This window comes from Tenrec ecaudatus, chromosome 1 (assembly GCF_050624435.1).
Source record: "Tenrec ecaudatus isolate mTenEca1 chromosome 1, mTenEca1.hap1, whole genome shotgun sequence".
NCBI lineage: Eukaryota > Metazoa > Chordata > Mammalia > Afrosoricida > Tenrecidae > Tenrec > Tenrec ecaudatus.
In genome coordinates, this window is record NC_134530.1 from 218,562,587 (window position 1) to 218,703,313 (window position 140,727).

Consider the following 140,727-nt stretch of genomic DNA (forward strand, 5'->3'; position numbering starts at 1 on the left):
TAAGACCCCAGTCACTATCTCTTATGATAGCCGGGCACCATCAGCTTTCTTCACCACATTTACTTGTTCACCCTCTTTGGCTTCAGCAGTTGTGTCGGGAGAGTGAGCATCATAGAGTTCCAATTTAATAAAAGAAGGTATTCATGCATTGAGGGAGTGTTTGAGTAGAGGCCCAAGGTCCTTCCGCCACCTTAATACTTAACCTATAAATATAGACACATAGATCTATTTCCCCATCCTCCTATATATATTTGCATGTACATGTCTTTGTCTAGACCTCCATAAATGCCCTTTGACTCCTAGCTCTTTCCTCCATCTCTCTTGACTTTCCTCCTGCCCTACTACCATGCTTCGTCGCCACCTGGGCTAGAGTATACCTCTTCTCTAAGCAACCTTACCCTTGATCATTTCCCACCAGGCCTGGCAGCTTCCTCTCAATGGACTGCTGCAACCATTGTTGAATGATCTTCAGTGAAAATTTTACTTGCATGTGATATCAAGGATATTGTTCTATAGCTTGTAATATTCTGTTGGGCCGCCTTATTTTGGCCTGGGTACAAACACGAATCTCTCCCAGTCAGTTGGCCAAGTAGCCATCTTCCAAATTTCTTGGCATAGACTAGTGAGTGATTCCAGTGCTCCATCAGAATGTTCAACCATTTCCATCCCTATCCCATCAATTCCTGGAGTCTTCAGCACAGCTTGAACTTCCTTCAGTGCCATTGGCTCTTGATCCTATGCTACCTTTTGAAATGGTTGAAGGCTGACTGGTTCTCTTTAGTATGGTGACTCTGTATTCTTTCCACCTTCATTTGGTGCTTCCGCATTGTTGAATATTTTGCCCATAGAATCTTTCAACATTGCAACTCGAGACTTGAATTTTCTCTTCAATTCTTTCAGCTCAAGATATACTGAGTGTGTTCTTCCTTTTTGGGGTTCTAACTCTAGGTCTTCGCACATTTCATTACAATACTTTGTCTTCTTGAGATGTTCTTTGAAATTTTCTGTTCAGCTCTTTGGCTTCATCATTCCTTCCATTTGCCTTAGCTACTCCATGATTAAGAGCCAGTTTCAGAGTCTCTTCTGACATTCACTATCATATTTTCTTTCTTTTCTGTTTTTTTATTAAATACTTTTATTGGGAGCCCTTACATCTCTTATCACAATTCATACATTCATTCAGTGTGTAAAGCACATTTGCACATATGCTGCCATCATCATTTTCAAAGCATTTTCTTCCCACTTGAACCCCTGATATCAGCTCCCCATTTCTTCCTCCTCCCTCCCCTGAGTTGGATGGCCACTTGTTTATTTTCAAGCCTTTAAGATCCCAGACACATTATCTTTCTTTTTCTTTTTCTTTTTTATTTTTATTTATTTTTATTTATTTTTTTTTCACATTATCTTTCAATAGGCGGGCACCATCAGCTTTCTTCACCACATTTACTTATGCACCCATTTTGTCTTCAGCGATCATGTCAGTAGGGTAGGTGAGATCACAGAATGCTGAATTTAGAACAAGTGTTCTTATGCTGAGGGAGTACTTGAGTTGAGACCCAGTGTCCATCTGCAACCTTATTTCTTAACATATGGATATGAGTACATCTATTCCTCTCTCTCTCTCTCTCTCTCTCTCTCTCTCTCTCTCTCTCTCTCTATATATATATATATATATATATATATATATATATATATATATATATAATCTTTCCTTTCTTTCCTTTTATTGTCCTCTGGTCCCACCATCATGTTCGGCCTTCATGCAGGTTTAGTAATTCCTTGCTGCTACATTGCCTGTAATCAAGTCCTAGTAGGCATCCTATGCCCTTCTCTCCATTGATTGTAGTTCACTTGTTCCCTTGTCCCTGGGTTGGTTTCCCTCTCCCTCTTTCCTTTCTCCCACCTCCCCTTCTCTTGTATCTCCCCCAGAACCATTGGACCTGTTCTTTTCATCTCAAATTATTCATCCCACCTATCTTATCTGGATAGACATGCAGATATATTAATAAGTGCAAAAGTCCAGCAAAGCCAAATAAAACAACAAAGGAAGTCAAGACCAACAAAACAAAACCAAAATAACAATAACAAAAAGAAAGTCACTGTCAAAAATGGAAAGGCCTACAAAAAGTTCAAGGTCTGTTTGTTGGCCTTTACGAATGTTTTCCAGTTGAGTCTGATAGGGTACCACACTCTGTCTCCAAAGTCTATTTTTGGTATTCCCCGGGGATTTCATCACTTGGCTCCGCTTGTTGCTTTGTTGCATGCCCTTAGTGTTTCGCTCCAGCGTGATAGGGTCAGATTGTGCACTATTCCTGCACTGTGTCTTGAGACAGTATAGTCCCTCGAAGTGCAATGGTTTCGTGAGGGACATCGTGTCTCGTGGTGGGGCTGGCCCTATGGTCTTCTCTGTGCATTGTCTGCTCTAAGCAGGAATATTGTCCTCGGGGCTTGGTGGGTCATGATGTCCTCCCGCCCACCCCAGCCCCTTTTCATTTCTCCTGTGTCCTCTAATCAGACGCACCCCTCTCCCCAAGCTGTTGCCCCAGTGCTGTCCTCTGATGTGGATTCTTCTTGGACGGGAGTGGGGGAGATTTCCACATAATTGGGATTGGGGCTGGCTCTGCAGATCTCTCTATATATTGGTATGTTGTATTCACATCTTGGCACATCGGGTTGAAGTCTGGTCTCTCTCTCCTTCTCCCGTGGAGATATAAACAATACCTCCCCCTTGGGTAGGTTATTTCCCTGCTCCCTCCCTGCTCATGACTTTTTCTTTTCTCTTTCTTTCCCCCTCTTATTAGTGGGCTGCCGTGTGTATTCTTGGATTGGGTTTGGGCCCTCTTTTCTGTCTTTTTAATGACCTTTTCATTCTTCATCTGAGATGTTCTTGATGTCCTCCCACAGCTCATCAGTTCTCCTATCACTGGATTCAATGTATCAAATCCATTCTGAGATGTTCTCAAAATGTGGGTGGGGTAGACTCAAAGTTGTATTTTGACTTTTGTGGACTGGTTTTAATTTTTTTCAGCTTGAACCTGAATTTGGAGCCTTGGTAGAATAGCGACTACTCGTTGGGCCACTAATCACCAGGTTGGAAGTTTGAAACCACCAGCCACTCGGTGGGAGAATGCTACGGCCTTTTAGTCCCATAAAGAGGTACAGTCTCTGAAACCCACAAGGCCAGGTCTACTCTATCCTGCAGGGGTTCTATGAGTCAGCATCGGCTCCATGGCAGTGAGTTTGGTTTTGAGTACTTTTTGAACCTGAACTCACATTTGAGCCATTGTTCTGTTCCACAGTCAGCAACTGGCTTGGTTTTAGCTGCTGTTATCGAGCTTGTCTATTGTCTCTTCCCACAGATGTAGTCAATTTGACATCTGTGTATTTCATATGGAGAAGTCCACGTCCATACTCACCTTTTGTGTTGCTGAAAAAACACATTGGCCATGAAGAAGTTGTGGGTCTTGCAAAATTCTATTATGCAATCTCCAGCTTTGTTTCTATCACCCAGACAGTCTTTTCTAACTATGATTTCTTCCTCTTTGTTTCCAACTTTTGCATACCAATCTCCATTGATTGCTAATGCATCTCTATTGTATGTTTGAGAGGTTTCTGACCAACGACATTGATAAAGTTCTTCTGTTTCTTCATCAGGAGCTTTAGTGGATGGTGCGTGCTCTTGGATCACAGTTGTATTGAGTGGACTTCGTTACACACAGAGAGATAGTATCCTATGGCAGAGAGCATTGTAGTTCAAGATAGATCTTGAAATGTTCTTTTTGATGATGCGAGAGAATGCAATGTCATTCCTCTTGAGTTTGCCATTCCTGGCAGAATAAAGTAGCTGTCTGATTCAAAATGGTCAATGCCTTTCAATTCACCAATGTCTAAGATAACAGGCCTTTGTGCCTCCCCTCTTGTTTTCGATAACTTCTAATATTCCTACATTCATACTTCATACATTTCAAGTTCCAATTATTAATAGATGTTTGTAGCTTTGTCTTCTCATTTTGACTTGTGTCCCATCAGCAAGTGCACGTCCCCAGTGCTTCCTGCATCCACATTTGTCTCATTGACTCTACTTTGAGAGGGCAGATCTTCCTCAGTCACAATCTGAGTGCCTTCCGGCACTGTATCTGGCAGTGTTCTGCCTCTATTCCGTATCACACAATGTCCTAAGAGGGCAGCTTATTCCTCTTTGTAGTCTGTTCTGAGTCGAGAAGCTCTGCTGAAGCCTGTTCACTGCGGGCGACCCTGTTGGTATTTGAAACATCAGTGACATAGCTGCCAGCATCACAGCCGCACACAAGCCACCGCAATAGGACGAGCTGACAGACAAGTGGTGGTGACCATATAAAGGACAGACAGACAGACAAATAGAGAGAGCAGCTATAAGCAAGGTCCTGTGTGGTCCCAATGGAAGGGACTTGCCATGTTTACACACAGGTGGAAGGAGCCAGTAGAGAGAAGGGTGGGGATAGTGGCCAGAGAGGACTCCGAGAAGCTCACAAGAGGAACAGTCCAACTTCAATGGAGCCAAGAGGGAGAGGCGGCAGTGTGATAGGGGAGCAGGTAAGTTCATTAGCTCAGGGAAGGGCCTTCTGAAGGCTTCTATTTCTCTCTGATGCAGGAAGCAAAGCTCTGGTTAAGTGGTGCATGGGAACAAGGCGCTGGTGTGGAGAAGGGGGAGAGTTGAAATAGCTGCACTGACCAGGGACCCAAGTGGCCGTGGGGCCCATCTGAGACTGGCCACCTAGTGCACAGAGTCTTCCTGGCTCGGGGCTGGCAGCCTGGGACCAGCCAGGGAAGCCTGGCTGGGGGTTTGCCAGGAGGCACGAGGACAGGAGGCCAGGGTGGTTACCATGGCAATGGCCCTGGAGCAGGCCCTTGGCAAAGGCTTACTCATGAATGAATGGAGAGAGTAAGAAAGAGTGTCCAGTAAAGGGGGACTTGGAAGGCTCAGGACAGAATCCTCACTTAGCCCCTTCCCGATTGTGTGACCAACGACATGTCACTTCCTCTCTCTGCACTGCTACCTCTTTATCGTTACCCTGGGATACATGGTGAGAATTACACGGGTGTTGTATGTGACTATTCTGGGTAAATTCAGTGCCTGGGGACCCCTGGCATACGAGACTAGGTCGCTGGCACATAGCTTCATGGTCAAGAGGAGTCATGGCTACCAGTCATGATTGAGTGGCTAAGTAAGCCATGAGATGGAGGTGAGAGCTGGGGTTTCCTCAGCCATGGACGGGGCTCTGGGAACTGGCTTGGTAGTGGACTGTGACCATCACAGCTGTGAGGAAGGCTGGCCGGAGTGTGACCTGTTGTGTGGGGCTACAGCTTCTAAGGCGACCAGTCTACTCTGGATTAAACTGTGTGCCCCCCCAAATATACACTGAAGCCCTAACCCCTGGGCCTGGGAATGTGACCTTGTTTTGAAATTAGGCCTTTGAAGATGTTATCGTTTGAGCTAGCATGAGGTCACCCTGGACTAGCCCATCGCCATCGTAGTGACCCTGTGGGAGGGAGTAGCAGTGCCCTGCAGGGTTTCCCAGGTGGAGATATCTACCCAGGCTGACTGCCACCTCCTTCTCCTGCAGCACAGCTGGTGGGCTCCACTCACCAGTGTTCTGGTTCGCAGTCAGCCCAGCACATGACCGCTGTGCCACCAGGCCCCTTTCTCCTGAAGGAGGGTGGATCTTAATTCTGTTCGACTCCTCATAAGAGATGAGAAGATGTGCAGAGACGTGGACACAGAGGCCAAGCAACGTCTGGAGACCCCGGGAGCCAGGAGAGAGGCGTGGGGCAGGTGCTTCCTCAAAGCCTCAGAAGGAATCAACGTGGCTGATACGCTGATCCTGGTGCCCTGACTCTAGAACTTCAAGACAACGTATTTCTCATTAGCCACTCCATCTGTGCTGTTTTCTAAGGTAACGCAGGACACGCACACAGGTGTTCCCAGGGCGCCGCAGCCCCAGCCCGTGGAGCCTGCAACCTCGGCAGTAAGAATCTCCCTGCCCCAGCGCAGAAGAAGAATCCAGATGACCCCTGTATCCTGCTCTTAGGTCAGGGATTCAAAGTCCATGGTCAGGGTTCTTGGGAGTGGGGAGCAGGCGGGCCCCAGAAAGTAGACATGTGATGCCAGGTGCCAGTGTTACAGGTTTTGAAACTTTAATGTCCTGCTGGTAGGAGTGGCCTTAGGCCAGACAGATATAGACACTGACCAAGCCTTTCTGAATGGCCCAGGGAGCCCCATCCAACCAGGCCTCTTGTTGGTGAGGGGGCAGGCCCGTCCCTCCACTTTCTCCTGACCTGCTGGAGGTGGTTCCTGACCACCCAGACTCATCCTCCATCTAGCTGCTGAGAGGAAGGGAGCCTGCCACGGGGGCTAACCCTTCTCCGTCCCAGCCCCACTGGGTACACTACTTCTGAGCCCTGGTGGTCGTGGGTAGGCCATCACAGCCTGGGAGGAATCAAAGTATCTCGGGGGCCCCGATGTTGATGGACGCTGTCCAGGGAGGAGCTGGAGCTCAGGGCTCCCAGGGCACTGGCCATGCCCTCTGGGGATTCTCGTCCTTTCAGTAGCTCTGTGGCCGCCACCTCTACGTCCTCCAGTTCCATCTGGCAGGCATCTGCCAGGGCGTGGCCTATTGCCATGACGAAGCCCGCATCAACCGCCAAGGTGTCCAGGCCTCCTCGAACCAGAGCCTGTAGGGGAGAGAGGAGGCTGGGCGGGGTCTTCCTGGGGAGCCCCCTCTGGCCCGTGCTTCCCTGCCCCTGCCTGCTCTCAACTCCAGGCCAGCACAGGGTCACCCCTAAAGCAATCTATTGCCCACTTCCAGCCCCACCTCACCTCTTGGATTAGCAGGGCAGTAGCTGGAGCAGGGGCCCCGGAAGTACTCTTCTGGGTCCTACCCCCAGGGGATGTTTCCTCCTGCAGTGATCCTGGGGTAGAGTTCTCCCTCTCTGTCGGCATGGGGCACTCTGTCCCGGGGTGCTGCTGTTCAAAGGCACAAAATCAAAGACCCCAACAGGATGCTGGACTACAGTTCTCCTTCCCCCATGAATCAGAAGGAGCCCAGCCAGGTTGCCCAGAAAGGGAATGGCCTAGGAATTGGGTCCCATTTGGTGTTGATGAGCAGGTTGGTATTTATCTCTTCCCACCCCCAACCCCCACGATCCCCGTCCCCTGCCACAGCCCTGCTCCAAGGACCAGCCTAGGTAGGTTCTCTGGATAAGCTTTCTTCCTGGGCCTCTTCCTTTCTTACCTGGCAGGTGACAGGAGGGACCTCACCTCTGGCCATTACCCTCTGGCTCAGTGGTTGCTGCAGCCTCTTCACACAGGATTTGCTATAGGGTCCTATGGGGGAAGCAGGACAAAGATGAGCATTGTGGCTGGTGGACTGTCCCCAGGAGCCAGGAGTCAACAGAGGTCAACTGGGCCAGTCAGCCAGACTGGTGAGCTCACTGAGGTTTGGGGGCAGTGGGAGACAAGATCATTCTCCCATGCACTGTCCCCCACTACAGGGGCTCTCCCCCGGGCTTGGAAGAGAGAGTCTGATCAAATTGCTCTCCAGTGTATTCCTGACTGCGAGCACGCAAACAAGAGTGCACATGCATGAGGGAAGCAGGGGAGGTACCCAGGTCATCATGGATTCCAGCATCCTTCAGTCCCTGCACTGTGTCGGGGCCCCACTAGGAGGCAGCCAGAACAGTTGATGAAGAGACCCAGGGCCAAGGTATTCGCAGGTCCAGGGGCTGCCCTTGCAGGGACCTTCTGAAGCTAGGAGGTCTGATCTTGCGTTGGGAGCTTAGGGCTGGGGTCTGGGGTCTGGGATGGACGAGTTCCCAGACAGACCTATGGAGGCCCTTCTGACAGGCTTTCCTCTTCCATCGCACTCAGCCACCTACAGGCACCCTTCTCTCGGCTTGGGTGGCCCCAACAGTCCTCGCATTCTGGGCATCCTGGTGGTTCCCCTTGCAACAGGCTCCGGGCTGGCGGGCGGTAAGGAATGGGCGGGGTGCCTCTGGCCTGGGTTGAGGAACACCAGGGCTTTTCAGGTGAGGAAGGCACTGACCTGGAGCCCCGCGGGCGTGACCATGACCGATTGCGCCTCCTCTGGCTTCCGGCATCTCTCTCTCTGCAGGGAACTCCCTCTCATAGTGGATGCTAAAATGGAAGCCAGGCATGTTCAGCTGCCCTCCCTGACCCTCTGCTGCCCCAAACATCCTTCCCCCTGGTTCTGGACCTTTTCTGGGAAGAACGCAGTGGCCAGGCCCCCTCTCCACCCCAGCCAGCACTGAAGCTCTGTTGGGAATATGCCAAAGGCCTTCGTGCTCCCATTTCCATGCCCACCCGGGTCCTTCTGCCTGTGGCTTCCTTCCCTCAGCCTGGTCTGAATCTGTTCATCTTTCAGACCTGCTCCAGTCTCCCGCTCTTGAGGACATGGGCTCTCGGTCATGGCTGGTGCTACACCGAAGAGCTTTAAAGCATCTTGGTGGTTGCATCGCAGCCCCAGAGCCTGGCGAGTCCAGGTGTTGGGATTTCGAAAGCTCTCTAGATGTTTCTGATTGGAATCCAAAGATGAGAACCATCCCTTAGTTTATGCTAGACTTCTCCAGTGGTCAGTGACTTCTCTGTACTCTCAGGACACTCCCCGATTACATCTCCCAAGAGGCGTTCAGTCCCCTCTGGAGCAAGGCCCAGTTCTGATACATCTGTACCTCCAGGGTGTCTAGCACACTGGTGCTTGCAGTGCTTGTTGCCCTTAAGGCTTCTTGGCTGAATTCAAGGGGTATCTCTGACTGAAAATGGGGTACAGGCATCCCTGTTCAGGGGAAGATGCAGTTTACCCAACTTCTGTCTTGTCTGCCCACACCTGAGGGTCTGGGATGCAGGCCCTTCCAAGACAAAGAGTCCCACAGTCACCGGGCCCCAGGTCCGAGATAGACACTCTGCTTGGACCCAGCCCATAGATGATGACCACGGAGCGTTCCCTCCCTCTTCCTGTTTCTTCATGGTACATGGGTGATCACTGAGGAAATTTAGAAATAGTTTATTCACTGTCGAGCTGGTGATGGGTGGGATCAACCCCCGGAGTAGTGGGATCTCCCTGGAACCCAAATCCAGCAACGGAATCTTATTGTCTAGAGATTTCTGTACTAGGAGCTGCTCACAAGGCCCCTTTCTTCTAACTTAGAGTTCACTGAGTACACGTGGGATCCCAGACCGGTGTGGAAAGACCCACCCGCACTGGGGCCAATGTTGACACGAGGCTTCCCCCTGCTGGCCAAAGGAGTCCCTGCAGCTCAAGCTGGCCTCAAGGCCATGATGGATGGATGCCAAAAGGCACAGGGTGAGCACAGGATGCCTGAGAGATTTCATGGACACCTTCCTGCCTCCCAAGCCAATGTGGAAGTTGCCATCCTTATTCTTCCCATCCTATCCCCCCAGACCTGGCTACCTGGGGAACATTTGGTTGTTGCTTTGGTTGCTGTTGGCATTGTTGGTATTGGCACGAGCAAGAGGATTAGCGCTTGGATCTTGAGGGAAGTCCTCTAGGAAGACCGGGGATTCCAGCTCCTCCATCTCTATCTCAACAAACTGGAGGGGTCTCTGGTTGGCCATGACAGGAGCCAAGGAGTTGGGCCTGTCCAGGAAGTTGTCTACCTGCCCAAATAGGCCTCCGGTCCTCTAGAGACAAGGAAGAACTGAGGTCAGATCCTGGGGGAGGAGGGTTGGGATGATGCTGTCAGATGACGATGGGCCGAGCAGAGGGTCCAGAAGGAGAAGAGAGAGAGTCGTCACTATTAGGAAACTCTCAAGTTGATGGGGGCAGATAGATAGGACACAATCCAGGAAGTGTTCAGGAAACACAGCCATGCAGGTGGGGCAGTTGGGACACATGCAGGTGAGACATATGGTGTAGTGGAGAGAACACTTAATGGGGGTGGGGGAGAGGGGGTGTCTACAAAGCTGGCTTCTAGTCCCAGCTTTGAGACCAACTTGCTAGGTGGTCTCCCATCTCTTCTAAACCTGCAGGTTTGTGTGGTTTTAACCTGAAGCTTTCAGTAGGTGGTTCTGCTGGTCCTGCCGTGTTCTGGGCTGAGGCGGGGGCAGCAGAAAGCAGCTGGAATGTCTGGGCGTGCTGAGCTTCCCGTCGATGGCATATTGATTGGGGGTTTCAAGGAGGGAATGGCAGGGAGGAGCAGAAGAAGGTGGGGAGGTGTACATTTTCTATTTGACTCACTGAGTTGGTTAGATCATGGATTCTGAGTCCCAAGAGAGGTGATGGTGAGGTGGGGAGGGGTGTCTTCAGCTGCCACACTCCTGCTCCTGGACTTGCTGACCCCAGACCCTCCCTCTCTGCTGGACACTGCTGCTCATTGTGCCTGGAGCACCAGGGTGGCAACGGCCCGGCTCACTCACCCGGAATATCGCCCCCTCCATCGCGCTCTCCACCATGGCCCGCTCCAGTTCTTCCTCGGCGGTCAGGTCTCCGGAGATGGTGCGGCGGATCTCGGGGCCTGCCTCTTCCTCAATGGTCCGCAGTCCTGCCTGTGGTCGTGAACGAGACCCAGCGATCCCTCAGACCCCTCAGAGTCCAAGAGAGAGACCCACCACGGCTTCCCACTGCCCCGCTCTCCTTCCTGATCCTGGCATCAGGAGCCTCCTGAAGCCCCTGCTCTGGAGCCCACTCCCCTGCCTGTCTTGTTCAAGGCCCAGGGCTCCACGAGGCCACCAAGTCCTGCTCTGGCCTCTGGGGTAGTCCACATCACCCTGTTCCCAAGGAGTCTGCTCTTGACTCCATGGGGGAGAGGCCATTCCCTCCACAGTTGTAAGTCTCTTTGCTCAGTCCAGTCTTGTTTGCATTCAAGCGATATCTCTCCCGCTCCCTCTCAAACATAGGTTCTTCTCTTTAGGGAAGCGTCTTACTGTGAATTGGGTGCAGGCTTGCAGAGCGGCCCGTCAGTTTCCCATTCAACAATCCACACTCATTTCGCTTTAGCTCACGGACACGGATTGTGGTTCCCCACAAGGTGACACCCCTCACCCCACTTTCTCCTTGGGTTTCCTGTTTCCACACTTCCTTCTGGCTCAACCCTTTGGGACCTTGGGTACATACTGCCCTTTGGATTTCAACTGTCTGACTCATCCAAGGAACGTGTACCTCACTTGTGTTATTTCTCCTTTACACATCTGCCTATCGCTTGGTTGGAAAGTGAACCATGGGGGTGAGCTCAGAAACAGACCTGAAGGGTGACTAAGGGCCATGGTCTAGGGCAGTGGTTCTCAACCTTCCTAACGCCGCCACCCTTTCATACAGTGCCGCGTGTGGTGGTGACCCCCCAACCATAAAATGATTTTTGCTGCTACTTCATAGCTGTCATTTTGCTACTTTTATGTCACAGGGCGAATCCTGTGAAAGGGTCATTCAACCCCCCAAAGGGGTTGTGACCCACAGACTGAGAACTGCTGGTCTAGGGCGTTCATTGAACGCTCTCCTCTAAACAAATCAAATGAGGCTCTAACCAATGAATCCCTATCTCTAAACCTGGTCTTTTGCAATATTTTGAATTCTGGCTCCATGTTTTTCTGCTACTCTAAGTGGGACTTTGAATGTGGCCCTTTTCGGAGCAGTTGGTAGTGGTAGCTGGGCACCATCTAGTTCTGGTCTCTCAGCGCTGTGGAGACAGGGAGGTCTGAGTGGCCAGATGACCTCTCTGAATACATTTCAAATGTCTGATCCACATAGGCAATGGGAAAAATGAAAAACAGTGCAAGACGAAGAGTTTGCAGTGAAAACACTGCAGCACTTCGGTGGTGTTCCCAGTCAAGATGCATATCCTAAATCCAGACGAGCTCAACTGAACAGGCATCGGCCTGTCTCTTCAAAACCGCCAAGGTTATGACAGTCCTGGAAGGACCAAGACACTGTTCCAGATGTTAGAGACGAAAGAGGGACACCAATAAAGTGTAGTGCACCCTGCAGTGGGTCCCTTTCCTTAAAGAGGACTCTTGGGGCCACTGATGAAACTTGACGGGGCCTGAGGATTGGGTGACAGCCCTGCATCATTCTGAATTTCCTGGCATGGGTGGCCATGTCAGGATTGTATTGCAGAATGCCTTGGGGTTCAGGAAATGCACACACAAGTGTCCTGGGTGGGTGAGCTGTCGTGTTGGGAATTCTTCTCGAATGGTTCAGAAAAAAAGAGAGAGAGAGAGAGAGAAAGGTTTTGTATAATAATTGCAATTTAAAAAAAAAGTCTGAGATTGCTTCAAAATAAAAATCGCAACAGAAGAGGATGTTTGAGCACCCAGCTCAGTATAGTCCATGAACTTAACCACCATGTGCGTTATCATCAGCACACATTTAGAGATGAAGGAAACAGACCGGCTAAAGCAGGGCTCCTCAAACTATGGCCCGCGGGTTATACACAGCCCGCCGAGGACATTTATCCGGCCTGCTGGGTGTTTTTGCCCATTCTGGTTTTTTTACTTCAAAATATGTTATGTTCAGTGTACATAGGAATTTGTTCAAAGTTTTTTTTTTTAAACTATAGTCCGGCCCTCCAACGGTCTGAGGGACAGTGAACTGGCCCCCTGTTTAAGAAGTTTGAGGACCCCTGGGCTGAAGTATCAAGTTCTGAAGTTGTTCTTCTTTTCGCTTTTCCTAAGAACTCACTGAGGGATGCCTCTCTGTGGACACTACATTCATATCTCATTCAAGTCTCTCCTTTGAACACATGGACCTGCCCTGGGGGGCATCATTCACTGATGGAGAGTCCCTGGTTGGCTCTTCCCTGGAGGTTGAAAGACCTTCCCATGGGGAACCCTGCAGAACTTCATCTCATCTCATCTCCTCCCTCCTTCCTGGCTCCCCTTCCGTCTGTGCGTCTGCCATGGACCCCTCCATGAGGAGGAGAGGAAAAGAGTCTGGAGACCCGGGGAGTCATGTGGCATTCAGGTTGGGCTTACCTGGATCTGTACGGTGTCCTTCTTGGGCCGGTACCCATAATATTCCTCCTGGCGCTTCATGAACTTCCGGAAGTGTTCTTGGATAAGAAATGTGGCATAGAACTTTCCCACAGTCACCTCGTCATCTGTGGAGAAGCCAACAAATGATGTCCTGAAGGCTAGTGGCAGGTGGAGGTCAGGGTGCCCTCCAGGCCATCCCTTGTCACACTCATCTGACTAGTGGGCCGTGTCCACCCTGGTGCCAGTAGTTCCCCTGATGATGCCCACAGGGCCTGGCCAAGTGAATCTCAGAGTACCTGGGGCATTGTCAGGTTCCCAGAGAACTCCTTGGAGGAGCCCCTTGAGCCCCTTCCTCGGCTGACCCTGGACTCGGTCTCCCCAAGCAGCACCCACCTCCTATTGGAGGAATGACCTGGTCCAGGAGCTTCATGCTGGTTCTCTTCCAGATCTTCTTGATGATGGCCCTCAGCTCCTCATTGGCCTGCTCAAAGTTACCTGGGGAAAAGAAAGGGTGGCCCACAGGCATCCAGGCCAAGCCAGCTCAGTGCTCTCTGAACTGCTCACACCACACTGAACAGGGGTTTCTTTTGAGCGGGGTGCTGATACCAAGGATGGGAAGAGGCAGTCCAATTCTTGAAACATGTCCTTTTTCCCAATAGGCCTTGGTTGCCAGGGGCTGGAGTGACTAGACTCCCTTGAAAGATGCTTTCTCCTGCTCTCCCCATTCCACCCAACAAGCCTCCAATTCCCTGTGGTCCATCCCAGTACCACCAGGCAGACTGCCTGATGCTCTAACTTGGTACCTCTCTGGCTCTTGGCCATCCTCTCCTGTGTTCCTAAGGAAACCTCCCTGTCTCCAATGACTACAGGGGTCCTGACTTGGGGATGGACCAAAGCAGATGGGATGAGGGAGGCTCCTGGGTCACATCGAGAGACTGTCCTAGCTCCTTCTCTTATTTTGTCAGGTCTGTCAGGCAGGGACCTTCCAGGCATGCTTAGTAGAACTAAGCTTGGACTCCCATCAACTAACCCGAGTACATCCTCTGCTCTGCCTGGAGTCTCATCTCAGGACCACCTCCCCCAACTCCTGTGCTCATGGGGTCACTACTCTGATTCCCCTCAGAGACAGCCAGCAAGGGTGGGAGGTGATTCTAGTCAGCCTTGGCCCTGCAGAGAATCCTCAAGTTCCGTCTGTGCCCCCAGTAGCAGAGGATTTTGTGGCCTTGAGCGCCAAGACTCTGGCAGATGCCTGCTCTGAGAGAAGGGAGGGGCTGCGGGCGAAGGCACTCACCTTCCGTCTTGATCTTGAGCGCTGTGCGGACCAGGGCAAAGAGGGTGGCATTGAAGGTGACCGTGCCATCACTGTTGAGGGGCATGTTCATGCCCACCAGTCGCTGTGAGGAGAAAGGAAGCGGGTCTGTGTGAGGGGGGAGTAGGGGGGGGAGGGGTAGAGAGGGGTAAGAGCATGAAGGCTGAGGGTGTAGGCTGCACAGGCGCCCCTTCATGAGGGGGAGGAAGGATGGGCTGGGGGAACATTCCCAGAATGGATCGTGTTGAACCAATCTACTGCGCCAGGCCTCTTTAAAGCCCTGAAGCCAAAGAATGTCATTTTGAGGACCAAGGGGCACCTGGCTCAAGCCATGGTATTTCCAGCCACCTCCCGTGCAGGTGGAAGTTGGATATTGAAAAGGAAGCCCACAGAAAAAAAAGGATGCATTTGAAATAGGGTGCCCCTGAGGGATACTGAAAGAAGGGAAGCCAGAGTGCTCCTTGGCCGTGAGGATGGCGAGACTTCATCCCACGTAATTTGGATGTGTTGTCAGGAGAGACCAGTCCCTGGAGAAGGGCCTCATGCTTGGTAAAGCAGAGAGGCAGCGAACACAAGAAAGACCCTGGACGAGTTGCTTGACACACTGGCTCCAACAAGGGGCTCAAACAAAACCGCCTCGAGGATGATGCCAGGATGTGTGTAGGCTGACCGTGAGCGAAGGCTCCTTAGGACGTCACGTCCCCTTCCTCTCCCAGGGCCACCCCTCCCAGTCAGCTCTGGTTACCTTACATGCCACTCGGTGTGGGCAGAACTTCCCGAAGCCCAGAGGGGGCTGGATCCGTCTCAGCAGGGTCACTACGTCCAGGTGTTTGATTCTCCCCCTGCAGGGGACACATAGACTTGTCCACCCAACCGCTCTGCTCTCTTTCCCCGCTTGGCGCAGAGAGCCAGGGGACAGAGGGATGCGTCTTAAAACTAGCCCAGAGCGCAGCGGAAAAGTGCTGGACCCATAACCCAGAGGTCAATAGATTGAAAACTAGCCCAAAGTGGAAGTCCAGTGCCCACTCAAAGAAGAGACCATGTTTGGATGTACCATGGCCCAGCACCGGGAATGAGCTCTTTTTTGGACAAAGGCCAGCAGTCCCTCGGATAGGGGATCTGGGCTTCATTTTCCCTAAGGTGGAGCCATTCTTGGGTTTTGGTTAATTTGATGGGGGCTCTTGGGCTGTATTAACAGAAGCAGAGGGTCTGGATCAGGGGAGGTAAAAGCTGGTTTTTAGGGACTAGCCCAGAGCTAGAAACCACATTCATCAGGACCATGATATCCAGAGGAGGTATAAAGAAGGACAAGCAGGAAGGTCAGCTGTAGAGAGGACCAAGGTGAGAACAGCTGATGTGTTTCGTTGGGAAAAGCCAACTTAGCGGATCTTCCTAGCTTCCTCTTTGCTAGGATGGCTGACATGTTTCCTGCCTGTTTCCCCAGGGGGCAGAGCTAGGGTGTGAGGGTGCTGCTAGGAGCAGGTAGCTTTTGACTGGCCTGCAATAGGTGCACCAAAGCAGAGTCATCAGGGAAACGTGTTTCATCCCAGACAACCTGGTCTGGAATCTTGGTTCCATCTTTTACTAGCTGGTGACTCAGGGCAAGCTATCTAATCTCTCTGATCTTCAATCGCCATCTGAGACTGCGGTGATAAGGAGATCTGGGCTGCAGGTGCCGCCAGGATTCAGTGAGATCCTAGTACACGGAGTTTCGCACAAGAAGCTCTGGGGCAGAGAGGGCGTTGGCTGAGAACTGCAAGGTGGGCACTTTGAAGCCACCAGCCGCTCTGCAGGAGAAAGACGAGGCTTTCCACCCCCATAAAGAGTTGGTTTTGGAAACTCACAGAAGCAGTTCTGCCTGCTCTGTACTGTTGCTATGATTCCGTGTTGACTGGATGGCATTGCGTTTGATTATTTGGTATTTAGCACTAGGCGTGATACACAGGACATAGTCATTCATCATGAACTTACTGAGTGCCTGGCTAGTGCAAACCATTAACATTGGACTACTAGTTGACAAGCTGGCTGTTTGAAACGATCTAGAGGCACTTGGAAGCAGGGCTGGCCATCTGCTTCCAGAGGTTACAGACTTGAAAACCCTATACAGCAGTCTACTCTCCACACACGAAGCTGCTGTGAATCGGAATGGGCTTGATGGCCACCAGTGCCGTGAGCTTATTCCCCTTTAGGAGTGCACTGGTGGACTGCAATCAGTGAGGTCGGCAGTTCAAAACCACCAGCTGCTCCTTGGGAGAAAGACAGGGCATTCTAGTCCCATAAAGAGTCACAGTCTCAGAAACCCACAGGTGTACTCCTACCTACCCTGTCCTATAGGGTCTCTACGAGTCATCATCAAGTCAATGGTAGTGAGTTTGGTTTTTCTATTACCCTTTCAGAAAGGATGAAGAGAGCACTGACTCCCATTTGAATTTGCGTACGAGCACCTTAAAGGTCTGCTAATAGCAAAAGCCCACTTTGACTCCCTTTGGCCTAGGCTGGGCCCGGGATTCTGCATTGTTAACATGCTCCCATCCAACTGGTCAGATCATCACATGTGGAACCACTAGGGATCTAGAGGAGCCCTGGTGGGCTCCGGGGGTTATGCATCGCCCATTGGGCTGCTAACTGCAAGGTCAGCAGTTTAAAATCACCAGCTTCTTCTCAGGAGACACATTGGGCTTTCTACTCCTGTAAAGAGTCACAGTCTCAGAAATCCACAGGGGCAGTTCGACCCTTTCCTACAAGGTGGCTGTCTCTCAGCATCCACTTGATAGCAGTGAGTTTGGCTTTGTTTAAAGGAGTCCTTATGGGGTAGTGAGTTGGACAGCTGAACATAAGATCAGCAGTTCGAAACCACCATCTGCTCCATGGGAGAAAGGTGCGGTTTTCTGCATCTGTAAAGGGTTACAGTCTCAGGAACCCACGTGGGCAGTTCTACCCTGCCCTGTGGGGTCACACGCATCAGAATAGATTCCATGGCAGTGAGTTTTTGTTTGCTCTGAGAGTGCCTTCCCTGGTGGCGCTGTGGGTTGGCAGTGGGTTGACTAACCACAAGGCTGCTGGTTCAAACCAATGAGGGGGGAGGGGCCTGTTTCCATCGAGATGGTAGCCTCGGGAGGCCTGTGTCGCATTGCTACTCCATTCTCCAAGGTAGCCAAGGGCTGGGATCACCCCGAGGGCAGTGGGGGCATACACTTCGAAGTACCGAGTTCCCTGCAGAAGTTGGGTAATCATTTCCCCTCAGTCACAGCCCGGGAAAGGGCCCGGGAAACCTTTCAGCACTGAGAGACAGATTCCTGGCCTGGGATCTTAGATAAGCAAAGGGGAAAGAGAAGCCCATTCGTACCCATTCAACTGGAGAAAGACTTCCCTGGGGAATTAGGGTAAGACCTAGGGCAGAGGGGTGCACAGTGTATGAACCGCCCCCTGTTCCCGTTCCCCACCCCTGCCCCCACACTGAACTCACTTAGCCTCCGGGTCATACTCTGCCCAGATGGCCTTGAACTCATCCAGGTGGTGAGGGCCCAGGATGGACCAGTCCCGGGTGAGGTAGTCAAAGTTGTCCATGATGACAGCCACAAAGAGGTTGATGATCTGCATGGGGGCCCAACAGGAAACACCAGGTGACCTGGTGCTGGGGTGGGCCCAGAGCTTCCTTCTGCCTGCACCCTATGGGCAGTCCTCCTGGGAAGAGAGCCTGGGCCCATCCTGAGCCGGCTCAGCATTCCTTTGGGATCTTCTCCAATCTGTGCCCCACCCTGGAAAGAGGTTTCCCCCATTCTCTCTCTGGTTGCCCCTGGTACTATGTTGATCTCTTCCGTAGACACTGCCTGACCCTTTGAATCATAAGGCCTGCTTATGTGGGGGCTCCTAGTCGCCCTCCTGTCTCAGTCCCCGGCTCCGAGCCCGGGCCTGGCACACAGCACACACACTCAAACAACTGGTCTGCAGGAACGTGGGACAGATGGGGGTGGAGGGGCGAGGGCTCAGCCGTGCTGCCATGTTGTGCTTTCCCCACCGACAGATAGCAGCCCGGAGCCTCCAGACAGGCTGGCGCTCAGCTTGTAACCCTATCTGTGAGGGCCTTTGGGACCTCCTCTGCATGGGGCAGCTCTCCTCGCTGAAGAGCAGTTAGGGACAGTGGCTTTACAGGAAGCCCTTACCTGTGTAGGGCTGAGCCTCATCAACTTCCTTTGGGGTTACGAATTGGTAACCTTTTGCCTTTTGATGGGAGATAGATGAGGCTTTCTATGTCTGTAAAGAGTTACAGTCTGGGAAACCCACAGGGCCAGTTCTACCCTGTTCTGTGGGTCGCTGTGAGTCGCCACTGACCCGATGGCAGTGAGAGAGTTTTGTCTTTCGGTTTTCATCTTTTGACAACCTGTCTAGGGCAGGAGTAAGGCACTCTGGCAGTGTAGTAGGTAAGCGCTCAGCTGCTCACCACGAGGCCAGGTGTTCAAATCCACCAGCCGCGCTGTAGGAGAAAAGCCCCGGCCACGGCTCCTGCAGAGAGCGCAGCCTGAGAGATGCTGTGGGAGCCGTCCACTCTGTCCTAGAGGATGGCCGCACAGTATACAGACTCGGGGGTACAGAGCAACACTGGGGCTTGCCAACAACCTCTACATGACAAAGGAAAGCCCGCTCAGGGCCCCATGTGTCCCTGGGATGGGTCCCTGCAGAGACCAGGCCTCCAGGAGCAAGGAGCCCCCCAGCCCCACTGTGGGACCCTCACCAGGAAGGCGCAGAGCATGTAGAAGCTGATGAAGTAGTAGTAGGCGAAGTTGGTGCCGCAGGTGTACTCCTCTCCGGGGAGGTAATCTGACTCAGGGTCACACAGCTTCCCGTAGCTGCTGGCCAGCAGGATCTCCTGCCAGGCCTCCCCGGTCGCACACCTGGAGGAGAGAGGCCCTCGTTGCTAAGCCAGTCCCAGGTGGCTCCCCAGGAAGCCAGCAGTTGGGTGACCATCAGATGGGGCCGCTGTCTGAGAAATGGGGAGGTCAGAGCCCCAGGCTCACTGTGAGCTGGGACTCAGTTTCCCCAACTGCACTGAGGCCTCTTCTCTACCCTCAGGGAGCACTATAGCAGGAGCTAAGCTGGAGAAGCAGGGTTCATTCCTTGGATGGAGGGATTGAATCAGCCACAATTCTGTCCCTGGGGGGTGGGGGGTGGGGGAGAGAAACTCCATGGCGAGTGTTGTCCAAGGTGAGGGGGGTGGGGGTGGAAAAGGGAGGCATGGAGGTCTCCCTGTTCCCAGGCACGACATCCACCCTCCGGCTCCCACTTCAGCAGGATGGGACTGGGCGCTCCACTCCGGAGCTGTGCCCTCCTTGCAGGCCCCGTGCAAAGACACAGAGCCCCTCTACTCAAGCAATGGTTCTCCACCTGTAGGTCACGACCCCTTTGGGGGTTGAACGACCCTTTCACAGAGGTCGCCTGATTCATAACAGTAGCAAAATGACAGTGATGAAGTAGCAATGAAAATCATTTTATGGTTGGGGGTCACCACAACATGAGGAACTGTATGAAAGGGTCGCCGCATTAGGAAGGTTGAGAACTGCGGATCTAAAGCATCAGGCACTTCAAGAGCTGCAGACCCTGTGCAGGTCTGCAAGCTCAGGGCCCGGGGGCTATGGCGGGGGCCCTGCTCCTGATACGGGGCGGCAGAGGCAGAGGGGTGCCCTCCATTCCATCCTGTGGGGGGTGGGGAGCACTGGGACTCTTGCCTGAAGAGCAGCAACACAGCTTGCGGGAAGGTCTGGAAGTTGTTGTTCCGGTTTATTTGGGTCCCGTCCACCATGGCGATCTTTCCGAACATCTGGACACCACAAAGAAAGAGCTCAGATTTGGGGGGAAAGTCTCCCCTTAGCTCAACTCCCCACCTTCCCCCCACCTCCCTGGAGGCCCCTGCTTTTCAGACCGATTCAGAGATTTGAAGTCACTGGATGACGGTATAGGTTGGGTGCTGTTCTTTCCACCAGGCCAGAGTCCAGCTGGCTGGACTAGCTCTGTCAACAGCCAGCAGACCTCAGGCCTCCTGCTGGGTGTGGGGAGCCACCTGGGCCTTCAGTCCTGAGAGACACTACCTGGCCCCTCTGTCCATCTGCCCTTTTAGGCGGCTGTGGGATGGCTTCTAGCCTCTTGACACTAGTGCCTCCTCCCTCAGCCTTGCAGTGGGTCCCTGGGCTGCAGGGTGAGTGGGGGCAGGGAGGGGGCAGGGTCCAGCCAGCTGATGGGTCCACGGATGGCCCCTCTCATGTGGCCACAGCCCACCCTTCAGCCTGGCCCGTGGCACTCACCTGCATGCCGATGACGGCGTAGATGAAGAAGAGCATGACAATGAGCAGGGCCACATAGGGCAGGGCCTGTGGGGGAGGGCCAAGGGGGGAGGGCAGGGAGAGCTGGTCAGGCAGGGCTCGCAGCCCTCCTGCTTTCAGCTCCTAGCCCTGCCTTGCTCACCTGAGGCTCCCCAACCCCACCTGGGCTGACACTGATGTCCCCAGGGGCCTCTCAGCATTTTGCAGGGTGGGCTGGGCTGGACACACTCACCTGGAAGGACTTGATGAAGGTCCATAGCAGGGTGCGCACCCCCTCTGCGCGGCTCAGCAGCTTGATCAGCCTCATGACCCGGAACAGGCGAAAGAAGGCACTGGAGATGCGGGCGCTCTCGTCCGGGTCCTGCGGGGCAGCAGCCCCAGAGGTCAGTCTGGGGGACGGCACTTCAGGAGGAAGAGGGGCGCAGGGCAGGGTGGAGGTGCATTGCATGTCTGTGTGTGTGTGTGTGTGTGTGTGTGTGTGTGTGTGTTGGGGACTGGTCTGCGGTATGGGGAGGGGGAGGAGGAGCTCCAGCCCCTCCGAACAGCCCCTGATGCCCACTAGTTCAGATCCCCTTCGGACTCAGGGCTCTGTGGTTGTTCAGCCAGAGGGGAGGAGGTGGGCTTGGAGCACAGGCCGGGCTTCCAACTGGGGGAGGCTGCAGCCAGGCCTGCTGCCACCCTTCTGAGGCTTCTAGCCTCCCCTCCCCTTCTCCTCAGCTGCCCCCCCAGCCCAGGCCTTTGGTGGCCCCTCCCCTGGTGTTCTCCAGCACAACGGCCCCATCAAGCTCCGCCCTTCTATTGCTATACATTCAGCATGGCCACCCCTGCACCCAGCCCCACCGGGAGCCTGGCCTCCGCTGCCTTCATGCCAGCCTGAGACACACGCAGTTAGCTGGAGGAGGAGGACCTCCAGGGCCCCTGTCACTGCTGCCCCCAGTGGGTGTCCCCATGTGCATACAGGGTGTCTCTCTGAGAAAGCCACCACACCCGTGCGCATCCTACCACCCAGCCTCGTGCCCACCCTGACCCCGCCAGGACCCTCAGCAGCCCTGTGCTGGGGAAGGAGCTGCGCCATGCACTGCAGGCGGCCAGGCCTTAGCAAGCAGAACGCTGGCACAGCGGGCAGGCAGGCCCATGCAGCCTGAATTACAAAGTTCCCGCAGCCTCCGCCCAGGCAATACAGTCCCCCGCTGGAGGCCAGGAAAGTCTGTGGAGAGAAGAGATGGGGTGGGGTGGAGGTGGGGGCGGGAGAGAGAGGAAAAGGGACAAGGTGGGAAAGAAGTGAGGACAGGTTTCAGGAAGGGTTAAATAGAGAGAGAGGCAGAGGGCAGAAGACCCGTGGTTGTCAATCAGGGATGGGTGATGGGTGGGACTGAGGCCGAGTGCAGGAAGGGGAGGGAAGACAGGGCACAGAAAGTCCCTCTTGTTTCCAGGATCACTGAGAGCTGACAGGGCCGGGGCGCCTCCCTTGTGCTGGGTTATGTGATGACCCTGGTGAGGGGCCTTCAGAGAGGTTGTGGGAAAGTGGAATGAAAAGATGCTGGGAGTTTTCCGTGCCCTTTTCAGTCCACTTGAAAGTGGACTGTCACCCTGATGCCAGAGAGGCTGGCCAAGTAAGCCTCTGGTGGCACCGAGGCCTGTGTGGGAGCCCCATCTTCCAGGTGCCATGCTGTTCTGGAAGGCCTGAGGTCCCTGGAACTAGGCCCATGACCAAGGCTTGCCCCTCCAAGGGCAGGCTCTTGGAGAGCAGGCAGTTGGGGCAGTGGGAGAGTACTGTCCCCCTTCCCCCCGATTGACACTGAGCTGCTTCCCTGGGTCCGACTGGATGAGAAGGCAGTGGGGAGCCTGACATCGAGGCAGTCAGCTGTTCCATCATCCAGCCCCCACCCCCCTGGTGTACCCACTACCCTTGGGACCCAGGCCAAGCCACAGCCTCTTGGGCAGCTTCTCCCTGGACCCCCACCCAGTTCCCAACCTTGGCTGCACACCAGAGTCGCATGGGGGCACACTCACAAACAGAGACCTCGCCTGGGTCCCCACACAGTTAGCCTTTCTCAGATGGGACTTGGCTACAGGATTTGAAGTGGCAGCCCAGCCCGTTGTCATGGAATCAACTCTGATTCAGGGCACCCCATGCTGCCTGCACGGCCCTGGGCCCCACGGGGTTCTCAGGGGCTGACGCTGGGGAAGCAGGCCACCAGGCCTTTCCTCTGGGTGCTTCAGGGAGAACCTGAACCTTCAACTGTTGGTGCCACTTAGGGACTCCAAAGGCCCTCGGACGGACCCTAATGTGCAGCCATGGGTGCCAGCCCATCTACAGGCCCATGCGGTACAGGGCAGTGAATGGCACTGGCCACACCAAGCTGCTGGAATCATGATGGGACGCAATTACAGTCAGAACAGCCATCCCTCAATTGCATGGATCATAGTGAAGTGATGAGTAGCCTCCCGTGATGAGTGCCCATCAGCAGGACAGGGGGCCCTCCCACATGCCTCCCCCGGGTTGTGCTCCGGGAATGTGAATCCATCTCAATGGGGCTTCAGGTGGACCTCACATGATGACCAAGGACACCTTCCAGCCTCTAGCAACCAAGGAGCAGTTCGATGTCTTCATAAACTCCCCCAGTGCCAGGCAGGGTCGGTGACTAAAATTATGCTTTTTACATGGGGCTGTTTACTTTGGCCGGTTAGAGTTCTCTCCTCGAACTGCGCTGGTGAGAGGTGCTGTTCTCGAACCAGGGGCCCTCAGGGATGGGTGCTGCTTCCCAGCTAGAACTGAGCTGGGACGGACACACACACACATCACCACCACCACCACCACCACCACCACCACCACCACTACCACCACCACCACCACCACCATTTGCCCCGAAATCATCCAGCCCCTCCCGGGCCCCACCCTGAGCAGATGGAGTTCTGTCTACCATGGCCTGCTGTGAACTATTGGGAGAAGAGGAAGCTAGCTGGGCCCTCCCCTGGTACTCCAGACAGCCAGCTGAGGTGCCAAGTCCCCAGAAGGGGCCACTCCCTACCCGGCTGCACCCTTCAGGAGCACCAGGCCCACGGCTCCCACAGGTCCTTGACTTCTCACCAGCTCCCCTCACACCCTCATCCCTCTCAGATCTATCTCCAGGGCCAAATGCTGCTTCCCACCCGACAGAGTGTCACCCTGCGGATGCAGTGGGAAGTGCAGAAGGAAGCCCTACACATAGGGGCCTCCCCTATGCAGCCTCTTCCGGCTGATCCCTGACCTGGTGCGGGCTGCGGGCCCATTGGGGTGGCTCAGAAAGAAGTCTGCTGGCCCTCTCACCTCCTTACTCCTTCCCCTCCATAGCCCCCCTCTCCCTCCCCAACCCTCCAGCCCAGCAGTTCGCAACCTGTGGGTTGCAACCCCTTTGGGGGTCAAACAACTCTTTCACAGGGGTCTCCCGATTCATAATAGTAGCAAAATGACAGTGATGAGGTAGCAACGAAAATAATTTTATGGTGGGGGGGGGTCACCACCACATGAGGAATGGTATGAAAGGGTTTCACCGTGAGGAAGGTGGAGAACCACTGAGTCAGAGGAACCCCACTGTCAGCATTGCTCTCTGGGGAAGCTGCTGTCTGATGCAGCCCTGGACGAATTTCTACCTCATGGACCTCTCTGGTTGGCACCTCTCCCCTGCCCACTGCTCTGCCTCCCTTAACACCAAATCCTGATGCCTTTGCCCAGCCCGGCTTGGGGCCTTGAGCTTGGCCTGCGTCCTCACTCCTGCTCAGCCCAGCTCCGGAGGCCTGGCGTCGCCTGCTCCATCTGGGCTCTAGGAGCTCTGTCATATCCACCACAGCCTTGCTGCCCTGGAATGAGCCTCGAGATTATGCTGTTCCTGGGCTCTGACCTCTTTTCTCAGGCTTGTGGGCTGTCAAGCGTCCCTTCCTCCAGGCTCTGTCCCCCACCCCTACTTCCAGACACAGGTCTCTGCTGCATGCCTGCTCTGGTGCATGGCCACCTGGGTACTCCCGGGGAAGCATCCATCACACCGGCGACTCCCCAAGGCTTGCTCACCCCATGCTGCCCACCCTGCCCCTGCCTTCCTCAATGATCCCTTCTCACCCTGTCTTTAATCTCTCTTCAGCCTTGGCTCCATCCACAGAGCTCTATTTCCCTGAAAGCAAATCTGGGCCCTGAATTGACTGCTCTCTGACAAGCACCCTTTGCCCAACTTCTAATAGTGGTTCCTTTGGTTTTCTCACCCTCTAGCCATGACCCGATCTCTGGTCATGCCACGTCTGCTACGCTGTCACCCTGAAGCGCTACGTTGGCTTCCTATGCATGAGCCTTAAGTGGGAATCTCAGCTCTGTGCAGTCACTGGGCCAAGGCTTCCACCATGACCTTCCTTCATTGCTGTGTGCCCATGTCTATAGAGTCCCCGTGTGGCACAAACATTTGTACTCTTCTACCAGAAAGGTTGTTGGTTCATACCTGCCCATTGGCACCGTGGGAGATGAGTCGGTTGGTCTACTTCCCTAAGATGATCGCCACTGAAATCACTGGGGAGTACAGTTCTACTCTGACACCCAGAGGGTCCCCGGGTTGGTCCCCTTTGGCAACCAGATGGCCCTGGGTCTTTGCCAGGTTGGTTTCTCACCATGCAGTAGATGCAGAGAATGACACTCAGGTCCCCTCCTGTATTTCCAATTCTGTGCTGCACCTGTCTCCTTGTCTGCGCTTCCTACAGGCTTTTCACGCTCAGCCGTCTAACCAGCGGTTCTCAACCTGTGGGTCATGACCCCTTTGGGGGTGGATGACCCTTTCACAGGGCTCGCCCAATTCATCACAGTAGCAAAATGAGAGTTATGAAGCAGCAAGAAGAATTTTATGGTTGGGGTCACCACCACATGAGGAGCTGAATTAAAGAGTCGCGGCCTGAGGAAGGTGGAGAACCCCTGGAAGCGGAGCAATGGCGAGCCTGCTGCCTCCAGCCTTCTTCTCTCCGGGGCTGCCAGCCCCATCCTCAGAGCCGCCACCACCCTCTCTTTGCCTGGGTTCCAGGTCCTGCACTCAACAAATCTTGTTGGCCCCTTTCAAAGTCTTTGAATGTTTCCCCTGCTATACTCTGAGGCCTACCTCATATTGCTCTGTGCCCATTTTCTTTGTCTTCACTCTTGCTACCGTGGATGGATTTCTCAAGCCTGCTTCCCCCCTCCCCCTTCCCCACACTCACACCTTGGGAACTGGCCCTTTCATGGATTCTAAGCTCTTGGCTCTTGCACTTGCCCCCTGGCAACCCGCTACTTGCCGGAGCCCAAGGCTAGGCTATCATCTCTCTCGTTTGTCAAAGAAAATTCTCCTGGACTCCACATCCTCTGCCGCTTCTGTCGGATCTCTGTAGCAACGAGTGGCATATGTCAGTCCTCACTCTCTCTGAGTGTCTCAAAGGAGAGTCCACATCTCCAGCTTCACTCTCTTCTTGGTGCCTCAGGGTTTCTTCCCAATGAAAAGACTCTGGTCAAGCTCACTCATGATCTCGACCAATGACCTCCCCAAGTCCAAGTCAGTGCTCAGTTCTCATCTTGCCCGTCTTTGTTTGCGGCAGTGCTCAAGCGTTCTCTCACGGGACACCTCAGGGGCCAACTGCTTCTCACACCTGCTCAGTGGTTCCTCCCCGAACACGGGAGTGCTCCTGGGCCTCAGTCTTGGCACCTGTTCCCCACACAGCCCCTTCTTAGCTGTCTGATGCTGTTATAACGGAAGTACCATAAGGGGGTGACTTTAATAAACTGAACTTCGTTATCTTACACTCTATTAAAAAAACCAAAACCCTCACTGCCATCAAGTCGATGCTGGCTCATAGCATCCCCCAGTGGGTTCCTGGGGGTATAACTGCTACGGGAGTAGAAAGCCCAGTCTTTTTCCCTCAGAGCTGCTGGTGGTTTCAAGCTGCCGACCATGCAGATCGCAGACCAACACCTAACCATGACGCCCGCCCACCCCAGGGCTCCTGGCATCTTTTGGTTTCGGAGGCTGGGAGTCCAAATACAGAGCACCTGCTCCAGGGAGAGGCGCCCTCTCTGTGTAGGATCCGGGGAAAGGCCTGGACCTTTTCAGCTTCTGTTCCTAGATCCCTTAGTGTTGGCTGGCTGGCTTAATTCCATTTCTGCTCTCTCACAAGAGATGTATACTAGTCAACACACTCCACGTGCGACCCACCCCAGATGCTAATAACAATCCCACCTCGGATGGGATCATATTCCATGCATGAGAGTGAGGATCCCAGTACATATTTTTGGCGGGGACACAATTCATCCCTCACACTGTTCTAAGTGACCGCATCCCTCCCCATGCTCTCTGTGTGGAGTCTCCGATTGATATCTCGGACTTGACCCAGACTCTGAACTCCAGACTCATAAATCCAACTGCCTCCTTGATCTTTCCATTCGGAAGTCTAGTAAGCATGCCAGGTTCAACATGCCCAAAGCAGGACTCTTGGTTTCTACCCCATGCCCATTCCTTTCACAGCTTCCATGTCTCTGTAGAGCAGGGGTTCTCAACCTTCCTCAGGCCGAGACCCTTTTGTACAGTTCCTCATGCTGTGCTGACCCCCAACCATAAAATGATTTTTGTTGCTACTTCATAACTGTATTTTGCTAGTGTTATGAATTGGGCGACCCCTAAGAAAGAGTCATTCAATGCCCAAAGCGGTTGTGACCCATAGGTTGAGAACCACTGCTGTAGATTGAGGCTCAGCTGGATTGGGCAAACAAGGCTGCAGTCATTCTTGGTTTGTGTTCTTTTGGCCTGAATCAAAGGATCCTGGTGGCGCTGTCAGGTAAGCATTGAATTGCTAACTGCAAGGCCAGCAGTTCAAACTCACCAGCTTCTCCTCAGGAGAAAGATGAAGCTGCCTGTTTACAGTCTCAGAAGTCCTATACAGGGTTCTTATGAATCAGATTCGACTTGATGGCAGTGACCATGAGTTTTGCTAATTCTGGATTATTTTAAACCAATCCCACCAGCAAAGATTCTCAGTTTCGCCTTCAAAATGGATCAGAAGCTGACCACTTCCAACCCCTACCCTGCTGGCAACCCCGGCACCACCATCTCTGACCTGGACAATGGCACCAGCTGCCTGACCACATTCCCTGGGTCAGCTCTGTCTTCTCCAGCCCGCTTTCACCTTAGCGGCCAGAACGCTCCTTTGAGAACTAAACCAGGAAAGGCTTACGCCTCCAAAGGGCTCTCATCTGACTTGGAATAAAACTCAAGATTATAAGGACAGCTTTCAGGGGGCTAGGCGACCCAGCCCTTGTCCTGCCTCTCTCTCTGATTTCACCTCCCCCACTCTCCACTCCAGTGACAAGAACCGCTTGTCATCCTGCTCGCCAAGTCTGCCTCCCTCTTACTCCCGACTCTCCCTTCAACACCCACTTCCCATCTCTTCATGGCCACGGCCTTGCTGGATGCAGGTCTCTGCGCAGGTGCCATCCTGTCAGGGAGGCTTTCCCTGCACCACCCCACTGTCCCTGCCACTCCACGTCCTGCTGCTGGCTGCCGCTGAGTCAGCCACAAACTCGTGGCCATCCCTGGTCCAGCCCCAGCCCCATCAAAGGTTACAAATTGGACCCTTGCCATGCATCCAGTTTCCATTGGCTGGCTTTCCTGCAGCAGGTACCTAGGCCTCTCATTCCCTCTGTCTCAGTTTGGTGCTCAAGCCTCCCTGACGGATGGCTGTACCCGGGGTGTGTGTGTGTGTGTGTGTGTGTGTGTGTGTGTGTGTGTGTGTCCGTCTGTCCTCCCAGGAATCAAACCCCAGCCCCTGCATGGTGCTGAGAATGCTCCCACCCACCGAACCACCTAGGCCTCGCCCAAGTCCTCAGCCTGCATTCATCTTCTTCGTAGCGCATACTGGTCCCCCGGCCCTGTTACAGGGCTGTGTGTGTCCGGGGTTTGCTCCCTTGGGATAGTTCTAGCACACCACCTGGCAGAGGAGGAACTGAAGGCCCGCCTTCCTAGCAGGGCTCCTACTGCCACGCATGCTCACATCCCTGCCGGCGTGGGAAGATCGCTCTCATACTCCTGCTGCCCTGTCAACAGCCGTGGTGACTTCCCCCTGTTTCCAACTGAAGTCCAAGTCCCACCTCCTCCCTCCACGTCTTTCTCCTCCTCCCCTCCAGGTGCTCAGATGCTGCCACTGACAACGTGGGCCTCACCCTATGGCCCAGGCCTCCTTGGCACTTCCTGCCATGCTGCTGCCCTGCCTGGGGAGCTGGCCCTCTGTCTCCTCCTCCCTTCTCCTCGCAGGACACCTCCTCCAAGAGGCCTTCCCTAACCACCCTCCCAGACACGACCTTTACCTTCTTGCCACCATGACAGCACTTGCCCTGCCTGGGGCACTCATTCTGCCTCAGTGGCATCTGGGCAGGCTGCCCCCGTGGCAGGTTCACAAGCTCCTGAAGAGCAGAGGCCCCAAGTGTCCCCCTCCCTTGGTAACCGCCAGATCCACGCTCACACACAGAGGGTACCCCGGGGAACGCTGGCGGTGGAAGCGGGGTGAAGAGACCATGGAGTGTGTCTGTGAGGGTCTGTGGGTACACATCGTGCTTTGGGGCCCCCTCCCAGGGGCGGTCTTGCCTGACACTCACATCAATCTCGCTGAGGATGACGTCGATGATGCTGCCGACGACAATCAAGAAGTCAAACACGTTCCAGGGGTCTCCAAAGTAGCCCTGCGCAGGAAGGGGGAGAGAAGCAGGGGCGGCGCTTCAGGAGGGCGGCTCTCGGGCAGCAGAGGTCAGTGGTCCTTGGCAGGTAGGGGGTGATGCAGAACCCCAGCCAGGCCAGGGGTCTGGGCTCCACACTCTCTGGTGCTCCACCTGCCCATCTTGCTCTTACCTCCTCACGGCCCTCCTCTAGAGCACAGAGCCCGGTGAGGGGAAGGAGAGTCACAGGGACTTAAGATGTAGGATCCTGCTCCAAGTTGGTAAGCCCTTTCATCTGCCCCCTCCCCAACTGGGGCCTGCCCTGGAGGAACCGAGGAACTGTCAGAGGTGGCCGGACTGGACTGGCAACCGTGGGCGTGAACTTGGGTATCACACAACAGAGGACAATACTCCCGCTGGTCTTGAGCCTGCTCTTCCAAGGCTTATGAAGAGATGGGGACAGCAATGAGACACCCAGCTTCTATGCTGTCACTGGTCATCCTGCACACCCCGGGGTTCACCCACCCCACACCTGAAGGGGGATTGTACGGTCAGAGATCAGAGGGAGGAAGGTGAGTGGTCCACGAGAAGGCCCCCAGACCATCACGCCCCACTGCCCTCTCCGCTCTGCATCTCACCCTCGGCCCCCAGCACTCACCCTGGCCTTGAACGCCATGAGCTTGAGGATCATCTCCAAGGTGAAGATGATCGTGAAGGCCACATTGAGGATATCTGAGATGTGGTTCATCTGCTCGGACTGGTTGTAGTGCTGTCGGGGAGGGGAACACAGGAGAGAGGGGCTGGCAGACGCTGGGCTCCTTTCTGGCAGACTGCTTTCTCTACCTCCTTCCACCTTTGTCTCCCCCTTGGGCCCCCTGCCCACCTTGTTAGCTCAAAAAGCAAAGAGCCTAAATACCCAAACTCCATCAAGAAGCAGGAGAGGACGCTCGTACCAAGTCCTGCAGAGTGAGTTTATTTACAGCAGCCAGGGCTGCGAGGCCAGAGCGGCTTGGCATATCTGTTCTGGAATGATGAGGAGGGCAGCCCAGACCGGGCTTTCTCTGACAGACTCTTCTAGTCATTTGGACACAGGGAGAAGGGGAGAAGACCCCTGGGCTCTAGAGCTGGTATTGTCACTAGCTACTGAACTCTGGTGGTACAATGGGTAAGCGCTCAGCTGCTCCCTGAAAGGTTAGCAGTTCAAACCCACCAGACGCACCTAGCAGAAATGCCTGACAGTGTGTTCCGGTCAAGATTACAGCTCTGAGAGACCTGAGAGGGCAAGTCCACTCTGTTCCATGCCGTTGTTCCGCCTTGGAAAGCAGGCACAGCACCCAGCAATAACAACTGATCATCTGAGCTGAGCTCAACAAGGCTGCGGCATCTGAGCTGAGCTCACCAAGGCTGCGGCATCTGAGCTGAGCTCACCAAGGCTGTGGCATTTGGCTCACCAAATCTGCTGGCTATAGTGATGGAGCGGCAGCTGTGAGCAATTACCTTTGACCTCTTACCCCATCCCTATAAACTCCACACAGCTATCTCCTGTCCTTCTGATTGAAAACATGATAGAAACCTGTCTGTCTGTCACAAACCCTTCCCAGGTAGCTCAGAGGAGCTGAGGGCTTCCCCACCCACTCTCTCTCGACACATCTGTCCCAAATCTTCTGGCCTGCTTTGGCCCTGAATGTAAGCCTTTGCTCGGATCCTCCGTATGTTTAGTCCAGTCCTGATGGCTCGGAGACTCCCTGGTCACATGTGGACATGCCACGTGGATGCGCCTGGACACTAGGAGCAGGGAGCCACGCTGTGCAATGCTCCGTAATTGTGTTGTGACGTTGCCATTGTCTCTGCTATGGTCTCCCAAGAGCGGTACCTGTTCTGTGGACCCTAGACCCGCCCTTCTTGAGACCTGAACCAAAATTCCAACCAGCCCAACCATCCGGAGCATGACCTGTTTATGGAATGAGCATATATCTACATGTAGACCTGAGTCATCTCCCCAGTAAGCCATCAGGAGCTGGTCCCATAGTGCTTCAGTCCTCCGGGCCTGGCACATCGTAGGGGCAGCAAACGTCTATTGATGGCCTGGGGGAGGCTGATGGGACCTGCCAGACCTGTCAGACATCTCCCGCTTAGAGCCCCCTTACCTGCATGCCCAGGCAGATGGTGTTGAGCATGATGAGGGCAAACATCAGGTATTCAAAGTAGGAGGAGGTGACGATGTACCACACCTTGTACTGGTAAGGGTTCTTGGGGATGTAGCACCGCAGTGGGCGAGCTTTCAGGGCATACTGTACACACTGGCGCTGAGACACACGGAACACGGGAGGTCAGCCCCAAGCACCCCTCCGTCCTCCACACCCACACCCACGGGCCACTAGGAACCGAGAGCAGCTGTGGCCAGGAGCCTGTGGCTGTGAGAGTCGACGGACTGTAGAGTCGTCAGACTCTGAACCCCGAAGTTGCCCTTGGGGTGTCCCAGAGTTATCATAGCCCGTTCCTAAAATGGCACAAACCCTGCCCAGGGTCTCCCAAGGACTTCCTGTCTCTGACCCCCATGGGAGCTCCACCAATGAGTTTTGCTTTAGGTTGGCGATGGCATGACTGACGTGCCAGGAGACTGGGGCCGGGCATCAAGTGGCAGGCCTGCCTGGTGGCCCAGGTACCTGGTTCTTGTCCAGCTCACAGTTCTTGTACTCAGTCTGCCCCTGCTCCTGGAAGGTGACGATCACAAAGCCCACAAAGATGTTCATCATGAAGAAGGCGATGAGGATGATGTAGATGATGAAGAAGATGGCTATCTCCACTCGGTTGTTGTAGATGGGGCCCGTGTCCTCCTTGTTGGCGTCGATGGCCTTGTAGAGTAGCCTAGGGGTGTTCGAGGAAGAGAGGCTGGGCTGGGCTGGTGTGAAGGGGCAGAGAACCCAACCAGCAAGGGGCGGTGCCCTCCAGCCCTCCGGCCATGGAGAACCAGGGGAACTTTGTGAGCAGTCAGGTGACGAGAGGCAAGTCCTGGCTGTGCCAGGAAGAGGCTGGGACAGACCCTGCAGTGGCCTTGCCTTTCTCAGGAGAGCACCATCGATTTGTAATTAATCAGGGGCTCCCTGAGCAGGCAGGGATGCACACACCTGTGCGAGACCAGGTACATTTTGTCCGAGTCTCTGGTTTGGATCCCAGCTGAAGGATGGTCAACATGACTGTCCTACAAGTCATCAGAGTCACTGTGGATGGTTGGCCCTGCCCTCTGGGCCCGGGATGGCCTTGGATGTAGTGGGGGCTGCAGAGGAGCAGGCTGTGTTTAACCCAGCACCCACCCCCCCAGTCCACTCACTGCGGCCATCCCTCAAAGGTGGACACTGTGAAGAGCGACATCATGGCCGAGAGCACGTTGTCGAAGTGGAAAGCGTTGTGTAGCCACCGCCGGGGCTGCAGCACCATCTGTGTGGGGTCCCCGTCTTTGTACACATAGTAGTAGCCCCTGATGGGGAGAAGCCCCATCATTCCCCTGCACATGACTACTGGGCCACCTCCTCCCTCCCATCCGAAGGGCCATGGGCAGTGAGTGTGCAGGGAAATGGAGGCCCAGATCCAGCACCTCAGGGGACGCCTCTGGGATCCCCTTTCCCACAGTTCTCTGAACACCCGTGCTGGACTCAAAGCTCAGGTTCCCCAGTCCCCCAGGCTTACAGTCCACCCTGCTGTCTCCCATTCAGACCCCCACCAGCACCCTCCCCATGGTGCACCCCTCCCATGGTGCACCCTCCCCATGGTGCACCCTCCCATCGTGCACCCTCCCCATGGTGCACCCTCCCATGGTGCACCCTCCCCATGGTGCACCCTCCCATGGTGCACCCTCCCCATGGTGCACCCTCCGCCCCAAAGCACAGCATACCTACACTCCTCTTCTGTCATCTTGGATAAGTCGTTGCAGCTGAAGAACTTGCCCTGAGCCCAGGAGAAAGAGGGAGGGAAGGAGCCGTGTGCATGGAAATCAGATTAAGAACTGGACGGTGGAAGTGGAGGTGAATGGCAGGAAGAAGGGGAGAGGGAACAGCGGGAAGCAAGAGTCTGTCCTGCCCCTAAAGCAGTGGGGCCTAAGCCTTGGGGCTACATTAGCTGTTGCCATGTCCATTCGAGTCAGAGTGACCCCGTGTGGATCTGAGCAGCACTGTGTTTCACTGGGTTGTTGGTTTTGCCTTGGTTTTCGTTATTTGTTGTTGAGAACGTATACAACCAAACACAGACCAATGCAACTGTTTCTACCAGTCTGATACAGTGACACTGGTTCCATTCTTTGGGGTGTAAACCACACTCCCCCTTCTTTTCTGACGGCTCCTCCCCTATCCGCACACATTCACCGCCCCCTAAGGTGCCTATGGAACCTGTTGAGTGGCCGTTGTCACTTGGATCCCATATAAGGAGTTCTTTAAAGTGCACACGTCTCAAGGCAGACTTTTTTTTAATTAGTGAAGGTAGACTATTGTTAGATTTTTAAGAGGCCCTCAGGGGATATTTTTGGCTTCAGATGTAAAGATGACCTAAGTGCAATAGTTTCGGGGCTTCATCCAGCTTGCATGACTCCAGAATGGCTGTAGTACAGGAGAATTTGAAATTCTGTTTTGCATTTCCCCCCTTTTGATCGGGATTCTTCTACAGATAGTTCATCAAAATTGCAAGCACAACATCATCTAGTTCTTCCTGTCTCGTGGTAACAGAGGCAATTGCTCATGGAAGCAGTGAACCACACATGCCATGATGTTGTTAGGTGCCATCAAGTAGGTTCCGACTCATAGCCACCCTCTGTGCAATGGAACAGAGACCCACCCTGGTGCTGCACCACCCTAACGGTTGTTGTGATGCTTCAGTCCATTGCTGCAGCCCCTGTGTTCATCCATCTGGGTGAGCCGCTTCCTCTTTCTCACTGACCTTCTGATGTCCTTTTCCAGGGACTGATTTATCCTGGTAACATGTCCAAAGTACGTGAGAGAGAGCCTCGCCACCCTGACCTCTAAGGAGCATTCTGGTTGTACTTCTTCCAAGAAAGATTTGTTTGTCAGTCCATGGTACTTTCAACATTCTTTGCCAGCACCACGATTCAAAGGCATTGATTCTTCCTGTCCTTCTATGGAGTGGCTCAGACTCCCCTTAGTCCTTGCAGTGACCTCCTTGCTCCTCAATACTTTCGGTACTTCAATACTTTAAAGAGTATTGGAATCTTGTGCAGCAGACTTACCCACGCACTACATTATTTGAGCTCATCACTGCTGCTTGCACGAGCATTGGTTGTGGACCCACGGAAGACGAAATCCTTGACAACTTTCATCTTCTCTTGTTTATTGTGATGTGGCCCACTAGTGAGGATCTTGGTTTTCTGAAGCTTGCGTTCTAATTCACACTGAGGGCTGCGATCTCTGTCTGCATCAGTATGAGCTTCAAATCCTCCTCGCTTTCAGCCAGCAAGGTCGTGACATCTGCGTCCTGCAGGTTGTAAGTGAGCCTTCCTCCAGTTCTGATGCTGCTGCTTTCTTCATATGGTCCAGCTTCTCTGCTGATTTGCCCAGCGCACAGATTGACTAAGTGTGGTGAGCGGACACAACCCGGGCACACACCTTTCCTGATTTTAAACCCTGCAGTATTCCCTTGTTCTGTTTGAACGACTGCCCCTTGGTCCATGTACAGCTTCCACATGAGCACATGAGTGTTCTGGAATCCCTTTAGTCTCGGTGCTCTGCATCGTTTGTTATGCCCCACACAGCCCACACTCTCCTCCTACTCCTGACCTCCTCTTCCCCGGCTGCGTCAGGCAGATGGAGGCCAATGGCCCCTCTGATGGCTGCTTGCAAGATGGTAGGATCACAAACACTAACCAACAAGCTGGGAGGTAGTACAGAGCCACTAAACATCTTATTAGGTCAATTAACTGAGACGTCCCATGAAACCAAGACTCTAAAATCCAAATCAAGGAACCAAATCCCATGAAGCGTTGGGTTTTGGGGGGCTATATTCCTATATAAGCAGTCTCAGCAGCTACTCTTTTCGTTTCCTATTTTGGTCACTATTGCAAATATGAAGCAGCCTTGGCGGCATAATGGCTACACATCGGGCTGTGATTCTCATGATCGGCAGTTCAAAACCACCAGCAGTGCCGAGGGAGGTAGACTGGGGTTTCTACTCCCATAAACGGTTACAGTCTCAGAAACCCTCAGTGGGTCACTATGAGTCACCATTGACTCGGCGACAGCAAGTTTGGTCTGGAGTTTTCTTGTAAATATATATATTGGACTATGTTGCAAATCATTTCTTACAAGTGTACAACTTTCAATAACAATAGTGATCGATGACAACAGCCGACTGTGCGGCCTTATCCTTAATCAATGTGAATTTGCCGTCACTGTTAACTACCCTCTCACATCGCCTTCTCTCCTGGTAACCACGACTACACTTAGGTCTCCATATTTTCACCTTTTCTTGCTTCTTATGTAAGCATGGTATATAATCATCCTTTTGTGTTTGACTTATTTCCCTCAGCTTTATTCATATTGAAACATATGCCAAGATTTCAGCTCTTCTATTGCTAAGTAGTGTTCTGTATGGACCGCATCTTGATTATCCATTCACCTGTTGACATGCAGTTAGGTTGTTTCAACCTTTGGGTGGCTGTGAATAGTGCTGCAGTGGACACTGAACACTGGACACTGGTGTACAAGTCTCTGCGCTCTAGGCTTTGGGGTATCCACCCAGGGGTGCAGTTGCTACATCATCTGGTAGTTCTATGTTTTTTTTGAGGGTGAATCACCACATTATTTTCTACAGTGCCTATACCGTTCTACATTCCCACCACCAATAAAGATTTCAATTTCCACACAGCCTCTCTACATTTGTTATAATGTTTTTGTTTATTTTACCTGAGTCACCCCAACACCCAAACCCAGTGATGTCAAGTAGATTCTGATTCGTGGAGTCCCAATAGGACAGAGCAGAACTGCCTCTTAGGGTTGTCCAAGGCTGTCAATCGTGACAGAAGCAGACTGACTGCCACAGCTTTCTCCAACCCAGCGGCTTGTGGATTCGAACCACTGCCCGTTTGGTTAGCAGTCGAGCACTTTAACCACTGCACCAACAGGGTTCACTTAGCTATTTCAATGAGAGTGAAAGAATATCTCATTATGCTTTTGATTTGTGTCTCTCTACTGGCTACTGGTGCTGAGAAACTTTTCATGTGTTGGGTGGTCATTTGAATGTGCTTCTTGGTGAACTGTCTATTCAAGTTTTTTGTTCAGCTTATGAATTGTTTTTTATTGTTAATTTGTTGAAGTTGTACATGTATTCTGGTTATTAGGTTCTTATTGAACACATTGTTCCTGAAAATATTCTCCCTGAGTTAAAAAACAAGAAAGGCCCATCTTTTCACTCATTTTGTAAAGTCTTTTGATAAAACTAATTATTAGGAGGCCCCATTTTTCTTTGCTGTATGTTGCTTCTGCTTTTGTTATTCTATTATGCAATCCATTGTTAAAAACTAGGCTTGATAACATTGCCTCTTCATTTTCTTCTGTGAATTTTATGGCTTTAGTTTACACATCTGTCCTTAATCCACTTTAATTTTGTTGCGCATGTGAATGGTGTGAGGTATGGATCCTGTTTCAAATTTCTGTATGTAGAAATCCAGTTTTCCCAGCACCATTTATCGAAGAAACATTTCTTTCCTTAATCAAATGGACACAGCACTCTTGTCAAAAATGAGTTGAGCTTATTTCTGAACTATCAATTCTATTGATCTATCCATCGATTGTTATCCCAGAACCAGGTTGTTTTGATTACAGTAACTCTATATTGTGTTTTAAAGGCAGAAGTGCAATTCTTGCTACCTTATTCCTTTCAATGTTGCTTCAGCTCTTTGGGGCTTTTTGCCAGTCCATATTGAGGATTGGTTTTTCCATTTCTGTAACGAGAGCTCTTAGAATTGTGACTGAGATTGTGTGGTTGCCTTGCTAGATCACTTTGGCTAGTACTGACATTGTAACAATATTTAAACTTCCAAACTGAGAACATGGAACATCTTCCCATTTATCTCAGTCTTCTTTAACCTCTTTCAGCAGGGTTTTATATTTTTCATTGTCTTCGTCCTTCACATCCCGGCTTAGGTTTACTCTTAGGTATTTGGTTCTCATAGTTGCTGGGCTCAATTTAATCGTTTCCCTTTCAGATCTTCCTCGGTGCTGATATGCGGAAAGTCCCTATGCCCAACTCTGCTAAGTTTCTCATCAGCACTAGCCATGCGCTGGAGGCTCGTCAAGATTGTCCCAGATAGGATGACGTCACTGTGAACAGAGGTGATTTTACTTCTTTTCAAATCTGGAAACCTTGTGTTTCTTTTTCTTCTCACAGTGCACTGGCTAGGACGTTTAAAGCAATATTGAAAAGAAATGGTGAGCGTGGGCACCTAAGTCTTATTCCCAGTTTCAAGGGGAAATCTCTCAGTTTTTCCCCATTACGTGTAATATTAGCTGTTGATTTTCTTATGGACCTTGAATCATATTGAGGAATCACCTTTGTGCTGCCATCAAGAGAGTTTAGGATTTTATCAAACGCTTGCTTTTTTTGTTGTTGTTGCCTCTGTAGAGCTGACCTGGGGTTCTTTCCTTTGTTCTATTGATACGGTGTATCACATGGATTGATGTCCCCATGTGAACTTTCACGGCATATCTGGACTCAATCTCACGTGGTCATGGTGCATGACTCATAATGTGTAGTGGAATTCTGTGCACAAGTTCACGTGTCTTTCTAGTGGCTGTTGAGTTGAGATCCTTCTTCTAGTTTCATAGAGACAGTCACACCTGTACATGTCCCTGTGAAGACTGCCTTTTTCTGTATCTGCATGTTTGCAGCTGCTGTGGCCCCATAGGTTTTTATTGGTTGATCTTTTGGCGGTAGATTTCCAGGCCTTTCTCCCGAGGCATATCTGGGTGGATTCAAACCCCCAACCTTTCTGTTAGTAGCTGATTAGTAGTTGACTGCTTACACCACCTAGGGAATCGTCCCTCTTCACCTTTGTCCCTTCCCACTGAATCTACACATTGCCAATGCTGAGAATCCCATTTCTTAGCTGAGCGTTTGCTGAGTGTCCCAGGCACCTCTCCACTGCTGCAGAAAGTCCTCTCTCAGGGGTGCCCCCACCCCACCTCCCCACTTCCTTCTTTTGCCAGTGGAGTGACCCACAGGGCAGCTGAGGGGACAAGAGCCGGAGAGAGAGAGAGACCAGCTGGAAGATTCCAGCTACCCACCTACTCCCCCTCCAGACCTGACCAGGGGGCTCTGTGCAAACCTTCCCTGATTTTCTCCAGGACTGTTTCTCTTGTTCTCTGCCTGACATATATATCACACATGCACAAGAGGTTTCTTTGAACGCATGGAGCTGATTGCCGGGTTTTAATGTGGCTAAATTGGATCGAAACCTATGGATTCTGGTCCAGTTCCCTCAAAGACCCAGAGACAAAAAGAAAAAAGCAGAGAAAGGTTTAGCCAGGGTTGCAGTTGAAGGCCCAGTTGGGACCCCCAAGTTTTTTCTGTTCCTGTCCCCCTCCCCCATCTTTAAGGTTGCTGGCTCAGAGGGTGTGGGTGATGCAGGTGGCATTGGAGAGAAGCAGGAAGCAGACAAAGCAACAACGGGGCACCATGCTGAGCGCTGGCAGTCAGCGGTACAATTTCATATGGAAAGCAAAGTTAAATAGAAAGTGGAATGGATGTGACAAGGTCCCAAGAAGCAAAGTTGGATGTGAATGTCAATTATAGGCAATCTTTTATTATTTTGGGTGTTTGGGGACTAGGGGTCTTTGAACAAGAGACTAAAACACCCAGGGTGTGTCTGAGGCATTGAAAGGCCATGGCGCCTGCCTGGAAGGGACATGGGAGTCAAAGGAAAGGCATTTGTCCATTCATTCATTCATTCATTCATGCATCCAGGGGAAGAGATAAGAAGATGAGTATGATGCAGATCCTGCCCTTGGGGAGATTCCAAGGCCTCTGGGTTGACAGGAGGAGGCCCGGGAAGGGCAGCCCTCCACTGGGTCTAGAAGGAGCTGCCCACGTGTGGCTGCTGGACACTGCTGGACACTCCTCTCCATCCGGGCCAGTGACCAACAGGCCCCATCTTCCTAAAGGTCCTCTGGGCAGTCCACCCCAAATATAGCTCAAAGCCGGTGCGCTGCCTATCAGCTGGGGGCTTGTTGGGTTTGCTTCTTGACTCTCAGTCCTAATATAAAGCCTGTCTCCGAGAGAACGCTCCATACATGGTTGAGGCCTACATGAATGGTGATGAGGCGATGTCATCGCATGTCTGAGACCGGCTGGGGTTATGTAAGCATGCTCTGGGGCAGGAGCAGGATGGGGCATGAAAGAGGATACAGCCCGGCATTCATTTCTTTGCCTGGAGATGACCCCAGGAAGCCCTGGTGATACTACGGTGAAGCACCAGCTGCTTACTGGAAGGCTAGCCGTGGGAGCCCATCAGCAGCTCCCAGGCAATCTGCTTCCGGTGGGAGAGGCCAGCCTAGGAAATCCCATGAGGAAGCCCAACTCTGTCGATTGGGGTGGGTCTGAGTTGAAATACACTCACCCAGGCCTTCCCCAAACTGCAGCTGATCCCAGAGCCGGAGGCGTCTGGAAATCGGAGCTGGTGCTTGGAGGAACGCTTGAAGGGCCAGTTCCCAGAAAGGAAGTAAATTGCTAGGAACAGAATGAGGTCGGCTTCCAGACGTGAAATGGCCAAAAGCACCCAGTAGATAGGAGACAGAGCTCCAGGGCCCAGCTGCACTGAAGGAGGTGGCAATGCCAGGCAGGGCGGCCTTGAGGGATGGAAGAAGTGGAAGAGGGTGATAACGGGAATGGGAATGTGGCTCTGGGACAGGCAGCATGCTGGTGGGGGAGGACTCATGGGCCGCCTGAGAAGGAGCCTGCATCCCAAAGAGAAGCCATAGAGAGTCAGGAAGAAGAGAGGTTTGGTGGCAAAGGTGACAGCAGGCCACCAGGGGGAATGAAGAGGAGGCCCTGGGCCACTGCCAAGGCCTGGTGGGACACTGTCAACGGCTGAGGGGGCACTGGGGCCAGGAGGGTACCACCAGATCTAGACTAAGATGGCACAGCCCCTGAGGACATCTGAGGACATCTCCTTTCAGTTTGGTTTTGAGTTTTGCAAAGAGGCATGGGGAGAAAGACGAGGCTCGCTGCCCCTGTAAAGAGTTAAAGCTGGAAACCCGGGGACAGCTCCACTCTGTCCTATGGGGTCACTGCCAGTCCCAACCGACTCATGGCAGTGGGCTTGGTTTTGCTTTTGCTCTGCGGAAGCATTCCCGTGGGGAGCAAACAGTTAACATGCTCAGCTGGGAACTGAAAGATCGGAGGTTCAGGTTCACCCAGAAGCACCTCAGAAGAAAGACCTGGAGGTTTCTCCTCACCCTCTCCCCCAAACAAAACGCCAGCCCTGATCATTGAAGGTGCTGTGGAGTTGGACCGCTCTGGGAGGGTGTTGAGAGGGTAGAACAGACAAGTTCTGTCTCGTCCGACCTGCAGGCACCAGCGTGGGGGAGGGAAGGGATGCTGACCAGGATGGCATGTGCATTGGGGGAGGGGGACTCACCTTGAAGAGCTGGACGCCGACACAGGCAAATATGAACTGCAGGAGGGTGGTGACCAGGACGATGTTCCCGATGGTGCGGATGGCCACGAACACGCACTGCACCACGTGCTGGGGAGGGAGGGTAGGGCTGGTGGGGTGGGCCAGGTCCTGGCCGACCTCCTCCCCCCACAGAGTGCTGCCAGCCTCCTGGAACGAGGCTGTGCCTCATGCGGATCTTGGCTTGGCAGAGGACAGTGGACTGCTGACGTTGTGCCTCTCCCCCCCATTCCCCTTCCCCCCAAGTCCCCAGGGTCCTTCCCCGCCCCACTCACCTTCAGCCCTTTGGCTCTGTTGATGGCCCGGAGGGGTCGGAGCACCCTCAGTACCCTCAGGATCTTGACCACGGAGATGGCGCTGGACCTGTGGGAGGTAGCAGAGGGCTGAGGGCCCAGGCCACGCAGGGAGCACCCCAGCCCCCTGCCTCTAGCTCTCTCCACAGAACCTGCCTTTCTCCGAAAAAATGCTCCTGCCTTCCCCTGCCCTCCCCTCAAACCGTATGTATGGGCCCCTCTTGTTGCTAGCTGCCTGTTGAGCTGGCCCCCAATTGATGGCAACCTTGTGCATGATGGGATAGAATGCGCCCCGGTCTAGCAGACCCCATGATCCGTCACCGAGCAACAAAGCTGCGATTCAGAGGGTTTCCCTTGACTGGTTTTTGGAAGCAGGTGAGCTGACCTTTATTGATAGCCCAGGCCCAAACACCCCGATAGCAACCTCCCTCCCCACCCAGGGTGCTTCACAGCAGATGCCTCCCCTCTGAGCGGACAGATGCTCTGTCTGTCCCATCAGACTAGAAGCTACTCACAGGCAGGAGTGGTGCTCCCCCCAAAACAGCTGGGGGCTGTTTTCTATGCCCTGGGTTCCCCACAGTCTCCACAATTCTGGAGACTACCTAGCATATTGTCCCTGCAGTACAGCTGGTGAAAGCCCCCCAAACAGTGGCCCCGAAGGACCCTCCACTAGCAGCATGGTGCCCACCAAGAAATGGTGGTGGGCTTCTGCTCTGAGGCCCTGGCATGGAGTGGAGGGGGCACCCTGCCCAGGCTGGTCCCTGCCACTGCTCACTCAAGGCCCATGGAGATGAGCGACACGGCCACCACGAGCAGGTCCAGGATGTTGAAGTAGTTCCGGCAGAAGGAGCCCTTGTGCAGGATGGCACCAAAGGTTATCATCTGGGGGGAGAACAGTCACGTCCTGGGAGGCCCGCACCCTGGCCTGTGTCCCCCATCATTCAGTGTGTTTACTATTGTGCCGTCCACTGCCCTGCCCCTGCTGTCTCTCCCTAATGAGATCCCCAACATGTGGGAAACAGAAAGATTTCTCCCAAGTTATCTCCCCCAAACATATGCCAAACCCAAGACACCGCTTGCTACGCATGGTAAATGACTGTACACTAGGAGGTCGGCGAAGGTAGGTCAGAGGTTATTCTCTTAAGGGTATCAGCCCTCTAGAGCAACCAGACTGTCTAGTCTGACTCACCCTACGTTGGGCCCACTCCCTTCTGATATTGTTCCCTTGAAGGAGAGCCTGAAGGCAAGCCCAGGACCACTCAAGGATGACTCAGGTCAGGCTACTAGAGTGAGTCTAGGGTCTGCCCATCTCATCACATACGTACCCCCATTCCCTCCCTTTTCTGTTGCGTGCACACCCCTAGGTCATCCCCCTCCTCCTGCTTGTGTTGCCTGTGTTATAACCCCTTCCTGTGACGTGGACTCTGATCTGTAATCAGAGGGCTTGCACGCACCCAAAGATATAGAAGCTTTGGTTAGAAATAAAACCCCGCTTTCTCTCTGTCCTGCTCACTCGTCCCCCACCTCCACGTGTACCACCAAGAGGAGCTGAGGTGAGCATGCTACTATGAAACATGTCTGACTTCTTCATTTTCCTCTTTCTCTCCAATCTCTCCTATTTCTCTATGGCTTTATTATAATCTTTATATATTTTAACCATACAATTGTACCTACAGAACCCGTGATTAGTTGTGCGGGGCTGGCTACCCCCACACCAACAACTTTCAGGTCTAGCAAGAATGCCACCTCCTCCAGGATGCCCCTCCTTGACGATGGGGAAGCTACTACCTGGGGATGCTCACCTCTTCTGACAGTCGAGGCCCTGAATAAGCGATTTCATGGCACAGCTTGTTCATTGGGCACGGCTACTCTCCCCACTCCTTGCCACAGCTGGGCCCTCCCTGCTCCACCCTGAGCCTCATGATGAGCATAAGCCTTGTGGCCACTGACAGACTGAGGGAGCTTGGGTGTGTTGTGGGCAGTGGGTGAGAGGGACAGAGGCTTCAAGGGCAATGGGGACTCCTCTGCGCCTTCTGGAGGGAGGCCTTTTGTGGTGGTTACATACTTTCATTGTATATAAAAGTGTAGGGGTGGAGTCTAGCCTGTCAATTAGGCCACAGCCTAATGGTGCCTCCGTGTGAGTGTGGCCTTCTCATAAGGAGGGTCCTGGGAACCTCCCCTCTGTCTCTGCCTTCGCTTTCCTGTTGACTGAGCCTGATTGCTGCCGGAGCCATCACCACGGGAGCCACACAGCTTTGCACCCACCAGCCTGTGGTCTTCCTGCATTCGGCATCATTGTATGTGGCTGCATGACTGAAGAGGGACTTAGACTAGCATCAGAGACGTAAGGACTTGAGCTGGACTGGGCTGGGCTGTTTTCCTGACACACAATGACTTCTTGACATACAGCTCTTTCTACACACAGATGAGGGTCGCTGGATTTGTTTCTCTAGTCCACCCAGTCTAACACACCCTCCTAGCCATTGGTCAAGCAGTCTACGAACAATCACAGCTCCCAGTGATTCTGCCTTCAGCGTGGAAGAGGCTGTCCATCAAAGGCTTCATGGGCGTGATTAGTGCTCTGCTGGGAGCCGGGCTAGGCTCCAAGGATCCGCCCAGCAGCCCGCTCTCCCTCTCATTGCAGCGAATGAGCTGGAACCTGATGCTGCCTCCTGACCTCCCCGCCTTGGCCAACCCCAGCCCCTGCGTGAGTTTGGCGTGAGTTGGAGTCCCACCAGGGAAGGTTGGGGTGTTCCAGACCCTTCACTCACCTTGAGGACAATCTCCACAGTGAAGACAGAGGTGAACACAATGTCAAAATACTCAAGGATCTGTGGACAGAGTGGGGGACCGAGGGGGGGATGGGGAGTCAACGAGAGGAAGGGTGGTGACGGTATCCTCATCATCATCACCAAAAAAGCAGGCGGGAGAACCTGTGTGTGCCCCAGGCTATGGCTGCAGTGTCCAGGAGGGAGCTGGGCAGCCCGGCCCCTCTTCAGCACAGAGGCCACAGGTGCGCTCGAGCACCACAGGGACAGGAGGCCACGCTGTGGCCGTGGTGACACCTATGCAGGGGGTGCCACCATCACCTTGTTGCGGACAGACTTTGCCCGGATGGGGTCCTCGGCGGCCAGCGCGGCGCTGCTGAGCAGGATGAAGAGCAGGATGAAGTTGGTGAACCAGGTGGCGCTGACAATGCGGTGGCACAGGATGCGGATCCTGATGGGGTGGGGTGGCGGGGTGTGTGTGAGGCGGGAGCTCCTGGGCCTCAGGCTCAGTCAGCTTCTGTTCTGCAGAGGGACACTGGGCCCATCCTCGCCTCCCTGAGTGACACACTGTACTCTCCATGCCCCATCCTGTTCTTGTTTCCTGCAGCCTGAGCCTCATCTCCCAACGAGGTCATTGCAGCCCCTGCCCACCCTCTAATATGCGACAACCCCCACCCCTGAGGTTTCCCCATGCAAACCAAGGGACCTCTCATCTCTTTGCCCGATGAGGACAAAGCGAGCTCTGTGGGAACTATGGAGAGCGATGGAAAACCAAAAATGAGCCTCCCTGCCTCCCCTGCCCTTAGCTCTGGGCCACAGCCTTTGTCCTTTGGCTCTCGTCTCCTTGTCCCCATCTATCACCCCCAGAAAGGATCCAAGAAAAGCAGGCCCTCTTAGGAGCAAGCAACTAGTCAGGCTGACAATGCTTGCGTTTTCAGCAGGATGGCGGTCTTAGGCTAACAGGGCTGAGGATATTACAGACAGAGACTCGCAGGGAGGTGGTGTCTTCAGGATGGAGAAACAGGCCTCCCCGAGACCCCCGTCAGCCCCACCTCCCAGCCCCTGCACAGCACTGGCAGTTCCCACCCACTTGTTGGTGGGGCTGAAGATGAAGAAGGAGCTGGCTTCTGGAATGGGCACCGCCTTCTCCTTCAGCTGCAGCTCAGCCAGGGGGCGGGGGCGGGGGCTCACTGGGATCTCAGGTTCATCTTCTTCATCGTCCCCTAGGGGAAGGCAGGGAGAGAGAAACTGGGTTGGGGGTGCCTTCTCATGCCTTGCCAGTCCTCTGATTTCTGCGTCCAGAGTCTTCCTATGAACTGGCACACAAAAGAGGCAGCAGGGTAATGTGGGACACGAGGATGCGACAGGACTGGGCCCAGTCACCCCCCACCCCACCCCACCCCCAGCAGGTTTGAGCTGTCAGGGGTGTTTGAGGCAGGCCCAGAACCTTCTAGATGTGAGACCAGGGAGCCTTACTACTGCATCTCCCATCTCAGGGAGAGACACTCCAATCTCCCATGTGGGGAGGGTTGTGGAGTCCCGAGTGCCAGTCTAGGCTCTAGCATGAACTTTCCGGGCAGCAAGCCTCTTCCCCTTCCAGAACAACTCTCCCAGGCTGTGGACCTGGCGGCAGGTGGTGGGGCTTGGGAATAGATTCTAAGGTCTTCCCCTGGGCAGGGGTCTAAAATCAGTCACATCACAGAGGAACGCCCAGCACGGAGAGCAATTAATCAATGCGTCCTGCATCTCAGCCAGTTCCCAGTATGTGCCAAGTCAGTGAGAGAGAGGGAGAGACTGACATTCCAGGCACGTGTACAGGGGCTCACAGGCTCCGGGGAGAACTGAGGTCTTCAGCTCCAGGTCCGGAGACCTAGTGACCAGGCTCGCTACCTCCTGGCTTCTTTTGCCTGCCCCCCGCAAAAAAAAAACGCCTTGTCTGAAGGTTCCCAAGGCCAGCCCCTCACCCCCTGCTCACCAAGCTCACCAAGCTCTCCCCAGGAATTGATGGCAGTCCTCAGAGGGCTCCGTGACCAGGAGGGTGCAGCCTGAGTGTGCGTTTTTGGCAGATCGCTTTCCAATATCCCTGGACTTGCCCACCCCACCTCTGTGCTCCCACACTTCACTGCGCAAGCTCACTTTCTCAGCCCCATGCCATGCCTAGCCCAGAGAGGTCCCCTGGAGGGTAGGGTCATTGGGGAAACAGAGCTAAGCAGCGGATCCCACCATAGACGCATGGCAGAGTCCAGAGTGACCTGGTGCTCTGAAGCACCTGAGTAAACAGAGGAGAGGCGGACACCCTTGGGTGCCAGGCCTCTCTCTTCCAGGGAGCCTTTTAGGAAGAAGGAGTCAGTGAGCTCCCACCCGCCAGTGGGATCCATGAGGTCCACTGGGTGAGAGTTGCAAGCAGATCTCCAGGCCTTTCCCAGTCCCTCTCCATCTGGAAGCTCCTCTGAAACCTGCTCAGCATCCTCGCCCCCTCAGGCCTCCACACACAGGTGGGTGGTGGCTACCTGAGGGGCCCTGGCTGGGAACGGAACTTGGCACTCCGGCACGAAGGAGTTGCTCCTGTGCCCCCGAACTGCCCCCAGAAGCAGCATACCCCCTCCAGTCCCAGGAGCCCTGGTGCAGCTTGGGCTCCAGGCCCCTTACCTGGGAAGTCAGCCGAAGGGTAAGGATCCTTTACTTCATTAACATTAGATTCAAACTCATCAATCTTCAGCTGCAGGAAGAAACCCGTGAAGGTGGGAGGAACACAAAGGCGTCCCTTTGTGTTTACTGAGCACTGACTGGTGGTGGGGAGTGGGCTCCATCTCAGTTCATCCTCCCCCAGTCTGAGAACTAGGCAGTACTACAATCCTTGCTGTTTTATCCACAAGAAAGGCCCAGAGAGGGCAGACAATCTGCCCAAGGACAGGTGACAGAGTTGAGACTTCAGTCTGTCTTCTCTGAGCCCCAGCCTGGTTCCCTGGGAGGAAGCGGAGCCCCCAGAACAGGAGGCTCAGTCTCTCTGGAAGCCAAGCACCGAGCTCTTGAGCTCTGCTTTCTCTATTTCCAGGAAAACGAGCTGAGCCACCCTGGAATAAGCAGGGTGGGACAGACATGGTGGGCTGGTTCACTGGTGGGCCTTCCAGACACAGGAGGCATAAAGCAGGGAGGAGGTCACCTTCTTGCTCTGGGGTGGGCTGAGATCTTGAAGAAGTTGAGTCCTAGACTGGGGGCACCTGCACCCCTCAGGAGGAAGGATACTTAGGGGAGCTGAGTCATTGACTCTCCCGCCACTCAGCAGGGGAGTGGGTGCCTTCACCTCCTCTAGCTTCCCACCCCACCTCACCAGCACTCTAAGGCACAGGGGTGAGCCAGGGGTCTTTGGGAGGTCTTCCCGCCCTACCTCTCACAGGCCTATGCCATGTGCTCACCTTGGCCGTGGTGGGGATGCCCTCACCCTTGGGTTTCTGCTCCAGCTTCTTGGCCAACGTTGCTTTCTCCTCCTCTGACTTGTCTGGGAGACCCCTGAGTAAGACAACCAAGAATACACAAGGTGGAGGTCCAACCGGAAAGTGTTCAGGGGTTGTGGTCAGCAGAACAAGACCCTCTAGGAGGGCTTGGGGGCTCTGTGGGGGAAGGGGCAGCTTGGCTCATCCTATGGCTATAGGCCTTTCTCTGTGAGTAGCTGGCCTGATGCAGCTATTGGGTATTTGATTGGTGAGTAGATGTAAAGACGTTTGCACCTAGTGCATGTAGAATTCACAGCCTGGTTCACTTGGTCCACTCTGTGGAAGTGTCTAGACCAGTGGTTCTCAACCTTCCTAACGCTGTGACCCTTTCATGCAGTTCCTCATGTGGTGGTGACCCCCGCCCCAACCATAAAATTATTTTCGTTGCTACTTCACCACTGTCATTTTGCTACTGTTATGAATCAGGTGACCCCTGTGAAAAGGTTGTTAGAACCCCCAATGGGGTTGCGACCCACAGGTTGAGAACCACTGATCTCGACTGCTTCTGATCGCTCTTTCTCTCTCCATTTCTCTTCAACTTCCTTCACCAAGAACGAGCACCTCCTTCCTGCAGGGATGGGCCCTGGAGGAAGCAGGACTTTGTCTGAAACAGACTTACTCAAAGGTGGTTCTCGGACCACTAGGGCCCCGGGGAGCTGGTCACAACTCCAGAACCCCCGAGTCAGAATCTGCACGCTAACACTGTCCCAGGGCCTCATCTCCATGCCAGGGCATGAGAAACTGTGGGAGGGAACCAGTCCTGCTGGGACTCCCCAAGAATGAGGCCCGTGACAGAGTCTGCCACTGATGAAGAGTTCCCTATGAAACAAACTCCCCCACTGCACTGCCAACATGCCCAGGGCTCAGCAAGGGAGAGGACCCCTCCAGGGGGGGACTGTCCCTACAACAACTTGTTCTCTGGCAACCCGTTTCCTAAGGCCTATCCAGAAGGCCAGACTTCGCCTCATGTACTTTGGACCCGTTGTCAGGAGAGACCAGTCCCTGGAGAAGGACAGCCTGCTCGGTCAAGTGGAGGGGCGGCCTCAAGTGGAAGCCCTTCACCAACATAAGGACGACTGTGAGGATGGTCCAGGTCCAGGCAGTGTCTCATGCTGTGTGCATAGGGTTGCAGTGTGTGGGAGGCAAGTCAAGGGCACCCAGCACCAGCTACTAGAAGGCGGAGGAGCCCTGGTGATGTTCAAACGCATTGGACAAACCGGCCAGGAACTCCCTGAGAGCGAGCCGGAGCTGGGTGCTCTCGCAAAGATGCACGCGCTTAGAAACCCTCTGAGTTTCTGCTCTGTCGTTGATGGTAGGTCCAAGCTGGAAGTGACTCAGTGGCAGCGAGTGGGTCAAATCTAGAAAGCTGGAGTCTCTGGGTGGTGTGAATAGGTAACCGGAAGTTGGAAGTTCAAGCCTACCTGGACAAATCTGAGCACAAATGCCCTGTGGAGCCCAGTGCTCAGCTGACACAACGGGTCACTAAACCTTTACAGCAAATTTTAAAACCTGTCACTCAAGGAGGCTGGTTTCCTCTCGTCCTGCGCCCAGTGCCCCCTGCAGGACGCAGCACCCTCCGGAGCCCTTAGCGTCCTGGCCCCCGCCTCTCAGGCTTCTGGGAGGCGGTGGCCCGGGGCTGGGTGTCTGCAGCCATGGAGGTGCCCCAGGCTCTCTCGCTGAGGGCACCGACTCACTTGGACATCTTCCTGCGCTTTCTCTCCTCAGCCTTGGCCTTCTGGGCAGAAGTCAGGGTCTCAGCCTCAGCCAGGTTGTCCACAGCAATGGCCAGGAAGACGTTGAGCAGGATGTCTGAAGGGATGCAGCTAAGGAGCCTCAGGTTGCTGGTGGAAGGGCAACCTCCCCAACAGGTGTGCTGCCTTGTTCATGTCCTGGCAGGACCTACACCACTCCCTCCACGGGGGAGCTGAAGTCCCTCTGTCTGAGCCTCCCCCCAGAGGACGGGGACCCTGGGAGGTGGATGAGAATCTCCCGAGAAGTCCATTGGAGAGGGCCCTGGGTCCACAATGGCCTTGAGTCCCATCCCTTTTCTGCCCGGAACGAATCCCACCTCCCCACAAAGGTGGTGTGTGAGGCTGGAGTGAATCATGCTCTGCACACACATGCATTCAATGAGGCTAAACCCCATGGTGTCAGAGTGCTCCCCATCACCTAGAACAGCCTATTCCAAGGTGCAGGATTCCGGAGCCTTGGGGCACAGTCAGCTCTCCCTAGACCCATCTGCCTCACGCCTCCCGTCTCAGCTCTGTCCTAGTGCTGGCTGTCTGGTCCCACGGCCCACACACCCTCACCACCCCAGGCCACAAAACCCTGATTCCTTCCTTGGAGCCTCCTGACTTTTGCGCCGACGGTCCTGCTGTCCTCACTGCCTCACTCAAGGCACTCGCTCCCTTCCCCTGGGCACGGCCGCCACCACCCTTCTGAACTGAATTCCTCCCACTTCCAACAGGTCTCCCCTGTGGTGCTCTAACCTTCGGATGGAAGAGCAAGCCTACAGCTACAACTTCCTTGACGAAGTCCCACTTACGCCCTGGAGGCTGGGAGCTCCTTCCCCTTCAGCCAGAGCACCTGGCTGCCTAGAGAGTGGGGGGCTTGGAGCATTTTGTTTGGTCCCTCTCCCCACCCCCATTCCAGGGTTCTTTTCTGCCCCTTGCTCCCAAGGGGATACAGTTGCCACAGATGAAAAGGATGATGAAATAAATGCAAGCAAGTATGCCCGGGTAGGCCGGCCCTCCATAGGCCATGATCCCGTTGTACATCACTGAGGTCCAGTCCTCCCCTGTCAGGACCTGGGGAGAGGGAGGGAGGAGGGCGTGGCAGACACGTGGAGGGACGGAGAGTCCTGTGTTGGGACTGCATTGTCGAGCGGCCTCTCCTCTCCATCAGGCTGTCCTAGAACTTCCCCTCCACCTCTCCATTCTTGGTCCATCGCTGATCAACCTCCTCCAAGGATCTCAAGGTTTACCATTGGCTCTTAAGAGGGTTGATTGTTGGGCCACCACTTCCCTGGGTTCTATTCCCAATCCTCAGGTCTAACCACAGGCCCTCCCAGACCTCCTGCCACGCAGCCTCCAGAATGAGGGCCATGTGTCAAGTCAGGATGCCTGACCAACCACACGGTCCAGGGAAGAGGGAGGACAGGGCTCTCTGCTGTGGCACGTGACACTGTCACGCAGGACACACAGGCACTGACTACAGCAGAGGACAGCCTCATGGTCTGCAGGAAATGCTGCCTGGCCTCGTGGAGCTCCTGGCTCAGGAGGCTTCTCAGGAAGTCCCAGCCACGCTTCCTCCCAGGCAGATTTTAGTGACGGAGTGGCTGGAGCCATGCTTCCTAGCAATTTGATTCTCAAGACTTCCCCAGCCTGGAGAGCAGAGCACACCGTCTGTCTGTCTGACTTCCCCCAGGCAGTGCGCATCCTGGGAGAAGAACCAGACCTCTGCATGGCCCGCCCTGCCCCGCTGCTCAGCGAATGCCTGAGTCCCACTGCACGCAGCATTGTGCTGGGCATGGGCAAAGGCAAAGGGCATACCCTGGGCACGGGTGCTGAGTGCCCGGGAGGCAGATGGAGAGAAGCACCGTGGTGACAAGTAGCAGGATTCAGTGACCACAGTGGGGGAGGGGGGGAGAGGGAGACTCACAGGCCCACAGCCTACCTGGAAGACGCTGATGAGGGCTTGGGGGAAGTTGTCGAAGTTGCTGCGCTGCACCTCCATGTCCTCAAAGTCGTACCTGCCCCCAAAGAGCTGCATGCCCAGCAAGGCGAAGATGGCCATGAAGAGGAAGAGCAGCAGGAGCAGGGAGGCGATGGAGCGGATGGAGTTGAGCAGCGACGCGACCAGGTTGCTCAGTGACGTCCAGTACCTGAGGGAAGAGGAGCAGCAACCAGGTGGCTTCGTGGCATCTAGACAGACTTTGGAGGGATGGATGGAGATTGGGGATGGAAGGATTGGATGGAGATTGGGGATGGATGGAGATTGGGGATGGAAGGATGGATGGAGATTGGGATGGAGGGATGGATGGAGATTGGGGATGGAGGGATTGGATGGAGGCCTGGACCCATGACCGCCTCTCCTACCCTTCCTACCTCCAGAGCACATCACTCTGTGGATGAGTCCACACTTGTTAGTTGGACTGCTTGTTAGTTTAGGATTAACTTAGGGTTCCACGTGGGTAAGAGTCACTTTTCTCTGTGTACTCCTGCCTCCCCTATGCCTGGCAGTGCCCAGCTCACACTCCAGAAAACCAAACTCACTGCCATCGAGTCAATCCTGACTCACAATTCTTAATGGGAATAGAAAGCCTTGTCTTTCTCTTGCAGAGTGACTGGGGGTTCCAAACTGCTGACCTTGAGGTTGGGAGCTCAAGTAGTAATCCACTATGCCAGCAAGGCTCCTTCAACTCACCCTAGGGCTCAACAAATCTAGCTGATCCTCGCAGGGAGGCTGTGCTTGTGAATTTGCCTACTTTCTAAAGCTACTTGTAACTCCTAAATCAAAGGTTGCTCGCTGCCCAGTCGGCAGCATGCATGTGCAGGATGGAGGAGGCTGTTCATTGCATGGCGCCCATTCTCAGCCGAGGCCAGACGAGGTGATGCCCTGCTTTCTTGTTTCAGCTCTCACACTGTTAGCAAGCACCTGTCTAGTTAGCACCCTGGCTCCTTCCCCCTCATTTCTTGTGCTTTTTGTTAGTGGTGGTGTTTACAGTTTGAAAGGGCCCCAAGCACTATGCTGACCTTCTATTTGGTGTTTCTAAACCCAGAGCAAGACGAGGCTGTTTACTCCTGTCATGAGTTGCAGTCTTGGAAAGCCATAGGGACAGCTCTACCCTGCCCTATGGGGGCGCTGTGGGTCAGACGGGCTCACGGCAGTGAGTGAGTGAGTGTGAATGAGTGAGTGAGAGAGTGAGTGGAGCACAAAGAAGGCTGGGATGAGCCGTGTGGAGAAAATACTTTAGATAAGCGTCACTCCCTTACAGCAGCGGTTCTCAACCTGTGGGTCTCGACCCCTTTGGGGGTCGAATGACCCTTTCACAGGGGTTGTCTGATTCATAACAGTAGCAAAATTACAGTGATGAAGCAGCAACAAAAATAATGTTATAGTTGGGGGAAAGGGTCACGGCGTGAGGAAGGTTGAGAACTACTGTCTTGCAGGGTTGCTGACCTTGCTGCTGATGAAACAACAGTATTTCCCATTCTCAGCGACCATTCGAATTCCCCCCTGGGCAGAACTGTTTCCGAGACTGTAGCTCTATGTCTTTCACTCCGGAAGGGGTTGGGCTCCAACTGCTTACCTTGTGGCTAGTGGCCCAACAAGCAGCCCACTAGCCACCAGGTCCCTGTCAGGTGACTTTAAATAGCAACACATAAAACAAGGCTGTGTTCTGGTAACCGCCAGAAACGCTGTGTCTGCAGACTGGCACCATCTAACCCGGGGCTTCTCCAGGAAGAAACAGCTCAGTTTCTGCTAACGCAAGGCTCACAGTGCCTTCCTCAGACCTAACTGTGGTAAATAACGAAGAGCTGTCTGTCCTGGAATGAATGCCTCTCCTTCCCCTCTCTGCCCCTGTTTTCCTTCTATCCACCCCTTTCGCTCTCCCACTGCACACCCGCCTCCCAGCCATCAGCCGGGCACTGGTAAATGGTGAGGGAGACCACTGAGAAGGGAGTCAAAGGAGGGGAAAGCCGAACGGACTTGGCGGTGGGCGTGCTGCAGCCCCATTGTGCTTGTGAGCGTGCGCGTGCGAGCATGCATGCACGCGCAGCGCCCTCACTTGGTGATCTTGAACAGCCGCAGGAGGCGGATGCAGCGGAGCACGGAGATGCCCAGGGGTGTCATGGCGCCCGACTCCACCAGCAGGATCTCCAGGACTCCGCTGCACACCACGAAGCAGTCAAATCGGTTGAAGATGGACATGAAGTACTGGCGCAGGCCCAGCCCATACATCTTCATCAGCATCTCGATGGTGAAGAGCGTCAGCAGCACTCGGTTGGCGACGTCTGCGGAGTTGAGAGAGGGGGCAGCGCCTCAGCCTCGCTCCCCTTCCCTCCGACGGCCCCCGCCTTTGCCTTGGCTAGCCCAGAACCCGGCGCCCCCTTACTCTATTTCCAGGGCCTCGAAGCCCAGGGAATCCCGTGGGTGCCCACCTCTGGAAGTAGCACCACTCTAGATTTCTAGAAGGCTGAACCACAATCTACTTTACTGGAAGAGACTTCATGAAGTGGCTAGGCTCTGCCCCACCCTCCTCACTGTCCACCTTCCTCTTTCCTGACCCAGTGCCTCTTGTCCACCTCTGCTTTGGGTCCCCCCACTCACTGTCTCAGACACCCCGCTGTCGACAATCCTTCCTTCCCTGTGTATTTAACTTCCTTTCAAACGGCTTCCCCAGGGACGTTCTAGAACGCTCAGGTCTCACCCTCGTGAGCCCCTGCCCCTGCCTCGACCATTGTCACAGCTGAACTTCGTGAAGGCTGTCTACATTGATTTCTTCATGTTGCACACCTTGGGCTCTGTGATTGTGAGGGTTTTTTGTGCCAACACGGCACCCGTAAGAAGGTAGGGGTGGAGTTCAGCCTGTTCATTAGGTTGCACCTTGATGATCTCCTTTGGAGGTGTGGCCGAGCTCCATGGCTCCTTGGAGGCTGGCTCCTCTCTCTCCCTGGTGGTCCTGGAGGTCTGACAAGTATGCTGCCTCAGCTAGCTGCCCTGCCTCACCATGTGCGCCGTGCCACCTGTGGGCCACGTGAGCCCGTGGGCCGTGGTAGACTGCGTTGCTGTGCCACGCTCTTCCATGCAGCAACCCCGCCCCACCTTGCCCTGCCTGCTGCCTGTGGGCTGACCGCTTGTCTTGCCACCCTCCAGACACCGCACCTTGTGCCAGCCACTGCACCTTGTGCCAGCCACTTTGAGTCTCTACACTGAGACCTGCTTCTCTAGGCTGCACTCCTGGCCCCCGCAACCCCTCACCCCTTCATCTTCCTACACTCTGGTTCCTAGGCTGCGTGAACTCTGTACTGTTGTGTGGACTAATTTGCTATTCCTTTTTGCTATGTAAACTTGTATACACACACACACACACACACACACACAATCACCAGTGTCCTGGTTTTGCTTCTCTAGAGAACCCTGCCTAACACAGGCTCCTTCCACCTACAAGTTCTCCAATGCACCGGCCAGTGGAATCCTCATTTTCCCCACCTGCCAGCCACACCAGACACTGCTGACCATCTTCCAGTTCTCTCAAACACACATTCTTCGGGATTCCCCCCACCTCCTGCTTTCCCTACGCGCCCTCTGCACACACGTAATCTGATTGCTGAGTGCCGCACTTGAGCTGCAGCCCCTTTCTCTCCTCACTGTAGACCCTTAAACAAACAACAGTAAATTCACCGCTGTACAGTCCATTCTAACAGCCACACTCGAGGAAAGAGGAGACCTGCCCCTACAGTTTCCTAGGCTGAAACTGCCATGGCTTTCTCCCGTGGAGCCACGGGGGGGGGGGGGGGGCCTGGAACTTGCAACCTTCTGCTTACCAGCTAAGCACTTAATTGCTGCACCATTAGGGCTGGTTCTTGCACACACTATCCCTGGGAAATTTAAGATCATGGCTTCAGTTGCCATCTCCATTACAATGATTCTCAAATCCTCCTCCCCCCCCCCCGTTTTAATGAAACCCGCCCTGTGTAAACACGGGAAGAAACTGAAGCTCACAGAGGTTAAAGAATTTGTCCGACACACACAGGTAAGCACGTGACAGGATCAGCATTCCAACCTACGTTCCCAAACCCAAGCACCCGTGTCTGCGGGGTCGATTCCGGCTCCTGGCTCCCCCAGTGTGTGTCAGGGTCCACGGGGCTTCATGGCTGGTTTTGGTAGCTGGAGATCACCAGGCGTTTCTTCTTAAGTGCCTCTGGGCGCATTAAACCTCTAACCTCTTGGTTAGAACTGCGTTTGTAACCCCAAAGCTCCCTCCTAATCATTGTGTGATATTGTCAGTGCGTAGGCTCACAGAGCTGGCTTCTGGGTGTGTTTCACACTCCGGAAGGTCAAGATGAGGAAGCAGCCACAATATTTTCAGAGTTCACCTATTTCTCACTTATTGACTCTCTCATTACCCAACATTGACATCTACACTAATAGCAAAGAATCGACTCTGATTATTTGGCACACTAATGGCGTCTGTCTGGCAGTGGCATAGGCAGAGATGTGAGGCTGAGGCTACGAGAGTTCAGATGATGTGTCAACCTGTGTAGGCTGTGTGATTCTCAGCGACTAGGCAGTTACATGCTGGTGTGATTTGCCAGCTCCTAACGATGCGATCATTTTCCATTTTCCCATACCACTTATTTCCAAAAAGTGACTTGGTCTTTAGGATCTAACCATATTGATAATGAGGAATGGCTGTAGTCCCAGAACAATACTTAAGCTAAATTTCTATTCAAGAAGGCCTTAAACTATGAATAGGGTTGCCAGTCAAATCAAGGATGCCGAGTCAAACTTGAATCCCATCGAAACCAACATGCTATTCCTTAACATAACTGTCCCGTGCAATATTTGGGATGTGCCTGTACTAAAAACACACATTTGAGTTCCAGTTTGATCATGAATGACTTTTTAGTAAAGGTATGACCCAAATATTTCATGTGACCCACTTATGTTAAGCATAATGTGTTGGGTTCAATGGGGTCAAAATTCCATCTGCTCTAGACTCCCAGATTCTAAGTCTCCATCTCAGAGCTTTCCTCTGAACTCCACGCCTATTTGCCATCTGCGTCTTTGACATCTCCATTTGAAGTTCTCAAAGGCAACTCCAACTATACTTGCCCAAGATCAAGTTCATGAAACTGTCCAACTTCTCCCATCTCCTCCAAAATCTTGGCCACTGCCCATCTTCCTCGTTTCCCGTAAGTGGCGTTATCGCACATTTGTCTGAATCAGCCAAAACTCAAATTCATCTTTGCCTCCTCTTGGGGGACAATGTCTACAGCTTGTTCACATTTGGTTATGGACAAGGTCACATGGCAGGAGTCCTCCAGCACGGCCAACTGCAATGAAGGAATGAGCCAGAGAGACACTCAACCTTCAGCGTTGCTGCCTGTCTCCTCCCCATAGACAAAGGCGGTCTTCTTGTCTACTTATTTCCCTCCCTTTCTCCCTTTCATCAGTGGGAACCTAGACTCTTGTGTGCTGCTCTACGATGCTGGGATCCTGGGGAGTGCCCGCTCCTGTCGGCTGTGGCGGATGACTCTTGCTCCGGTGGGCTCTCTCCCTGGTGCGGTTTGCCATTTTTCCTGTCCTGGGAGCTTATCTTCAGGAAATGAATGTCCCTCAGGGGATCTCTATGCCTTGGGGTGAGGAGCTCCCTGAAAGAGTAATTCATGTTTCTTTCTGCTGGGCACTCCGCGTCTTCACTTCTCTGAGACACGCTTGCATGCCACCATCTTGACTTGGGATTCCCGCACCCTGAGGGCATTCCATATGGGACCCCAGACCCATACAAGGGCATAGACTGGGGTTTGGATTGTACACTTAGGGACAATTTTCCTTCCTTAGAGATGCCAGCGAGGACAGGCTTTCAAGTTCCTCCCTCTGCTCAATGGGCAGGAGGAACTTGAGCTCCCTCTCACGGGGAGACAGCCTTCCAGCGCCCTGGCTGTAGGTCAGGCGACAGTCACAACTCCCACTTCAGTCACAACCCTGGCCCTACCTCCTGAACCTGCACTGGCTCTGAGGGCCCAGCCTTCCCTGCCTGTCCCCCAGGTCTAGGTCTAAAACATCCCTAGAAGTCAGCTCATGAGCTCGCCGCTCTAGCGTTGGGGTGCCTCTTGTTGAAGGCAACCAGGCTCTTCCCACTGTTTCTCTGGAACCCTGTTGTTTTCGTTCATGCAGCATTGCTACCTGTGGGCAGAGGTGGCACTCGGTTGGGTCTATACATTTTTGTACCTGGCTCTCTTTTCCTCTTAACCCATGAACAACTGCAAACACACTGTCCTTGAGCTGACTCAAATGACCCCACAGCACAGGATAGAACTGTGCCTGTGGTTTTCTGAAGCTGTAACTATTTCCGGGAGCACCAGGTCTCATCTTTCTCCTGTGGAGCGGCTGGTGGCTTTGACCTGCTGACTTTGTGGTTAGCAGCCCTACGTTGTAACCACTACACCACCAGAGCTCCTTGCCATATGGTGCCGAGGCAGGGTAAAATATTTGTGCTCGACGGCTAAGCTCAAGATTGGCAGTTACAACCTATCCGGAGAATGGTACCTTGGAAGAAAACATCTGGCAATTTGCTTCCACTGAGATTTCAGCCAACAAACCCCAAGGAGCAGCTGTGCTCTGTAACACATGGGTCACCATGAGTCGGAATCAACTGAACAGCAAGTAACCACACAACAACACCTGATCACAGCCCAGAGCTGCACGCACCAGGCACCGCTTACAGCACAGATGAGGCCGACTGATGTATCTTCCACCAAGATTGACCTTTCAAACACTCCAGCCTGACCCTGCCCTCCCCACTTCTGGCAACCTTTCAGAGTCTCCCCACCGTCCCCAGTTCAAAATCCCAACACTCTAGTAAAGTCTACAAGACCCACCCTGCCAGGCGCAAACATACCTCCTGCCCCTCTCTCAGGCACATGCGAAATCCCAACCCAAAGTCCCTGGGCTCCTTTAAGTCCCCATCCTGTTCTCCACCTCTGTATCTGCCCATGCTGTGCCTTCTGCTGTGATGCCCGCCTGCTGACTGCCTGGTGCTTGTCCATGTAAGACCCCAACAGCTCCCCCTCTCACTCCTTTATACTGATTCCACAGTGCCTGCTCTTGTTGACGTAGGTGCGGTAGAGCCCCCATTTTGACTCGTTGCGACCTTTCATGACAGAGAACTGTCCCCTTCGGGTTTTCTAGGGTGTGATCTTTATGGGAGCAGGTCACCTGGTTTTGTTCTGGTGGGCCACTGAGTGAGCGTGATCTCTCAGCCTTCCAGTGAGTGCTGAGCCCTTGACCGTGCATTACTGCCCGCCTATAGTTATTTATTTATTGTCTTCTACATAAAGCTTCTTAAAGATAAGAACGACAGATTCGTCTTCATTTTATCCATAGTTCTTTTTCTAAGCTTTTCATATGGTACGTACTCTTTAAATAGTTGGTGGGGGGAAATATATATATATTATTTTTGGTAGTGAAATTTGAACCTGGATGCTTGGATTCCTAAATGACTAATAACTGTATGTGCAGGGATCTTTCATTGGATTGACCTGTCCACACACATATGGGGAAGCAAAACAGCTAGAGGTGATCCTGGTGTGTTGCTGTTACTGGCCCTGGTGATGTCACAGAGCAGGGGGCAGCGGCTAAACGCTCTCCTTCCAGGCAGGAGGCCCATGTGCAGCCACCACCCATCTGGCGGGTAAAGCTTGCACGGTGCTAGGATGCTGAACAGGTCTCAGTGGAGCTTCCAGACTATGGGGCATGAGGAAGAAAGGCCTGGCCATCCACTTCTGAAAAGGCAACTCATGACAACTCTGTGGACCACCATGGTCCTGATAGCATTGTGCATGAGGGTGTCATGAGTTGGGAGGGTCAACTTGGCAGCAATTGAGAACAACACCCCAAGGAGGACAGTTGACGGTGTCGCCTTGTCTCATAGGGCCCCATTGTTGTCATGGAAACGAACAGGTTGGACTAGAGGATCTAGCGCCAATAGTCTGTCATTTGCAGGAAATGATGTCAAGATCTAATTGACCTCTTCTGCAGTCTGCGGTGCCACTGGCTGTCTTTGGCAGCGAGCTCCTCTGTCCCCCCTCTTTCTCTTCCTTGCATTCCCATCTCACCTTGCAGGTAGGTCAGCCAGAGGGGCTGGTTGTGGTACTCCGAGGCGATGGACAGGGTGTTGAGGGCAACCACCAGGATCACCAGCCAATAGAAGACCCTGGACTTGATCACGTCGTGGCACTTCCAGCGGAAGATGCGGTTCCAGTGGCGCCAGTGCCGGCTGCAGGGAGGAGGGCGGAGGGGAGCTTAAGGAGCCAGAGGAGGCCAGCCCAGGACCAGGCCTGAGCAGCACTCTCCCTCCGCCAGACAGACTTACAATCTGGCCTCTCCCTCATAAAGCTCCTCAAAGTCCCGGCAGCCTCAGAGAGAGCTAACCAGGACGGTGCAGGCCGAGTGCTGAGCACAGCACCTGGCAGAGATGGTACGTTCCATCAGTCAGTGTTTTCATTCAAACTACACGGTGGTCCTGCATTCTGGGATTGGGGAGGGAAGGGCCCTTTCCCAGTAGTCACTTGCTGCCATTCAGCTGGTTCTGACTCACAGTGACCCCACACAGGGTTTCTGAGACTATCAGTCTTTACGGGAGCAGACTGGTGGGTTTGAACTACTGGCCCGTGACACCACCAGGGTTCCTTTTGGAAGAGTGGTTTCTCAGCGCTGCACCACAGTTTAAAACGCACATGCCTGTTGACTCCACAATTCCATTGGTAGAAATCTCCCTCTGACAGAATTACCCATACTTGCCTACCGTATATATTTGAATATAAGCCGACCTGAATACCGGCGAGGCACCTAATTTTACCATAAAAACTGCATTAAAAATGTGCTGAAAAACTTAGCTTGGACACAAATATCTACAGTATATATAAGGATGCCAATACACCGTGTCTATTACCAAAAATAAAAAAAATTCCTTTAATGGTGGCATGTTTATACTCTAGAATGAGTCATATCCAATGGAAATGAGATACATATGAGGGGGCTTCACAAAGCTCATGAAAAATTTTCATGATTGTTTCCTTTTGTTCCGTGAACTTTCTGAAGCCCCCTCATATATATGAAACGTTGTCTGCAATAGATATTTTTAAGTGAGACATAAAAGCACAAAACAACATGTCCATCATGTCTGTTTATTACACAAACATGTATTTGGTTAGCACATCCTATTTTATTTTATTCTGGGGGCACTCTTCTTGGTTCTGCAGTGACAGGATTTAACCTGCAAGAACCCCATTATATAAAATAAAACAAAATAAAATCTAGTGTATACATGAGTGTGTGAGCCAGGCACGGAGACAGAGACTTGCAGAAATAGATTTAGTAGGACGGAAAGCTAACCGTTTCCATGGTTACCTTTCTGTAGGGCAGTGGGGACTGAGCACCTTCTCTTTAATTTATTTATGATTTGATTCTTTAAAATCACAACGAGGCATGAATATGTAAGAGGAAACCGCCAAGCAGCCACACAAACCTGCCTTTGTAGACAAAGATGAGCTCTCTCAGTGTCTCTGTCTCCTGACATTTAAGAACTGCTGACCTGCCAGGCTCAGATCTCCCCACCCCACCACCCTCCCTTGGAGCTTCCCAGAACACACTCCCTCCCTTGCATTCGATCCTGTCCCAACATGGATGTGTGTGTGCATGCGTGCATGCATGTGGTATGTACTCACACACGTGCCCTGAGGATATGGTCACCTCAGAGTAGGAACTGGCCATGTTTTCTCAGAAAAGCCACCTTTCCAAGGGATCAGGAAAGCGAGTCTAGAGCCACTGAGGGGACAGGGAGCTGGTCCTCTCTGCTGTCCCAGGCAGCCTGGGTGGGGAGCACCCTCGGGGGTGAGCGGATACTCACACAAACTGGATGATTCTGTTCAGGCCGGCAATTTCATACAGACTCTCCGTGTCAGAGCCGCCTTCGTCCAGAGACAGCTTCCCTGGGGACAGGAGAGAGGAAGTTGGCCAACGCCTAGGCACACTGACAGTGGGCCCGGAGCCCCCTGAGCCAAGAGCCTCCTGTGCAGGGAGAGTGGTTCTGGCGGCTGCACCCTCTGTGGGAAGGACCCTGGGCTCAGGGTCAAGATGCCTGGATGATCCCCATTTTGAGGGATGAGGCTTTGGTCAAGTCACCTAACCCCTGGGGGCCTTTGTTTTCTCTTCTACACCATGGCAGCATTGGACCTGCTCAATGGCCCCTGCAGGCTGGCTGGAGGGCGAGATGAGCTAGTGGGTCTCTCTGGGAGCCGACTGCAGGGTGCAGTTCAGCTGCTGGGAAGAGAGGCTGACCTTGACTCTTTAAACCCAAACCTTCTCTCAAGTCCTCCACATCCATGACCTCGCCCTGTGTGATCCAGCTCATGTAGCCCCGAAGGTCCTCCTCCAGCTGCTGCTTCTCCCGGAGTTTCTGAAAGGTTCCCCTGGACTTGGCCTTCTCCCGCTCCTTGGTGAATTCCCTGCGATAGAAGGAAGCAGGTCGGGGAGGAGAACGGAAGGTAGGAAGGGGGTTGGGGAGGATAGCACACACACCATGGTACTGGTGTCCCCCTTCTTCTGGCCCCAGGGAGTCTCCTGGGACTTGGGTGCCTCTCTCGTTCTCCTTGTACCCATCCTCACATACATCCAGGACATCATGTGTCTCCCAGACCCCTTTCTCCTTCCTTCCTTCTCATCCTATCTCATGTCACCTACCTTGTGTGGGTTCACCCTTGGACATTAGAGGTAAGACAGGATTGACCACGGCCCCACCTGAATGGGCCATGGATCTTCAGATGTCCCGGACCCTTTACCCTAGACATTGAGTTTTGCTTTGAGTTCAACCAGAAGCCCCTCAAAGCAAGGTCTGATCACCTGCTCCCCTAAAACCACTGGAAACCCTGTGGAGTCTAGTCCTACTCTGACACACACATAGGGGACCCGTGGGTCTCCTGGATAGCCCCTGGTGGGCTCAAGAACCGGAAGACATGCTCCTGAGTCCAGAAAAGACCACTGGAGGGAAGAGGGAAGCGTCGGTGGATTTCCCTCCCTGTGGGTCCACGCAGGTCTCCGGACCAGCAGAGGGCAGCCCTCCGCCAGCATGCAGTGCTGAGGAGGTGAGCCCCAAGCCAGGAGGGAGCTGTTGTCTGGATCTGTGCCACTGTCAGCAGCTACCCCAGCTCTGCCTAGAGCCTGTCCCCTTGCAGGGTGGGCCCCAAGCAGAAGCTCCCGGCCATTCTGTGCTCCGGATCCTTGGTGTCCGGGGAAGGTGGTCCAATGGGTCCCTTCTCAGAAGAATGGTTTTACATGCACTCAGTACGATCGAGGTATTAGAAGAGGAGCCACGTCTATGAAAACTCACGGAGACCTTTTTTAAAGGCCAGATAATAGCCCATGTGCTCCTTAGCGAGTCATTAACTGACAAGGTCTGGTTGCGGGTCTCAGAACACCATAACTTTCAAAGCAGTCAGGCGGGTCCAATGAAATTTGCTGCCACTCTAACGTGACAAGCCCCAGGCCCTGCTGAGACCACGCAGGGTTGTATGACTAATGAAAGCCATAAACGGCTTTTCAGTTAGAGGTCAGTGAAAAATAAAGGCAGAACTTTCTACTCAAGTCCTGGGGCCCCCTGGATCCTATACGCAGAGTGTCTGAAGGGGGTTGGGGGCAGGGTCGTGGCCAGGGGGAAGGACCTTAAGGTCACATATTAGCTTTCACTGCCATAGGGATGGGGGGACCACAGCAGGCCTGTCCCCCGGAGAACAACCTTTGTCAACAATAATGATTAATACTTAGACTGTCTTCAGTATTGAATGTGATTAACTCTTTCAGTCATGCCCACGCCTCTATGAAACAGGTCCTGAAATGATTCCCATTTACTAAAGGAGGCTCCCTTAGGCACAGAGGGTGACTTCCCTGGCCATCAGTCCAGTGAGCCGAAGTGGAGGGGGTTCAATTTGGGCAGCCTAGCTTGAGTGACCTGGGCTTGACCAGAGGTCTTATGCCAAATACACTCTTATGCACACCATTGGCAGGACGCAGGGTCTGGGGCAGGGGATTTCACTCAGAAACATCGAGGAAGAGAGAGGGGAGTGAGGAGAGGGAGAAAGAAAAGGAGAGAGCTTGAAGAGGAGGAGAAATTCCTCAAAGGAGTGATGGGGTGTTGCTGGGCTGGGGGTCCTTGCCTGTGCCTTCTGTTGCTTCCTTGCTAACCAAGAAGAGGTCGGGGCTGAATGGCTGCAGGGCGGAGCTGAAGTTCTAACCCATACCTCCCTGCCTTTCTAGCCTCTTTGCCTTGCCCTCCATCTGCCCCACTCCCCCTTCCCTCCATTACACCCCTCTCCCCATGCTTCCTTCCTCCTACTGCCTTTCCCATCCGCCTCCCAGCAGCCTGGGACTGCCTTACCCGCTCAGGATGCCCAGCACCAGGTTGAGGATGAAGAAGGAGCCCAGCAGAATAAGGCTGAGAAAGTAGATCCAGGGCCACTGGTTTCCGATGGCATCATTGACCTGACCGGGACAGAGGTATGAGTCCTGCCTTCTGGTTTGGGGACTTGGGGTCCCTCTCCCGGTGTCTGCCCACTGGACTGTTCCCGAGCGCCAGGCACAAGCAGGCAGTCAACTGGACCCAGGGTGGGGGCTTTCCTAGTCTGAGAACTGGAGCCGGCAGGTCCTCCTCTGGGACCCTGCTGACCAGACTCCTAGGTCAGGCAAGGCTGACTTGTCTTTCCTCCAACTAGGGGTACTTCCTATCTGCCTCCTGGCTAGATGCCCCGTTGGCCACCACCTCAGCTTGGCACCAAGAAGTTTCAAAATCGAAGAAACTCTTAAAAGCCTTGACCCGAGGTTCCAGCCAGCTTCACGAACAGCTTCTGTGACCCTAGCCACGTAGCCTGACATTTCTGAGCTGTGTGCCCTCTGCAGCAGCCCTGTGTGTGGAGAATGCTGGGGCCGTGTGTTTGTAAAAACGGAACCCTTGGAAACCATATGGGGCAGTCCTATCTGTCCTACGGGGTCCCTGTGAGCTGGCCTGGGTTTAGTTTGCTATGGCCATGGTGGTGTAGTGGTTAAGAGTTGGGCTGTGATCTGCATGGTCAGTAGTTCAAAGCCACTAGTGGGGAAAAGACAGGGCTTTCTGCTCCTGTAAAGTTATAGTCTCAGCAACCCCGAGGGGGTCGCTACGAGCTACGAGTCAGCATGGGCTCGGTGGACGGTGGCGTGTACACGCTCCCTCACAGGCTGGTCGCAGAGGTGGAGGGGCACGCGTGTGATCCTTCCAAAGACGGCAGAATTTGCTCTGCTAACGTGAGTTCGCAGGCAGTCGCCACGCTCATTCTGACAGTGCACCGATCCCCACCCACCGCGTCCAGGTGAAGACGATCAGGGCCGGCAGCCAAGCGGTCAGAGGCCGATTCTCCGCTGCCTCTGAAATGGGGGAAACGGCTTCCATCGCCAGAGGATGCGATAGAAAGGCAATCTGGATCTTAATAGATACCACATAAGCGCCGTCCTCCACAGGAAATCGCTCACATGTCTGACGGGCTCATGGTGAGTGTACTTGGCTGCTCTCCAAAAGCTTGAAGGTTCGAGGCCATCAGAGGAACCTTGGAAGGAAGGTCTAGATCTTTATTTCTAAACCAACCTGTGCCTGAAACCCTGTGCCGCACAGCGTGGCGGTGGCTCCCAGGGGTGGCGTGAGCCAGAGCGGGCTCCAGGAAACTGGTATGTGCTGTGACTCAGTGTACCTTCCCATGGACCCCACGAGGTGGACAGTGGTTTTAGGCTTACATTACAGATGGGCACATTTATGGCTGAGGATATCTATGTGTCAGACCTAAAATCCAAACCCTCTCCCATGAAGTCAGTTCTCACTCAATGAATTCCAAGGCTGTAAATCTTTATGGGAGCAGACAGCCTCAACTTTCTCCTGAGGAGCTTGAACTACTTACCTGACGGGGCCAGCAAGGTTATGTGTATGTGTGAGTGTATGTGTAAGTGTGTGTGTATGTGTCAGTGTAAGTGCATATGTACGTGTGTATGTGAGTGTAAGTATATATGTGTAAGTGTATGTGTGTATATGTGAGTGTGAATCTATGTGTATATATATGTGTATACGTGTGAGTATAAGTGTGTCTTTGTAAGTCTGTATGTGTAAGTGTACGTATGCATTTGTCTGTGTGAGTGTAAGGGTATATATATATATGTATGTATGCGTGTGTCTGTATAAGTGTATGCTCGGTATGTCTCTGTGTGTTCAGTGTGTCTGTGTATGTGTACGTGCAAATGTACAGATGTGTGTATGCGTACATGGAAGCCATCTTTCCCAGAAGCACTGTCAGAGAGAGATTCCAGGCCCCAGGAAAGACCACTCACAGCCAGAACCTAGGTGTTGAGCTCAGAACCTAGGCAGCTCCAGTTTCCCTTCCTCCCCATCTTGGTCCTGTACAGACAGAGAGCGCCAAGAGAACTGCCCCAGAGGACTCTGGGACCCCTGTCTGTGGGGGCCCAGGCACATGCAGAGGTTCCCAGGGAGAGGAGAGCAGGCCTCGGTGGAGTGCTGAGCCCGCCCCATCCAGCAAGCCTGGGCCTGACCCACCCAGTAGAGCACGTCTGTCCAGCCCTCCATGGTGATGCACTGGAACACCGTGAGCATGGAGAAGCCGAAGTTGTCGAAGTGGGTGATGCCGTGATTGGGCCCCGGCCAGCCACCCCGGCACTCGCTGCCGTTGATGGTGCACCGGCGCCCCAAGCCAGACCTGGCGCAGGGCGAGGGTTTCTCGTTCTCCACCGTGGCCACGATATCTGCAGGCAGAAGGCACGGCCCTGAGATAGGTGGGCAGCACAGTCATGGACCCCCAGGTCTACAGACCCCTTCTGCTGAAAGGGCAAAGCCTGCCTCTTTTTCTTTTAAATAATTTTATTGGGGGCTTGCACAATTAAAACCTGCCTCTTATGGAGCATGCGCGGAGAGATGGAGGACAGTGCGTGAGCAATAATTACGTGTAAGCTCCCAGATCCCTGCTCCTAGGGCCCATTGTCCTGTGAAGTGCACCGAGGAAGTGGGGAGCAGGTGTCCCCTGTGCCCTCAGAACTTCGGGGAAAGAAGGCCGCTGCCTGGTGGGGCCACAGCTGGGGAGTCTTCCTGTTGGGACTTGTGAGCTACCTCTGTCCCTGGGCGGAGACACGGGTACTCCAACAGCTCTGGGAGACAGCATGGAGCTTCAGGGAGAGGGTCTGTCTCTGCAGGGAGAGGGGCGGGAGGGGCTCCCCAGCAGGCTGTGGCCTGCTGTGCTCTCCTTTGTTCCCTGCATGCTGCTGCCATTGTCTCGGAAACCCAGCGACTTGAGGACATCCTGGGTCCCCTTTTATCTTCGGATGTCTCACAGTCTCCTTTTGTGTTCAGAGATTAGGCTAGTCCTCTGAACCTGACCGATTTCCACGCAGGGCTGACCCTCCCCCTCCCCCCCCCAACACACACACACACACACACACACACACACACACACACACACACGGGGTCAGGGGCACCAAGCACGCTGGCCAGTGCTCAGCAAAGCTCAGGAGTGCCCCTGGGAGCCTTCCACACTCGGCGTGCGACCTGCCACGGACAGCTCTCTCGACCCGCCCTGACGCCATGGGCTGCTGGGACAGGAGGAGCCGAGGGCCAGGGGATTAGGAAGGAGGCCCCTGAGGGCTTCATCAGAGTGGGTTCTTCAGTGGAGCGTGGGGCTCATTCGATTGTCCTCTTGTTCTCAGTGGACATGACAGGGGAGTGGAGACTCCTGGGGTCCAGGTGGTCTCTGCCCTGCTGTGTCAGCCACTCTGATGAGGCAGTTGCTGTGGCTGTGGGGGTGGGTGGGGGTGGGTGGGGAGGGCGTGTCCTAATAGGCCAACCTTTTCCTGCTCTGAGTACAGTTCTCAGTGTAGACCGCGGTGCAAGTAAACTCAAAAACCCAACTCACTGCCACCCAGTCCATGCAGACTCATGGCGACCCTCTAGGACAGGGTAGAACTGCCCCTGTGACTTTCCGAAACGGTGACTCTTTACGGGAGTAGAAAGCCACTGCCACCTGGCAGAATAAAACTCCAACTACGGCCTCAAGGCAAAACGCAAACAAAATTCCAGTTTCCCCTGAACCTCCATCTCAATCCACATGGAGCCCAGAAAGCCCAGAGGATACCACCCTTTGGAGGGCTGGAGGGTATATTTCCGAACAAGCTGTGGCTCAGACTTCTGCCGCTTCTCTTGGTCCCTGGCAGGGCTGTGGGTTCTATTTGTCCTGGGGAAACCCAGGCCCAAAGTCAGCAGGGTTGGGAAGCAATCATCTAGCCCCAGGCGGCTTCGCTTAGAGTTAAGTCTCAGGAACCCACCCGGGCGGTTCTGCCCTGTCCTCCAGGGCTGCTATGAGTCGGAAGTCAACTCAATGGCAGTGAGGATTTGGGGGGGGAGTTTGAGAAGGCCTCTCCCACGGTCCCTGGCCCGGGGATGCTCACCGGTACCGATGAAGTAGCAGGTCTTGTGCATCTTCCCCTTGAAGAGCTCCAGCCCGATGATGGCGTAGATGATGAGCATGAAGAGGACGAGCAGGGCGATGTGGAACAGGGGCAGCATGGCCTGGAAGATGGAGTTGAGGACCACCTGTAGACCTGCAGTGGGTGGGGCACGGGAAAGCACAGTCACTCCCCTCTTGGTGTCTCAGCCCTGGCCCTCCCTCTCTCTCTATCCTCAGAAACCAAGGGAGTGGGGGGGGGGGGTCGGGACCCAGAGCCGGGGACGAGAGAACAGGATGGCAGAGAGGGAGGGGTCTGCAGAGGGTGCTGCCACCCACTGGGCACCCCCGACACCAGCCGGAGGGGTCTGAGCACGCGGAAGGCCCTCAGGGCCTTGACGTCCAAGCCGGCTCCTTTGCTGCCCAGGGGGGTCGAGCTGCTCTGGATGACGTTGACCTGCTCCAGGATCACTGTGAAGACCCTGGAGTGGGGAGGAGGAGAGAAGGTGCCCGGGGCCAGCTAAGCCACTGCCCAGTATCCAGGGACCCCGAGCAGGGTGTCCTTTCGAGGACAGCAGAGGCCTGTGGAAGGCCTAGGGGAGAGATGGAGAGTAGGGTCCCTCCAGGACTGACTCGTGATCTGGTGACACTGCCTGCAGTTTTGTCAGAAAGGATTCTGAGACCAGTCAGAATCCAGGATCTGAGCCAGTCAAGTGTCACGATTCATTGGTGGCACGGGCATCTAACACGGTAGTGGCTGTGAGGATAGGATCGGTCAGGACCGGGCAGTGCTTCCTTCTGCTGGACCGACGGTCACTAGGAGTCGGCACCAATGAGCCAAAGGAAAGTTGTGTGTTTCGTCGGTGCTGTACTGCACCCTGACTGGCTCATTGCTTCCCTGTGGCTCCTCTGTGAGGGGATGGATGTCCAATTATCTACAGATGGGCATTGGGTCTCCACTCCATGCCCGTCTCCCCCATTCACACTGGGTATGATTTTGTTCAGGGTCTTAGATGCCTGATACCTGATCCCTTCGACACCTCATGATCACACAGGCTGGTGTGCTTCCTCCATGTGGGCTTTGTTGCTTCTGAGCTAGATGACCGCTTGCTTATCTGTGGATTGGTTTCTGACTTCCATTTATTTACATAGAGACCCCTGGTGGCATGGTATGTTACAAACGGAAAGGCCAGCAGTTCAAACCCACCAGCCACCCTGTGGGAGATACATGAGGCTGTCTGCTCCCGTACAGAGGTACCGTCTTGGACACTCACAGGGGCAGCTCTACTCAATGTTGTAGGGTTGCTCTGAGTTGGCACTGACTCGGGGGCAGTGCGTTTGAGTCTGAGGCTGGTGTGCCCAGCATCAGGGCAGTTCACTATGGGCAGCGGCTCACTGACAGCATGCTTGTTTTCCCTGTTGTGTCTCAGCCAGCACTGGACAGTGAGTCAGTCGGTGTTCACTATATGATTTGTGGGGTGGAATGACAGCACAGTGCTTGAGCCAAAGCGTGTTGGGTTGATGACTGGCATTGCTGTGCGACCTTGAGCGACTCGCTCAACTTCTCTGCACCTGGGTTTCTTCCTCCAGAAAACGGAGACATGAAGGGAATTGTGTGGTTTCAGTGAGATGGCAGGTGTGCAGGGGGGCTTCAAACAAATTCATGGAAAAATGGAATGGAGAGATAATGGAATTTTTCCACAGACTTTGTAAAGCATCCTCGGCAAGTGAGAAATTTAAACCATTCAGTCAACGCTGCTGTTATAACAAGGGGGCCCTTGAGAGGGGAAAGGGAGCTAATCAGTCAGATCTGTGAACCCCAATAACACGCACTCAATTCCAGTCCATGGAATCAATGTTGATTACTGGATCAACCCGTGATCAAGGTTGAGAAGCTTATGGAAACCCCGCACCTGTGGGCCAGGGCAGCCCTGGCATCTCGTCCAGCGCCAGGTGTGATGGGAAAAGTACAGAAGAACTGCTTCAACCTCCCTCGCTGCTCTCTGACTGTAGCCCAGCAGGTGCCAGCCCCAGTGGAGACTGCTCCACCGCAGCCATGAGTACAGTGCCAGGGCCTCATCCTGCCTTTGCCACGGCTGGCCTCAGGGAGCCCCAGTGACCTCCAGCCCCACCCCAACCTCACCCCAGGAAGACGATGATGAAGTCCAATATGTTCCAGGCGCTACGCAGGTAGGCGTCCTGGTGGAATAGGAAGCCATAGGCAATGATCTTCATGGCGGCCTCGATGGAGAACACAATGAGGAAGAAATACTCCAGCTTCTCCTGCGGGAGCAAAGGGACACATCTCATCAGGGCAAGACCGCCAGCACCCTTGCGTCCACACCCTGACTGGCAGGGCCCCACAGTCATGCCTAAGACCACTGGCATTTGCTATCCCCCTGCCCAAGCAGCCCTGATGATGTTGTTGTATAGTATTGGGCTGTTGACCCCAGGCCGGTGGTTCAAACCCACCAGTTGCAGTAGGCAAATCTGCGGCACCAGACCTCTTTCGAGCCTTGAAAAGCAAGGATGTTCCCTTGAGGACCGAGATGAACCTGACTCAAGGCACAGTATTTCAGTTGCCTCGCGTGCATGTGAACGTTGGATGCTGAACAAAGCAGATCGAAGAAGAATCGCTGGATGTGAACTGGGAGCTGGAGAAGAGTGTCGAAGGCACTGGCCTGTGAGACGTACAGCCAGAGGGCGAGCTTGCTGAGACTTCATCTCACACCCTTTGGACCTGTGTCCGGAGAGACCAGTCCCTGGAGACAGCCATCAGCTTGGTAAAGCAGGGGGGCAGCGACAAGGAGGGAGGCCCTCAAGGAGATTGACGGACGCGGTGGCTGCCACCACGGGCTCACGTGGAGGGGTAACTGTGCGGCTGGTGCAGGACCGGGCAGGCCGCCCTTCTGTTGTGCACGGGGTCGGCAACAACGTGAGTCAGAATCTTCCATCACCAGGACCCACCTTCCGACCACATGGCCCCACCCTGCTGCCTCCCTCGCTGCCTATAGGTCTTTTCTCCTGTGTCCTTCCCTCACCAAGGTCGTGGCTGGCCACTGACCCATGATTTGAGCCTCTCTCCCACATTTCATGTTTCTTTTTCCTGATTTTTTATATCTCCTATGCATGCTTCCTCGTTAAAATACCACACATTTTCTAATTTATCTTTTTCACTGCCTATCTTCTTCAGCAGAAGATAAATTCCATAAGATGTGGGATTTGCCAGCCCTCCCGCCCCCCAATATTTCCATTGCAATTCTTCAAGTGACAGCCAGATGGTTTTCATTTGGGGCTCCTTTGCTTGCCTGCCCCCCTGTGTGCTGAGGGTGGTTGATTTATCTGTAACTGCTCCTGCCCCACCAGCTGCCTGCAGGTAGCCCTCAAAGGAGACCAGCCCTGCTCACAGGCTGAGTGGAGGTGGGTGCCCTGAGCCTGAAGGAGGCTTTGGTCTGAGGCCGGGATTCCAGCACAAACCCCTCTGAGGAAGGCCCTGCTGACTTGCCAGGCTGGGCTTCCCCGTAGTCTGTTCCACTCACTACCTTCAGCTTCCGCAGGGTCCAGACAGAGCCCTGGATCAGGACTGCAGGCTGAACCTGCTCTCCCTGCAGCCACTCACAGCCTGGCTTGGCCATTTCCAAGAGCTCTCTCCCCCAGGTCTCCCCACACAGACCCCTCCACCCCACCCTCTGCTGGGAGTGCAGAGCAGCCCTCTGCCGGGGCCTGGGCTACGGCATTGCCCTCTGTAGCTCTGGGACAAGAGCCCCCATGCCCACAATCCAGCCTCCACTACCATCCAGCCACCAGTGTGCACAGGGGAGCACCGCCCTTCATCTGCCTCCCCAACCCCGACCCCACACAATCAGCACACTGTGGAGACACCTCATCTTACTGAGACCCAACTCCTCTCCTCTGGACATAGCTGGACCAGAAAGCAGCCACCCCATGAAGGGTGGGGAAAAGGATTTATTTGTACTTGGTGGGTGGGTGTGAGAGGCATGGTACACAGGTATCCAGATAGCTCATTCCTGGGTATGTGACCCTAGAAGCCTCCACACTTCCTAGAGAATTTTCCTGCATGTATCATTTCCCCTGCCATATACAGGGGGAAACTGAGGCCCAGATGGGCCAGACAGGGCTTCCCTTACATTACTGCTCATTCCACTAACCAGCGTGTAATCCCAGAGCGCTCTTTTTTATCCCAGAAATGACAACTCATGACTCAAATGCAAACCCACGCCATTCTGGTAAAGGCTGTGTCGACAGGGACCTTGCAGTCTGCTACTAGCCGTGAACCACCCAGGCCCTGGGGATTGCAGAGAGGAGTCCGTGGGGGAGTGGGGAAGGGGGTGGCAACACTGGGGCCTCTTCCTTGGGATCCGGCAGTTCCCATTTCTCGGCAGGGCAGGCTTCTTGGGAGGTGTAGAAGAGACAAGAATGGAGTCAACTCCGCATTGAGGCTCAGGTTGCTGCAACCCCAGTGGGGACAGACAGGCAGAGATGGGGTGGGGAGGGTACACAGGGCCCAAAATAGTTGCAGTGCTTATAAGCCGGGCAGCCTGTGGTGACACCAGAGATCTGCCTGCACCTGCTACTGTCCGTCTTGTTGTCTGGTCAAGGGCTTCGGGGAGTCCTCGGATGGGGTCACTCAGGTTCCATAGCCCATTAGCTCACCCACTATACCTTCCTGAGCCCGATTCTGGGCTCCCTGGAATTCTAAAGCATCCCCCTAGGAGCCCTGTATGCACGCATGAGAGCCTTGTCCAGACAGAGGAGGAGAGGGAGGAGCATGTCTGTTTCCACGGTGCACAAACCGTGTCATCAGTGCCCCACTGGGCCGGCCAGGGTCCATCAGCCTGGGCTCAGTCCTTCATGAAGACACATGGGCCATTCTCTCCACAGACCCTTAAGAAGCACTGGGCTGTGTGCGCTGGGTCAGGCCGATGGTCTCCCTGAGATCGGCCACAGGCTTTTCCTGAAATGTCCGTTTCCTTCACACTCCTTACAAGACCGCAGCCAGCAGGCATACGAGGCCTTGGTTCTTGCCAGCTTTGCTGTTTTGGGCAAGTTCCTACACCTCTACACACCTCTGTCAAATTGGGACCACGAGAGCTGCCTCGAAGAGCCATCCTGAGGAATCGGTGACATGATGTAGGTGCTGGAGGGAGAAAGACCGGGCCTTCTTCTCCCGCCCAGAGTTAGTCTGGGACACCCACAGGGCCAGTGCTACCCTGTCCTACAGGGTTGCTAGGAGCCAGTGTCCTATCAGTGCAGTGGGGTTGGTTTGGGGTTGGCAGGTGCCTGCCACTGCCTGGCACAATCCAAATGCTCAGAAAGTCCCAGCTGTTCTCATCGGACATCTGGGCCCTTTAGGGAGGCCAGCCCTCTGCCCCCACAGCCTCTGGAAAGGTTGTGTCCTATCATTTCCAAAGGACTGCCAGGTACGCTCTCCTGCCAGTGGCTCCCAGGGCTCACACTCCACATGGCCGGCACTGGGCTCCTCTGCCCCTGGAAAGCCATTCACTCCCACCTGCTGCCTCCGTGAATGCCACCGAGTCACCCAAGTCAGAACCCCAGGCTTCCTGAGATACCTCCCTCTGCATTCCCCTCAGCCCCTCCATTCCCAAGTCTAGGCGGTTCTGCTGCCTAACATCTGCCTAGCGTGTAGTCCTGGCTGAGATGACAGGAGAGAGGTGATATTTTACCGTCAGTACAGTATTTGGTAAAGGAGGACCGAAGGGGAATGGAGGCATTCGAATTGTGACATTGGCAAAGAAAATCACACTGCCGGAAGAATGAACAAGATCCCGAATGTTCCTTGCAGGCAAGACGAATTGGGTTCATGTACTTCAGACACATCTTCAGGGAAGACCAGTCACTAGCAAAGAACAGCATGGTCAGTGACATGGAGTGCCAGCAAAAGCAAGGGAAACCGTGAAATGGAACCACAGGCCAGCAGTTCAAACTCAGCAGCCGCTCCTTGGGAGAAAGGCGAGGCTCTCTGCTCCCGTAAAGAGCCAGTCTCAGAAAACCACCAGGGCAGCTCTATCCTGTCTTACAGGGTCGCTGCGAGTCGGCCTCCCCTCACTGGCAGGGAGTGTGAAGTACGTTAATTCTACAACAGCAGACTCAAACCTACCAAGGATCCCAGAGACAGCACAGGACAAAGAAAGCCTCAACTCCCGCCATGCATCCATGCCGACTCACAGCGACCTTACAGGGCAGGGGGCTGCCTCTGAGGGATCCTGAGACTGTAACTATTTACAGAGAGAGAGCGTGGCCATGCTTGCTTCTGTTATACTCGAACAAAAACAATAGAGTTTGGGTACAGGGATAAAGACACCCTCCCAGCAGGCTGCTCAGAGTCTGTGGGTCATTTTTGTGGTTTGAAGAAGCCCCCCCCCCTCTCCCAGGCATTCTGAGGCCTTTCCTCCAAAGGTGCAGCCTCCCCTCTTCCATCTGAAGATAATTTGGGCTCAAGGCTTCTTGATCTTCCTGGTCCCTCTGACTAGAATGTTCTTCCTCCGGATAGTCATTCACTCCGGATAGACAGATAGTCACTGTCTGTCAAGCCTCCCTCCAAATACACACTGTCATCAAGTCAATGCCGACTCACAGAAAGCCTATATGGCAGAGTAGAACTGCCCCTGTGGGTTCTGAGACAGTAACTCTTTACAGGAGTAGAAAGCCTCCTTTTTCTCCCACATAGCAGCTGGTGGTTTTGAACTGCTGATCTTGTGGCTAGCAGCCCAAGGCATAACCACTACACCAGCAGGGCTCCTATCCTAACTCCAGTGTCACCTTATCACTGAGCCCTTCCTGATGCCCCCTTCCCAGCCTGGACACTGAGAAGAACCAGGCTCTGCCCCACAGTGAGTGGGAGCAGCTCTGCTCTAGGGCCTGGGTAGGCACAAAGCGCCTGCGTACACAGTAAGAAACAACTCCAAACTCACTGCCATCAGATCATGCCGACTCATAGCAACCCTGTAGGACCGGGTAGAACTGCCCCTGTGGGTTTCCGAGACTGTAATGCTTTCTGGGAGTAAAAACCCTGTCTTTCTCCTGCGGAGCAGCAAGTGGTTGCTAAGTGCAGCCCCAGAGGATTACAGCCCAATGCATAAGGGCATGTCACCAGGGCTCCACTGTACACACAGTAGGTATTGGAAAAATGCGGACTGACTGGCTGACCAGTGGGACGTTGTTGCAGCCCAATGCAGAGGCACGTGTAGCCTCAGGGTCCACCTCAGGGTCACAGCCCTTCCCTGATCCTCAGGCCCTCACACACTCAGGAACAAGGAGCTGCCTGACTTTGAAGGCCTACAAAGGCCTTCATGACTGTTAGGAATTGAATAGTTCCCCCCCCCCCCAAACACACACACACACACCAAACACACACACATACGTCCTTCCTTTACCCTTTGATTGGGACCTGGATGAAGGCCTACTGAGCAGAGAAGTTTTCCATCCAACGATTCATACGTATTTTGTTTCACATCATTGATTGCAACCCCCACCGTCACATCCCGTCTCCTCTCTGTGACCCCTCTTTCCAGTCTTTCTTTCCTAAAAGTTTGCCTTGCAAACTTTGCTTTTGGGAAAGTTCTTCCCCTTTGATTTCAACTGGTTGATTATTCTAAAGTGTGTCTATCTAATGTTCCTGTCCCCGTTACACCTGTAGTTCTCCTTGTCTATTGCTTAGCTGAAAACTCAGCACGGGCCGTGCATTCTGCTCCACAGCTGAAGGGTGACTGAGGGTCACAGTCTCAGGCATGCCATTACAGTCTCTAGCTGACCAGTAAGCCTGGTCACCTGTATGCGTGTGAGCAGCGCTGTTCCTCCTTTATCGCCCCCTCTTCCCAGGACCCTCTGATCCTGAACAGTTGGTGCTGGGAGCTGGACACCACCTAGTGCTTCTTGTTTCGGGGTTGTGGAGACCGATGATTACGTGGTCACGAGTCCCCCAGACTAGCAGGTTCCATAATCTTCCATAGCCTTCACTCTTAATTCCTCTGAACAAGGAGAGACAACTACTTGCACCTTCGATGGCCACCTGAGAGCTTTTATGAGCCCCAGCACAGAACCCCGTCTTTTTGGACTAGGTTATGCTGTTGACCTTGGTGTCCTGTAAAACGATGGGCCTGAGTCCAGGTGCCAGGGCTCGATCCCTCGGGGTGTTTGGCTATGTCTCGTGTATTTCATGGCATTGCCTCCCATGTGCGCTGACACATCCAGAGACATGTTTGTGGCAAAGGTAGACCCCCATGGATGAATTGCCTCTATCAAACCTATATGTATATTCAGTCTCCGTTCAGCCTGAATGCCTACCCACCCAGCACCGGTCCATCACAAGTATCACAGGATGCTACCAGCGTTTCCCTCCGCGCCTCCCCCCTCCACCCTAGTGCTGTCCCTGAGGTTATAATCCCATGTTGGAGTGAATTTTCTTGGTTACATTAATGAGACAGGATCTGGGTAGGGTGTGGCTACAGTCAACTTCTTTTGAGATATAAAAGAGATTAAATAAGAGATGGAGCAAGAGCAAGCAGAGATGGGGGCAGAGGGATTCCAAGTTTTGTCAAGAGTACTCAGGAGGACCCCCTCCCAAGCCCAGAGAGAAAGCAGGGCTTGCTCGAGAGCTGGCGCCCTGAGCTTGGGCTTCTCACCTTCTCCCGCGTGGAATAATCGGTATCTAAGCCGTGTCTAAGGTACTCACTGTGGTCAGACAGTGACCACAATTCCCCTCCATGGATTTCTCTTTCCTCCAAAGGATGGCCTCTCACTAGGGACCCTGGGGCCAGGCTTGGCTAGAGGTAGGCCTACTGTGTGATCCTTACCTATGGGTCTTCTGCTTGTTCCCTGGTTGGGGTGCGGGGACCTGGAGCTGGCTCATCTAAAGTCCTGGGCTATAAGAAGCAGGCCTCTGAGACCGCAACCCACCTTCGGCCCTCACTCCCCCATTCCCAGCTGAGTCTTCCACCTCAAGGGCCAGCTGTTCCTGATCCCAGATTGGTTTGCCACCCTGATGTGTCATGGTGGGCCCCTGCCCTGTCTCCTTCTCTCACAGGGGACCTAGGGGAATGGTCTCCCTGGTCTCCTCTCCCTTGCACCTACCCCAAGCACTCTCACCTTCCTCATTGGGCTCCATAGAATCCACAGAAAAAGACCTGTAATAGACAACTCCAGGAAGGGTTGCCAGAGAGGTGGGGGTGGATGGTTTAAAGCCTCCTGGGAAGATACACACACACACACACACACACACACACACACACACACACACACTGCCTGTGCCCGCCTGTCTCCTTCCTGAGAACCAGGGCATCGTGACCTGTCTAGTCACACATCCCACTGGCAGGGACATTTGTTAGGTGGCATCAAGGTGGCTCTTGCCCCCTGGTGACCTGACGTATGAACAACGAAACATAGTCTGGCCCTGGACATCTTCATGATCTTCCGTCTGCATGAGCCCATTGTGTGGTGCTATTGGCCTTGTGTTTGCTGACACTCTAGTTGGGTCAGTAGACAAGAGTGATTGACCTGCCCCGTTGACATGCTCAAAGCAAGCCAGCAGAAGGCTCTCCTTCCTTGATGCCAAGGAGTCTTCTAAGACAACAGTCCACGGTGCAGCAAGGCAGTGGGCTCATAGCTGTCACTAACTTGTGCATTAATGAGCCAAAGTGGATTTGACTACTGGCCAGGGAGCCACGCAGGGGCTCTGTCATGCACTCAGACAGGGCAGGCCAGGCTCAGGATGGGCCAACATGTGTTCTAACACACCCCTTCGCCCTCTGGGGCCTCATAGCGAATGAGACACGTGGGCCGACACTATTGGAACAAAAGACACTACTCTGAAATGTGGGTTACCAGACATGTGGTCCTCAACTCACAGTGTTTCTGAGTTACTCAGAAAACCACCCTGGCCGCCATCAGCTGTGTTGGGCTGCTCTCTAGCTGAGCATTGGCAATATGTACGACTCACAGGATGCAGGGACTAATCCGCTCAGATGTTCACTCGCAGATGTTCAATGCTCTGGTTTATAAAAATATAAATAGTAAATAATAACATTAATGAAAACTACAAAAAAGAAAACAAGCTATTTGATTTAGGCTACAACTGACTTAGCATGGAATCCTGGGAACCAGAACAAAACACAGGAGAGCCGGGGGCTACCTGTAATGTCTTCCTGGTCCCTCTGCTTGCTCCTTCTCTGTCTTGCTCCCTTAAGCAGGCAGTGGCAGGGCCCTGCTCAGCAGAGGGGTGTGGAAAAGCCCTGACTTTTGCTCTCTAATGCCTGGACCCATGATGGGGAGAAAAGGCCATTCCACAGAGAGCACAACAGTCCCGGGCTGGGAGGTCTGAAGGTAGAGGAGCCTGCTTTGGTTCGGTGTGCTGCAGATTGACTATATGGATGTGGCAACTTCACCAAGGCCCCCTGCATCCTCCACTTCCCATGGAGGCCGTGGGGGGGTGTCCCTGAAGGGGACCACTGGGGCAGGGTGGCCAGCGGAGCTGTGACCCCCAAGACAGGGAGCCCGGCATGACCAGGGCATGCCTATAGGGAAGAATGGGTGGTTTCTAGAGAAGGCATTAGTTCTGTACCTCAGTGGTGGGTTACAGTCCCCCCACCATTTGCAGGTGAGGGAAGAGGTGCTTAGAGAGGGAGAGAAGGGGTGAGAGCCTGCCTGCCCTTGCTGCCTCCTCCTCTGCTCTGGGACACTGTGGCGGCCAGCACTCATCAGTGTCCGGAGCCTCGGCATCCCTTGCCCACCTCAGCCTCCAGGTTTGGAAAATGACGACGAGGCATGAGCAAGGGGGCTATATTTAGCCTTGAGAGCACTCACCCAAATCAACATGATTGGCGTGGGGCTCTCCACGGGCCTCCTCCTCTTCCCTCACAGCCCCACCCACAAGTACAAGCTCCCTCTGTGCCCAGAAGGGTCCCAGGAGCCGCGGGAGGGATCTGCACTTGGGGTGGGATGAAGACAGGCCAGCTGCCCAGCCTGAGAGAAGGTGGGAAACCAGTACTGCCTAGAGTGGGGATGCTATTATTGCTCATGCACATGTATTAAGCACCCCATGTATACCAGGCCTCTTCTCGTCATGCACATGTCATATTCACAAGAATCCTACAAAGTTGGTGCTCTCACCCCCATTTTACAGATGAGCAGACTGAGGCTTCTAACTGGCAGACTCCGCTAGCTCGGCTCTGTGTCTCAGCTACCCTGCTGGGTGGGAGAGGAAGAGGCCGGGTGGGAAGAAACAGCTCCCCCAGCGGCTGGACTCAGAGTGGCTTTGGCTGTGGCCGGTGACCGCCAAGGAAGGCAGAGAAGAAAGAAATGGACACGGCATGGGCACGTCATCGCATTGGTCCATATGCCAGTGCTGGGTGGGGAGCCGGCGTGGCTTCACGTTCGCAGAGGGGACAATGGAAGCTCACGGGATTAGGGAGCTGCCCGTAGAAATCTGGATGGAAACCAACTTTGTTTGACTTAAAAACCCAGGATTTGCCCGCTGTGCCTCCTGAAGACTACACTGCTCAGGGGACGTGCCCGTGACTTCTTCAGAGGCTGTCAGTGTCCAGCAAATTGCAGCGCCCCAGCTACGGGACCCCACTGGGAGGAGGTGCAAAGACCTCAGGAAGGGGAGCTAAGCCCAGGGAAGAGGGGAGGCTCTACAGACAGACTCTAGCTGAGTGCAGACCTCCCTGAAGGACAGGGCGGGAGCCAGGGCCCTCCTAGCCCCAGCCTCCCCAGATGCAGTGGGTGGGTGCCCACAGGAGCCAGTGGGCACATTCCAGACCCTAAAAAAGACTCCCACCCTGCAGCCAAGGGACACTGGGCTGCAACCTGAACCCTTGGAATGTAACAGGGGCCTGGCCCAGTCTGCTGCCCCACAGCCCCAGTTGGGGGTGGGGTGGAGGCGGTGGCAGAGGCGGAGCCTGCATGGACAGCTGTCTAGACGGGCCCTGCCCTCAGTCCCTCCCCTGGTCACTTCGAGGGTGGAATGAGGAAGAGCTTTGAGAACTTGGAAATGAGGTCAAAGGAGGGCACAGTGTCCTGGTCACAGCACGGGGTGGTGGGGGGAGCACTATAGACTGTCCGGGCAAGGATGACTTCACCCTCTCCATGGGGCTAGCTTTCTGTGCCTCAGAACTAAGGGTATTTGGAGCTGAACTGTTCTTGGTTGGGGTGGGGGGGTGGGAGACTCTGATGCACTGCAGGGCCCTTGGCCTCTACCCATTAGATGCCAACATCCCTCCCATCCAGCATCCCCCTACCACAATGCCAATCAAGTACCAAATGCCCCCAGGTGGGAAAGATACTTCCCATCCCCACTCCCTTGAGAACCGCTGACCTAGGAGACAGAGCTTTGTTTGACTTTTCCCATCCTGCCCTGCAGAGATGCAAATACTCTGTCCCAAGGCCTACCATCGTTGCAGGGTCTATGGGACATGGCCCGAGCGGGGTGCGGTCTCTAACCTGGCAGACCCGCTCACTCCGCGTCTTCCTCTCGTGTGTGGCTTTGCTTCCTCTCCTTCTCTTGGAACCAGACTTGGCTTGTTCTCTTAATTCATTGAATTAATCTTTGTCACGTGTTCATTCAATCATTTTATGAGAGCCACATTTTTGCCGTTGTGAAGACAAAACTTGGTCACAGGATTGCTTTGAGCATGAAATGAGGTGATGTCAAAGAGTCACCAATTCCTAGCCCATGCCTAGTAAGTAGAGCCCGGAGCAGCTGCGGCTGGCACCTCGCTGGCCAAGGCTGGCGCAGAGGCTTTCTCAAAGGTGTCCTTCATCTGGCTAGGGGGCGCTCCTGAGCTACGATGTGGCGTGGACTCCAGCTCAGGGCACCATGTGTGCCCAGTAGAACTGCTCCCAGGGGGCTCAGGCCCGTGACCTTTCCAAAGCAGAGCTTCAGAGGCTGTCTTCAGGGACACCTCTGGGCGCATTGACATCGTCAACCTTTAGGCCGGTAGTCCAGTGCTTAACTCTCTGTGCCATCTGGGCCCTTTCTCAAATAAACAGAGATGGGCTGTCATTTACAAGATCTTCTAGTGACCAATCTGAGGCATATAATGCTACCCCAAATTGCAAACGAGGAAGTTAAGTCTCAAAGACACTGGCTTCTCGGGGCAATGGTTTTGGTCACCTATCTCCAAAGCCAGCCCCGAGAACGTGAGCACAGTTCTAGCCACTAACACACGATGGGGGCCGGGGGCCTGAGTCAGAGCCAACCCTTTGCTTTGTTTTAATGCCAGGCCCTGTTCTGGGCACTCCATACACATTCATCTAGCTGATTAGCATCCTTCGCAAAGCCCACTGGGCAGGTACCCTCTCCTCATTCACAAGAGAAGCAGCCGAGGAAGCGGACAGGTAATTTTCCTTACCTGGGTTCACGCCGGGCTTGGACTCAAAAAACGTGCATTCTGGCTCCAGATCCAAGACTCGCAGCCACACGCCCTACTTCTGCTCCGAAGCGTCTCGTGTCAAAGGCCCCTTTCTGCTCTGGCGGCGTGGTGGGTCACATGTCAGGCTGCAAATCTCAAGGGCAGCCGTTCGAAACCACCAGCCACTTGGCAGGGGAACAGATGTAGCCGTCTACTTCCATAAAGACTTAGGGGCTTGGAGACCCACAGGGTAGTTCCACCCTGTCCTCCATCCGCTGGATGGTCGTGAGGTTTTCTGCTCTCCTGTGATGGACACACACACACACACACACACACACACACACACACACACACACACAAACTCACTACCAATAAGTGGATGCCGACTCACAGCAACCCTCTAGGGCAGGGTCCAGCTGCCCTTACGAGTTTCCAAGGCCGTAGCTCTTTATGGGAATAAAAAGGCCTGTGTCTCTTCCAAGGAGAAGCTGATCATTTTCGAACTGCAGGCCTTGCAGACCGCAGCCCAGTCCATAACCACTATGCCACCAGGGCTCCGCAGACCAGTATCTGGCCAGGGGTGCACAGGGCGGCTTTGCTGGCCATCCAGGGCATCAGCATCCTGGGTCCTCTTTTTGTCACCTTGCTACTGAGTGTCCCTGGAACGTCTCCTCTCTGGGCCTCCATTTCCTCTTCTATGCAGGCAGACACTTGCCCCCCTGCCGCCCACCCCTAGGCAGCCAGGCAGCATCAGGGAAGTGCCCTCCTCCGGAAATCTGCAGCACCCCGTCAGTGTGGCAAGCAGGCTGAAGCCACTGCCCCCCCCCTGAGGTGGCACGCAGACCCCTCAGGGGCTTGTGGCCACAGCCAGGTGCTGATCCATCTCCCAGGGCACTCTCCCACGAGTGAGGATGCTGACCACCGAAGCAACTGTGGGAAGCCTTTCCTTGCCTGGACCATCCCTCCTCCCACACACAAGCCCTGTGGATCTCCGACAAGAAAGGCTCGGAGCTGCAGGTCCAGTCCCCTGGCAGGCCTCTGCCTTCCGCAGCTGCTCCCATCTCCCTGTGCCCCATCGCGCTGCGAGCTGCTGTCTTGGTAAGCAGGCCCTTCTGCTGCTGTCATCCAAACAAACCTGCACCCTGCCCTTCTCCTCCCTCCCTCAGGCCTCCAAGACCCAGGGAGCAAAGAATTGGACTTAGAACCTGTCCTGGGACGCATGGCATGCTGGGAGACAATGGAGGCCAGATTGCCTCACCGAGCTGAGGTATCAGTCCTGGGGAAACTCCATTGCCCCACTGGACTGCACTGCCAAGCATAAATTCAAAGATGCAATGATAAAGAATTTCAACACTGCGACTTCAGACAGAGCCCCAAATCCCAAGTACACGGCCACTTTAAACGCAGAGTCCCGTGCAGGTTACGATGGTCACACACCCAGGATGCTGGCCCGCTCTCACCCTGCATGTTTCAGCTTAGACATCCTGTCCCTTGAGGCACCTCTCTGGCCCCAACCCTAGCCTGGGCTCTCCTGCAGTTCACCTTGCTAGTGTCCCCAGACCTCAAATGCTTCCTACTTCATTTTAATTACTTGTTTCATTGGCTTCATTGTAATTACACGTTGAATTGATTGAACTAGTTAAGTTCTGAGTTAAGCATTGGGCAGATAGCCATAAGGGTCCTGATTCAAACCCACAAGGCTGCTCCTTGGCAGAGAGCAGTTCTCATCTGTCCTTCAGGGTGGATGTAGTCAGGATCGACGGGAAGAGTTTAGGTTTGTGTTTGGGAATGCAGCAGGCGTATAATAGAGAAGAAATAACTATTTGCTGAAGAATTGAGAAAATTAATAAAGGACTGCTCCTTAGTCTCCCTTCTTAAACGCAAAACAAAGACACTATTGGTTATTTTGGATGACTGGAAAGTCCCCAGCCTCTCTCTGAGCAGCCACAGGTCAGAGAGAACCAATCCCCCTCCTTTGTGCTCCAACGTCTCCATTTCACCCTTGCTGGGTTGGCAAAGGCCTGCTAGCGATGTGGCCTGGTTATCAACCATTCTTTCTGAATGTCACAATAGCAGGATGCCATGAGTGCCCCCAGGTGCCAGCTCTGACTTTTTAGGCTGGATTCTATGAGCCCCAGGATTGGGGAAGACTGATTAACAGCCATCGGTATGCAGATGACAGGCCTTGTTTGTTCAAAGTGAGGAGGACTTGAAGCACTTGCTGATGAAGGTCAAGGATTGCAGCCTTCCGTATGGATTGCGACTCAATGTCATGAAGACCCAAATCCTCACAACTGGACCCAAAGGTAATATCATGATGATCGGAGAAAAGGGTAAAGTCAAGGATTTTGTCTTGCTTGGATCCACAATCGATGCTCATGGAAGCAGCAGTCAAGAGATCAAAAGATGTGTTGCATTAGGTAAATCTGCTGCATAAGACATCTTTAGGGTATTGAAGAGCAAGGATGTTATTTTGAGGATGAAGATGCGCCAAGCCCTGGTATCCTCCATTGCATCACATGCATGGACTTGGAAAAAGGAAGATTGTAGAAGAAATGATGTATTTGAATTGTGGTGCTGGGGAAAATATTGAAGTAGGGCCAGAGTGTTCCTTACATGCAGGATGACAAGACTTGGGCTCACATACTTTGGACCTGTTGTCAGGAGAGACTAGTCCCTGGAGAAGGACATCCTGCTTGGTAAAGTGGAAAGGAGGCGAAACAGAGGAAGGCGCTCAAGGAGATGGACGGACACAGTGGCTGCATCAATGGCTCAGGCAGAGAAACAATCGTGAGGATGGGCAGGGCCCACCGTGCAGTGCTTCTTCTCTTCTGCATAGACAGGGTCTCGCTGGGTCAGAGCCCACTCCGTGGCAACTGTGGGAGTTACCGAATCTGGTGTCAATGTGGGCCTTGAGAGGATTAAGAGTGGAGGGGTGGAGTCTAGTCTGTCAATCTGGTCATAGCCAATGAGGCCTCTGCGTGGGCATGGCCTTCTCCTGAGGATTCTGGGAACTCCTGTTATTCCTCCTTAAAGGCGGGAGACACATTTTCTCTCTGCTCACTCCCTTAGAGCCACTCTACTGAAAAGACACATGGCACCAAGCTGATAGACCCCGTGGCCTGGGAACTGGAGCAGCCACGTGGAGACCCCTGCCAGCGCTGAGAAGCTTCTACCATCACTGGATCCACAGGACTTTGCACCCACTGGCCTGTGATCTTCCTGCATTGGGCATCATTGCATGTGTTTCCTGAGCCTGAAGAGGACTTCATAGATTGGTATCAGACATATGGGCTAGTATTAGACTTATGGACTCGATCCAGACGGGGCTGGGATGTTTTCTCAATATTCCACTACTCTCGTATATAAAGCTCTTTCCTGTACACATGAGAGTGCCCATGAATTTGTTTCTCTAGTCTACCTGGACTAGCCCAGCAACTAACAACAACCACATGTGCTACTTTGGAAAATACTCGTGGAAAGGTCTCGGTCTCTTCAAGAGAACTCAGCATCTCGTCTCTGTGACTTCTAAGCCTTATCCAGGGCTTTGCATCCTCAGCCCACAGACCAGGGAAGGGGAAGTCACACAGTGCCCCTGGAAACTTCTAGAACTGCCATCTTGCTGCAAGATGGAAAATGACTTCACTACGGTGAGATTTAGTGTCTTCCAAGAAGGCAGGGAGGTTTTTATATTTCAATCAGAGTTTTGTTTTTAACAATAGTCAATTTCTTAAGGAATTCAAAGAGAATCCTAAAGAGAAGGGTGGAGTCAGAACCCTCCCTTAAATTAATCAATAGTGATTAGTTAATCAAAGCAAACCAAATCAAACTCACCGCCAGTGAACTGATCCAAATTTCTAGTTACCCCATAGGGCAGAGGAGAACCGCCCCTGTGGATTTCAGAAATCCTTTCCGGGAGCAGACAGCCTCCTCTGCCTCCCTCAGAGCAGCTAGTGTGTGCTAACGGCTGACTTCAGCCGCCCAACTTGTAAGCTGTATACCACCAGGGCTCCATTAATTCCTCAGACGAGTCATCGAGAACTCACTCACTGCCGCCGAGTCCATGCCGACTCAGTTAGACCTCAAGGTCTGGGTAGGACTGCCCCTGAGAAAACGAAGCCAGTCTTAGCGAAGACACGGGGTTCTGCCCACACTCCGCCACAGCCTCACTTCCAAGCACACATTTAGCATCCCATCTTCACACCAGCTCAACACAGATTCCCATGGAAACCAGCTTGCTGGCGAAGCAGATACATCTTCCTTTAGGCTCTGGATACATGGCTCAGCCTCCTCTCCCGGGCCCCGTCCATGGAGTCTAATTACAGGAGGAAGCGCTAGGGGTGAGTCCATTGTCCTGGCCCATAGCCCTCGTGTTGCCACCACCTGGACAGCAGTGCCAGGGCTGGCTGGACCCCGGGCAAGGTGACAGCACTCCCTGTGCCTCAGTTTCCTTGTATTTTAGATAGGGGTAATAAGATTCAGATCAAGTGGTACAAAGATGTGAAATACTTAGCACAAAGCTTGGCATCTAATAAGCACTTGATACATATTTAATATTCAGTTTTAGTCTTCAATAGATGTAAGGGAGTCCTCTAATCTCCGTAGGCCTCAGTTTTCTCATCCGTCAAACAGGGTGGGTGGGGAGGGGAATCCCCTCCTGCTCCCTCTTGTGACGGTTCTGTGAAAGGCTGCGAGAAGGCAGCACCGTGGAACCTTGAGCCAGAACCCGACGGGGAAGGCTTTGTCTCAAGAGTTTCCCACCTCTGATGGGGTTGCAGTCTGGCCGCTTCGCAATCGCTCCCATTAGTGGAAAGCTGCTCAGTTTTCCTTCGCTGACAGGTTTCCTTCCACCTTCCCTAGGCTCCAGCTTTTGCGTTTTTAAAAAAATTAATTAATTTAAAATTTTTTTATTATTTTTTTTTTTTTGCGGGTTTTATAGTTAGAATTACCGCGCGTGCTCTTCTGCGTGAGGACCACATCCTCCCATGGAGGCAGGCCCCAGCGACGGCCCTTTCTTCCGGATGGCATCGGGGGGGGGGGGGGGGGCGACGTTCTCATTCAGACTCCGTCTTTCCCTGGCTGACCGACCTGGCTAAGCCTCGGTTTCCTCATCTGTTAACCAAGCCTCCTCTGAAGGGGGTCGTGAGTGAAGTCGCCGTTGGCGACAGTACAGACTCCACAGAAGTTCACCTGGACTCCTGTGCATGACTCAGAGGGCGGGAGACCACCAAGTGTGCCAGCCTCCCCCACCCCCACTGGAAGGACAATGGGGAGGAAGACGTCTCTTACCAGGCCCAGATTCAGGGAGTTGTTGTCATCCTCGGGCATGGGCAGGTACACGGCCAGGGCCATGCAGTTGGCAAAGATGGTGAGCAGGATGATCGTTTCGAAGGGTCTGGCCCAGAGTTAAGGAAGGGCCTTGAGTGAGGGGCGGGTCTGGGGGGTCTGGGGTGGGGAAGCAGCGTGCAGAGGACCAGCCTGGATGGGCTCTAATGGCAGCCCTGAGCAGACTTTTGGACCGAGTGCCCAGCTGCTGCATGGAACAGAAAGGACCTCCTGTGGGCCTCTTCCTCCCTGAACACACTCAGACCCGCTGCCATCGAGTCAATGCTGACCCGGACCAAGGGGAGCTGCCTCCGTGGGCTCCCGAAACTGCCCGCCTTCATGGGACCCTGGTCTCTTTCCTACAGAGCAGCTAGTGGCTCCGACTGCTGGTCTTGCAGTTGGCACTGCCACCATGGCTCCTCTCCCTCCCTCAGGAGCAGGTAACGTCCACATAGACGCAGCTTTAAGAGCCTACAGGGGGAGGGGGGGTCCTCAATGCTGCTCCATCCTGCTCCGCCCACCCTTATGCCCACAGAGCCAGGACTGTCTGAGAGTCTGGCCTGACAGGCTCAGAGAGGCTCACCCAGGGAAACGGCAAGGAAGCCGGGGAGGGATGTCCACGAGTGGGGCTAAGAACCCAGAGAGACTGATGAAGCCTGAATTCTCACAGTGTGAGGAAGAACTCAGTAACTGACGATACCCACGTGCTCACTGCTCACTGAACTGCTTGCCAGCTGCTCACACCACCCGCACATTTGCCCCTCCCTGACACACCCGCCCCCCACCGCCATCTTCCTTTCTTGACTTGCCGGCAAAAGGCATGGACCCACCAGAGAGTGGCAAGAAAGAAAGAAAAAGGAGCTTGAGGGTGTGTGTGTGTGTGTGTGTGTGTGTGTGTGTGTGTGTGTGTGTGTGTGTGTGGTTGGGCACATCATGCGGATGAGTGTGTGTGTGTGTGTGCATGTGTTTGGGGTGGAGGTCGGGCATGCCAGGTGGATGAGTGTGTGTGTGTGCATGTGTGTGTGTGTGTGTTTGGGGTGGAGGTCAGGCACACCAGGCAGATGAGTGTGTGTGTGTGTGTGTGTGTGTGTGTGTGGTGGTGGAGGTTGGGAACACCAGGCAGATGAGTCTGTGTGTGTGTTTGTGTGTGTGTGGTGGAGGTCGGGCATGTTAGGTGGATTTGTGTGTGTGTGTGTGTGTGTGTGTGTGTGTGGTGGAGGTTGGGAACACCAGGCAGATGAGTCTGTGTGTGTGTTTGTGTGTGTGTGGTGGAGGTCGGGCATGTTAGGTGGATTTGTGTGTGTGTGTGTGTGTGTGTGTGTGTGTGGTGGAGGTTGGGAACACCAGGCAGATGAGTCTGTGTGTGTGTTTGTGTGGTGGAGGTCGGGCATGTTAGGTGGATTTGTGTGTGTGTGTGTGTGTGTGTGGTGTGTGCATGTGTTTGGGGTGGAGGTCGGGCATGCTAGGTGGATTTGTGTGTGTGTGTGTTTGTGTGTGTGTGGTGGAGGTTGGGCACGCCAGGCAGATGAGCGTGTGTGTGTGTGTGTGTGTGTGTGTGTGGTGTGTGCATGTGTTTGGGGTGGGGGTCGGGCATGCTAGGTGGATTTGTGTGTGTGTGTGTTTGTGTGTGTGTGGTGGAGGTTGGGCACACCAGGCAGATGAGCGTGTGTGTGTGTGTGTGTGTGTGTGTGCGCGCGTGTGTTTGGGGTGGAGGTTGGGCACGCCAGGCGGATGAGCTGGATGGGAAAAGCCCGTGTTTGAGGAGAGAAGAGGGCTGTAGGACAGATGCTCTGAGAGGCGAAGGCACTGACAGGCAGAGACTGGAAGGAGGGGAGAAACCACCAAGCAAATCTCTTCTGATCAACCCCAGGTGAAAGGTTAGTGGTTGAAACCCACTCTGAGGCGTTTGGGGAGCAAGGGCTGGTGATTGGCATCCCAAAAGACACCAGTCTGCAAAAGGCTGTGGTATGGTGCTGCTCTGTCACACCAAGCACTGCCATGAGCCAGGCGTCTCCCCAAGAGGCCCTAACAACCACCAAACCTCTTCTGACGAGGGTGGGCAGGGAGGATTTGATGTGGGGGCAGCTGAGGGGAGCGGGCTTATACCGACCCCACACTCGTTCAGCTCGGCCCCATGCTTTTCTGTCCCTCTGTTATCCCTTTTCTCTTCCAGGGAACAGCTGGTGGGAGTCCAGTCTTCTAGGACCCTTGGGAAATATTTCAAATATTCCCGATCCACGTTCACAGACTCTATGCGGCATGGAGGGCCTTCCTCCTCCGTGGGCTCCTCCTCCAGCCCCTTCCCAAATAACCCAGATATTTCCATCATTCTTCCTCTCAGAGGTCATGCAAACACAGAAAGGGGCTTGAAGTCCCTGTGCCCAGGCTGGTGCGTCCGAGCTGAACTAGCCAGCCATGCTTGGCCTGCATGCTGGAGCCATTCATAGCCGCCCTTCCCCAAGTCTGTTTCACCCCAAATCCTTCCCTGGCCGGGCCCAAGTCTGGGCTTTCCCTCAGTGGACCCTCTCTCAACTCTCACCCCCCTCTTTACTTTCATACATCCCTATCCAGGAGAGGACACACACACACACACACACACACACACACACACACACACACACTTCCAAAATGAGACTGCTTCTTCAAACACCTAAGCCTGAGATTCATCACAGGATAGATTGGAGCACACCTGCCAACAGCCCGTGAGCCCTCCCAGGCCACTTCCTTAGATGGTCAAGAGATAGCTCAACTTCTTGACAAGGCCTCAGCTCACCTACCACGCGTGTTCCAGGAAGTCCACCAACTCCTCTGGCTTCTTTCTCTGGCTGTATCCCACCCCCAAGCCCCGACCCCGACTCTCTGGCCCTTTAGGTCTGTGCTCTGTGGCCCCCCACCTCCCTGCCCCACATTACACACTCTCCCAGCAGCCCCCCCGCCGGAAGGATACTTCCATTCCACAATGCTGATGCAGGCCTTCCTCAGGGGGTTCTGGAGGGTCAGGCAGAACAAGGCCCGGGGCGGCCTTGGGAGAATCTCAGGCACGGGCTTCTTGGACTGTTTCTTCTTCAGCCCCTCATCCTGCGGCGAGGAGGGCTCCATGCTTCCCTGGCAAACCGGCTCTCTCCCACCCCCCACCCCACCGCCTGCTCTGCCCTGCGTCCCCAATGCCCCTGCCTTGGGGACTGGGCAGGCTGAGCCTGCCCTGCTGAGCTAGCCCTCGGGTGGGGGCGGGTGGATTACTCCCCGGGCTCCCAGCGAGTAAAATTAGCCTCCACTCAGCTCCCTGCTGCCCAGCCTGCACTCCTGAGGCCAGGCAGCTGTCATTCCTGCCCAGACTGGCCAGTGACATCCCACGCTGTCCCCCAAGGAGGATGGGGTGGGGTGGGGGCAGAAAGAAAGCACACACGAGTCTGAAATAGGGCTGCAGGGGGACAAAAAGAGGGGCAGTCTAAGATGTAGAACGTCAAACCTAAAATGGGTTTCTGCAGGCTTCCAGCCTCTTCTCAGTCATCCGACATCGTCTGAGGCAGTGCTGGGCAGCCTCGTCCCTGCCCTGCAAATCTCTCTTCTCTCTCTCTCTCTCTCTCTCTCTCTCTCTCTCTCTCTCTCTCTCTCTCTCTCTCTCTCTCTCTCTCTCTCTCTCTCACACACACACACACACACATTATGTCATGTCATGGAATCAGTTGGGTGTGACATTCCCAGAGCAACCTGGAGCACACACTGCTCCACACAGACCTTTTCCTGGATGGTGCCTCAGTGACTTGCTACCTTTTCTGACAGCTCGAGGCTGTTACTATGTGCTATCTCTAGGAATCTCCCCACTCTTTCCCACCTACTAATTTGGGGGTGAGGGGGTACCCCCACTGCCATTCTGACCCATGGAGACCCCATGTGTTTTAGAGCAGAACTAACTGCTTCATAGGAGTTCAATTTCAGCCAAGGAAACCAATTCTACTTTGCAAACACGGGGGCGTGCCCTGAGCTGGACTTGAGTCGTGTGGACAGGTTTCCATCTTATGGCAGCAGCCCCCAGGCCTTTCTTCCCAGGCACCTCTGGGAGTGTTGGGAATATCAACCTCCTGCTTGTCCTGAAACTCTCTGTAAATGTCAGCGGAACGGGTGGGCTCACAGGCCTCTCTGTACAGCCTGGCAGACGGTGCCCAGGGAGGGAAAGGGGCCCCAGAGTGGGGGAGAGTAGACAATGGGAGGAATCACAAACATCAACAATTTTATTCAGTCCCTTGAGCCAAGAGGACCAAGGCACCCAAGAGGTGTCTGTCCCCTGAAAGAACTACAGTCCCGGGGAAACACACACCTGGCCTTCACCCTGGACAAGGCTGGCTGGCTTCCCTGGTGAGCAGACTGCAGTGCGGGGGCTCCACGAGGCAGCCAGAGAGCGCCACCTGGTGACCCGCGCTCTTCCAAGCCCCGCGGTTCCCGAGCTCCGGGCTCAGCTCCAGCTGCAGCCTATGGTCTCCACCCTTCCAGAAAGGCAAAAAGTGCCCAGCGAGGCCATTCGTATTTGAGGCCGTCTTGTGGACAACCGGGCCTCTGCTTTCTAGGAACTCGCAGAGACAGGGCTGTGCCCGGGCGGGTGGAGAGCCTGCGGAGGTGGGGGCCTGGGCAGGGCACCGGGTGGGCGGTGTGTACTAAGAGGCGCTGTGTATTACTCCCACCCTCCCACGATCCATCCATAGCGAGATTCGGGGCTGGCCGGCAGAGCTGTCCCCAGTCGCTCCCCTTCACTGCACCCACGGGACTCCTCCGGGGCCCACCCTGCCCCTTGTAGTCAGTCCCCTGGCAAGCACCTCTGTCCCAAGCCGGGAAGGGTGAGGCCAGTGGAGACAGTCTCGCAGAGCCGGGGCCTTTCTCCAGTCGCCCGGGGGTGCACTGGGACCCGCACTGCGCCCAGGGGTAGGGGTGGCTCTCAGTGGCTAGATTCTTCGGACTCCAAGAAAGGCGAGGAGGAGAAGCAGGACTCGGAGTCCCGCGCCAGGGAGAGGGGCGCGCGGGGCTCGTCGGGCCGGGAGCCCGGGGGCGGCCCGGGGGCGGGCCCGGCGCCGTCGGGGGCCGAGCTCAGCAGCTCCTGCAGGTACTTGATGTAGCGGATGGCGGCACGCAGGGTCTCCACCTTGCTGAGCCGCTTCTCGGCCAGGGCGCCGGGGAGGTGGCCGCGGAGACGCGCGTAGCCCTCGTTGACGCACTTGACGCGCTGCCGCTCGCGCTCGTTGCGCTTCTGGATGAAGGCGGGCTCGAAGGGGTAGTCGTAGACCCCGAAGGCGCCCGGGAAGGGCACGTAGGGGAACACGCCCGCGTAGGCGTCGTAGTACGTGGGCTCCGCGTGGCCTGCGTACAGCAGGAGGGGCACGTTGCCCAGGGGCTCTGCCGGGGGCAAGGGCGTCTGCCGGGAAGGGGGCACGATGCCCAGTTGCATGCAGTTGGGGGGCGCCACGGGTCTCCGGTCCACCAGGGCCCGGCAGAAGTTATTGTTCATGGTGCCGCGTGGGGCCGGACCCAGAGCGTGACCTTCCCCGAAATTCCCCTGCTTGGGGTCTGCACGTTCACCGAGCGAACTGGGAGGGCGACAGTCACATCCCCAGCAGCGCGATTGAGGTGGCAAGACTGGCTAGGGTCTCTGTTCTCCTGTGGGGGTGACTTCCAGAGTCGCCCTAACCCAAGCCATGGCTCTGGACGCGTGTGGCCTCTCGCAGCAGACGAGCCGGTGCGCTCTTAAATCCAGCTTGTGGCGTTGCAGACCCTCGGGGTCGGGCCCTCCTCCGTAGTGCCCATGGGCAGGGCCACAAGCCTGTGCACCCTGCTGCCTCCTGCTGCCCCGCATGGGCACTGCCCATCGGAACTAAGCCAGGCTGCTCCCCACCCCCATCCTGCCCTCACCCCTTGTTCTTTTGGCCTTGGGTTCCCTGGTTGTTTAAGAGACAGGGCACAGAGTGAGACAGCTCAGCGGAGGGAGTCTCCCCAGGGAACCAAGTTTCTAAAATGAGAACAGAGAAAGTAACAATTAGCAAAGACATTGTGTCACTGGTCCCCTAAGTCACTTCGACCCTCAAACAGGATGCTAAGGATTAATGGGGGGGGGGCAGTGTGCTCCTGAGAGGGTACACAGAGATCAGCATTCAAGTCTTGTGCCCACATCCTACGGGCTAGATTCTAAGACATGGTTTCTAGAAATGATGATCATTAAACCGCGCCCCCCACCCCCCTCCCATGAATAAAACAGCACCGATGAAATACACAACATTTCTTGGTTCTTTAATGCCTCCCTTACCCCAAAACTATCATGATCCCAGTTTTACCTCACTAATTCTGCTAGACCGGAATATGTACATTGGTACAGATAAGAGCTTTCGACACACGGAAATCAGGACAGATAAACCCATCAGAAACAGCAATGGGAGTAGGAACACCATGAAAGGAGAGAGATGATGGGGGGCGTGGGGGGGGAAGGGGGGAAGATAGCAATGATGGACGTATAACACCCCTCCAGGTACGAACAACTGAAATGTGGGTGAAGGGAGACAGTGGATGGTGTAAGATATGAATATATATGTGTACATATATAATTTATCAAGGGTTCATGAGGCTGTAGGGGACGGGAGGGAGGGAAAAAGAGGAGCTGATAATAAGGGCTCAAGTAGAAAGAAAATGTTAAAAAAAATAAAATAAGAGAATGTTTTGAAATTATGATGACAACATATGTATAAATTTGCTTGATATAACTGATTTATGAATTGTTATAATATTTGTAAATGGCCTCAATAAAATGATTTGAATTACATTTTTAAATTTTTAAAAATATTTTATTGGGGGCTTGTATAACTTACCACAATCCATACATCCATCGTGTCAAGCACATTTGTACCTTTGTTGCCATCATCATTCTCAAAACATTTGCTTTCTACTTGAGCCCTTGGTATCAGCTCCTCATGTTTTCCCCTCCCTCCCAACCCCCTCCCTTATGAACCCTTGATAATTTATAAATTATTATTATTCTGTCATTTCTTACACTGTCCGACGTCTCCCTTCACCCACTTTTCTGTTGTCCATCCCCCAGGGAGGGGGTTATATGTAGATCTTTGTAATCAGTTCACCCTTTCTACCCCACCTTTCCTTTACCCTCCCAGTATCACTGCTCTCACTACTGGTCCTGAAAGGATCATCTGTCCTGGATTCCCTGTATTTCCAGTTCCTATCTGTACCAGTGTACATTCTCTGGTCCAGCCAGATTTGTAAGGTAGAATTGGGATCATGATAGTGAGGGGGAGGAAGCATTAAAGAACTAGAGGCAAGTTGTGTGTTTCATTGTTGCTACACTGCACCCTGACTGGCTCATCTCCTCCCTGCAACCTTTCTGTAAGGGGATATCCAGTTGCCTACAGATGGGATTTGGGTCTCCACTCCACAGTCCCCCTCAATCACAATGATTTGATTTTTTTGTTCTTTGATGCCTTTGATGCCTCTTTGATACCTGATCCCCTCGACACCTCATGATCACACAGGCTGGTGTGCTTCCTCCATGTGGGCTTTGTTGCTTCTCAGCTAGATGGCCGCTTGTTTAACTTCAAGCCTTCAAGACCCCAGACACTATCTCTTTTGATAGCCGGGCACCATCAGCTTTCTTCACCACATTTGCTTATGCACCCATTTGTCTTCAGCGATCCTATCATGGAGGTGTGCAGTCAATGATATGATTTTTTGTTCTTTGATGCCTGGTAACTGATCCCTTTGGGACCACTCGATCACACAGGCTGGTGTGTTCTTCCATGTGGACTTTGTTGCTTCTGAGCTAGATGGCCGCTTGTTTATCTTCAAGCCTTTAGACCCCAGACACTATATCTTTTGATAGTCGGGCTCCATCAGCTTTCTTCACCACATTTGCTTATGCACTTGCTTTGTCTTCAGCAATCGTGTTGGGAAAGTGTGCATCATGGAATGCCAGTGTAATAGAACAAAGCGTTCTTGCATTGAGGGAGTACTTCAGTAGAGTCCCAATGTCCATCTGCTACCTTAAGACTAAGCCTATAAATAAATATATGCACACAGATCTATTTCCCCACCATCACATATAAATATATTTACATACGTACATGCCTGTATTTAGACCTCTATAAATGCTCTTTGACTCCTGGTTCTTTCCTCTATTTCCTTTTGCTGTCCTCTTGTCCCACTATCATGTCCAGCCTTCATTTGGGTTTCAGTAATTCCTCTCGGTTACATTGCACTTGATCAAGCCCTACCAGGTCTCTTACACCCTCCTCGCCACTGATTTTGGATCACTTGTTGTTCCCTTGTCCCTGAGTTTGTTAACACTACTTCCTTTCCCTCCATCTGCCCCTCTCCCATGTCCCTCTGGAACAGTCAGTTCCATTGTTTTCTCCTTCAGATTGTTCATCCAACCTATCTTATAGAGATAGACCTATAGAGATAATAATATGCACAAAAATAAGATATAGCAAAACAAAGCTACAAAACAAAATAAAATAACAACAACAAACCAATGACAAAAAAAGAGAGAAAAACCTGTAAATAGTTCAAGGGCTGTTTGTTGACCTTTAGGAGTGTTTTCTGGTCGAGTCTGATGTGGTGCCACGCCCTGGCCCCAAAGTCCATTTTTTGTATTCCCTTGGGATTCCCTTGCTCTGCTCCCCTTGCTGTTCTGTTGCACGCCCTTAGTGTTTTGCCTTGGTGTGGTGGGGTCAGATTGGGTGCAATTCACTCACTGTGTCTCTAGTGTTGTCCCCTGTAAGGTTATGGGTCTCATAAGGGGTTGTGTCTCATAGGGGGACTGGCCATATGGTTTTAAAAATTAACAACAACAAAAACCCCACCTCCTACAGGACCTAGTTTATGAAAAAGCACCCAGTCATGTCAGTTCCTTTGAAACTGGGGATCAAGTCCTCTCATCACGGGTGTCTCCCAGACCTGATGCCTAAGGAAGCTCAAAGTCTGCTTCTAAAGACTCACCCAGAGGCAGCCACAGGTCAAGGAAGGGGCCCAGCTCTTGACGGAAGGAAATGCATCTCTGGTTCCAAGAAACACACATGCTGCTGGGATTTTCCAGACCCTTTGCCTGGCAGAGAGACAACCACCAAGGCCTTCCCCCGCCCGGTCACATGGGTGCTGGAGACACCCTATCACACCATCCTGTGCTCTGCCTCGGGGTGCCTCCCACAAGGGTCTGCACTTCCCCCACTTGTGCCCACCCCAGTGGCTGCTAAACCAAACCATGGGACAGACATCCAGCCGCTCCATGGCGAGATGCAGTGGTTTGAACCCTGCAAACTTGAGGGCAGCTCTTCTCTGCTCTCCCTCAGGCGCGATGGCGAGCCATGCTGATGTGGGCGGGCGCGTCTGCGAAGTAAAATCCCAAACCAGTTGCCGTCCAGTTGGCTCCAACGCACTGTGCCCTCAGGAGCGTCGCGGACAGACCTGCGCGCCAGAGGGCTTCCAGTGGTCGTGCTCTTTCAAAAGTCAGCTGCCAGGCCTTTCCTCTGAGGTGCCTCGGTGTCAACTTGAACCGCCAGCCTTTCTGTTAGTAGCCAGGCACTCAGCCATCCATGCCACCCCGCCACTCCTGGCTCCAGAAATACTGGTTGACTGACTGAGAGGATCAGGCAGAAAGTTGGCTTTCGGGGCTGAGAGTCCATAAAACAGGCTTCAGGACGCTGCCGTGTCAGGAGGGATTGGTCTAGGTTGAGGTTCATCGCATGTGGCTCTGAGTAAGTGGAGGTGGTATGTCCTTCAGGAAAGCCTCTGTCCTGAGAGGTCTCTGTATGTGGAATTCAAGTCCACGGTGATGGGCTTGGCTGATGGGTCTGGTCTGTAGGCACACATAAGACGAGGAGGTGGGATCAGAGAGGCTTCCTAAAGGAAGTGAGCCCCCCCTCCCTCCATCTTATGTGTGCCTACAGACCAGACCTGTTAGGTAGCCGGATAGGGAGTCGTCCATCTCTATGCCAAGGGGCCGCTACAGGCGGTTGCTGCAGAGAATCAGGCGAGCCCAGCCAGCCATAACGACGAGAGGGCATGCCATGCAGGCCTCTGAGACAGGAAGCCAGACACTTGGGAGGACCCCAGTCTGGGCCAGAGGACTTCATTCAGCCGATGGGGTCAACCAGTGCTGTCAACCATGGCTCCCAGCAGAGGGTCCTCACCAGCCAGAAACTTCTAAACTGCCTCCTCTTCCGGCTGTGGTTTCGCTGGCCTCAGGTTTCCATGCATGGGGGTGACGTGTCTGGAGGCTGCCTGTGTAAAACCTGACATCTCTTCTATCCTTTATAAAAACCCACTTGGATCATAAACCCGGTTTCAGTGTGAATTTTTAATCCTACAAAGCCAAGGACCGAGGTATTTCTGACCTGAGAAACCTAACAGGCCCATCAGCCAACCCAGCACGGTGGACTTGACTTCCACGCACAGAGCAGACCTGCTCCTTAGGGTGCCCGCAGCTGTTCATCTTCCTTTGAGCAGACCACCTCTGCGCTCTCCCAGACCCAGTGGGTTTGAGATGCTGTGAACCAGATTGCCACCTGGGGGCTTTGCCCACAGACTGAGCTAAACCAAACATCAAAAACACAACCCATGAGAGCAAATGTTTTGAGAATAATGAGGGCAACAAATGTACAAATGTGCTTGACAAACAATGGATGGATGTATGGATTGTGATAAGAGTTGTACAAGCCTCCAATAAAATGATTATTAAAACAAAATAAAACAAACAAACAAAATAACCCACAACCCAAACCACTCACTGCCATCCAGTCCACTCCAACTCACCGGGGTCTATGGGACAGGGTAGAACGGTTCAGAGACTAGCTCTTTGTGGGAGTGGAAAGCCTGTCGTTCTCTCTCAAAGTGGCTGGTGGGTTCAAATGGCTGACCTTGCGGCTAGCGGACCAACATGGAACCCACTAAGCTGCTCAGACCCCTTGCCTACAGGCAGCATCCTGGCATGTGCCCCATGGCTCCTCCTCCTCCTGCTCAGCTTGATTTTGTGGAAGATGCTTGGAGTTTGCAGGAGGATGTGAAGAGGCGGGTAGGTGCAGTGCCCCACCTGGAGCGTAATGGAGCACACAGGCCGTGGATATGGGTGAGGACCCCCCGGAGCACAGAAAGAGGTTCTCTCTGTTCCCTGTGGGCGAGTGGAGGCCATGGCAAACTCAGATTCCAGAGCATCACCTCCCACACTGTCCTGTCTTTGTCCTTCTCTGTGGGATGTGGGATAAAGGAGAGGCTTAGTGGGAAAGAGGGAGACCTTTCAACAACGGGTTCAAGCACAACGACACTTGTGAGGGTGGGGCAGGACCGGGCAGCACTTCGCTCCGGCTCACTGTGAGTCAGAGCCGATTCCACCACACCCAGCCACAACAGTCTTTCTTATCTCGCGTTGCCCTCCATGCCGAATGGACACCAGTGATTCTAAGCCTCACAGAGACTGGAGTCGGCCCTTCACAGCCTCACAGAGACTGGGGTCTGACCCTCAGCTCCATGGGGCCCAGTCTCTCTGCTGAAGATCTCCCCATTGCCGCACACCTTGGCTTACACTGACTCTGGTCCCAGGGCTCTGTCTGCATCTCGCTGCCTTGTCCAGCCAGGCTCTCCAGGCCCTTGGCTCACACCCACTGCCTGAGCTTTCCGTCTCTCCCCACAGGCCTTCCAGGCTGTACGTTTGGAGTCTTCAACCACATTGGAAGCCACAGACGGTGGCCTTTCTGTCTCTGGTGTTGCCAAAGCACTTGGGCAGTTCTAGGAGCACAATGGGGTTTTCAATTGATTTCCTAATACATACATATCGCACACACATACATTCATTCATACAACCACACACATACACATATGCACATAACATACATACACATATATATGTGCACACATACATTGTGATAGTTACAGCATCTCATATCACCTTGAAGATCAAAAGTGTAGGGGTGGAGTCTAGCCTGTCCATCAGGTTCGCAGGTGCCTGAAGGTGCCTCCTTGTGGGTGTGATGATCTCATAAGGAGGATCCTGGGAACCTCCTTTCTCTCTCTCTGCCTCCACCTTCCTTCCGGCTAGCCACACTGTGTGAGCCCTGTGATGCGCCCACTGCCACTGGATCCATGAGACTTTGCACCCACTGGCCTGTGATCTTCCTGCACTCTGCATCACTGCGTGTGGCTTCCTGAGTATGAAGAGGGACTGATGGACTGCTATTGCACTTAGGGACTTGAGTTGAGTTGGGCTGGGATGCTTTCCTGATGTACGATTACTTCTTGACATAAAGTTCTCTAGTAGACATATATGAGTGTCACTAGATTTGTTTCTCTAGTCAACCCAGCCTAACACACACACACACACAATATACACCCATGCACACACATATACATAACATGCACAATACATGCACGTGTATACATATCCACACACAGAATACACAGACACACACATATACATACACAGCTGCACATATGTACATACACTCACACACACACATACATACACGCACCTACAAATACACACACACATGTATACACACACACACTAGTGCAAACAGAGGATCCAGAATGTACTCTTCCACACAATTCCTATCTAGCCACACTTGTTTGAATTTCCGTGATCGTGCGTTTAATTTACTTACTTTTCTCACATGCTGTGCGTTGCCCACAAAACTGCTCAGAATAGTGACCCAGTGTCTACCCAGCCTATGTATTTCTCAAACCTGTTCTCTTTCCGACTGGGAAGCACCGGCCAGCCGCTCTGAGCACCGCGCAGGCCACAGGCCACAGGCCACGGCTGCGGGGCCGTAGCTCGCGTCTTCTGCTTCTCCGCTCTCGCGGTTCTGTGCCCCAGACGGGACGCCGTCCTGAGGGATGCAGTGGGCAGGGAGTTAGCCACATGGTAGTCGCTCATTCGGCAGTTGTTAGGGCCGTCCAGGTGCCGGGACTGTGTGGGCACGGGCAGAGCAGTGGGTGTAACATTGGGCTGAAATCATGAGGCTGATGATGACCCAAAGCAAAATCTCTCAGCCACTGAGCGGATTCCGACTGCAGCAACCCTGGAGGGGAGGCTAGACGAGCGCCATGGGTCCCAAGGCTGTAAACTGTACAGAAGCAGGCAGCCACATTTTTCTCCTGAGCAGCGGCTGGTGAGTTCGAACTGCCGGTCTCGTGGTTAGCAGTCCAGCTCTTAACCACTGTGCCACCAGGGCAACTTGGTTGACGATAATCGCAATCGTTTATTATTTATGATGGACCAGGCACTGTGCTAAGCAAGGGTTTTGTGTGGATCATCTTGTTTACTCCCATGTCATCTCACGAGGCAGGCGCTGGCATTTCCCAGTCGTAAAGGTGAGAAAACCAAGACCCCTAAGGGCAGAGTCACTTGTTCAAAGAACCTCGGTCAGTAAATATCCTGAACGAATAAATACAACTGGCTGTCCCCAGCGTCCTCCCTCTTCCATCAGCACTCTTCACAGGGGGTTCATGTTTGAACCGAAGGAGCAGAGCTGTTTGTGCGGATCTAAGTATCAGATTAAATGATAGCTCTGCCAAGGGATGTCCCACTGCAGATTGCAGTGATGGGCTGTCATTCTGCTCCTGAGTGGTGGTGAGGGGGAGTGGGCAGGGGGAGAGAGGGGAGGGGAGAGGAGAAGAGAGCAGAGAAGAGGGAAACGCACTGCTGGTCACCTTGTTTGGTCTTGGGAAGGTAACAGTCCCTTGAGGATGTTCTTCAGAAGGTGTCTGTATAGCTCTGTTGTTTGGGGGAGAGGGGGATGAGGTGTCGTTGGAGTTTGAAGGTGGATGAAAAAAACTGGCAGCTCTCTGGGGGGTGGGGTGCGGGGTGGCTTCCAGGAGTGGCAAGGAGAGGGCCCTCTTCAGACATGGTCCTCCTGAGGCTGCTCGGAGGAAGGCCTGGAAGAGCAGAGGGCCAGAACCAGGCTCCCGGAAGCCCAGCGAGAGTGGGTGTTGGAGACATTTGTGTGGCTTGGCTGCTGTCACTCAGGAGCCCCAGGTCCCTGAGCAGGGTCTGATCAGCAGCCAAACCAAACCCTGACTCACTGCCTTCATGTCTGATCTGATCCATAGCAACCCCATACAGGAGATACATACATGATTATGCTGTACATATCAAGAAATTAAAAATATAACACCAATAGACATATGTACACCTGTGTGCATTGCAGCAGTTTCCACAGTAGCAAATACATGGAGGCAACAATAAAAGTTAAAAACCCCAACTATAGAGGAATGGATAAACAAGCTCTGGGGCATTCATCCTATGGAGTTTTATGCATTAATAATAATGAAAAAATAACTCTCTTAAACACCAGACATGGACAAAACTGGAGAACATTATGCCTAGCAAACTCAGTCAATCTTACAGTGATGAACATTTAACATCACCCTTGTTATAAGGCAAGACAAAGAAGAAGCATGTTTGCACACCAATACACAAGACTTTATGACCACGAAGAGGCAGGAGTGGGGGTGGAACAGGGAGGGGAGGGGTGGGAGAAGGGGTGGGGGGCACAAAAAAACAAAAGGTTTAACAACATTTAAAATTTTAAAAATAAATTAAATAAAAAGTCGCTTCAAAAACCACCTTCAGATTCACTATGATCAATCTGAATATTAGTCTGAGTGGCTAAAAAGGGAGGGAAAGTAAAAACTGAAGTGGACTTGGAGTCTTTAATGACACACAAGTTCGTTTCAAACATAACGAACAAGAGACAGGATCGCATCTTTATGGGAGCAGATAGCCTCACTTTCCTCCGTAAGAGTGGCTGGTGAGTTTGAACTGCTGACCAGGCGGAGGGAGGTTAGCAATCCAGCGTTTCCCCAGCAGCAGAGGACCCCAGTGCACTGACCTGGGCCGAGCCAGTTGTTCACAGTGCCACCCTGTGGCGGCAAGAAGCAATAGCCTAGCAGACTGGTGAAATTCCCAGCGCGGACCTAAGACTCTTCTCAAGGGCTGTGTGAGGGCCCAGGCTTTAGAGAAATTCAAGGTGAGGACGAATCTTCCCAGAACTACCATATATTCTCATCTCCTTCCTGAATTTGTGCAGCCGTTGACTACTTTCATTTCTGTCTCTGTGTCCTACCTCATCTCTATTGATCTATATATCTGTATTGAATGTGTGGGCGTATTTGCATTCCACTCCCTTTTGTATGTACGCATCTACATATAACTCCAAACCGAACTCTCTGACACTGAGTCCATGCTGGCTCATAGAGACCTCCTGCAGGTTTCCAAAACCCCAACTGTTACAGGAGTAGAAAGCCCAGTCTTTCTTTGGTGGAGCTTCAAACTGCAGACCATGCAGACCGCAGCCCAACACATGACCACTACACCACCTGAGCTCCTATATCCTTATATACATAATCAAATATATCTACAGTTCAACATACTGTGTTACTTATTTTGAGAAAAATGGTACCCCACAAACAAAGGAGCCCCGGGCTGGTGGCTGAGAGAATCTAGTTGAATAAACAGAAGGATCACCCTACGTAGCCCTAGAATATCCTCATCAGGCAGCACTTTGTGCCTTCCTAAGGGAAGGCGCACTCCCAGCCCCCTGCCCGCCTTGCCCTGCCCCAGCTCTGCTCCGCTCTGGTTCACTGGACCCAGAGCCCCCGAGAGCTGCCAGGTGAAACCTCAGGCTCAGGTTCAGGTCCTGGAGGAGGCAGAGCAGAGGTGCAGATAGATGCAACCGTCTGAGGTGCTTCTTCCATGAAGCCTTTGCCCAAGGCATCCCCTTGAATGTCCATGGTGTGTCCACAGCCCTGGCCTGAACAGCTGGCTTCTGAAGAGCCAACCACCACCAAGGTGTGAAGAAAGAGGACGGCCCTCCAGGAGACTCTGCAGACCAGTCAGTCCCCAGGGGGAGTCCCCTGGGCCACCTTTGCAACGTTTGGTCACATTTAATTGGGCGGCCCATAGTATGTGCTCCACCATGCTGAAACCCAGTTGCATTGAGTTGATTCTGACTCAGAGTGACCCTATGTACTATGTAGCAACCTCAATAGGTCTTCCGAGGGTACACATGTTTACAGAAGCACACAGCTTTAACCTGGCCTTTCTCCCGTAGGGCCACTGGTGGGTTTGAACTGCTGCCCATAGGGCTCCTAAAAGGGTCACAGAACCTGGCTTTTGTGTATTGCACCTGGTAGTTTGGGGTCAGTGCTGTGGGGGAGGCATTGGGCTTCTCACTGAAAGGGCGAACACACAGACAAAGGTGAGGCTGTGGCTCCTGTACAAATTGACAGTCTTAGCAACCACCACAGGGTCACTAGGAGTCCGCATTGAGCGTGGGGTTAGCTTTTACAGGGGTGGTTACGACGCTGGAAGCTTTGCCACCATTATTTAAAGTGCCAGGAGGGTCACCCCTAGCAGACAGGCTTCAGTGGCGCGTCCAGACTGAGGTCGACGAGGAAGAAAGACCTGGTGACTCCTTTCCCAAAGCAGCCCGTGAACGTCCTGTGGATCCCTGGCGAGTACAGTCAAGCAGAACACTGCAGGATGAGCCGTGTGTGTGTGTGTGTGTGTGTGTGTGTACGCGCCACAAGTGGGTTCGGCCACACCTATGACTGCGAAGGTAGCGAGGACTAGGGCGTGTTTTATTTTTTTAAAAAGATCGTCTTATTGGGAGCTCTTGGAGCTCTTATCACAATCCATACATCAATTGCATAAGCATATTTGCACATCTGCTGCCATCATTATTTCCTAAACATTTGCATTCTATTTGAGCCCTTGGTATCAGCTCCTCTTTTTGCCTTCCCTCCCCAGCTCTCACCCTCCTGACCCCTTGATAAATTATAAGTCATTATTATCATTTCCTATACCAACCACTATCTCCCTTCCCCCTCGGTTTCTTCCTCCCTTCTCTCCCCACCTCTCCCTACCCTCCTGGGATTGCCACTCCCATTTCTGTTCCTGAGGGATTTATCTGACCTGGATTCTGTGTGTTGTGAGCTCTTATCTGTACCGGTGCACATGCTCTGGCCTAGCCCGCTGTGAAAGGCAGGATTGGAGTCATGATAGTGGCGGGGGGTGGGGGGGCGGTGAGGAAGCCTCAAGGAACCAGAGGAATATTGTGTGTTTCAGAGGTGCTATACTGCGCCCTGGTTGACCCATCCCTTCCTGGTGACCCTTCTGTGAGGGGATGTCTCATTGTCTACAGATGGGTTTTGGGGCTCTGCTCTGGTCCCCTTCATTCTCAACAATATATATTGTTTGTTTGTTTGTTTGGCGTCTTCTGATGCCTGTTACCTGATCCTGTCAACACATCATGATCGCACAGGCTGATGTGCTTCTTATATGTGGGTTTGTTGCTTCTCTGCTAGATGGCTGCTTGTTTAACCTCAAGCCTTTAAGACCCTACATGCTATATCTTCTGATAGCCGGGCACCACCAGCTTCCTTCACCGCATTTGCTTCTGCACCCATTTTGTCTACAGTGATCGTGCTGGGAAGTGAGCATCACAGAATGCTGGGTTGTTAGAACAAAGTGTTCTTGCGTCGAGGGAGGACTTCAGCAGCGGCCCAAAGTCCATCCACTTCCTCAATGTATTGCCATATAAATGTATGTACCTATGCTAATACCTCTATTTTTAGGAATTAATATACTATGTTTGTACCTCTACCCATAGTTTTGCTTCCTAGATCTTTCCTCCGTTTCCTTTTACCTTCCTCCTGCCTCACCATCACACTCGCCCTTCTTCTTAGGCCGTGTTTTTTGACGTCATGTCGCATTTGAGGTCAGCAGACGTCATTGCTGTTGGTAGTGGCTGGGCCTTGCTTCACGGTCACCCACATGCACAGAACTAAACATGGCCTTGACCTGTAACTATCTCTAGAAAGATCATCTCAGCATCACCACCACCCCACAATAAGCATACGCCATCATTCGCAGGAGCCCTGGTGGTGTGCTGGTTACACATTGGGCTGAGATTCCAATGGCCGGCAGTTTGAAGCCACCAGCTGCTCCTCAAGAGAGAGACGGCACTTTCTACTCCTGTAAACCGTTTCAGTCTCGGAAACTCAATGGGGCAGTTCTACTCTGTCCCAGAGTGTCGCTATGAGTCGGCATCGATTCAATGACAGTGTGTTTGGAGTCTTTGTGGTTTGATCATTTCAGAATCTTGAGGCTACTAAAACTGGACATGGTTTTTACATCCCTAGGATGAGACTCACTCTCAGAGCAACCCTATAGAGCAGGATACAGCTGCCTCTGATGGTGTCTAAGACTATAACTCTTTACAGGAGCCAAACAACCTCATCTTTCCCGTAAGGAGTAGCTGGTGGTTACGAACTACTGACCTCATGGTTAGAAGCCCAACATAAGTCAAAATGGGCTTGATGGCAGTGAGTTTGGTTTGGGTTTAGGATCTGACTAAGGAGAACAGGGCAACCTGGCCCGTGTCCACAGCCCTCGGCACTGTTCATGGGTGTGGTAGTTACATAATTTTATATCAACTTGATAAATGAGTGTAGGGATGGAGTCTAGCCTGTCAATCAGGTCACAGCCTGGTGATGCTTCCACGTGGGCTTGGCCTTCTCATGAGGATTCTGGAAACTTCCCCTCTCTCTGCTTTACCTTCCTGTTGAGGAGCCACACTCAGAGAACTGGAGGAGCCACGTAGAGACCCACAGAAGTGCTGAGATGCTTCCATCACCACTGGATCCACATGACTTTTTACCTGCCAGCCTGTGATCTTCCTGCATTCGGCATCATTGCATGTGCTGCATGAGTCTGAAGAGGCGTTTGTGGACTAGTATCGGACTTGTGGGCTTGATCTGGACTGGGCTGGGATGTTTTCTTGGTATCCCATTACTCTTTGATAGAGCGCGCTCTCTTCTACACATATGAGAGTCTCTGAATTTGTTTCTCTAGTCCACCTAGACCAACACAGTGGGTTCACAGAGACTAAGAGAACTGCTGAGGGCCACCCAGCTTGGGTGCAATTTACCGGAGCCCGGTTGATCCACGAGGTCCTTCTTGCCTGGGTAGGGGTCTCCAACTACTTTAGTAGTAGTTTACAGACTGCTGGGAGCCAGAGTTGGTCACGGACTCTGGTCCTTCCTAATTCCCATCCCTACAAGGTAGACTTGGCAATGCTGGGACCCATGGGAAGAGGCCTGTGGGGCCGTGGTCCCAGCTCTCCAGGAAGCCCAGGTTTCCAGGCATCGTGATGGAGGGAAGAAACCCCAGTCTTCCGTCTGGCCAGGCTGTCGGGGAATTCCTGTGCCAAGAGCTGACCTCGGGATCAGGATTGCCTCCTGGATTCGCAGCGACTGGTTAAGTGGCCGTAGGCTAGTTACTGGTTTCTATAAATCAGCCCCGGGTTCATTCTCTGTAAAGTGAGGGCAATAATCCTCCTCAACCACCTAAGGTACAACCAACAGTCTTCCCCATCGAGTGCAGAGAAATGCCAGGAAACAACGCTGGATGGGCAGTTCTCCTGCGCCCCAGGGGTGGCCCGCCCCCTGAGCCAGGTCCACCCGGCAGCACACAACGACGACATTACCTAGCCGAGCAGAGCATGAAGGGATGTCTGTAAGTCATGGGGCTGTGACTTCAGTACTAGGAACTGAACTGTGGAGTCTGGTTCTGCTCGGAGAAACCCTCGTGGCCTTGTGGTTATGTGTCAGGCTACTAATTGCAAGGTCGGTAGTTCAAAACCACCAACTGCTCTTCCAGACAAAGAGGGAGATTTCTACTCCCACCAAGAGTCACAGTCTCAGAAACCCACAGGGGCAATTCTACCCTGTCCTGCAAGGTCAATGTGAATTAGCACCAGCTCGGTTGGTTTGGGGTCTGGTGTGCCCAGCAAATTCTAGGATGCCAGGCTACAAAGGGCCTGATATGGCACACTTCTCCACCCCCATACAGTCAGTATCTCAGGGAGACCCAGTCCCCTCCCACACACATACATTTCCCATAGTCCTGTCCGTCCCGACAGAAGTGTATACATTATACCTACGTTCTATGCATTAAGACTCTGGTTCCCCCCAATCTTTAAAGAGGAAACAAAGAATCACTCTTAGAGTAAATTGGGGTGTATTAAGCCATGTGTGCTACTGTCTGTCAAGCCACCCATGAAACATCAACTGAGCGCCTTCTCAGAGACCCACTGTGTGCTGGGACTCAACCAAAGGCAACCTCCTGCACTGCCCACGGGCTTGTAGAGCAGGGGGGGGCCAGGCATCAGCAGTGGTTCCTGGCAGGGACAGGCTCTCCCCCATATATGCCAGGGACTGTCCCACGTGTACTGTGGAACGCTCCTTACAGCCCCGTGGTGCCAGGACTGAGCATAACCTCATCTGTGAGACTGAGGCACAGAGGGTTAAGCAACTTGCCCAAGATCACACAGTCGGTCCTGCGCTGAGTTGGGGTCCCAAGTCAATGTGTGTTCGTCACCTCTCACTGTGTACCCAGCCAGGGGACAGGCCCCTCAGAGAAGGAGAAGGGAGAGCATAAAGACCCGCAAACGTGGGGTGGGGACAGTGGGAGTCCGTTATGTCCTTATTCTATGGAGTCCCAACAGCACCCTCCCCACGCTGCTGCTGACTTCCTCAGCTGGACAGAGTGACCGTCCACGCCAGGGGTGGGCTGTGCGATCGGGTGGGTGAGCTCGTGAAATCATGCTATAAATGGTCGGGCACCGAGCCAACGTGAAAAGGAGGGTTATCATGATCAATGCTGTGATTCCCAGAGAGTCAGCATTACACTCACTGATGTTGGGATCCCCAGAGAATAGGAAGCTGCCACCACGTGCCTGTCTCTCTCTCTCTCTCTCTCTCTCTCTCTCTCTCTCTCTCTCTCTCTCTCTCTCTCTGTCTCTGTCTCTCTCTCTCTCTCTCTGGATAGGTTTGCAGGGTGAGCTAGGTAAGGGTTGGCACACCTTAGCACACCCACTTTCAGGCCCGCAGTGAACTGCTTGAGAAAGCCGTCACCGCATTTATCATTCAGGAACTCAATAGATGTAGGTTCCGAAGCAGCGATTTGCTGACTCAGGAGACCCCATGAGCCCGATGGCGGAGAGTGCTGCTGGGCCAAAGAATCATAGCTAACCTTTACAGAAGCCTAGAAGAAACGGGTGTGAGCACACAAGTGCATACACACACACACACACACACACACACACACAGCCACTTAATCCTCAAAGCAAGGCCGCTGTTTGCCGTCAAGTGGATGCCCACTCATGGTGACCAACAGAGCCCAGCAGACCTGCTGCCAGGGCTCCCTGGTTGTCTTTTCAGGCGCAGCCAGCCATGTCTTTTCTCCCAGGAAATGGCTGCTGGGGTGTGTGTGTGGGGGGGGGGGGGAGTTCATTTGTAGCTTTGTGCTGCACCACAGAGCCACCAGGGCTCCTCGGACAGGGTTAAGTGTCTTCACCTTACTGACAGGCATCTCGATGCACAAAGAGGCAAAGTCACTTTCCAAAGATCACACAGCTCCTAAATGGTGAGGCTGGTATTCAGGCAAACTAACACACAGCCTGGGACTGGCTGGGCCCCCAGGGTCCTATCTAGGGAGCGTTCTTCATGAACGAATCAGGAGAAAGAGGAAGACTGAGATTCAGAAGATCGAATGGTACCCCAGGCCATTGTTCCAGGGATGCCCCATCCCCAATCCCCGCCCCCAAATCCTTGCTCTCTGCTGTCTGCCATGCCCAGAAAGGAAAGAGGAGAGGCGTGGCTTCTGAATGGACTCTAGTCCCCCTGCTAGGCCAATGAGATTTGGTGGATGAAACTGCTCCTGGCCCTTCCTTTCAAAGAGAGCAAGAAGAATCAGCAGCCAATGTGTCAGGCTTTGTTGGGGCTGCAGAAGGCAGCTGGGGATGGAAGGAAAAGAGGGGGACCTTGTTCCACATTAGCTTGGAGCCCAGTAGCTCACTGCCATGGAGTGACTCTATCGTACAGGATAGAACTGCCCCTGTGGGTTTCCAAGACTGCAACTCCTATAGTGATAGAAAGCCTCATCTTTCTCCTATGGAGCAGCTGGTGGCTTTGAACCGCTGACCTTTTGGCCAACAGCATAACCCATGCTACTACCAGGGCTCTTCTGTTAGTTTTAACCAGTGATGCATTTTAAAAATAAGGAGAGGGAGCTTTTGGTGTGAAGGAGGCTGGGACTCTCTGGAACTCAGCTCTGGCTGAGCTGTGCATGCTCGCCTGACCGTACCTGCTGGGAACCACCCTGAGGGTGCTGCCAGCCCAGCCTGCTGCCTCCTGGAGCACCCACATATTCACCCTTGAGCTTCTGTCTCCCGAGATGCCCAACACAGAGTGGGGCTGCAGAACCTGCACCATTGCTCACTCTGGGGGCTCAGCACCAAGCGGTCCTCATGCGCTCCTGCACATCAGGAGTCTCCATCAGGTGATGTGTGATCCAGGAGCAGCACCCTTAGAGGATGGCTTCACAACCAAGGTGGGAGGTTTCCCCAGGAGGACGGATGGCCCGTTGCCCCCTCCTGATTAGTAGCAGGCCATACAGCCTCTGCTACACCCTTGCTATCAGCCAGACTGCAGGCAAGCCCTGGTGGTGCAGAGGGCAAGCCCTTGCATGCGAACCAGAAGGTTGGCAGTTCTAACCCATACCATATGGTGGCTCCACAGGACAGAGACCAGACTGTTTGCTCCTGTAAAGATCCCAGCCGAGAAAACCCTGTGGGGCCGATCACTGTCGCACGTGAGTTCAATATCGACTCTGGAGGCCAGTGAGGGCCAGGCTCCAGGAAAGTGGTCCTCCTTGCTCTGTAATGCGGGAGAGGCAGGGAACTACCACTCTGTTCTGGCTGAGCTCCTCACGCTGTGAGGCAGATGGTGTCTTCTGCCCTCTCGCTGTGGCTTCTGCACCCCAGTGGTGGTCCCTCTCCTGGTAGCGGAGGTCCTCACAGCTCCCTGTGGGTTCATCCTGGGGGCGCCTAGCCACCCTCACCTTAGAGGGCACTGTGCCTCTGTGTCTGGGCATGCCCTGACTGCCGCCTCCCAGACAGAGGGCTTTCAGCAAGCCCCCTCCCGGCTGGGGGGTACGGGGCGTGGTGGTGGGGGGCAGCGGTACTACTCCCTAGGGTCACTGCAAGTTACACAGAGATCATGAATGAAACATCTTGGCACGTGGCCCGGCTGGCAGGCCCAGCAGCCTTGGCAGTGGTCGAGTCTGTGAACCTGTCTCCTGACCGTGATCTGGCCCCCACACGCCCACTCTCTGGTGCACATGCACAGTCACCGTGGTCAATAGTCGCTCCCTGCAGCCCACACGGTGGACTCACAACTGGCCGGGGGCCGCGCAGGACCAGGCAGCATTGTTCCACTGAGCACGGAGTTGCCAGGAGCCAGCACCCACTTGCTGACAGCTGCCCTCATGGCCCACCAGGCATTTCAGGTCCTCTCTCCCCCTCCCTCAACTTTCTCCTTCACCTCCACACCCCCAAATCACCCCTGGGCACCAGCGTGACCCACCCAATCTCTCTTCTCTAAACCAGTCTCTCTGTGTCCCCCACCCCTTTCTCCTTATTCCCAGAGCCCCTGCCTGGCCCTGTCTGTGCATCTGTCTCCGGGACTCCCACCGCCTTTCGGGGCAGAGGGTGGCATAGTGGGTTATGAGTTGGCCTCCTCACCCCAAGGTCAGCAGTTCCAACCCACCAGCCACTTCACAGGAGAAAGACGAGGCTTTCAGCTCCTATAAAGAGTTACAGCAGCAGCTCTCAATCTGTGGGTCACCCGATTCACAACAGTATCAAAATTACAGCTAAGAAGTAGCAACAAAAATAATGTTATGGTTGGGGGGTCACCACCACATGAGGAACTGTGTGTTAGAGTCATGGCATTAGGAAGGTTGGCAACCACTGAGTTACAGCCTTGAAAACCTGAATGGGGACGTTGTCCGCGATAGACTTGCTACAGGGATAGGCTTGGAGGCAGTGAGTTAAGTGAGTTTGGGCTCATCAGTCATGGTCAGTTTTGGGGTGCCCTCGGGTGAGTCCTCTCCGTTGCCACACATTTGCCTTTTATCTTCTCTAGGGGGAGTTTCTTAAAGGGCAGGGCTGTGTCCCGCATCTCTGCACCACACAGGACCCAGCACAGGAGGTGATACAGAGGTGGGCGGTAGTTCAGTGGTCCTGTGCATGGTCACAGCTGGTGCCACAGCTCCACAGAACGTACAGCCAGGTCGGACGGTCACAAGATGTGCCTGGTGTTTCTAGAGTCTGCGATGGAACATCTTTATACAGACTCCGGGCCTGGAAAGGCCTTGTGGGTCCACCCAGCTGCTTCCCCTTAGGGGACCAGGGCCTGATGCATATGTTATAGGGGCAGGGTCTTGCTTCCACCAAAGGAGACATGAGGACTACTTACTGAGCACCTCCTGGGTGTCAACAACTTAGCCAATCCCCTCAAGACTCCTTCCAGGTAAACTTCAGTCCTCACTCTCCAGATGGAAAAACCAAAGCTGGGAGTGCTGAAGTGAGCTTATGTGTGGTCACTAGTGAACACGTGGTCAAGATTATGTAAACAAGATCTGTCTAAGCCCTTTACACATTGCAGCTCACTTGACTCTCACAACGGCCATGCAAAACAAATGTTACTATTAGGCCCAGTTAACAGAGGTCCAGATAGCCAATGGCCTGTGGCCACCCAGCTACTACTGGCTGAGCTGGGATTTGAACCCAAGCCGTCTGCCCCAGGGGCTGCCCCAACCCCTGCTCTGTAACACCTCAGCCCTGTTCCCAGAGTTCTGGGCTCTCCCCTGCCATATCCTTCACCATTTGGCCCTGTTCTGACCCCAATCCAGAAAATCCTTCCTTTAATCTTTGGACAGGAAGGCACGGAGCCCGGCCCAGGCAGCGGCGGGCCCTCGGAAGGGCAAGCCCACAGAAAAACCTCCGAGTGGAGGAGATGCCCAGTTGGCAGTGCAGCTTGTCTTTCCTTGTCCTCTCTGAGGTGGGTGCTGGGCCCAGTCAGCAAGTGGCCGGCTCTGTGTTCCCTCGGGCATGACTAGGTCCTGGGTCTCATTCCCTAAGCCTGGGGCCCCATTTCAGGACGGAGCTGGGATGCATCCCCCTCCACTGCCTCCCCTCCCACAGTTACCTCTCCGAAGACTCCACGGGACAGGTCGAAGCTCCAGCTCCGCGGCTCCCGGGCTTTGAGCAGTGGTGCGCAGCGTCCTGGGGGCTGGTGCCCCACAGAGCCTCCTCAGCCTCTGGCCTGCTTCTCCTGCCCCAGCACCAGGAGCCAGGTACACTTTACCTGATCAAGCTTCAAAAGGCGACACACCCAGAAGGGGAGGGCGCAGGGCTGGTGGGGGGCTCCTCTGATCTGGGATCCGCTCCCAGGGAAGAGGAGGGGGGCCACTCCTGGCCACTTGTGATTGGCTGGCTAAGCTGCTAGAGCCAGGCAGCTCTGGGCTGGAGAGAGAGACTAGGATGCTGCCATCCAGACACTGTCCCGCAGAGGCACCAGGGAAGGGCATATCTGGCCCAGAGTGGCAGACGCTCAGAGGCTTGGGTAGAGTTAGAGACATGGGGAGACCCAGACCCACATGGGGTGATGACTAGAGGGAGATCACCTTCCTTGGGGTGGTGGGTGCTGATGGCTCCAGCGTGATGCTGGAGGTGGGGTTCACTGGCACTCCTGGGCTGCGTTGGGGACGGTGGTGCTGAGGAGGATATGGGAGCAGTCGGGTGGCAGGGTGCATGCCCTAAGGACTGCAGGGCAGCTGGGTGCTCCTCTGCACAAGGTCCACACAGCTGCCTGAAGCCAGAGCTGGAGGGGCCCCTAGTCCCCCAGGCCACCCTCTCTGTCAGCTTGGAAACTGCCACCCAGAGCGGCATGGGGACTGCCCAAGGACACACAAAGGCCAGCTCTACCTGGGGAGGCTTGCCAAAGGAGTGGGGGAGCAGACTCCGGGATCTGGGTGACCTGTGACTTAGCCCCTGCCCGTCCCCAACATGTTGATTTCTCCTCCATTTCCCTGAAGATACAGAGCCCACAGGGACCCCTCGGCAGCAGTGTGGAGACACTTTGTTACATTGATGAATAATAGATAATACACCCAATGGGACTCACACACACACACTCGTGAGCACACATGTGTGCCCCCCTCCTCCCCACACTCCTTGGTGGTGCTAGTTGTTCGTTGTGGTTGAGCTGGCTGGGACTCACGGACACCCTGCTCAAAGCAGGACAAAATGTTACCAAATCCTGCACTGTCGCCATGGTCACTGCTGTGGGTAAGCCCACTGGCGTGGTTCTCTTGGGCACCTTCACCCTCAGGGCAGTGTGCTGTTGTGGTTTTCACGGGCTGCTTTTCAAAAGTAGATCACCAGGTCTTTCTTCCTAGTCTCGCTCCGTCTGTAAGTTCCACTGAAAGCTGTCCACAGTGGAATTTGATGCTGGTGGCCTGTAAGTCCCTGCAGTCTGGCCAGATGGCAGTGGTGCCAGTCCCATTTTCGACAGAGGAAACTGAGATGAGGGAGTCCCGGGCCCCACAGCTGGGAAGGGTCTGTGCTGGGATGTGGTTCTGTACGGTCTGACCAATGTGTGTGCTCTGGGCCTCTCTGGCCAGGGCAGCCCCGGGGTCCCAGGCTGTGGACCCATCTGGTGCCTGGTCTGAATCTCCTGGGCACCCAGCAGGGCTTTAGAGGTGAGAAAACCTTCTTTCCTTTGTTTGACTATTGGAGAACTTGAACTCTAGAGAGAGGAAGGGCTTCACAGAAGCTCGAGTGGGAGCCTGGGGTGGCACAACGGCCATGCGCCCAGCTAGCTGAAAGGTTCGTGGTTTAAGCCTGACCAGAGGTGCCTCTGAAGACAGGCCTGGCCATGTGCTTCTGGAAGGTCACAGCTTGCAATCCCCGGAGGTCAGTTCAGCTCTATGCACACGGGGCCACATGGCAACCATCAATGGAGCTAAAGGTGCCTTGATCGTCAACAGCACCAGCTGCCATCTCTGAGTGTCACTGATACCATGTTCCCAAGATTCTCCGTGTTCTCAGCTGCCCCTCTTCTTGTCCTTGGCATCAACAGCCAGAATCACAGGAAGTATATGTGCTGATTAATTTCATACCCGCTAGAAATATACAGTATTCTTCTGGTTAGTGTTATCACCTGGCATATGTGAACCCCACTTTGGGACACAATGGACGAGTCTAATGCCCTCTCCCTCTCTACTGAGAGCAAAGGAGTCTCAGAGAGGAGAGCTGCACTGCTGGATGTCCCACAGCGGGGACCAGCAGAGCCAGGGCCTCGAACGGCCATGTCCACCTTGATGCATGTCCCTAAGGCCTGCCTGCCTCCATCCTTGGCCCCACGCTCAGCACCAGGGCCTGGGGAGAAAGAGAGCAGGGAACGCAGGACTTCGGCTGCCCTGAGAGAGGCAGAAGTCGCCACCCAGAAAGAGCCTGGATCAAAGCCTCAGCAAGGCTGAGAGTCCGTTGGGAGATCAGGTTGTGTAAGAAGTCCCTGCTGAATCCAGAGAACCTAACTTGACGGTGCGACTCTGAATGTCCCATGGGCTGGCTCTGTCGGACGTGCTTGATACACAGCAATAACAGTAGTGGTTGTTATCCCCGTGTCGCAGAGGAAAGGGTGTCTTTTGGGAGCGGAGGACGCAAATGGCTTGTGTCCTTGGTTGCTAAACAAGAGGCTAGAGATTTGAGTCCACACTAGCTGAGGTGCCTCGGAAGAAAGACCTGAAGACCTCTTCCCCACACCAGTCACTGAGCACCCTGTGATGTGCCACTCTGCTCAGACACATGGGGACCGGGTCTGGAAGGAGGTTTAACGATGAGGTCTCACGGTGAGGGGTAGTACCAGAGCTCGAGTTCTTGACAGCATCCCGCCCTCAGCTGTAAGACTGGCCCTGCAGGGAGGCTTCGGTGCAGCCCTCCCCAGTGGTTGGCAACCATCACTTGGCGAGCACGTGGGGCCGACTGTGATGTTCCTATAGACAGGAGTGTGACAGAGAGAGGTTCAAAGACTGGCCACAAGCAGAGATGGGTCTAGAGCCCATGTGGATGCACAGTGTCAGGGCCACACTCTGTCCACTCCACCCTGCTGGAGTTTGGGGGGAGGGGTGGGAGGAGAAGGGGGACGTCTTACGGGAGCTGCCTGAACAGTCAAAATTCTGGAAGAGGGAGGACATTCCTCTCCCATCCCTTCCCTCCATCTTCCAGCTTTGCGCCCTCCTCAGTGGCCCTGGGCAGGCTAGTGAACTCTGGGGTTTGGTGGGGGTGGACACAGGGCCTCAGGGGGCAGTTTGGGATGAGCTGAAACCCTGGTAGCAGAAGTTGTCCCCTCCCCCAGATGAGCAACAGAGCCCGTCTACCTCCCCCATGTCCGTGAATCGCAAGTGTCTCACCAGCAAGGTCTGCCAACTGGCTCTAGGGAGAAAGGAAGGAGGCGGGCAGACCATGGCTTAGAGGTGTTTATGGCCTCGGTCAAGTGCTCACTCCATCCAAGAGGAAGCTCCCTGGTGGCTCCTCGGAAGAACTGCACCCGTTCTTGAGAAATGGTGTGGGGTGTTAACAGGGAATGCGTGGGGAGGCTCCACAATAGGGATTTGTGTTTGGGCGTGGGAGCAGAGTCAAAAATGAATGACTCTAGGTTTCTGGTTTGGACAACTGGGTGGGTCGTGGTGTCATGAATTAAGACAATATCAAAAAGACGTTATTTGGGGCACAAATGAGTCTAAGCTGGGCCATGCTGTGGAGAGGCTGGGGGGCAAGGGGGGGGGCGGACGGAGGGAACCCAGACAGAGATTCCAGCAGATGAGTTGAGGCTGGAGCTCAGGGTGCAGGTCTGGCCTCAAAATGGAGACGATGCAGAGAAAGCCACAGAAAATATTGACGAGACTCAACTGCTCCAGGCAAGAACACTCAGACTCTAATGTTTGGCATGAGATGAGGTGGCTGAGAATGGAAGCCTGGGAAGCCGCAGTACTCAGAGAGGGTCAGAAAGGGTGGGGAGAACTGAACGAGAGAGGGAAGGTCCCAGACACCAAGGGAAGCCCCACTGAAGAAGACCGATGGCTATCAAATGTAGCAGGGCAGGTGGGGCAGGGCTGCGAGCCCTTCTCTGGAGCAGTGGCAGAGATGAGCATGGTTTCTGTTAGCACTGGGAGAGATGGAGTGGGCGACAGTGTGGAAGGTGGAGGGCACAGTCCTGGAGGAGACGCCAGGCAGGCAGTGGGGGATGCGGGCTCCGCAGAAGATCCTCTTGAGAATGGAGACCTGAGCACAAACCAAACCCATTGCAGTTGATTCCAATTCATGGTGGCCCTGTGTGCTACAAGACTGCTCCCTGGGCGTTGGTTTTCATGGCTGTAATCTTTTTGAAGACAGACCGCCACACCTTTCTTACGTGGCACTGTCGGGTGGATCCCAGTCGCCAGCCCTTTGGGCTGTGGTCAGGTGCAGACCATGCGACCAACCAGGGACTTGCTTTCAGCGTGTTCTCAAAATGCACTGCCATCGAGTCGACGGTGACACACAGCCACCCAGTCGGGAGCGTAGGACTGTCCCTGTGGGTTTCTGACAGTTAACTCTGTATGGGAGTAGAAAGCCTCATCTTTCTCCGTTTGAGTAAGCTAACAGACTGGAAAATGGGGGGGGGGGGTGAAGCTAGAGGTCTCAAGGAGGTAGAGAGGGTCGGTTGGCATCCTAGGGGAGGAGGAATCTACTATGCCAAGATCATAGAGAGCCCAAGGTCAAGATGAGAATGGAGGAATAAAAATGTGCAGGCTGGAGGCCAGCAAGTTAAGAGAACCTACCTGGTGACCTTTGTTTTCTCAAGGCCCCATGCCAGATTTTCAAGGGGAGGGGCAAGGAGGGAGAACTCAGCAAGGTCGCCTTGTGGCCTTGAGAACAAGCTACCAGAGGAGAAAGGATTGCTGGCCTCTGTGGGCACTGGAAACCCAGACAAGGCAGGAGTGGCCCCACATGAGCCGGTGGTGCCCTCTCCAGCAGCGTCGACTGGTCAGGGGGAAGCCGAGAAGCCAGGTTGGCTGTGGGTCCATGCTGGGGCTTTGCTGGCGCAAGATGCGTAAGGGGAGATGCGAGGAGAGAGTTCAGGGGAGACCCAGCTGGCCTGAATGAGGAATGGGGACAGGCTGGAGGAAGCGGGCTGCCCCTCCCCCTCTATCCAGAGCGTGGCTTCCCTATGAATCACGAGGACACCTCGCCTCTAACTTTACAGACCCAATCTCAGGCTCTGGTATCCAGCGCCTAACGCAAACCAGCCTTCCCGTGGGGAACCCACTGCCCCACAGCCCAGGGGCGGGAGAGAAGCTTCCCAAAGCGACTGTTTTATGCAAGGTGGGTGAGGAATTCCCGTCCTGACTCAGGAGTCTTTCCCACCATTGGCTGCGGGGACCCTGCTTTCTGCTCCAGGCGACCAGCGAAGTAGTACGTTCTCCCTCTGCGGGCCCTGGTCCCTTTGGCAGCCACAGAATAGGACCTGCCTCCTGGAGTGGTGATCTGAATCCCTGGTTTTGCTTGTGTGAGTTGGGAGGTGCTTCCTTGGCTGCCAAGTGAACCCTTATTCAAAGTGAAGCCCGTTGTGCTTTTTTATAGTGATTAGTTTTCATGAGCTGGGCCCTTCTTTGGCATTTGGGTTTAGAGTTAGCAACTGCTAGCTCGATACCAGGCTCTTACATGACCAAGGACTGGTAGTCCTGCCCCGTGGGGCTTCGGGGAGACACACGGGCTCTCCCGGCTCTCCCCGGCAGCGCGGCTTCAGTGGGAAGATTTGGCAATGCTGGAGCCTGATTCCTGGACTGGGGCTTCTTGAGACGTGAACATGCCCATCTGTCCTCTCGAAAGAGGCCTTCTTCTGCCTCTGGAATAAGAGCATCCCGCCTTGAAAGCTCAGACAAGGACAACTCTGAGGATGGTGCGGGACTGAGCAGTGTTTCCACCTAGAGGTGCCTGGGCACAAAGGCCTGGCAGTCACCTTCTGCAGACACACAGGAGACCGCTGCCAGTTAGCACCGACTTGACAGCAATGGGTAGCATCGTTTCCAGGGCATGGCTGGGCCCAGCAGTGCTACGTGAGCAGGATGTAAGGACACTGGTTCTTCGGTGCTGGGCTCATATTTGTGGCACCCCCGCCTCTCCCACTGGCCCCAGCTAAGCACACTTGCTCAGGATACCACACACACAGTGTCCCCCATCCCCACCCCCTATACCCATTATCCCTCTTGATGTTGGCTCTCGTCGGTGCAATTCTTAGTTCCCCAAATCCCTCGCAGCCCCGAGAGTGAGAGAAGACAATGTGATGGTGGCTCGCTGGATTTATATACAACTCTCAGACAGACACTTTATTCTCTCCATGCACTGGCAGGGACCCTCGGGGATGGGGACACGCAGTGATCCCAGGGCAGGCATTCCGCCTCTGTTGTCTGTCTCATGGTTGGACCCACGGGAAGGGAAGACGGGTCTGCGGGGCCTGCTGTGGTGGGTGAGGGGCTGGGCAGTGGAATAAACAAGAATGGACGCCGGGAGGACGGTGGAGCGCCCTGAGGGCCCTCCGGGGCTCTTGGGCATCTTCCCCGGCCGAGCCATCCCTGAGCACAAGCAGAGTTCATTGCTGGGAGGGGGTCACCGGAACCCCAGCAGGAGAACAATCTGAGTGCTGAGCCATGCTTGACTACCATACCCCGAGTTCTCCGTGACTTAGCTCTGTCTTCCAAGCCGGGGTGGGGGGGGCGGTGAGAAAAGCCCCCAGGTGTGGAGCTGGACAGGTGGCGAGGCTGGAGGATGGACGATCAATGCCACCCAGTACTGACCTGCCTGATACGCCCACGTCTCCTCCATCCCCTCCCTGAGGAGGCATACCAGGAAGCCCCACACTCCTTCCCCGTGGGATTGGCTACATACACCCATCCAGAAAGGGAGAAGGGAGGACAAGGCCGCAGGCTTTCAGAGGGGTGGGCGAAGTGGCCCTGGCGCCGTCCAATGTCAGAGGCTGGCAGCCGGCCTGCAGGTCTTGCCGCGCCTAGCTGAGCATCTTGTGCCGATCGAAGACGGTCTTGCGCTGCTCCTGCACCTGCAGCTTCCATCGCTGCTGCGCGCCTTCCACGCGCTCCAGGACGGTGTTGGCTCGGGGTCCCCCCAGGGAGGCGGCTGCGGCCATGGAGCGCGCATCCTGGAGTGGGGAGTGAAAGAAGGGGTGGGCACTGGAGCCGGGCTCCTGGACACCTGGCCTCACCCAGGGTGCGGGACCCCTGAAGACTCTGCCCCTCCAGCCTGAGGTCCTGGCCGGTGTTTGCAGAGTCTGTCCTGTGGCTGCTGCCCCTGGCTGTGTTAAGTGTTGGCCTCACAGCCTCCTGTAATACAGAGGTGTGTTGTGTGGGCAATGCACCAGCAGGCCCCGTGGTGGCCCTGCCTGCCACCACCCAGGGATGGCAGGGACACCCAGGTGGCCCTGCAGTAGCAGCATGCCTGCTTGGGGGGCGGAGGCCTGCTAAGGAGTCCCTACAGATGAAGACCCACAGCCTAGGTTCCCTAGGAGAGACAGGGTGGGGCAGCAGGGTCAGGGTCGTGGAGTGCCTCCTTCAGTCCCCTCCCTCCTTGGAGAAGCTGAGGCACCCCAGCACCTTCCTGAGCAAGAGCAGGAGCAAGCGAGCGACCTCCCCGGGGCCCCTGCCCCTCTGCTCTCTGAGCGGACTCTGTTGTCAGAGGCAGGCAGCATCCTCCCCTAATTACCACTTGTCCTCCTCTGAAGCTCCGGAGCCCATGCATTTCCTGCAGGACCCGAACCTGATCTTTGGAGGGAATTAGAGCCCAGGGCCAGGCCCACACCCCCTCGGGGATTTCCTCCCTAGCTCTCCCTGCCTCTCATCTCCTGCCACACACCTCTTAAGGGATTAGCACACCTCTCTAAGCCCAGAGCCGCCCAGTAAATGCAACTTTGCTTCTAATGCCCTGAGCTGGCACAGCTTCTGTCGCCACACAGCTGCCAGGGCTGGGGAGGAGGGGGTGGCCGGGAGCGGGCTGGTGGCCGCAGGGAAGTGGGCTGGCTAGGGGTGAAGGGGGGTGATAGTTAACCAGTACTGCCACTGCCATGGCCGCAGTGCTGAGTCACTGCTGGGGACATAGACCCAGGACAGTCAGAGATGGCCACTGCCCTCTGGGAGCCCTGGTCCAGGACTGGAGGCTCCCTCTGCCAGGCCACCGGGAATCCTGGTCATGCCTTAGAAGGAGGAGTGGCAGCAGTAGGCTGCGGATGCTGAGCTGACTCAGACTCCTTCCTGACCTCAGGGGTGAGTCCACCCCCTGTGGCCCGCACACAAGGTCACAACCAGAGCCAGGGGATCGAGGGTGGGCCGAGCCACTTAGCAGTGGTGTCTCCATATTGCTGGCCAATCGCTTACTCTCTTTGCACAATCTTCAACCTAACCCAGACTTAGCGACCAGTTGCTGGCCAGTCAATTCTGATCAGAGCTGCCCGCACCCTTGGCTTCCCACGGCCGTTATCGTTCCATATGCACGTGGCCACGTTGTTTTTCCAGAGCAGCTGGGGGCTTCAAACCACCACTTTTTGGTTGGCAGTCAAACACAAACACAAACAAAATAACCATCACCAATGAGCCAAACGACAGCTCACAGCAACCCTGTAGGAGTGGAGCAGCACTGCCCACAGGTGTCCCGAGACTGGAAATCTTTATGGAAGCAGACCTCTGCCTCTTTCTCCCACAGAGCAGCAGGTGGGCCCCACTCCCCACCTTTCGGGTGCCAGCTGAGCACTTTAACCACGGTGCTATCAAGGCTCCCTCTCCTTTCAGGAGCCATCAAGTTGAAAGAAATAAACTAGCCAGTGCGTGTGTGTATACCTGCAGGAAGAAGCTGTACCCAACGAACGGAGCCTGGCTCACCTGGTGGGCGCGTGTGGTCTGCTCTCTTCTGCACTGCTGTTCTTCCCTTTGTAAAAACCCCTCGCAAAGAAGGTCTCACACGGGCAGGGGAGGGAAGGGGAAATAATGTTTGCAGAGCGTTGGGGGTGATGGGCTGGGGTCGCAGAGCAGGACCCCAAGAAATGCTGAACTGCCATCTTCCCAGGTGTTTTTGGCCCGTCTCAGGGTGAGGGATTGAGCAGCAGGAGGGGAGCTTTCCCTGAAGGGTAAGCTGAGGCAGGTGCTGAGGTCAGCCCTCCCCAAGCTGAGGAGCTCTGGGCTGGGGCTGAAGGACGAGGCCTTGTCCTCAAAGGCGCTGGCCTGGCCCAGCAGAGCCACACTGGCTCACCAGCTGCTCACCTGCTTCTGCTGCTCCCCCAGGACTCCTGTGGGAGGTGCTAGTGCTGACAGCTGGCAGAAGATGGGCACCTGGAGGCCTCTGGGCACCCTGCTCTGCTTGTGTGCAGCCTGCGACTGTTTGATTAGTAGTTAAGCTAAGTGTTGACCTTGGGCAATGAATGACCTGCCTTCCCGGGACCTCTCTCCTCATCAGTAAGGTGGAGACCGGAGTCACTGCTGAGTGAGAGAGTGGAAGTGAGCCTTTGACCAGCCCCGGGGTGTGGGTGGGGAGCGAGTACTCCATAGAACAGAAGCAGTGACTATGGTTGGGCCCAAGCTCTAGGGTCTGCTGGGCAGGGGAGGGGGGCCGGAGCGAGCAGCCCGTCACTGGGAGGAGCTGCCTTTGACAAAGGCTTCCTGTGGCTACACCGCCTTTCAACTCTGCACAGACCAGCCTCCGGAGTGCCCAGCCCGTTTTGCCAAGGGGGATGGGCGAGGCACCGGGTAGTGAAAAACTGGGGGAACTGGAGTCACAGCAGAAGGGGCGGAAGCGCGAGCTGCAGGCCTACTGGGAACATCATCTCTGCTGAGGGCTGCGCAGGTGCGCAGAGAGCAGGCGACCACCCTGTCTCCTGAGTCAGGACCCTGGGAGGGCCCACTCCGCCCCCTCCCAGCTGCAAACCCGGGTGGGCACCTGTTACATTTTTCCCCCGACATGGTTCCCTCGTGAATTCGCTCTGCCAGCCACGACTAAATAGATTCAGACCGGACTGATACCCTGCTCCCAAGCTGCCTGCTCAGCCTCTGCTCCCCGGGGCCACTAGTTTGGGGAGAGGGGTATCAGAGTGTCCTCACTTCCAGGAAGTGGGGTCTCCTGACAGGGTCTGGGGGGAAGGGCACCCCAGAGGACGAGGGTGGGGTGCTTCCAGGCTGGCACTTCCGCCTGCCTCCCAGGGAGGGCGCTTGCGAGGGGAAGCCAAGAAGGGAGCATTAAGGGAACACGCTGAACTTCACCGCAGGACCACAGCGTCATTTGTTTCCCTTCATGTAGAGTCTTAACAAACAGCTCCTAAGTGGGGGAAAGCTGCTGCTGAGAGGCGCTGTGTTCCCCTCGCTAATAGTCTGATTAAAGGTATTAAAGACTCTGCGTCGGCTGCAGGGCCGGCCCAGAGCGCAGAGCAGGATGGCGGCAGGCAGAGGCGGCTTCCTGGAGGTCCACTGTGGGACCAAGCGGGCATAACTCTGAGGGAAGCCTCTAATGCTTATTCGTTGCAGGCTGGCCTCGTTGGGGGCCCTCACAGTGCAGGTGCCCCTCCTCCCAGACGGGAGGGCAGAGGCTCGGAGAGAGGAGCCAGCTTTCTGCACTGGGTGGCTCAGCTATTCAGTGGCTGGGCCAGAGTCTGATTCAGCGTCTGCGGGGGTCTCGTCCCAGGGCCCAGCTGGGTCTTTCTTTGGCTTGCTTCACATAAAAAGGAGTCAGCATGCACAATCCAAGAAGTAGGTTGGTTCTTTCCCAGGGGTGGGGGCGAGACAAAGCCCCGGGAAGGAGTTCAGCATCGAGGGCCCGGATGTTAATGTGCATGAGCCTGGGCACTGCAAAGCGCCTGGTGGTAGCCTTCCGAGACACACCCCACCCTGCCTCTCACCACACCAAGCACCGTCTGGGTCCCGCTGCAGTCAGCCATGGTTGTCTATGGGTTCTCGGCAGTCCCCCTAGGTCCAGACTAGCATCACTGACACTGCCACATGTACCAGGTCGCTCTGGTAAAGAGCCTCTCGGGGAACAAGACTCGCCACCTCAGGTGGCACCCTGTCCCTGGCTTCCCCTCAGTCCTCCTCCCCAGGCCTGGGACAGAACAGGACCAAGCTTGTCCCTCACCCTGGCACATAGCTCGGAGTGGCCCTAGTGCAAAACCCTTTCAAAAGGCGATTACAGAACTTCCTAGGGAGCTCACACCATTTCTGCCTTGGCCAGACTTGCTGCCTCTCTCCAACTGCCACATGCTGCCACCAGTCATTTTCACACGGCAGATCCAACAATGCCATCCCATGTCCCCTTCCTAGTGCAGGCTCAGTGACGTCATCCCATGTCCCCTTCCTAGTACAGGCTCAATGAAGCCATTCCATGTCCCCACTCCTAGTGCAGGCCTAATAACACCAGTCACCTCCCAAATACCTTGCTGCTGAACTAGTTCCTGAGATGGGCCCTGGAACATGGCCTCTCAGCCTGCCTTCTCCTTCCTGTCCCTCCCCCCGTCCCACCCCCACCACACTAGGTGTCTCAGGGAGCTATGTGCCTCTAAGAATGAGCTGGTTTACCCAGGCCTCAGTACCGAGGGGCATTAGCATGGTCCCAGAGCCCTGGTGGTACACAGTGAAGCAGCTGGCTGTGAACAGAAATGTGGGCCCTTGGAACCATGCAGGCTCTCCCCAGGGAAGGACTGGTGCTCCCTCCACTCCTGCTCTGCCCACTGCCTCAGAGTCTGGCAGGGAGGGCAGCTCCACTCTGCCACTCCGGGCTGCTCAGTGTCAGAGCTAACAAAACAGCCAAATGCTGAGGCAATAACTAGTGCATCAATTTCAGATGTAATACTGAACCAGGACGCTAAGTGTCATGGGGCTCCAACCCCTGCGGCCTACTCCTGGGCTGCGGGGCACCTGACGGGCCTTCTAGAAGCCTCGAGGCATTGTGGGTTGGGGCTCCCCCAGGCGTCCGCCTGCTCCCTGGCACTTAGAGGGAAAAGGAGACCACTTCTCCATGGCTGAGTCTTCCCCGCACTGTCACCTGCTCGCTTTGCCTCCCTCCCACAGCTCTCCCAGAGGAGGAGCCCAGCCCTGTGCCCCGCTGTGGCAGGGTCCGAGCCCACAGAAGCCCTTCCTTCTTGCTCTTCAAAGAGGGCCAGGCCTGCACATCTAAAAGGCCCTGTTTGCCGATTCTGCCCCAGCACACATGCTTTGCTTGCTTCCTCCTTTCAAAGAGCGTCTGAGCCGGGGGATTAGGTCTAATGCCACTGGAATCCCAGGAGAGGCAGCACACAGCAATCAGGGCCCACGGAGGCGCTGCCAGAACTTTCAAAGGGAACACGACAGGCTTTCATCTCCCTGCACCTACGGACACTCGGCTGAGGCTGCGCAGGAGGCTGCCCCTTCCTCTGCCAATTCTGCAGCTCCAGGGATGAGGGCGATGGAGCTAAGGGCCCCTGAATTCTCAGAAATGATCCTACCACTGGGTCTCTCCTTGCCAGTGCCTGGCGGAGGGGGCTGGAAGCCTGGGGCCTGTCTGGATCAGTCACACACTGAAAGGTCATGCTCCTGGATTTCTTCTTTGTGGGGTCAAAGCCAGATTCCTCCCACCTCCATTCCAGGAGGGTTCATCCTTGCTTCTGCCTTATGGGAAATGTCCACCAGACTCTGACACACCAGAGACAGAGCCACAAGCCTGCCCCTGGGATGCCACCTGGGGCCATGGGCTCGCTCTACCCCCAGTCTCGTACTCTCCCTTACCCACCTGCCCTGGGAAGGCTGGGAGAGCAGATCAGCCCTCTCTACCCAGCACACACTGGGTTCTCCTAGGCCCTGCACACCGGACACCTTCAGCTTATTTGTCTCTGTCCACCATTAGTGGGCGGAGAATCCATCCAGCCAGGCAGGCTTCCTTCTCAAGACTAATCTACACACTCACACACTCATTCACACACAGGCACTCACTTTCACACACACACACACACTCTCTCTCTCTCTCTCTCTCTCTCTCTCTCTCTCTCTCTCTCTCTCTCACCAACACTGAGTCAATGCTGACTCACAGTGACCCTACAGGACAGAGTAGAACTGTACCTGTATGTTTCCGAGACTGTAACACTTAACTGGAGTAAAAAGCCTCATCTTTCTCCCAAAGAGCAGCTGGTGGTTTCAAACTGCTGACCTTATGATTAGCATTCCCCCCACAGATTTTTTTCTATTAGGAACCTCCCAAAGCTCTCAGCATCTCACTTGTACAACCTCACCTGACTGTCCCCTCATTTCTGCCTCGGTTCCTGGCTCCACTTAAAGCACTAACAGCAGACATACCAAGTCACGTGCCCAACCCAGTGACTCTACACCCCCAAACCCAATGCAGCAAGCCCATTCCTGCTCACGGCAACCCACAGGACAGACAACGCTGCCTCAGGGGGTGTCTGAGGTTGTAATCTTTACAGAAGCAGCCAGCCTTCCCTCACCCGTGGTGCAGCTCAAGGGCTTGAACCGCAAACCTTGTGGTTAGAAACCTGACACCTAACCCACTGCACCACCATGGCTCCTTAGTGATCCCTCCCCTCCCCTCAGCAACAGAAACCCAAGAAGCCGGTGGACAGCAGCACCCCCTCCCCACACCCAAAGCGTGGGTGCTAGGAGTGCCCAAGTGGAGGAGCCAGGCAGCCGCTGACTGGTAGGCTGAAGACAGGGCAGAGCAGCTGAGGGCACAGGTGAGCTGGATCACACAAGGGCAGCCCCTTACCCGCTCCCAAGGTCCCCATTGAAATGCACGCTGCCCCAGCCCAGCAGTGCTGTCTGCCCAGGCAGAGCCGCCTGCATGGCAGGTCAGGGTATGGACGACTGAACACACCTTTGTGTTACCTTTCAGAATCTGAGGCTGTCACCCACCCCTTCTCTCTCCCTCCAGGGCAGGCACTTCCTCGCTAGCTTGTGACTTGAAAGTCCGCACCCTGGCACTGCCTGGCCTGGGCTGCAGGCTCTGCCTGCGGGAACCAGATGGATCAAGCCAACCCCCTCCTGCCCAAGGCCACCTTCACACAGACAGGCAGCCCCAACTTCAGAGGGAAGGGGGTCTCCTGAGGGGAAGAGGCCTGGGCTCCCTTACAAGAAGGGCACACTGCCCTCTCCCCTCTGGCTCCGTCACCAGGACGCCAGGAGACACAAGGCCGTGCCCGAGAGCCACGCATTCCGGGGAAATGGCACTTGGACTGTATAATCACCAGGCTGCATCTCTCAATTACTCCCCCAGCCAGGCCTGCAATTACCACCTTCCCCCTAATCGCCGAGTGTTTATCAGCAATGCTCTTCTCCTATAGAACTGCCATTACTGCACATTAATAACTGGGTAAGCGCTCAGGGTTTCCTCTTGAACACAGACCACCCAACTGCCAGCGACCAGCCCTGGGGGAGAGGCACATCCTCTCCCTCTCCCTTTGGCCACACTCATGCCGCCAGGAGGCTGGGGCAGATCAGGGACGGTCCACTCCGGCGGCCGGAGGAAGCGCCCCACCCTTCCTGACCTGGCCTCATCCTCTGCCTGGGCCAGCCAGAGCCACACCATCTGGGCAGCATCATCCCTGCACCGGAGCCCCTATGTCCTCCCTCTATTGGCAAGTGAAAGCTTAGTTGAAGGTGGCTGCTGACCTCTAGTAACACTGACCTCACTGCACCTCCTTCCCTTACCTCTGGCTACACATAAGTCACTCCTTCCCTTACCTCTGGTAACGTGGAACTCACTATCTTTCCTCGTCTTACCTCTGGTTACACAGAACTCACTGCAAAAAAGCACCTGCTTACATTGGGTTGACTCTCTCACACTACTCCCAACCTTGGTCCTCCCGTGCCCTGCCTTCCCCAAACCCACACCCCACTGCCATGTGTTGACTCCACGTCATGGCAGCCCTAGCCCACAGGGCAGGCGTGCTCCCGTGGATTTCCGTCCCTGTACCTGTTCACGGGAAACAAACTCCTCACCTGTCCCCGAGGAGAGGCTGATGGTTCTGAACGGCTAACCTTGGGGCTTGTGGCACACTGTGTAAGCACTATGGCAGCAGGTCTCTGGGGGCGTCTTATAGGAGGAGGTAGCTATGATGCAACACACTGAGTTTTTTCCTTCAACACTGCCCTGGCCTTTCACTCTTGCTCTGGGAACCTGTCCTGGCTGAGCCTCTCCCATCCAGGGGTCCCCCTCACTCCATCCATCACAAAGTGCCCAGGAGCACCACTGCAGGGAGGCTCTCTCTGAGCTCACAGCTGCTCCATGCCCTTCCCTAGCCCCCAGAGCCCCGCTCTGTCCCAAGCCCCTGGGTCTCTTGAAGGCAGCTGCCTCCACTGGCCCGTCCCCAACCTCGGCACACGGGGAAGCCACAGGAGACTTAGGCACCACTTCTTACTACCATTCTGGGTCCAACCCAGGCAAAGCCAGCCCTCCAGGGCGCCCCTGGGCCTATCTCCTGGACATGGGCAGAGTGGGGAGCGACTATGGAGTGTGTTGGGCTCAGGTCCAGCTCTCCACCACCACAAGAGCCTGTGAGCCACGAAGGCTGCTGTTTATGGTTCCATCCTCCCCCAAAACGCCCAGCCCTTTGGTGGTTCACAATGCCTCGGGCACAGCACCCAGCGAGTAACCTCTGGTCTCATCACCTCCACTTACCTTCCTCCTTCCTGGCTGGTGAAACCCTGCTTTTCCCTGGGGGCTGGGAAAAAGGCCCGAGCTGAGCCCCCTGGGTGGGGCGTGTGTGAGTGTGTGTGTGTCTGCCCTGGTGGGAGGGTCCTCCTTCTCTCTGCTTAGAGATGCAGCAGGAGCCCTGGTGGTGCCCTGCCATGGGTTAGGCCCTGGGCTGCTAACCACAAGGTCAGTGGTGCAAACCCACCAGCCGCTCAGAGAGGGGCAGTAAGGAGGTAGTCGGCTCCCACACAGTTACAGCCCTGGGGGCCCTCAGGAGCAGCTCTACTCCATGCTTCAGTTAGTGTGGCTGAGGCGGAACCCACACAATGGCTGCCGGGGCCAGGCACTGGGAGCAATTTGGGGCCACCTCAGGCTTCATCTAGATGCACAGAAGACAATTCTCTGAGGAGGAACCTGAGTCTGGGAGACATGCCGGATGCTGCGGGGAGGGAGAGGGGAGTCGCTCGGTGCGGCGCAGTCACCTCATTCTCTTCCTCGTTGTGCAGCTGCTCCGTGTACGCGTCCGGCTTGCGGATCAGCGGGTCCACCAGCATCAGGAAGGCCATGTAGAGCAGGAGCGCGCCCACCACCGACAGGTAGATGACGATGATGATCTGGGGGAGAGAGCCCCGTGAAGTGGCTGCGGACTGGCCCACTGGCTGCCAGGGGGGCTGGGTGGGAGAGGGCCAGCGATGACTGTAAGGAGGAGACAGGCACGGGGGCCAAAGCACTGCCTTAGGGGCTGCAGTTCAAACCCTCAGGGGGCTGATCCCGAAAGCCTGCTGTGTTCCAGCAAGACTGGGCCCGGATCCAGGGTGGGCCACAGACACGCTCTCCACCATGCTCTTCCGGGCCCTTCCGCAGGGAAGGCCCCAGCAAAGTGGTGACCTCGGAGGGCTCTGCTGGGCCAGCGCCGCTCAAGGCCTGGAAGGCGACAGCAACTGTGCCTGCGGCCCCCCAGGGGTCGGTGTGATAGTTTCTCAAAGGACACTCAGTGGGCCTTGAGCGGAGTGACAACAGTGTTCATCCAACAACCCCACCAAGCAGCGCTCACCTTCCCAGAGGCTCGCAGATGGATGCTTTGTTTGGCACAAAAAGGCAGCTTCAGTGACGCTCCTTGGGTGCTTCCCAAGGGACAGGCATTTTGAACTAAACTTTCTAAGACATTTAGCAGTCGCCCTGTCTCCATAATAGTGCCAGTAGTAGTCTGGTTATTAAGATGACAAAAACACCTCACTCGTCTCTAAATGCACGCCCCCCCCCCCCGGGGGGGTGGGGCTGGAAGCACTGTGCAGAGGAGTAACTCGCCCGAGATCCAAGGTGAGTGAATGTTAGAGATACAACAGAGGTGCTGACTCACTCTCTAAACGGCTTGTGCTTCCACAGTGCCTGCCCGCCATGGCCTCCAGACCCCAGGCGCGGCCAGGAGCTGGTGGTGAAGAGAGGTGTACAGAGCCCGGAGCTTGTTCAATCAACAGTCATGGACAAGTGGACCAACTTGGGTCCATCTGGTTGGGGCAGCCGGGCCCAAGCCTTGGCCGGCACCTCAGGAAGTGGCAAAGGAGACTGGAGGGAGCTGTGTCTGATGGGGTCCCTGTGCGGGGAAGGAAGTCCCTTCTCTGTGAACCGCTGAGGGGGGATATGTGACTCAGGCGGGCATCTGGTGGGCAGGCGGAGTGGGGTGGGGGGGTGGGGGCCGCTGGAGCAAGTTCAGAGAAGCAGCGAGGGCAGGAACATGAAAGCGGCTCCACCGCCTGCACAGCTTGATGGGTGAGGACGATGGTGGGGAGGGGCAGGCAGCTGCTTTCTCTGAAAGCTGAGAACACAGAGGGGCTGCAGGGCTGACAAGAGGGCTGGCTCCCAGGCCAGGTGGGAGGGGGGCGAGTGGGCAAGATCCCCTCCCCTCCAGGTGAGGCTCAGCAGCAGAGCCTGCAAGAGGAGTCTGTGAAGACTTGGGTGTGCTGAGAACGATTTTCTGACACAGTTTCGACTCACGTCTTCCAGACCCCTTAGGGAAAGCGGGACTAAGCTAAGCAGCCAGAGCAGGAAAGGCATCCCCGCCTCAGACAGCTTCGCTCTGGACTTGGGGGCCCGGGAGTGCGGCGGGCTCTCGTCCCTGCTGGGTGGCTCAGTGGCTTTTGACGAGTCCTGCCTGGTAGCCAAGGAGTTGGACAAGGGTCTCCGTTATCCTCCCTCATTCCCTACTAGTTACTCCTCTCCTGGCTTCTCCCCGGGGCCACGGAGAACGAGGTTCAACACAGGGAAACACAGGGAGCACCTGATGCCCTTGCTCACAGGGGCACAGCGTCCCTCTGGAAGCTGCTAGGCTTTCTGCTGAAGGAAGCCAGGCCCTGCATCAGCCACGCGCCCCTCTCCACCCCCCAGCGTCTTGTGCCATCCCGAGAGCATGCAGCTCAAACGTCCTCTGTGGAAGGAGTCGGGGAAGTGAGGGGAAGGGGAAAACCAGAAAGAATGGAGGAAAGCAAGTCACAGCCAACTAACTCTCCCAGGGCTTCTGTCTCCGCCTGTAACAGGGGATGCCAGAGGAAAGGGCTGGGGCCCAGGAAATGGGAAGGGGACCCCTATGCTGGCGGCCACGGCAGCCTAAAGCCAGGCCCAGGGCCACCTGGAATGCTTAGAGCGAAGGACTGTGGCTGTGGCAGGGAGGGGAGAGGCTGTGAGGCGGTGAGGCAGTGTGGGTCGCCCCGCCCCCCGCATGCGCGGTGCTACCTTGATGGTGGTGGTGCTGCGCTCCTCGTACTTGCACTCACACAGCAGGCAGTAGGCCTCCACGTCGTGGCCGGGCACCGGCATGGGCTCCACCACGTGCAGGCAGTTGCTGCAACAGACAGATAGGCAGACGGGGCGTGGGGAGCTGGAGGGGGTTGGTGAGAGGTACTCCCTGAGATGGGAGACTAGTAGAGGGACCCGGTTGGCAGGGCCCCTGCCCCTCAGAAGCAGCTCTCCAGCCCGCAGTGAGCAGATGTGGCACCGTGAGCACGAACATGCCCCCAGTTCTGCCCACAGCTGCCTCCTAGGTGCACCTGTGCTCCCCCTGAGCGGGCTCCCCGTCGCCTCACTGTGCGCCACACTGGTGAGTGGAAACCCCCTATGGGACTAAGCGGCACCTTCAGGAGGCCGGCCTGGCGCTAGAGAATGCCGAGGTGTGAGCAGAAGGCCACTGGCTGCGATCCTCCGTGGGAGGGGGGCAGTTCCGCAATAACGGAGACGCCCCCGCTTCGCGAGCTCACGGGGTCATCTTGCGTTTCCAGAACATGTTGTGCTCACACCAGGCCCTGACCCGAGCAGCAAACGAACCAGTGAGCGAGGAGCGGGTGTGGCCCAAGGGTTTCAACTGGAAGGTTGGCGAGCCTGAGCTTAGACTCTCCAGACCCCTTCCCCCACTCTTAGGCTCACCCACCTACTGGATTCACCATTTATTTGCCTGTCCCGCGGGCTTCACAAACTCTCCGCACCTTCTGGCCCCCATTCTCCAGCCTGAAGATTTGCATCTTCGAGCGTCCCGTCCCATAGATCTCATCCACTGGGTACCTCACCGACCAAGTCAGAACCTGGTGACCATTTCTCACCTCGTGGCTGTCCCTTCACCCATCACATGTCAGCGTTGTCCCTCCTGGCACACCCCCGCCACTGCCGAGTCGATTCTGACTCACAGCGGACCCCAACTCCAGGGACGTAGAAAGCCTCGTCTTTCTCCCACAGGGCAGCTGGTGGTTTCCAACCGCTGACTTTGTGCCTGGCAGCGCAGTGCACAACCCACCTGGCTGTTTCTTAGTTTCTCTTCCTCACGCTGTGTCTCTGCTTGGAGATGTGACCTGACCTCCCTAATGGGGTCCCGCCTCTAGTTTGTCCCTGGATCGAATGCTGCCTTCACTGCAGACACGCAATCCTGCACAGCAGAAACTGAGCATGACAACACATCCACAGCCTCTGCCTGTCCACTTTTGCCTCCAGCACCCCACGCCTGCTGCCCATTCCTTGGGCTGGCTTCCCTGAATGAACCATGCTTCCACACCACTGCCAAGAGCATGGGGCTGTGTGGGCCACCTGGTGACCTCTCTGCGTCCTGTGTAGCCCTTATGATGTAGACAACTCCTGCCCCAAGTCCCCATGCTCAATCCTCTATCCAGCCTCCCCTGGAGAGGCTGAGCTCCTTGAGGACAGCAGCTTCGTCTTTGTCATGTCCACCCTGATCCCTCCCACCACTCCCAGTGCCGGGCCATGCTTGCCAGAGGAGGAGGTGGCTGTGCAGTGAGTCATGTGTCTGCCGTAGGCCCACTTTTACCCCCGGTGCTCCTGAGTAACATGGGCTAAAGAACACAGGCCCCACAGGCCCGGGAAGGCCAAGTGGCATCTCATCTCCCTGGGCCATCGTGCCCAACTCCTTGGGCACAGTGACTACGTGGAGGGAGCCAGGCCCACCACAGAATGCAGTTATCTTTACCACTGGAGGGAGACGGCAGGAAAGCCCCGAGTCATCCAGGAAGCTGAGCAGCACCGTGGTGGGATGGAAGCCAGGCCCGGCCCTGCCCCTGCTCCGCCTCTCAGAAACTGGGCCCAGGGTCTCCCGTACTCCCCCGGCTGTGGGACACAGGAGGTGGAGCAGATAACATTCCAGGCCTGTCCAGTGCTGACAGAGCTGCACCCAGCTCGGGGCTCTCTCTCACACGACCCCAGAAAACACTGGGGCCCAGTCTGGGTCTTTCTAGATCTGAATGGGTCTTTGACATCCCGGGGGTGCAGTGTGGAGATGAAGGCTAGAGGTTCAGTTGGAGGGCTGGGGGTGGGGATAGCTCAAAATTCAGTATGTGGCATGAAGACAGTACCTACGCTGCCCAGTCGACTCTGATGCCCGCTGCCCAGTGTGTGTCTGTACTGCCAGGGTGATCAATGGCTGCTGCTGCCAAAGTAACCTCTGGCTGGGCTTAAACAGGCAAGGCTTCCGTGAGCCTCTGAGCGCATTAACCCTTTGCAGTACCCAGGGACGCCAGTACACGCACACGAGTTTCCTGAGACCTCTGAGGAGGCCAGCTTCACCTCTGGGTGTGTAAGAGTTCCCCCATAGGACCAAATGCACTCTGTCAGGGGGCCTGGCACATGCCCGAGTCCCCCCACAGCCTCACCCCCGAGGCCTGGGAGCTGGACTTGGACAAGTGGTCCGTGGCTGTCATTCCTGACCCAAGGGAACATGGCCTGTTCTTCTCTACCAAGTCTCTACCAGCCTCCGGGAGGGATTCCTTCCATTCCTGAGCCACATGGGATGCCGGACTTGGAAGGCCTCGCAGGTGGTGCAGTGGGGTCTGCAGACTTCTCACGAGGCTGCAGGGACAGGGAGGAGGAGGTGGGAACAGGTGGGAGAAAGCCAACCCAGGGTCCTTCAAACTGGGCCCTGGTTACTGAGGGGCATAGGAGCCTTGGCGGTGCAGTGGTTACTCTTTGGGCTGCGATCCACAAGGTTGGCAGTTCAAAACCACCAGCAGCTGCCTTGGAGAAAGATGGAGCTTCCTACTACTGTAAAGAGTTTGTCTCAGAAACTCACGGCTGCTGTGCATTGGCATTGAATCTGGGACAATGGGTTTGGTTTGTTTTTTCCACTGAGGGGCACAGGCTGAGCAAGAGTGACAACATACTCGAAGAGCGCTGGTTTGTCCGCCGCAGGCACCCCTGGGGAGCAGGGGAAGCCCCGATGAGCTCCTGTCTCTGAGCAACCACCTCCGGGGCTCTCCTGGGAGCAGTGGGAGAGGGCAGCGAGAGGAGAGGGCCTGGGTTCACTGCCCCCGCGGGGAAGCTCTCCAGCCTCTCGGGCCTGTTTCCTCACTGACAGATGGGGCAGGAGGAGAGGAACATCTCAGGGACAATGTTCTCACTCTGGGTGCCCCAGCCATGAGCGTGAAGGAGGGTGGAGGTGGTGAGGGTGTAACCGGGGGATTGTGTATGTGTGTGGTTGGGGAAGGGGGGATGGTAGTGTCACTCTTTAGCCAGAGCAACTCTGATTTACTATTTGTCACATTCTGTTCCCAAAAATGAGTCTGCAGAAAGGATGTATATTTTAAAAGACCGAAAGACAGGACCTGTTTTAAAAGACTGAAAGCCACTGAGCCGGCCAGCTTTTCATTTCCTTCCTGTTCTGGGATATGATATATATTTGGTCTAACACCTCTCTTCTCCAGATGCAGTCCAGAAAAATTATTGGGGTTGCTGTTCTTTTAGAAAACTGGTGGTCCCGAGGGCTAGGTGCCGGGCTGTTTACCAGAAGGCCGGCAGTTTGGACACACCAGCCACCGCACAGGGGAAAGCTGGGGATGACTGCTTCTGTGATTCCCAGGCTTGGAAACCCGCAGGGGCAGTTCTACTCTGTCCTATGAGGTTTGCTGTGTCAGAAACCACACACTGGCATTGCTGCTAGGCTTGTGGTTACACGTTTCCAACACGAGATGGCAGGACACCAGCAGCCTACAGCAGGAATTGCTAAGTGGCTTGGGCCCTGCATCTGAAGACCACAGTTTAAACTGTTCTGGCTTACCGCTGCGCAGCCAGGAGAAAGCAGCCCCGAGTTCTCTCAGCACTGGCCCGATTCAACCCAGTGTGAATCTGCTGCACAGACCAGAGGCCACAATCAAACTGGTCTCTTTCTCTGGTCCTGGCACCAGGGCCGTAAGAACACACATGTCAAGGCCACATCCCCCACCCCCTGCTCAAAGTCGCAGTCCTAAGGGGTTCAAGGCAAGCCCATGATGACTCGGAGGTGAGACTCCCGGGGGGGGGGGGAGGGGGGCGGAGTCCTAGAATCCTAGTGTTAGCACCCATCACTCTGCACGGAGCTGTCCCGAGGCTCCTGAGTTAATATTGTTCAAGCAGCCTCTCCAGTCTGACCTTAACTGGAAGAAAGAAAGTTCAGCCTGAGAGACCCAGCACAGGGCTCCTTTCTCTACGGACACCTGTGAGCTCAGGTTTCCTATGGACTCGGCGGGGCCAGGGCGCTCAGTGGTTTAGCAATGGGTATCCAGTAACCTCCCATGATGAGATCTTCTTAAGGGTGTGGCAGGCTCACTGCCACTGAGCCAAATCTGATTCATAGCGACCCTGTAGGGCAGAGTGGGACTGTCCCTGCGGGTTTCTGTGACTGGACATTTTTACAGGGGTAACTAGTTTCATCTTTCTCCCAAAGAGCACCTGGTGTTTTAATGGCTAACCTGGTAGCAGCCCAACACATGTCCCCCTGGACCCCCAGGGCTCCAATATATGGAGAAGCTGGCTTGCTTCTTGGGTTTGGGCTTCTGGTTCTTTCGACTTGAGTCAGTGGCCTGACTCATTAGCCGTTTGGATTCATTAGCCTCTGCAGCCACAAGCCTGTCATATTCCTCCTGAGTACGGGGTTCATTAGTCTCCAAGGATATGTGAGTCAGGAGAAGCCATCTAACCCATGACCTTGGGACTTGCCCCCTTTTACAAAGGTGTGAGCTAGTTTCTTGATATAAACCTTTATCTATCTATCTATACATACACACATACATAAAAGCTGGCTGGCGTTGCTTATCTAGGTAGGCTGGCCTAAAGCAGCATCCAAACTCAAGCTTACAGTCATCTCTGATCAGAGGTAAATCAGTTGGTGTCAAGTTGATCCCGTGTGTGAACAGAACTGTGCGCGCCAAAAGGTTTTCAGTGATTGATCTTCCAGAAGCAGATCACCAGGTCTTTGTCCAAAGTGCTTCTGGGCAGACTTGAACCTCTAACCTTTTATTTAGTAGTCAAATGTGTTAACAGTTGGCACCACCCAGGAGACAGATCCCAAACTCAAACCCATCAAGCTGATTCCGCTCATAGCAACCCTATAGAACAGAGGAGAACAGCCCTGTAGGGCTTTCAAGGCTGTAAATCTTAACAGAAGCGGATTACCACAGTGGCTTCCCAGGAGCGGCTGGTGCATCTGAACTGTGGGCCTTTTGGTTAGAGGCTCTGCACCACCAGGGCTCCTTAGGAGAGAGTTGGTACCACTGAAATCTGCGATTGTTACACAAGAGCAGAACTGTAGCCTTGAGGTCCGATGTGGGGCTAAAAGCATGCGATGCAGGCGGGTTAGAGGCAGGGCTCCCCCATCATCGTGTTCCTGTACTCCCAGCCTTAGAAACTCCTGTCCGGCAGGGTCACTATGGCATCAAGTCGCTGCAGTGGGCTGTTTGTCGTGTGTTTATCAGGAAGGGCAGGAGCAGAAGCGGGAAGTGGGGGGAGGGTGGTCTGGTGCTGCAGGAAGAGCCCAGCTTTCCCAGGCCGTGGCACAAACCTGGGATTGCTCCGTGGGCTCCGGGGAGATACGATGCTACTAATTTGGGCCAACCTTCTGGACCGAGTGCTAGACACCCTTTCTCCTTTGCCACACATTGAGCAAGTGGTTGTGTCCAGAGACCGCATTTAAGCAGACTGCCTCTCAGGAAGCCCCGCTCAGACTGTCCCACATGGACACGCCTGCTGATGTCAACATGGCCAAATGCTGCTCAGGCTTAGCTGCACCATAATCGCCTAAGAGGCAGGGGCGGGAAGAAAGGCTGCTGCCCCTCACTCTCAAGGCACTACAGGAATGGGGGGCAAGCTTATCCTCCAGGGGCTCCATGTTTACTGAGGTTCCATTTCAGCAGGGGAGGGGGAAGCACTGGGGACTTGAACTTTCCCAGAGCTCACTTACAACCAAGCCCCAGGCCCCCCGTCTGATGTGAACCTCTCTACTCTGGTCTGATCCTGTGCTTTACGTCCCTGCAGGGTCTGGGCATGCCGGCTCCACCAACAGCCTGGATTAGAAATCCGCCCTGAAGACAATCTTAGTTGTTTCTCCCTCTCTTAAAAGCCAGCCAGCAAACAAACCAAAGAAAAATAGCCCACTACCATTGAGCCCATCCCTACACATAGCAACCCCATGTTGCCATTGTTGTTGCTAGGGTGCCATCCGGCGCCAGCCTCACCACTGATAGGCCAGAGTCCACTGCGGCAGCCACTGTGTCCATCCATCTCATGGCAGGTCTTTCACTTTACCTGCTTTTCAGGGTTTCCCAGACCACATATCTCATCTCTTCCCCATGGAGTAGCTGGTGGGTTCGAACCACCGATTGTGAGGTGAGCAGCCTCATGCTTCCGTCACAGCAGCACCAGGGCTCCTTGTTTTAAGTAAACCCACTACTGTGGAGTTGATTTTGACCCACGGCAACCCAGTAAGAGGTTTCCAAGGTTGTAGATCTTCACAGTGGTCAGCCCTTCTTTTTTCCCCTCAGAGTGGCTAGTGGGTTTGAACCACCAATCTCACGGTGATCACCAGCTCAACACTTACCCCACAATACTGTGGGAAACAGATTTCTCCCAAGGTGTCTCCCCCAAATATATGCCAAACAAAACTGCTTGCTACACATGGCAAATGACTATACACTTGGAGGTCAACTGAAGTAGGTCAAGGGTTATTCTCCCTAAGGGTTACTAGTCTTCTAGAGCAAGCAGACTATGTAGTCTGTCCCACCCTAAGTAGGACCCACTCGTTTCTGATATGCATAGTAGATTGTTTCCCTGTAAGAGAGGCCAGGGAGGTCAAGCCCACCATCATGAATCTAGGGTCCACTCTTCTTGTCACATGTATACTCCTAGTCCCTCCCCTTCCTATCATGTGTATACCCCTAGCTCATCCCCTTCCTGTTACGCCTATGCCCATTGTATATCCTCCTCCTATTGCTTGTATTGCCTATTGTACAGCCCCTTCATTACCTGCCCCCTACGTAGATATCATGCCCCTACGTAGATACAAGCCTTGTTTAGCAATAAATCATCCCACCTCGCCTCACTCTCCTGCCCTTAGCCCACGCTGTGCTTGGACCTGGCTGGTAAGATCATGGTCATCCAGGAGGTGAGCATGCTACCATGCAATGTGTTTAACTTCTGTATTTGACTCTCCCATTTCTCTATGACTTTATATTCCTCAACCGTACAATTGCACTTACTAAACCCGTACTTAGTTGTGGGGGGCACAATACCACTAGGGTTCCTTTTTTTTTTTTTTTTAGATTTTATTAGGGGCTCATACAACTCTTATCACAATCCATTCATATACATACATCAATTGTATAAAGCACATCCGCACATTCCCTGCCTCAATCATTCTCAAAGCATTTGCTCTCCACTTAAGCCCTTTGCATCAGGTCCTCTTTTTTCCCCCTCCCTCCCCACTACCCCCTCCCTCTTGTGCCCTTGGTAATTTATACATTGTTATTTTGTCATATCTTGCCCTATCCGGAGTCTCCCTTCCCCCTCCCCCCTTCTCTGCCGTCCATCTCCCAGGGAGGAGGTCACATGTGGATCCTGGTAATCAGTTCCCCCTTTCCAACCCACTCACCCTCCACTCTCCCAGCATCGCCCCTCACACTCTTGGTCCTGAAGGTATCATCAACCCTGGATTCCCTGTGCCTCCAGCTCCCATATGCACCAGTGTACAACCTCTGCCCTATCCAGTCCTGCAAAGTAGAATTTGGATCATGGTAGTTGGGGGGAGGAAGCATCCAGGATCTGGGGGAAAGCTGTGTTCTTCATCGGTACTACCTCGCACCCTGACTGACCCATCTCTTTTAAGCAAAGGATCCTGAAACTTATTTCAGACTTCAGTAGTATCATTTAAATTCTCTCTCTCCAGGGTTCAGCCTCTGCAATTATAAACTGGGACCCAAACCCAACCCCGTTTACCATGCACTGTTATTGAGAGGCTGGCACAAACGAACGCAAGTAGCAGGACTTGGGAAAAGTACAGAACATTCTATAATATGTGCCCATAATACTTACCTCACTCGACATCTCTACCCCCATTTTACATGTACCCCTAAAGACTAAGATTTCACACAAAATGATAAAATTCATCCCTCTGACCAGGGAACCCCTCAGCTGGAACTCAAGACACTGGAGTCTTGTTTCCAATGGGCTGTGCATTATAGGCAAAATACTCCATTTTCAGGCTCTATAGCAGTGGTTCTCAACCTTCCTAATGTCACGACCCTTTCATATAGTTCCTCATATTGTGGTGACCCCCCAAACATAAAATTATTTTCGTTGCTACTTCATCACTGTAATTTTGCTACTGTTATGAATTGGGAAACCTCTGTGAAAGAGTCATTTGACCCCCCAAAGGGGTCGCCCCCCACAGGTTGAGAACCACTGCTCTCTAGGATTGAGGAAGTAAGCTTATCCTTCAGGGGCTCAAAGGGCCTTCTAAAAACCGGCTAATCCATGCAATGCCTTACCAGTCTTTCTGTGACACATTCTGGTTGTAAATGTGCCCACTGATGTTTCTATAGGGAGGGCAGATGCATTTGCAACGGATATCTTCGGAACTCTGCAAGTGAAAACACAACACATATCATGGAGGCAGGCCCCGGCGTTCCAGCAAGGCTCCCAATTGGAGCCTGGTGAGAATGTTCTTCATCTTTTTCCAGCCCCAGTTTCTGCCAGCAATGAGCTCTGTAACAAAGACGTGACCTCACAGGGCCCTCAAGAGAAATCGCTCAGACTCACAGGAGGCTGCCCAGAAAAATCACTCCCTAAGTGAGGTGCTTGGGACCCGCTGTCCTGGGTCTCACACCCACATGTGCACCACTGCCCATCCCCATCCCAACCATCTCCAACGTCCTCGGCTAGAGTTTGAGGAAGGAAAAGGCAGGGCTGAGTAAGGAAAAGGGTGTTTCCAAGGGAATGTCCAAGCACTCTCAGGAATAAAGGGGTCCCAGTGGTGTAGTGGTTATGTGTTGAGCTGCTAACCACCAGGTCGGCAGTATGAATCCGCCAGCTGCTCCTGGGGAGAAAGATAAGGCTTTCTACTCCCACAGAAAGTTAGTCTCAGAAACCCACAGAGACAGTTCTAGTCTGTCCTCTAGGGTCACTGTGAGTCGGAATCCACTCGACAGCAGGGAATGAGGGTTTGTTTCCTGGGGGTATGTGGGTTACAAGTTGGGCTGCTAACTGCATGGTCAGCGGTTTGAAGGTACCAGCCTCTCCTTATGAGGACGATGAGGCATCCTGCTCTTGTAAAGATTTACAGACTTGGAAACCCAAAGGGCCAGTGCTATCTGTCTTAAAAGGTGAGTACAGAATTGGCTGGGTTGGATAAAAGACAGCTTCGCAAGTATAATCTTCTCAGTCAGGAATTCCCCAAAGGGAACACAGACAAACTCTCAGACTTGACTTTCCTTCAAAGCCTTCCAATCACATACTCCATGATGCACCCAGATATAGCTCGGAGACTCTGGGCCTTGAAGAGGGGAAGTTAATTCAGGAGTCTCAGGGCTTAGTTGGTCCTCTTGAACATATACTTCGGTCTTTGTCAGGTCTGACACATAGTATTTACACGCTAAAACTTGATTCCTCCTCCGTAGAGTAAACCCACTACGATCGAGCCAATTCTGAATCATACCAACTCTACATTGGTTCCCGAGGCTTCAGGGGAAGTCAACCACATCTTTCTCCCACGGAGTAGTTGGTGGGTTTGAACCACGGACCTTCATGTTAACATCCTAAATAGAGGAGTACATACTCAGGTGCCAGCAGTTAATTCTGACGCAGGGCAAGCCTGTGGGTGTAGAGTAGAACTGCTAATAGTTGTCAAAGCCAAGACCTTTCAGAAGCAGATCACCAAACCTGTGTGCAGAAGTGTCTTGGGTGGGTTGTAACCACCGGCCAGCTAGCATAGTGGTTCTGAGCCTGGCTGCTAACTTCGGGGTGGGCAGTTTGAAACCACCAGCCCAAGGATCTCTAGCCACACAGTTACAGTGTCAGAAACTCAAAGGGGGCAGTTCTACCGTGCTACAGAGTGGCCATGAGGTGGCATCCATTCGATGGCAGTGAGTGACCTTTTGTGTCGTAGAGCATGTCCCCCAAGGGATTCACAAAGGTAATGAAACCAGACCCAATTACACAGAATAAAGTAAGGTGTGGAGAACAACTTTCCCAACACAAACTTCTTGATGTTATTCCACCTCCAGCCTGCCTGGTCCAGTCTCTGGCTGCAGGTATCACCTCACCCCACCTCACCAGATGCCACCCCCATTGGCTCAACCCTTAGGGAAGGAAGTCTGAGGTCCAGCACAAGTCACACTCCCTGGATTCGGTCCTCCCACCCCCACCTCCCGCAGGTGAATGAGGGGGCGGGGTTTCAGCAGCAGACATCTAGGGCAGGTAGTACACAGGGGCGTACTGGGAACTCACCTTGCTGGCTTGCGCTGGGAATACCAGCAAACACCCGACCAGTGCCACGAAAAAGAGGAGCTTCATGCTTACTCAGGTTCGCTAAGCCAGCAACGCGAGGCACCTGGCGAAGAGACACGGAGTTGGAAAAGAACCGCAAGCCAAAGCCAGCAGTTCGGCCTCTCAACCCTCTGGCCCAGACGTGGGAATGGGGCCCGCCTGGGGCTGGGCTCCAAGATTCCAGGGCCTCCGGGGCTCCATAGGCAAACCTCTCCGGCAAGTCTCCGCCTCTCCACTGCCCACCTGGTGTGGGGACCCCAAAGGGGGACCCCAGGGGTCCGCGTCTCCGGGGACACGGCCTCCTCAGGCCTAGAGCTCTTCGAA

General features: G+C 54.3%; 3 protein-coding genes across 4 annotated transcripts in view; all 3 read right to left on the reverse strand.

The window, feature by feature from the left end:
* Nucleotides 1–6,459: 6,459 nt before the first annotated feature.
* Nucleotides 6,460–89,572, reverse strand: CACNA1S (calcium voltage-gated channel subunit alpha1 S). The gene is made up of 44 exons (XM_075540527.1): nt 89,421–89,572; nt 86,438–86,543; nt 69,904–70,043; nt 68,100–68,242; nt 67,765–67,917; nt 65,867–66,072; nt 63,677–63,780; nt 61,606–61,751; nt 61,154–61,235; nt 59,361–59,521; nt 53,306–53,531; nt 51,190–51,397; nt 50,201–50,321; nt 49,209–49,323; nt 47,437–47,530; nt 46,670–46,739; nt 45,111–45,243; nt 44,342–44,471; nt 44,024–44,083; nt 42,028–42,134; nt 41,235–41,322; nt 40,924–41,031; nt 33,181–33,233; nt 32,620–32,766; nt 31,955–32,156; nt 31,436–31,594; nt 29,947–30,057; nt 29,232–29,315; nt 21,756–21,812; nt 20,838–20,966; nt 20,588–20,653; nt 20,015–20,106; nt 19,024–19,183; nt 17,758–17,885; nt 15,037–15,133; nt 14,274–14,376; nt 13,376–13,477; nt 12,983–13,107; nt 10,433–10,561; nt 9,468–9,697; nt 8,106–8,173; nt 7,272–7,381; nt 6,857–7,000; nt 6,460–6,711 (listed from the first exon to the last, which is right to left on the reverse strand). The coding sequence occupies exons 1-44, from the start codon at nt 89,570–89,572 to the stop codon at nt 6,460–6,462; spliced, it is 5,601 nt and encodes a 1,866-aa protein (XP_075396642.1).
* Nucleotides 89,573–91,403: 1,831 nt separating this feature from the next.
* ASCL5 (achaete-scute family bHLH transcription factor 5) lies at nt 91,404–91,970 on the reverse strand. The gene has a single exon (XM_075541990.1). The coding sequence runs from the start codon at nt 91,968–91,970 to the stop codon at nt 91,404–91,406; it is 567 nt and encodes a 188-aa protein (XP_075398105.1).
* Nucleotides 91,971–117,764: 25,794 nt separating this feature from the next.
* Nucleotides 117,765–140,727, reverse strand: part of TMEM9 (transmembrane protein 9) — a 23,300-nt gene continuing 337 nt past the window's right edge. For both annotated transcript variants that reach the window (XM_075528811.1, XM_075528810.1), the window contains exons 2-6: nt 140,365–140,467; nt 138,408–138,499; nt 129,856–129,964; nt 127,608–127,739; nt 117,765–118,618 (exon numbers count right to left, since the gene is read on the reverse strand). In XM_075528811.1, the coding sequence (XP_075384926.1) occupies nt 118,469–118,618; nt 127,608–127,739; nt 129,856–129,964; nt 138,408–138,499; nt 140,365–140,430 (549 nt within the window). In that variant the 5' untranslated portion in view covers nt 140,431–140,467 and the 3' untranslated portion in view covers nt 117,765–118,468. The remainder of the gene's footprint in view (nt 118,619–127,607; nt 127,740–129,855; nt 129,965–138,407; nt 138,500–140,364; nt 140,468–140,727) is intronic.

Coding starts and splice junctions, on each gene's coding strand:
- CACNA1S (XM_075540527.1), bottom strand. CDS start 89,572: ATGGAGCCCTCCTCGCCGCAGGATGAGGGGCTGAAGAAGAAACAGTCC. Junction 44,084..44,341: donor CAAAGTCTGTCCGCAACAAG/GTGATGGTGGCA, acceptor CTCTGTCCACAG/ATCCTTGAGTATTTTGACAT. Junction 32,767..33,180: donor ATGACAGAAGAGGAGTGTAG/GTATGCTGTGCT, acceptor TCTCCCCATCAG/GGGCTACTACTATGTGTACA.
- ASCL5 (XM_075541990.1), bottom strand. CDS start 91,970: ATGAACAATAACTTCTGCCGGGCCCTGGTGGACCGGAGACCCGTGGCG.